General features: G+C 47.9%; 7 protein-coding genes across 10 annotated transcripts; 3 read left to right on the top strand and 4 right to left on the bottom strand.

Annotated features, from left to right (window-relative positions):
- Positions 1 to 27,801: 27,801 nt before the first annotated feature.
- ATP5MF (ATP synthase membrane subunit f) lies at positions 27,802 to 29,545 on the top strand. Its single transcript, XM_054391285.1, has 4 exons — positions 27,802 to 27,834; positions 27,925 to 28,032; positions 28,913 to 29,029; positions 29,365 to 29,545. Exons 1-4 carry the CDS (start codon positions 27,819 to 27,821, stop codon positions 29,391 to 29,393), a joined length of 270 nt encoding a protein of 89 aa, XP_054247260.1. The 5' UTR covers positions 27,802 to 27,818; the 3' UTR covers positions 29,394 to 29,545.
- Positions 29,546 to 31,875: 2,330 nt separating this feature from the next.
- Positions 31,876 to 38,141, bottom strand: CPSF4 (cleavage and polyadenylation specific factor 4). Of its 3 annotated transcripts, none has more exons than XM_054391282.1 (8): positions 38,039 to 38,141; positions 36,463 to 36,513; positions 35,792 to 35,944; positions 34,908 to 35,003; positions 34,579 to 34,672; positions 34,013 to 34,117; positions 33,083 to 33,227; positions 31,876 to 31,975 (listed from the first exon to the last, which is right to left on the bottom strand). In XM_054391282.1, the coding sequence occupies exons 1-8, from the start codon at positions 38,139 to 38,141 to the stop codon at positions 31,907 to 31,909; spliced, it is 816 nt and encodes a 271-aa protein (XP_054247257.1). In that variant the 3' UTR covers positions 31,876 to 31,906. The 3 variants fall into 3 exon arrangements, with proteins under 3 accessions (XP_054247257.1, XP_054247259.1, XP_054247258.1); XM_054391284.1 differs by having other exon boundaries at positions 33,083 to 33,193; positions 34,045 to 34,117; XM_054391283.1 differs by having other exon boundaries at positions 33,083 to 33,175; positions 34,045 to 34,117.
- A 186-nt stretch (positions 38,142 to 38,327) lies between these two features.
- PTCD1 (pentatricopeptide repeat domain 1) lies at positions 38,328 to 43,779 on the top strand. The gene is made up of 9 exons (XM_054390872.1): positions 38,328 to 38,408; positions 38,497 to 38,955; positions 39,345 to 39,485; positions 39,685 to 39,903; positions 40,493 to 40,594; positions 41,264 to 41,701; positions 42,907 to 43,089; positions 43,313 to 43,451; positions 43,766 to 43,779. The coding sequence occupies exons 1-9, from the start codon at positions 38,328 to 38,330 to the stop codon at positions 43,777 to 43,779; spliced, it is 1,776 nt and encodes a 591-aa protein (XP_054246847.1).
- A 284-nt stretch (positions 43,780 to 44,063) lies between these two features.
- Positions 44,064 to 46,332, bottom strand: BUD31 (BUD31 homolog). Of its 2 annotated transcripts, none has more exons than XM_054391175.1 (5): positions 46,250 to 46,332; positions 45,683 to 45,855; positions 45,013 to 45,135; positions 44,646 to 44,812; positions 44,064 to 44,335 (listed from the first exon to the last, which is right to left on the bottom strand). In XM_054391175.1, exons 2-5 carry the CDS (start codon positions 45,774 to 45,776, stop codon positions 44,285 to 44,287), a joined length of 435 nt encoding a protein of 144 aa, XP_054247150.1. In that variant the 5' UTR covers positions 45,777 to 45,855; positions 46,250 to 46,332; the 3' UTR covers positions 44,064 to 44,284. The 2 variants fall into 2 exon arrangements, with proteins under 2 accessions (XP_054247150.1, XP_054247151.1); XM_054391176.1 differs by having other exon boundaries at positions 46,246 to 46,260.
- Positions 46,333 to 46,585: 253 nt separating this feature from the next.
- Positions 46,586 to 57,229, top strand: PDAP1 (PDGFA associated protein 1). Its single transcript, XM_054391115.1, has 6 exons — positions 46,586 to 46,639; positions 51,081 to 51,172; positions 53,068 to 53,175; positions 53,600 to 53,721; positions 55,573 to 55,724; positions 56,860 to 57,229. Exons 1-6 carry the CDS (start codon positions 46,627 to 46,629, stop codon positions 56,916 to 56,918), a joined length of 546 nt encoding a protein of 181 aa, XP_054247090.1. The 5' UTR covers positions 46,586 to 46,626; the 3' UTR covers positions 56,919 to 57,229.
- A 2,359-nt stretch (positions 57,230 to 59,588) lies between these two features.
- On the bottom strand, positions 59,589 to 66,659 carry ARPC1B (actin related protein 2/3 complex subunit 1B). Its single transcript, XM_054390917.1, has 10 exons — positions 66,567 to 66,659; positions 63,991 to 64,064; positions 63,163 to 63,267; positions 62,565 to 62,787; positions 62,212 to 62,319; positions 61,927 to 62,133; positions 61,595 to 61,670; positions 61,187 to 61,383; positions 60,587 to 60,677; positions 59,589 to 59,916 (listed from the first exon to the last, which is right to left on the bottom strand). Exons 2-10 carry the CDS (start codon positions 64,052 to 64,054, stop codon positions 59,878 to 59,880), a joined length of 1,110 nt encoding a protein of 369 aa, XP_054246892.1. The 5' UTR covers positions 64,055 to 64,064; positions 66,567 to 66,659; the 3' UTR covers positions 59,589 to 59,877.
- Positions 66,660 to 71,333: 4,674 nt separating this feature from the next.
- On the bottom strand, positions 71,334 to 91,511 carry ARPC1A (actin related protein 2/3 complex subunit 1A). The gene is made up of 10 exons (XM_054390930.1): positions 91,437 to 91,511; positions 88,186 to 88,267; positions 87,358 to 87,462; positions 83,831 to 84,053; positions 80,915 to 81,022; positions 76,049 to 76,261; positions 74,875 to 74,950; positions 73,802 to 73,995; positions 72,605 to 72,695; positions 71,334 to 71,512 (listed from the first exon to the last, which is right to left on the bottom strand). The coding sequence occupies exons 2-10, from the start codon at positions 88,247 to 88,249 to the stop codon at positions 71,474 to 71,476; spliced, it is 1,113 nt and encodes a 370-aa protein (XP_054246905.1). The 5' UTR covers positions 88,250 to 88,267; positions 91,437 to 91,511; the 3' UTR covers positions 71,334 to 71,473.
- Between the last annotated feature and the right edge of the window lie 46,942 nt (positions 91,512 to 138,453).

The raw sequence follows: 138,453 nt of genomic DNA, 5'->3' as shown, positions 1-138,453 counted from the left end.
GTTAGGGCATAGGTTGTTTGCTCCCTGAAGGGTTAGGGTATAGGTTGTTTGCTCTCTGAAGGGTTAGGGCATAGGTTGTTTGCTCTCTGAAGGGTTAGGGCATAGGTTGTTTGCTCCCTGAAGGGTTAGGGTATAGGTTGTTTGCTCCCTGAAGGGTTAGGGCATAGGTTGTTTGCTCCCTGAAGGGTTAGGGTATAGGCTGTTTGCTCCCTGAAGGGTTGGGGCATAGGTTGTTTGCTCTCTGAAGGGTTAGGGCATAGGTTGTTTGCTCCCTGAAGGGTTAGGGTATAGGTTGTTTGCTCTCTGAAGGGTTAGGGCATAGGTTGTTTGAAGGGTTAGGGTATAGGTTGTTTGCTCCCTGAAGGGTTAGGGCATAGGTTGTTTGCTCTCTGAAGGGTTAGGGCACAGGTTGTTTGCTCCCTGAAGGGTTAGGGCATAGGTTGTTTGCTCTCTGAAGGGTTAGGGTATAGGTTGTTTGCTCCCTGAAGGGTTGGGGCATAGGTTGTTTGCTCCCTGAAGGGTTGGGGCATAGGTTGTTTGCTCCCTGAAGGGTTAGGGCACAGGTTGTTTGCTCTCTGAAGGGTTAGGGCATAGGTTGTTTGCTCCCTGAAGGGTTAGGGCACAGGTTGTTTGCTCTCTGAAGGGTTAGGGCATAGGCTGTTTGCTCCCTGAAGGGTTAGGGCACAGGCTGTTTGCTCTCTGAAGGGTTAGGGCACAGGCTGTTTGCTCCCTGAAGGGTTAGGGTATAGGCTGTTTGCTCTCTGAAGGGTTAGGGTATAGGTTGTTTGCTCTCTGAAGGGTTAGGGCACAGGCTGTTTGCTCTCTGAAGGGTTAGGGCATAGGTTGTTTGCTCTCTGAAGGGTTAGGGCATAGGCTGTTTGCTCCCTGAAGGGTTAGGGCACAGGCTGTTTGCTCCCTGAAGGGTTAGGGTATAGGCTGTTTGCTCTCTGAAGGGTTAGGGTATAGGTTGTTTGCTCTCTGAAGGGTTAGGGCATAGGCTGTTTGCTCCCTGAAGGGTTAGGGCACAGGCTGTTTGCTCTCTGAAGGGTTAGGGCACAGGCTGTTTGCTCCCTGAAGGGTTAGGGTATAGGCTGTTTGCTCTCTGAAGGGTTAGGGTATAGGTTGTTTGCTCTCTGAAGGGTTAGGGCACAGGCTGTTTGCTCCCTGAAGGGTTAGGGCATAGGTTGTTTGCTCTCTGAAGGGTTAGGGCATAGGTTGTTTGCTCCCTGAAGGGTTAGGGTATAGGTTGTTTGCTCTCTGAAGGGTTAGGGCATAGGTTGTTTGCCCTCTGAAGGGTTAGGGCATAGGTTGTTTGCCCTCTGAAGGGTTAGGGTATAGGTTGTTTGCTCTCTGAAGGGTTAGGGCATAGGTTGTTTGCTCCCTGAAGGGTTAGGGCATAGGTTGTTTGCTCCCTGAAGGGTTAGGGTATAGGTTGTTTGCTCTCTGAAGGGTTAGGGCATAGGTTGTTTGCCCTCTGAAGGGTTAGGGCATAGGTTGTTTGCTCCCTGAAGGGTTAGGGCATAGGTTGTTTGCTCTCTGAAGGGTTAGGGCACAGGTTGTTTGCTCCCTGAAGGGTTAGGGCACAGGCTGTTTGCTCTCTGAAGGGTTAGGGCACAGGCTGTTTGCTCTCTGAAGGGTTAGGGCACAGGCTGTTTGCTCCCTGAAGGGTTAGGGCACAGGTTGTTTGCTCCCTGAAGGGTTAGGGCATAGGTTGTTTGCTCCCTGAAGGGTTAGGGCACAGGCTGTTTGCTCTCTGAAGGGTTAGGGCACAGGCTGTTTGCTCCCTGAAGGGTTAGGGCATAGGTTGTTTGCTCCCTGAAGGGTTAGGGTATAGGCTGTTTGCACATGCTCCCTGAAGCTTTGCTATATGCTAGTGATCTCTTAGCATTCAGATGACTGAAAGGCTGTTTGTGGGTGGCTAAGCAGTGAGAAGAGAAGGAAAATTCGGAAGCTTTCCTATGAGGCAAGTGCCAGGAGATGAGAGCTCACATATTAGAAGGGCTGACCTGTATAAACACTGCAGGGAAGGAAGGGAGACAGCTCCTATCAGCTTGGCAATGACACCTCTTCTTATGGCACTCCCTGCAATGGAGATGAAATGGATGGGGCTATAGAAGACAGCTTTTGTTAAGGTTTTTCACATGATCTAATTCTGCAGGAACTATATAATTTCCCATTGACTCTTCTCAGATTTAAAGCAGAAGTCAGAAACTAGGTTCCTGCATTATGGTGGTGTATAAATAGCTCTGGTGGAAGAATAACAGAGCTTAGTTAGGTCTTACCCAGTACAGCAAATCATGCATCATGAACTCAGATAGATATATGATGATATATATGGCCCACAGGAAAGCTGGAGAGGGACTTTTCAGAGGGGCATGTGGTGACAGGACAAGGGGCAGTGCTTTGAAACTAGAGCAGGGTAGATTTAGATTGGACATTAGGAAGAAGCTCTTTACTGTGAGGGTGGTGAGACTCTGGAATGGGCTGCCCAGGGAAGTTGTGGACATCTCATCCCTGAAAGTGTTTAAGAGCAGGCTGGATGAGGCTTTCAGCAACCTGGTCTAGTGGGAGGTGTCTCTGCCCATGGAATGGGGGCTGGAATGGGGGCTGTAAAGTCCCTTCCAACTTAGGCTGTTCTATGATTCCATGATATGTGATACCATGAACTCAAATCAGACCACCCAGCTGGTCTGGTACCCTGCATATAAGAAGCCATAGGATTTTATCCAGCTGCTCTTGCAACAAGCTCACTAGCTTCTATCTAATGTGTGGGATGACAGCTACCCATGCCTCAGGTGGATCACAAAACTCACTCTAGAGCCAAAATGGTTCTTTCCACTCCCTACAGGGACAATCATTTCCTTTTAACTTGAAATTTGCTATCACAGATTTGATTGTCTGCTTTAAAAAGAAGATGCAAAGCGGCACATTAACTTGCAGGGAGAAGAGAGGAGCTAAATCTGAGACCTCTTATCTGAATCTTCTCCATGCCTAAGTGGTGGATAATTAGAACTGCTGTCTGAGCCAAGAACACTGTTTTGCTCAGATGTTGCTAACCTTTCTGCTCAAATGTCTCCTCCTTTCTGCTTTTCTAGTGCAGCAGAAGCCTGGTTCTAGGATCTCACATGAAACCTGACCTTCAGTGAGAGAGATCCTGCAGAAGCTTCCTATCAACCAACAGATGAGGGCTTTGCAAAATGAGAAACTCTCTGTGTGGAGTCAAAAGCTGCTCAGAACCAAAGTGTCACTCAGCCAAGCCATGTGGAGCAGCTCTGCCTTAGCTAAGACTTTTGACAACCATAGAACCACAGACTGGTTTGGGTTGTAAAGGGCCTTTAAAAGGCATCTAGTCCTGTCCCCCTGCAGTCAGCAGAGACAGCTACCCACTCCAGCTCTTCAACTAGAGCAGGTTGCTCAGAGCCCCAATCCAACCTGATCTGGAATGGTTCCAAGGATGGGGAATCTATCACCTGTCTGGGCAACCTGGGACAGTGTTTCACTGCCCTCATAGTTAAAATCTTCCCAGCCAAAGGACTTCCTATAATCAGTTGGAGGGGTGTGTGAAATAGTCATGTTGCTGTTAATAGAATCATAGAACTATTAATAGCAGCTCAGGAAACCTGGGCTACCTGCTGTGGTCCTCCTTGTCTTGTGCTGCTTCTGCATGGATCAAATTGATTAGGTGGGCAGAGCTGGGGTCCACCTGCAGAAACACAGATGAGTGTACAAAGAAGAATACCCATCAGTGGTTGCTGATATTCAAGGCAGGATAAGATATCCCCAGGGATACCTTGTTTAGGTACTGCCTGGAGGGGAACTAGTGACAACTCAGCAATTCTGAACACCAGCTTACAAATGTAGGAACTTTATGTCAAATAACTTTAAAAAAAAATAGCCAAAAAGGCCATTTGACAGGAAAAATTGTGGAGATGTGAGTAGCTGAATCTGTTCTCTACCACTGACTCACCAAGGGACATGGAGCAAGTCACTTTATTTCTCCCCAATTCAAATCCTCCCTTGTAAATTGAGGACAGCAGAAGAGCAGTTACAGCATTTTCTGTAGCTCCCTGGTTTGTACCTGCTGATGCCACTGAGTGAGCTGGGCTGGACAGGAGTGTTCAGTGCAGAAGAAAGGCCTGCAGAGAGCCATCAGTGTGTGTTAAGCCACACTTTAGAGTGCTCTGACATCTGGAAGGACGGAGCAGAATCATATCAGGGAGGATGATGACCACTGCTTCCCTTATTAAGAGGAAATTAAAAATAGGAAGTGGTTATAAATAGCATTTTGGACACCACTCCAGTGGCATCATTCTCAATGATGGGGATTATAATGGAATAGCAAAGAGAATGTCATCCTACAATTCTCCCCCCCTTTTTTTTTTCACTGCAGCACAAAAAAGAGTGAGCCAGCAAGATCCCTGCTATCTCCTTCCCCAACATCCAGCTCTGCTATTCCCAGAGGGCTGGCTCCCTCTTCCCGAGGTCCATTGTAATGTTGACAAAGGCAGCCAAGTGGGATTGTTAACACCCAAATAATGGAAGGGGATGTGGAAATCACCCCCAGGCCCCCACCCCAGCATCCCCAGCAAGGAAAACAATCACAGGATCATTACCTCTGGAGATCATTGAGTCCAACCCCTCCTGCCAGAGCAGGACCACAGAATCCAGCACAGGTGTGATGGTTTGAAACTGTCTTTTTTTTTTTTTCCTTGCAAAGTTCAGAACAGAGAAAGTGAAAGAGTGTAAATAAGTCACTATTGGGTGTAAGAAAGCAAAATACTGATTGTTCTAAACACTTCCATTGGATAGATAGAAATGTTTAAGAACTATTACCCAAAACAAAGTAGGCACTCTGCACATTCTGCGTTCGGCAGTGGGGGCAGTTGCTGGGCTGTCTGGCTGCTGTTTCTTCTTCTCTCCTGGCTGAAGATAACACACACTGACCTTGGCAGCTAAGTTAACAACTTTTTGCTTAACTAACTCTGCTTCTCTGTCCAGGGGGGTCTGGGGGGAAGCTCCTGGAGAGAGAGAGGCCCCTTTGGGAGGGTCCCCTTGGGGGAAGCAAAGGGAGATCGGTTGTGCTTTTCTGTTGATTGTATATATTTGTAAATGTTGTGAATTTTGTATATTTGTACATATTCATTGCATTTCATTGTAGATTTTAGACTCTGCTTGTAAATACAGCTTTTCATTTGCTTCCAGACTGAGCTAGCCTGGTTATTGTCGGTGGGGGGGGAATTTCAGCTCACACCGACACAACAGGTCACACAGGAATGCATCCAAATGAGGCTGGAAAGTCTCCAGAGAAGGAGACTCCACAACCTCTCTGGGTAGCCTGTTCCAGTGCTCTGTGATCCTCACAGTGAAGAAGTTCCTCCTCATGTTGAGGCGGAACCTCCTGTGCTGGAGTTTCTATCCATTACCCCTTGGCCTATCCCAGGGTGCAGCTGAGCAGAGCCTGTCCCCTCCTCCCTCCTGACCCCCAGCCCTCAGATATTGATAAACATTTATTAAATCCCCTCTCAGTCTTCTCTTCTCCAGACTGAAAAGCACCAGGGCTCTCAGCCTCTCCTCATAGGGCAGTGCTTCATCATCCTGGTAGCCCTGCATTGGACTCTCTCAAGCAGATCCCTCCTGAGCTTGCAGCATTCCCGAGGGGAAGAGAAGAATTTCCCAGTTAAAGATTTATCACCATTCCCACCTCCTGCTCCTCGGCGAAGTGCTGTTGCCTGGTTCCTGCTGACTGGTTTTGCTCCCTGCTCCACACAAGGAAGAGAGAATCCACCTTTGGAAACTGCTAACCTTTTCCTGTGTGGAAAACCAAAGGAATGCACTTTGGGATCCATAATAAGGCACCATCAACGTGACAGACCTCGTTGTTGACTTGGAGCCAAATCTTGAGGCCCTTGCCTGAAGGATCGGAAGGATTTGACCCCAGGACTGTTATTAGCCTTGACATCACCAGCTCCTGACATGGGATAGTTTTCCAATGAACTTGCTTGAGAATGTTTGGAAATGTCAAGTGGCTGAGCCACGAGGGCAGGAGGCCGAGAAGGTGTCAGATTCGCCCAATTGCACAGCAGAGTTTTGGTCCTCCCCCTGCCACCACAGCGCTGCTGACAACCTGTGTCAGGGTTATCAGACCCCCTCTCAGCCCAGGCAGCCTTTGTCAGCACAGCCCATGTGAGAACCCTGCTAAGCAAGAGCAAGGAGATCCCTACCCAGGCTCAGAGACCCACAGGAGCGTTTTCTCGGTGCTGATTTGGAACTTGTACCAAACCTGGTCAAACAGAGGATGGATGCTGTGTAAGCTGGACAGGAGCCTGCAAGTTCTTCTTGGTGGACACAAGATACCTGGTGTCATGTCACACTAACAGACAGCTTTGAGGAGGGGTAAGGAGAAGGGCAGAGGAGACCAAAAAAAGCTAGAGAGCTGTAGGCACCAATCTACCACTCCTGAGGAACAGTGCTCCCCATGCATCTACTCTTACTTCACAGAGGCAAGACTTCTGTGCTTGAACTCTAGCAGAGGAAAAGCTAAAACCTTCAGCCAAACTCTTTCTCCAGGCTGGGAGCAGCTACTGCACTCTCTCAAACACTTGCAGAACAACTCAGATCACCACAGTTGAAATCACACTTCTCAACCACCTTTTCCATTCCCCATTGTCTTCACCATGCTCAGTGCTGACAGCTTTCCTTGGCTACACCCCCAGCCTGTAAATCTCCTGTGCTCATAGACTCCAGCCACCACTCAGCAAAGTCTGACAGGATCTCCCATTCATGGCTCCAAGAGACTTATTTCATCAAGATGCCATTATTGAGCAATGCTCATCTTTCATGCAGCTAAAGCACTTCCACTTAACCAAAAAGATAAGAGCTCAGGATCCATAGCACTCACACATCCAGCTCAGGATCCATAGCACTCATACATCCAGTTCAGGATCCATAGCACTCACACATCCAGCTCAGGATCCATAGCACTCATACATCCAGCTCAGGATCCATAGCACTCACACATCCAGCTCAGGATCCATAGCACTCATACATCCAGCTCAGGATCCATAGCACTCACACATCCAGCTCAGGATCCATAGCACTCACACATCCAGCTCAGGATCCATAGCACTCACACATCCAGCTCAGGATCCATAGCACTCATACATCCAGCTCAGGATCCATAGCACTCACACATCCAGCTCAGGATCCATAGCACTCACACATCCAGCTCAGGATCCATAGCACTCACACATCCAGCTCAGGATCCATAGCACTCACACATCCAGCTCAGGATCCACAGCACTCACACATCCAGCTCAGGATCCATAGCACTCATACATCCAGCCATCTCTCTTGCCACCTCTCCACAATTTCCACAATCCTTGAGAGCACCACTTGTCAGTGTGATGCAGGAACTCATCCAAAATGCTTTAAGATCCCTAAATTCATCGTGAAGGATTCACTTTCCCTTCCATCAGGGCAAACAAAAGCTTGAAATTCAAGGGGAGGGCTGCAGTCTGCTTGGCTGATTGGCTGGGGGAGACCTTCTCGCCCACATGTCCTGCTCAGCAACATTCCCAAATGTTTTTGAGCGAGCTGAGAACAATTGTGTTGGAGGGGCAGGGAGCAGAGAGGGGCTGCTAATACCCTATCAATTTCACATTCTTAGGAGAGTTCCCAGCCCACCGATCTGCTGGCCTATATCAGGCAATGAGCCTTCAGCTGGAAACTTTACCCTGGCTCTACCTATTGTCCAATGTTTTCCTTCCTGCCAGATGATTGGAATCACACCAGTTGTTAATTTTACACCTGCTGTTTGTGAATATCCCTGGGTGACCTTTCCAACAGCAGCCAGCACAGGGGATTTCTTGGTGGAGAGATGCACATGCATGCATGTGGGAGCAGATAGATAGGGAACAGGAAGGGGCCTCCTGTTGAATGATGAGGGATTAAAATAGCTCTGGCTGGGGCCACAGTGGGGTACTGGACAGCAGGAATGATGAAGCGGATGTTTAAAACAGGGTGAAGCACAGGAGGCAAAATAGTGTTAGCAGATCCCTTCCTCTTTCCAGCTCTCTCCTTGTGCCCAGTTGGCTGAGCAATGGCAGCCCCAGAGCTTCATACACAGCAAGAATCTACCCCTGAGATGCTGAAGCCAAGGTCTGGAAAATCTGAAAACGTTTTCATTTGGGAATCTGAAAGGAGCACCTGTGCTACAGCCCCACTCATCTCTTCCTTACCTTGGTGTAACTGACCTTAATGCCATCTCTGGAGGGCATTAATCACCCCAGCAGGGCTGTGTCAGTACAGCATGCACAGGAAAAACCATTGGCTTCACAGTCCTGAATCCTAGCTGGTCTGAGGAAGTCACAGGTGCTCAGATATCACTGTGACCAGCTTTAATACTCAGATTAGGTTAAACAGATCTGGCCCACATTAAAACTGCTGCATTAAGACCACTCTGGTTATTAAAAATGATTTATGGGCCTGGAGATGGAGCAGGGGAGAGAGTGGCCAAGGGCTGTAGCCAGCTCACCTCGACATTTCCACAGCAAAGCTGATACTTGGCTGTAGGAAGTGGAGCTGGTGTAGATGTAGGAGTAGGAGATGGCACATTTCCCTCTGAAGGAATACTGAATATATTGGATAAACATCTCAACACAGTGGTGGATGTCTGCTGAGTGGTAGCAGATGTTCAGGGACAGGCAAGCCTGACCCTCATGGAGGAGAAATCACTAATGTGTGTATCAACATGATTCTGTGTGTACAGTGCTCAATCAAAGGCCTCCACCCTTCCTGGTACAGCAGTGATCAGTGTGCCAAGCAATCTCTCTCCCAGCAATCTCAACCCACTGGAGAATGGCTCTGGCTCAAGCACTGATTCTCTTCAGAAACGATGGGGCAAATCCCACTGTTTGCACAATTCCTCTGCCCTCTAATCTGGCCAAACACAACTCACAGAAAAAAAAGCTTTCTGAGATCTGAACCTCAGGTTCAAAACAAGCTGGAAGAGCCTGGGACAGTTATCCCCAACTCCTGTCACTAGAAGGTGAGGGCCCCCCTGTGCTATTCTAGATGACATCTTGCATCTCATCACATCTAAGCTAACGATCGACTCCACTGGGTTTGGTGTTAACTCTGAGAGTTGGCCACTTCACAAACTGAAGAACATTCTAACAACCTAAGCTAGTTTAAAACCCAGAAGGCACTGCTCACATTTCCTGCTGATCAAGTGTGGAAGACAGGACTATTTCTGCAGAAGGCTTGCCCACAAGTGCCAGGTGAATAATCTCCACAGGCAAGCAACATGCCTCGCAAAAGGCAGGATGCCCCTGACTAATTGTTTAGCTATGGTGTTCTTGTAATTCCTTCTTCTGAGACTTTCAGGCCAGCAAGCCACCATTCCCTAAATACTTTTGGCCAGAAACTCACTCTAGTGCACAGACAGCTGCACACCATGGTTAGCACTGGAAGGGGTCTCTGTGTCACATACTCCCCAAACCCCCTGGAAACCAGAGAAACAATAGTTGTTATCCCCCCCAAAACCCCAACCCCTCAGCAAAGTGAAGATCAAGGATGGCAGATGAACTTCTCCCTGCAGCCTCATCAACATGCTAACAGCCATCTGCATCTCTGGATTCAGTTCTGCCCTCAGCCAACTCAGTCTCGAGGTTTTGTTTTCCTTGGGCTGGTTTTGTTTACAGCTGCTTGGCCGAGGCAGAGAGTTCACCAGCAGCTGAGTGCAACCCAGGCTCTCCCAAGTGTAAGTTCTCCAGTGAAACATCTGGTTACAAGGCAAGGTCAAACTGGCCTGAAATGGGAGAGGGCCACAGACTCTTTCCAGAGAGATGCAGCAGCTGGGAAAAGATCAGGCTTTTCTGGGCATGTTTGAACATTTGGCTGGGAAAAAGAAAAAAGAGGAAAAGGGAAAGAAACAGATACTGCAGGAAAACACCAGGGATCAGGAGGCTGGTTAAAAGTCAAGACCACCCCAGTTGCCACATGAATTGCTGAGTCTTATTCAGGAATTCTAGTTGTTCCCAAATAGACAGAAGGTCTCTTCAGGTCCCTCATTTATCCACACTTCCCAACTGTATGCAAAGGAATTTCTCTATTCCCTACTATCCTCAAACTAGGTGTCAGACAGAAGACCTTCTTCCTACTCTGTTCTTTCTCTTACCTGTCACAACTGCACTGGAGCTGGAAGGATAAAGACAGACCTGACCTGCAGTACACTGGGAAGTTTGATCTTCTCAGTTCCTTATGACAAGGACCACCCAGTTTCTCTGTGTCTGTGCAGCACCCAGCACCACTGGTGCCCAAGTCCACGTCTGGTTGCAATAACAATGCAAATAACAACATTGTTCATGTGGCTTGAGAGCAGCTGAGAGCCAGAGAAACCATTCTGGCAGCCTAAAGAGTGAACCCTTCCATGCACCCCCAGGGAATGTTAGCAGCAAACTAACATTTAGGATTTCCTTGTCTAAAAGCAAGAATCGGGAAAGCTCCCACCTGATGCCAATGACCAACCAAGCAAAGAAAGCTTATCATGGAGACACAGCAGGAACTGTTTGGTGAACTGGGAATGATTCATGGACAACCAAAAAAAAAAATAGTGGAAAAGACTAAATTTACATTGTGGTGTTTCTATGGCATAAGTTGACTAGCTATAAAAATACCAATCCTGATTTTCAGAGAGAAACAAGTGCCTGAGCATGGTTCCAAGCACTGTTTCTGAGCTCTGGTGTTTTCCTTCCTTTAGGGACACTCACTAAATCTCTCAACCTTTTTGTGCTTGAGCATCCTTCTCTAAAAGGATAAGGACAATGGCAGTCACTCACCTACCTCCCCGGGTAATGAATGATTCAGAGAGCTCTCATCGACCTCTTCGAGTCCTGTACACAATATCCGTTGTGTCATGCAGCAGTTTGCATCAGCCAGAAGGCTGTTGTCTCTTAATGGCACTGAGTTTCAAGGATGATGGACAGGGCCTGGCTTCTGAAACTTTTTCCCCTGGCATCCATGTCCAAGCTGGGATTGGTTTGTGGAAGGATCTGCTTTCCTGTGGAGAGAAGTAGAGCCTGGGGAGAGCTCACACTGACAGCCCCACAGCTGTCATTGCACCAGGTCATGCTGCAAGCTGGATGCCAGGGCCAGAAGCATCTTTTGAGGCACAGCACTTCAGCTGCTGCCTTCATGCACCAGAAATAAAGGACTCCAAATCCCAACCTGGATGCCAACCAAAATACCAGAGGACCGTCACGGTTCGCATGTGCATCAGCTGATGTCTAATTTGCATCCACCGCTTGTGTATCTTAATCCCAGCTTTCCAGAGGATGCTCTCCCATCCCTGATCCCATCAACAGATGGACTACATCTGCCCAAATGAAACCCACACTTTCACCCTTACTCAGTTTTTACCTACCAAACCTCTGGATGCAGCTGTTGCCCAGCCCCTGCCTTTTGCAGCCTGTGGTCTGAAGGCAGAGATTCTCCTTTGCCAGCTCGTTAGAATTTCATTCACCCTTCAGGCTGCCTGGACATGAGCAAGCGCTGATCAGGAGTCACTCTGCTGCAATGAACACAATCAGCACTTCAAGCACACAGCACTGGCTAATGTTTGCCTTCCTTGGAGCTCAGATCCTGTGCAAAACCCCCCACAGACTGGCCAGTTACTCCTAACAGTCCATAAGGGGCACATCTGGATTGGGAATTCACTTTGACGTGTTTGGGAGTGCAAGTGCAGGCCATTGCTCACTTGATCACAGCCCTCACCTTCAAAACCTTCTTTGCAGTTCTACTTAAAGCCAACCACGTGGGTTTTGCAACTTTCTGCACCCCTCATCCTGTGGGTAGAATCCAATGAAAACAGATGTTTCCACTGACCCTCTGCAAATAGTGTTGGAGGGGCAAAATGGAACCATGCTCTTCCCACAAGGTCTGGGGGACATCCCAAGACATATTCTATCCCCTAAATAACAAACACAACCACAGAGAATCATATCCTTACTCCTGAATTAGTGTCTGCCAAACCTGAGCCAGTGCATTTGCAAGCCCACAGACTTAGATTTCCTAGGAGAAACTGAATAGGTTAAGGGTAGGAAAACCCAGTTTAGAGCACTAAGTATGCTCATGTTGGAACCCACTGTAGAAACTGGGCTCAAGAAGCAACATAGGAAATTGTTGATCCATCCTCACCTCTTTCTCTTTTGTCTTTTCATTCACAGTGGGGAGAGTCCTAAAAAATCCTGTCTTGTACCTTTCAGTTGTGATAAAATCCAGCTGCCCAAATCCAATCCCAAACCTACCTGGGAGTGCACTAAGAGCAGGGGTTTGCCATAACCTAAGGATCAAAGAGTTTCCCTCTATTTATTTCCCTCCTCCAGATGTATTCAGGTCATTCCCATTCTCTTCTGGGCTCAAGGGCTTCTTTTCTTGTTGAGCTTACACCAAAGCACACAGCAAAGTTTGGCAAGGTGTCCTGTCTCTCAGCTGCCAGGAGAGGGTTGAACCACACTGACACAGAGTGTCTGGGACTTGAGCATTTTTCTTCTTCTTCCTTTAAGCAGAAGTGTTTTGATTAAATTAGTAAACCTGTTCATTTTCTCTGGCACACCTTAACTTTGTTTTTGTTACTTCCAGACAGTTTGAAACATTCATAGTTACATTCACGGTGCCTTTCTTAGAAGCCAAACTTCTGCTTCCCTGCACCCAAGCATTAGAGATGTTCCTATACAGTCAGGTCTGGTATGGCTGGGGAGCATCAATGAACCCATCCCTCCTCACTTCTCTGCAAGGAGCTGTCCTCTGCTCCTGGAAGGTGATGTCACAGGAACACACAGGATCACACAGGATCACAGGATGTTAGGGGTTGGAAGGGAGCTCTGGAAATCATTGAGTCCAATCCCCTGCCAGAGCAGGACCATAGAATCCAGCACAGGTCACACAGGAACACATCCACATGGGGCTGGAAAGCCTCCAGAGAAGGAGACTCCACAACCTCTCTGGGGAGCCTGTTCCAGTGCTCTGTGACCCTCACAGGGAAGAAGTTCCTCCTCATGTTAAGGTGGAACCTCCTGTGCTGGAGTTTATATCCATTGCCACTTGTCCTCCAGGGTTGCATCTCATCTGGGAAAGGTCCCTGCCCCACTCTCATTTAGGAAGCACCATCCCTGAGCTGAGAAAAAGGAGTCATAGAATTGTTAGAGTTGGAAGGGACCTCAAGGATCATCCAGTTCCAACTCCCCTGCCATGGGCAGGGACACCTCACACTACATCTCGTTGCTCAGAGCCACATCCAGCCTTAAAAACCTCCAGAGATGAACCTTCTACCACCTCCCTGGGCAACCTGTTCCAGTGTCTCACCACCCTCATGATGTAAAACTTCTTCCTAACATCCAATCTGAATCTCTCCCCTTCTAGTTTTGCTCCATTCCCCCTAGTCCTATCACTACCTGACATCCTACAAAGTCTCTCCCTGGCTTTCTTGTAGGCCCCCTTAAGACACCGGAAGGCCAGTCCTGGAGTCCTGTGGGTACACCTCCATCCCCTCCCCACCCCACCAGTTTAAAGGTGCTGACTGGAAAACTCAGCCATGGCTGGGCAGCTGGCCAAGCAGGCTGACTGTCCAAGCTCAGCTGCAATTCCCCAGGCTGGGATCACACTCCTGGATCGTCAGCCCTTAGATTGCACCGAGCAACATCCTGCAGCAGGGAAACGCTCCTTAAAGCTTGTTCCTTCTCCAGTTATTCACAGCAGGGATAAGTGAGGCCTCATCTATAATCACCTAAACCCATCACATGATTCATGCTCTGGCAGTACAACAGCTGAGCACGCTGCAGGATACGCAGCAACCTCCATTGGTGATGCACCATTACACACTTCCCCGTTGCAAGCCCTGCTGAAATGCTGCCATCAAATTATTTCAGCTGATCAAAGCAGGGGAAAAAAACAAAACAACAACAACAACAAAAACCCCCACCAAACCAAACCAAACAAAAAAAATATTAAAGCCCCAGATAACAAATTAATAAGAATAAAAGCATGTAGGTGAGAATTAAGAAGGCATTAACATTCTGATGGCATCTGCTGCCTAAATTAAACTACAGGGAGGAAAAAAAAAAAAGAAAAAAAAAAGAGTTCAGCTGATGCTAAGGATCAGGACAAATAGTTCTCAAATGGAAATTACAGTTTTGAAAATTATGCACCAAAAAAGGATCCAATTTAGGACATTTCTGATCTGTAAAATTCTTTCTCCAGGTGGGGATCTCAGGCTTGACTGGAGGGCCTGCAAGATGCTGGAGTTGCTCGGTTCCTACACGCCATGGCAGCACCAAACTGGCCCCTAGGGCAGCTGGGTTGGTGTCTTGTTACCTCTCCAGTCCCTCTGATGCTCTGTTCCATTTGGGAACTGGACCATATGGATATGGTGTATCACAGTCTCACAGTACATTAGAGGTTGGAAGGTACCTCCAGAGATCATCCAGTCCAACCCCCCTGCCAGAGCAGGATCAGCCAGGGATCTGCACAGGAATGCATCCAGATGGGTTTTGAAAGTCTCCAGAGAGGGAGACTCCACCACCTCTCTGAGCAGCTTGTTCCAGTGCTCTGCCACCCTCACTGTAAAGTTTCTCCTTATGTGAAGGCGAAATCTTCTATGTTCAAGCTTGTACCTGTTGTTTCTTACCTTATTACTGTGCACCACCAAAAAGAGCTTGGCCCCCTCCACTTGATACCCACCCCTCAGGTATTTATACATGCTGTGTAAAAGTCTGGTTCATTCATGCTGCCACCAGCATGGAAAAGGAGGAGAAATTCGTCCTGGATGTTCAAAGGAGCTCAGTGTTAAATGATGTGGATAACTGCATCTGTAATTTCCATGAGCAGTTACTGTGACAACTACTAGGGAACGTCATAAGTAGCCAGCTGAGCATGTAATGACCTGAGCTATATGCACCATCATGTCTCTTTGGCACACCAAATTAGGTGTGCACACACATTTTGCATGCCCCAAAGGGCTCCTGCCTCAGCAGAGGGCCTCGATTTCCCCTCACAAAGCCTGATCTCAGCAGCTTTGCAGAGCACAGGCAGTTTATGCAGCGCCAAGAGCTGGCACAAACTCCTCGACCCAGGTCGGGATGGATCCTCAGACAGCTAATTAATTTTTACTGCTCCTTTGTGAACTGTAAATTACCCTTCATTTCCTAGATTTCTGTCCCCCCCCCCTTTTTTTTTTTTTTTGCCTTTCTCTAGTGAGGCAGTAAAAAGGAAGAAGTGCCAGTAATGGGTTCTTGTTGTGATAAAAGCAGCTAAGACTCCCTCACACTTTGAACAATGCTCTGCTTATGACCAGAATATAAAGGCAATTGGGTGTCAAGAAGCTGTCCAGAGATAATGACTTTTTCTGGAGGTGGGAGGATACAAAGAATAGAAAAAAAAGCAGGGGTGAGGAGGGGAGGGACTGTCAGGTTTTGCAGGATAACCACAAGCAAGGCTCTCTCTCTCTGAGGGTTACAAACAAGATAAATAATCTTCCCTTAAAGACCAAGTTCATCAGTATTGCCTGCACCAGGCCAGAGGGAAACTGCTTACGATGCTGAACTGCTAACAGCCTGCCCTCCTTGCTCAGAGAGGAAAGAGCCTCTTTTACAGAAAGAGTGACCTTCAGACCACACACACACCCCCCCAGAGCCTTCAGAGAGCAGCCCCTGAGCCAGTGGTGCTGGAGGAAGGATAGGTGGCTTTTTCCTAATCCTGCCCTGACCCTCTACAAACACTGAAGCTGCTGATGCTGTTGAATGCAGGCAGCAACACCGTGCCAAGGAGAGACCTCCTGCTATACACAGACCTGCCAAGGCATGGCTCCTGTGGGTGTTCTTTGCTAATGCCACTGTTATCCAGACCTGTAACCTTGAACCATGCACAGACCAGAGGCAGAAGCAGCTGCAGGGAAGAGACCATGACACACCTGAGATGAACTTTGCACAGGCTCTGCTGGAATTCAGGACAGCTTCAGCGTGGTGAGAATCACTTCACCCTTGTGTCAGGACACCAGGATTTGCATTGAATCTGTGAATCACTGCAAGGTATTACTGGAATTTGGTTGCACCTAACCAAATGCTCTCTTGAGAGGCCGTGGCCACAAGAACACACAGCAGATCTCCAGCTCCATGCTGTTGGGATGAGAACCACAGCACTGCTGGGCTGCACTTCTGGGGCCTTCAGCATCTCAGAGACCTACATTGCCAAACACCACATTCCTCAGCTCTGACAGAGCCTCTTTTATCTCAGCTGCAGATTCCTGAGTCAAAAACTGCTGCCAGATGACTGTGCACAGCAGAGTTAATGGCCACAAAACCTGAGCTTCTCTTGCCTCAAGTCACTTACCCTGAGTATCAATGACGTTACTGTGTTCAGCCCGTATTTACTACAGCTACAAACTGATTCAGAGGAACCTGGAGTAGAGGATTAATCATTACCCTTGGGAATGTTGAAAATGGATAGCAGAACGGACTTCCAAATTAGGTATCTAAAAGTCCTGCATCTCCCAGGAGAGCCTCATTACATCTCCCTACTCCTTCTAATGGAATCTATAGTATGTGAGCATGGCTTTGCCTCCCACAAGCCCTCCCTGCATAATTAGCCCCAGCTCAGATTGCTGCTTGCTGTAATGGCTGGAGAACCACTTTCTTCAGGCTACTGAGATGTAAAGAGGAAATGTGTATTGCAAAGTGCAAGTCAACCACAGCCAGTAGGTCTGGGCCATGGTGGAGGGATACAGAAATGGCTTCTTCTTCTTTTTTTTTTTTTTTTCCTTGGCCTCAGAAATAGAACTCACTAAAAATAGCAGTTCCTCAGGAACAAGACTGCCTGAAAATAGCTGTTTCTCAGGAGCAGGGCTGGCTGCTTCTGAAAGAAGTAGCTATTAATGTATAATTGTCCCTGAGGCTGGTTTCTGAGAAAATGCTGTACATAGAGAGGGCTGTAAAGAGATTTGCTCACAGGCAGCAGACACAGGCACCCCTCTCCTGTCAGAGGTCCTGTAAACTCCAACAGCTCACACAAGTAAGTGCATGTGGTTTGCTCAGCTGAGGCACAGTCAGATCCATCCCAGCACTGGGAGGTATTTTCCTCTGCACTGGTTGAAGCAGTGCTCTGGGATGTTCTTATGATCATAGAATCATAGAATAGTCCAGGCCAGAAGGGACCTCCAAAGCTCATCCAGTCCAACCTCCCTGCAGTCAGCAGGGACATCCCCAACTAGATCAGGTTGCCCAGGGCCTCATTGAGTCTTACCTTGAATATCTCCAGGGAAGAGGCTTCAACCACCTCCCTGGGCAACCTGTTCCAGTGTCCCACCACCCTCATAGTAAAGAACTTCTTCCTGATATCCACTCTAAATCTGCCCTTCTCTAGTTTGAAGCCATTGCCCCTTGTTCTGTCACTCTTGCACATAGTCTCTCTCCATCCTTCCTGTAGCCCAGGAAGGCTTCAGGTACTTCAGGTTGTTCAGGTACTGAAAGGTTGCTATTAGGTCCTTCTAGAGCCTTCTCTTCTGCAGGCTGAACACCCCCAGCTCCCTCAGCCTGTCCTCATAGCAGAGGTGCTCCAACCCCCTGAGCATTTTTGTGGTCCTCCTCTGGACACTCCCTGATCATTTTCATGGCCCTCCTCTAGACCAGTAAAAGACAAAGCCTCCCCTGGTTCTTCACCCAGGACTGGGAAAGTCTTGAAAGCCAGAGCCACCTAGAGTGGCTCTCTTTCCACAGAAGACCCAAGAACTTTGTTGAACTGCAGGTTGTTCAGTCTACTTCCAATTTCCTGCTCTGCTCAGCGCTTGGAGTTTTCTCACACAGATGCTGCAGGGCAATAAATCTTCTGAAGAATGGCCCTACATTTCTCCCACTATGGTGTTGTCTTATAATGAGGAGAGACAAATTGCTTGTGAGCCTGGTTGATTGGCTCGTTATTCCCTAAAATGTCTCACTCATCCCTCTCTTATCACCATGGGTTCAGCAGCTCATTTCTTGAGTCTCCTCTTTCCTTCGTGGCACAGCCAGCTGATGTCTGCACAGAGCCATTCTCCTCCTCTTCTTCTCCCCTTAAGGAAAACTCCAGCTGGGCAATAGAAGCAGAGATTATGAAAGGTCCAGAAAAGGCAAATCTTGCAAAGCAGCAGCTTTAAGGATACCTTGGTGCAGATGAAGTACAGGGGATGCTGACTAATCCTTGCCACCATTTCAGTCCCCCAATACCAGTGCTAGAAATCACAGCACCCTCTGCTGAGAGCATCCGTGGGACCCAAAGGCTGGGTAAGACCAGGCTGTGTCATCACTGGATGGAAATCTGTAGACTGCTGCTTCCAGGCTCTGCTTTAAGTGCTGCTTCAAGTTTTATCTCTCCTCTCTTCACTGGTGATCTGATGCTTCAGTGTTCTGATGCTTCAGTGTGCTGATAACAGCAGGAGTAGCTTGCTGGAGGAAGTGTAAAGCTGAGGTTCTAGCCACTGAGTAGCCCAAGGCAGATGTTTTAGCTCAGGAAATAACATTTTCTTCTTTTTGTTTTTCTTTCTTATTTTTCCTCCCCTTGATTGGATTCCAGCAAAATAAAAGGGCTGTCTGTTTGCCATTACAGCAGGCTGCAGTTTGCATTACAGAAGCTACCTTTAGTTCCATGGGGAGGCTTCCACTGTGGTGTGCAACACAGACAGGCACTTCCCAGACTTCATTTTAACCTCCTTTGCTTAGAAGAGAGCTCCAGAGAAAGTGCAGCCAGGCTGCTTCCACATCCCCACAGCTGTGGGAAACTTGTAAAACATAAAATAGATGGTGCCAGAAAATTGGGGCCTGACTTGGTGTGCATCCCCCTGCCACAGAGCTGTGACAGTCAGCCATGCTGTTAACTCATCTTCCCTTTCCCTATTGCCAAGTGGTGTTGTTATATAATCTAAACTGCAGACACGAAGGGAAAGATCTATAAAACACACAGGAAAGATCTATAAAATGCAGATACAAGGCCTCTACTCCTTGCCTTGTTATTTTGTTAAAGTTTCCAAAAATGCCTTGGGACTCCCAAATCAAATAGCCCATGAAAGACAAATTGCTGCTGGATAAGAGCAGGGAGAGGATTTTTCTTTTTTTAGGTTTGTTTTTTTTTTTTTGGTAGCTCAGATCAGTTTGATTAAAGAAGCATTTTGTAGCAGCCATCATACAGTGCTCATTAAAAAAAACAACAACAACAAAAAACCCCACAAAAACCCAACCTCTACATTTGTCTAGCATTTATTATCCAAGAACCTCCTCGTGTTTTACAAAATGTAATTAATTAAACTTTACAGCTCCCCTTGGAGAAGGATAAGGAAAATGGAGAGTTGCCTTAATCCATCAGTGAACTGCAGCAGGCTGGGTTAGAGGAAAGCAGCTGTTCAGCAGCACACAGCAGCAGCAGCAGCACTGGGACAAGAAGAGAGGATCTCCAGGCAAAGTCACCTAGGGAATGTGCCAAGCACCTCGTGTTTGCCTGAACTGTGCACTTCCAAATGCCAGCTCTTGCAGATCAGAGGGTGATTTTTCACCCCTTACCTATAAACTACAGGTTTATATCTGAGATACCTGGCAGTGCAACGTGCCAGCTCTATAATCCCCAGCACTGCTAAAGGCCATGGGGCAGCCACCACCCTGCCCAGAACAGAGGGAAGCAGAAGATACAAAGCCTGACAGCCACAAATTGCATCTCACAGCACTGGAATGCTGTGCAAGCTGGTGCTTAAAGTGCAGGGAGGGTAAAGTCCTCTTAATCCCTCGCTTACTTCCCTCTCCCCTCCCCATCAGTAAATCCACACCTGTTAAAGGTCACCCTGAAATGAAATACACTTGAATACATCCTGCTACAGCTTGGCTGCCCCCAGCCCAGCCCACAGCAGTCCCTCCCAGTTGATTCTGCAGAGCAGGAGAGAGACAGGGGCTGCCCGTGTGCCCTGCATGGCTGAAACCCCACCCGACTCTTAGCTGATCTTTAGGGAGGAATCTCTTTCTCACCCTGGCTGGGAGCTCCTTTCTTGCCAAGTGCATAGGATAACATGGCCACTGGGCAAGCCTGGTCAGACAGGTCTGTCACGGCACTTGCAAGAAGCTGGAATTTGATCTGGTGCAAGCTGGGGAGGGGGGGTGCCAAGCAATGCTATTCCTGAGTGAAGTATGACAACAAAAACACAGAGCTATATGGTGGGGGAGAATGATGCTAAGGAACACATGTGCATCCCCACTGCACCACAGAGAAGCACTGGGGAAAGGAGAGCAGATGGAGGAGGAGCAGGGACCTCACCAGCTCACACACAACCTAACCAAACACAGCCATGACCCCTGCCACGGCGACTGCAGTCAGACAGCAGTCAGCTGCTGACTGAAGAGAGGCAGGGGGTAGCTCTCTGGGTGTGCAGTTGCCCAGATGGAAGGCCTGGACTGTCTATGTAGGGAGAGACAATTTGCTGGTGAGAACTGAGCTGTGGCTGTCCCATCACAACCTCACAAACCTCCTGGTTCCTTTGTGTCTTCCAAGCTCTGCCACTGGTAAAAAAAAAAAAAAATAAGAATGAGGTCTAAATGAAACGGTTTTGCTTCTTGGCTCCTAAGCACTTAGTTCACTCTGATGTCTTTTCACTGCCACATGCTAAGTGATTGCAGCCATCAGGAAGAAAGAGATACCCATGGATATAAAAGCCCTTGCAGAAGCACCGAGTGGGGAGTTGCACTGGGTGGCACTGGTGACTGGCTGTGATCTGAGATCTGCAGGAAGGAACATCAGTGGCCAGTGGAAGTGGAACATCAGTGGAAGTGACAGTGTGTGTTCACAGCCCAGAAAGCCAACTGTATGCTGGGCTGAGTCACAAAAAGCAGGACCAGCAGGTCAAGGGAGGAGATTCTGCCCCTCTACTCCACTCTGGTGAGACCCCACCTGAAGTCAGTACTGTGTCCAGCTCTGGGGCTCAAAGCATAAGGACAGAGATCTGCTCGAGCAGGTCCAGAGGAAGACTCAAAGACGACTGGGGCTGGAGCACCTCCCCTGTGAGGACAGGCTGAGAGAGCTGGGCTTGCCTGGTGTGGAGAAGGCTCCAGGGAAACTTTATTGTGGCCTTTAAGTGCTTAAAGGGGTTATAAGAAAGATGGACTGTTTATCAGTAGTGATAGGATGAGGGATAAAGGTTTCAAACTGAAAGAGGGTAGATTTAGATCAGACATTAGGAAGAAATTCTTTACTGTGAGAATGGTGAGGCACTGGAACTGGTTGTGGATGTCCCATCCCTGGATGTGTTCAAGGTCAGGTTGTGTGGGGCTTTGAACAACCTGGTCTAGTGGAAGATGTTCCTGCCCATGGCTGAGGGCTGGAACTAGAGGATCTTTAAGGTCCCTTCCAATCCAAACCATTCTATGATAAGATCCCAACAGAGCTTTTGGTCTGAATTAGACCCATGTCAGCAACTGAGCTTGTTCCAAGACACAAGGATAGCAGAGGGAGATCAGCCATGGACTGCTTCAGCTGGGCAGGTCAGGTGGACAATTTCCACACAAGGCTGTGAAAGTGATGAATGCTTCCATCAGATGTAAATGTGGGAAGGGAGGAAAAGTACAAGGACTGTGCTGGAGGAACTGACAGTGGCTTCAAAGATGGTTACAAGGCGATCTTTTTTTTTTTTTTTTTTAAGCCTGTGTCACACTATTTAATTAGTCTCCAAATCCTCCCCTGATAATCTGAGGCCCATTTGTACAACCCTCCTGCTGGGACACTCACACCTCCCCAGGCAGACACATCGATGGGCTGGGAGTCATCACACTCATCTTCCCCACGCTCACCAAGGCAGAGCTGCTGGCACAGATGGAAGATGTGTTCAGCACTGCCCTCCTGGACTGATACCATTCTGACTTTCCCAGTGGGAACATTTTAGCATAAAGAAACTGGGGTTTTTTTTTGCTGGTCTCTGGGTTTATTTTCGTGGCTGTCTATGGCAAGCAGGCAGCCTCAGGTACAGCTGTCACTGCAGCAGGTTTACCTCAGTGGAAATTCCTGCCTTGGTTTTGCAAGTGTTTTAATTAACCTGCATTATTTTTTCCAACACTTTACCACTGATAGCATGTAATTATCTCCCCACTGGTATATATTTAGCTAACCAGAAGGCTGATCAAAGACCTACAAAAGGAGGTACTTTTGCAACTAACGTTAGAGAGAAGCAAAGGCCAAGACAGGACCAGAGGAGGAGGAGGAGGAGGAAGGAAGGAATTCCCCCTCCCCATTTCTAAACACATGGCTCAAATTTCTCCACTTGAAGAGATAATCATAACATTAACTTACACATTTTACCAGAGGAGCAGGGAGATGCATCAACACTCAAGTGCTGTGAAGGAGAAAAGGACTATGTAGATGCTAAACCATTAATCACTGGTAAGCGATCTCCTCTGTGAAGTGTTTTGAGGTTGACTAAGGAAAATGGCTCTGCAAGAACACAGAGCAAGCAACCTGCTTGCAGCCATAGGTTACCTCTCTCCACTGCTTTTTCTGGGTCAGTCACAGAATCACAGAATCACCCAGGTTGGAAAAGACCTCAGAGATCATCAAGTCCAACCTATTGCCTAATACCTAACACCTCCTGACAACTAAACCATGGCTCCAAATGCCACACCCAAACTTTTATTTTTAGCACCTCCAGGGATGGTGACTCCACCACCTCCCTGGGCAGCTCATTCCACCAATCCCTACATACTAGACCAGCAACCTGATCTCGTTGAGGATGTCCCTGCTTACTGCAGTGGCATTGAGCTAGATGACCTCAGGGGGTCCCGTCCAACCCGGAGCATTCTCTCTGTGTGTGATTATTATCTCTGCAAGGCAACTCACCATTTTCCTGAGGAAGTCTGCTCAGGGAAGAGCTTCCAAACTCCACACCCCTTTCTCATCCTATTTAGCTGAAGTCTGGTTTCCACTCCAGGCACAATTTTAGACAACCTACACTGAGCAGCTGCCCTGCTCTGCCCAACCCTGCCTTGCTCTCACCACAGCAAACTGTTCACACAATTAAAAGAGACTGGATGAAGCTCCATGGGACAATAACTTCTCTCCAAATTACTGTGATAAAGCATGCAGCTCTCTCCATCGAGCTTCTGAAAGTGCTGGTAGCCCATGATTTTTCTTTCTCCCTGATGGCTGCAGCTGCTTAACTTGGGATCACAGGATGTTAGGGGTTGGAAGGGACCTCCAGAGATAATCCAGACCAACCCCTCCTGCCAGAGCAGGACCATAGAATCCAGCACAGGTCACACAGGAACACATCCACATGGGGCTGGAAAGTCTCCAGAGAAGGAGACTCCACAACCTCTCTGGGCAGCCTCTTCCAGTGCTCTGTGACCCTCACAGGGAAGAAGTTCCTCCTCATGTTGAGGTGGAACCTCCTGTGCTGGAGTTTATATCCATTGCCCCTTGTCCTATCCCAGGGTGCAGCTGAGCAGAGCCTGTCCCCTCCCTCTTGACTCTCAGCCCTCAGATATTTATAACCAATTATTAAATCCCCTCTCAGTCTTCTCTTCTCCAGACTGAAAAGCCCCAGGGCTCTCAGCCTCTCCTCATAGGGCAGTGCTCCAGTCCCTTCAGCATCCTTGCAGTCCTCCATTGGACTCTCTCAAATAGATCCCTGTCCCTCTTGAACTGGGGAGCCCAAAACTGGACACAATATTCTAGGTTGATGAGAAGACATTAGTCTGAGGATGTAGTTGAGGAGCCAAGAAGCATCCTCTGCCAAAGCATATCTGGCCACTCACGTAGGTTTGATGCTTTATTAAAAGCACTGAGTGCTTTGTCATCACTGCCAGGGGGTGCAGGACCTGTTAGTTAAATCCCCAGCTCTCAACCTTCTTGAAGGCCACTCTGTGCTCTTTCACACACCTATGGAATCATAGAATTGTTAGGATTGGAAGTGACCTCAAGGATCATCTAGTTCCAACCCCCAAGGACACCTCTTATCAGACCTATTTGCCCAAAGTCACATGCAACCTGACCTTAAAAACCTCCAGGGATGAGGCTTCCACCACTTCCGTGGGCATCCTGTTCCACCCTCATGGGGAAAAACTTCCTCCTAACATCCAAGCTGAATCTACCCATTTCTACTTTTGCTCCATTCCCCCTAGTCCTATCACTACATGGGGGGATGGACAATGTGTCTGCCTCTTACTACAGTGTCAGGGACCACCAGGCCCTCAGCTTTCACAGAACAGAAAACCTGATCCCAGCTTCTGAGATCTTACAGTCTGAGGGAGGTTGTGTTATGCTTTTTCCTTCTTTTCAGCAACTTCAGTGAGGAGTGTTACTTAACTTTTCAGGCCACAGATGATTCTTTGGATTGAAAGCTGCAATATTACGTGTTACACTTGAAACCCCCTCAAAAAAAGGAAACCTCTTTGGTGCCTATTGATGTTGTCTGCAAAATACTCTGGGTTTCTGAATTATGTACTGCCTGTTATTTCCATGCCATTACTTATGAAATTCATTTTCTAGAGGGGTCTTTAGTTAGATGAAAACCTCAGGGCAATGTTCCATTAGGCTTTTATTTTTGTAGGCTGGGTTAAACCTTCTTCAAACTGGCAGGTTTAACTGTGTTCCTTTAGGGTAGCTAAAGGAGACATTAAGTCTCTTTCCACCCACAAAGCAAGATTGCTCGAGTACCTGAAGGCTCTGAGATGACAGTTTTTGCCTACGAGATTAAAAGGAAAGGTTATGTGTGGATGGACAGTTCAGCTCAGGTGGAGGAGGAGACAGAGAAACAGCATTTTGAAACAGGCAGGGAACGGAAACTTCAAAGAGCCTGAACAATCACTGATAGAAAACCTGGACAGAATACAAGAACCAGGGGGATTTGGGGTCACTTTGCTGCCTGGAGCAGGTCTGGAGCTATAAACATGGAAACTGACTCTCAGCTGTGTGATTTCTCTTGTGTGCAGGAAAGAAGGGCAGTGAGCATTCTTATGAGTGAACAGAAATACCTTTCTTCATCACTCCTCATCCCAAATGGATCAAACAACAAGACCCTGAATTTTGGCCAGCACTACAGGTCAAAGGGAGGAAATGTGTGCTGCAAAACCTCCTGCACATCTGCACCAGGGAACAGTTCCTGCTTGGTTCAGGATTAAGATGACATAGAGACAACAGCATGATTCCTCTTACTCTACCAGGGCAGACAGCTCAGGCACGGGTTTGAGTCACTGTTGTCCTGAATTACATTGGAGATGTCTCTTTCTTATGAATTACCATTCCTACACGAACAACCCAAATTTCCCCAGACCTTGTTCTATGCAGTTTGAGCAACTCTCCGTGCTCTTCTGCTCTGCAGGGAACTTCTTAAAATGAGGCACCCACCACTGTTGGGTTTTTGGCTTTGTTTTGTTTTGTGTTTTTTTTTCTTCCCTGTAGGTGAATTAATCTGCCTTGCATGAGTAATTCTGTTTAAAACAATAGGCTGCCTTGCAGGAATGAGAGAAACAAATTTGAAGCATGCTTTTATGCAAGTGCTGTAAAACAGGCCCCATTGCAGTTCATCAGGGGACACTTCAGCAATAAAATGACAGTTACTGGCAAAGGGCAATAATAAAATAGAGGATAATTTAATAAGGGGATTTTTAACCCATTTAATGGGGCCTAAATTTGGAACCCTTTCTTCAAGTGATGAGGCACACTATACTTTCCTAACCCTACCTGCTGTTAATAAGTAAAATAAGCAATAATCGATTCCTTAATCTATTCCTTCTGCTCTGATTTTTTAAGTTATGGGAGGGGAGAGCCTATTCAATTCAAATAAATTGATCTCAATTAAATGGTGAAGCTGAACACATAGACCATGACTCATTACAGGCTACCACATCTCTTGAGACGAGAGGTCCCGTGCCTCAACTCAATACCAGATAACACCAACCCTACAGATTATAAGGCAAGAATTCTGCAGTGGCAGGAGGAAGGCAGGTGGAATAAGACTCTGTGACTGAAGAGAAATAAAAGGTGTGGAGATTTTACGCAGGAGCTCCGTGGGCCCCCTTCAGCATCCTGAATTTTGCCTTCATCATCACCTCCGATCCGTTCTAACTGTCCCCCGCGGGATGGAGATTTCATAACCGGGAAATGAGGTCCTGGATGAACAGCAGCAGCGGCGGACGGCGGCTGCCTGTTTACTGATGTATCACTTTGCTTTTCAGCTTCAGCACAACAAACAGCAAAACCTGACACCGCTTTCCGAACCCGAGCGATACGAGCAGAACCTCTAGAGGTCGGGCTCACGGAGCACAGCTCCCCAGCAGCGTTCCGCTGAGCGCTGCTGACACCTGCTGGAGTCCTCTCCTGGAAGCCATCCTCCTCCCACTGCCCCCGAGCTCTGCAGGTGTCTTACCTGCCCAGGATGGGCCTTCTGGGGGCCTGTGCATGCTAAATCCTCAAACAAAATAAATAAAATACACCTGGAGACGTGACATACATCAGGGTGACTGGAGAAAGGGAAGCTCAGCGGAGACCTCATTGCTGTCTACAACTACCTGAAGGGAGGTTGCAGCCAGGTGGGGGCTGGCCTCTTCTCCCTGGCAACCAGCAACAGAACAAGAGGACACAGTCTCAAGCTGCTCAGGAGGAAATTTAGGCTTGATCTTAGAAAGAAGTTCTTCATAGAAAGAGTAATTGACCAGTGGAATGTGCTGCCCAGGGAGGTGGTGGGGTCAGCATCCCTGGAGGGGTTTAAGAAAAGCCTGGATGAGGCACGCACTGCCATGGTCTGGTTGATTAGATAGGGTTGGGTGATCAGTTGGACTTGGTGATCTTGGAGGTCTCTTCCAACCTGGCTGATTCTGTGATTCTCTGATTCTGTGACTTCCTTATCGCATGAAGGCAAAAGTTCATAGAATCATAGAACTGAACCATGAAAGTCATAAAAGACCTCTAAGATCATCAAGTCCAATTGTCAGCCCAGCATCACCATGGCCACACAGACATTGTCCTTATCTGCACATTACCTCTCCCACCACTCTTGTTATGCTTCCACCATGTCTGGCCTCTCCTTTTTGCCTTTGACATCCTTCCAGAGAAGCTGTAGTGAACCACATCATATTCCCATGGGGAAAGAGTCCTGAGTGGGAACTGAAATGGGACCACACAGTACATTAAACAATACACTTGGAGTTGGTTAAAAAAAAACAAAACTAAAACGTGTAGATGTGGCACTCTGGGACATGGTTTAGTGGGCATGGTGGTGGTGTTGCGTTGGCTGTTGGACTTGATGTTAGTAGAGGTCTTTTCCAACCTTAATGACTGTGATTATTCATCTGATAGGTAACCCCTGAGAAAAAATAGTCTAACATTCCTTCTCTCATCTCAAAGCCACCTACGAAGACAGCAGGAGAGGGCAGATGACCCCCGGAAGAGGTTTGAGAAGCCCTCCTTTCTTACATGACAGTAAATGAGGACAACGTAAGTTCAGTATCTACTGTCTGTGAATGCACATCTACAGTGCTAAAGAGTTGCAACTTCGGAGCACATCAATGAAGGTTGATTTGCATGACACCAGCAACCCCATGACGATGCTGATGAAATTTTTCTCTGCTGCTTGCGCAGCTGCAGCTGTTTTCACCTCCTCAGCCCTAGCACCCCACACCCTGCAAAGTACCGTCGGGGCTGGTGCTCGAGCCGCTCAAGATGGCGGCAATCCCGCGCTACATCCTGGGTCCAGCCTGACCTTCCTCCCGTGAGCCTCTTCGGCCCGCTCCTTCCCGCCTTCCCCCGCGGCGGCGCAGAGGAGCAGCGGCAAGATGGCGCAGTCGCCGGGTGAGTGCTGCGGGCTCCCAAGGTGACCGCGGCTCCCCCCTCTCCCCTCTCCTCCCCTCTAACCTGGCTGTGTCTCTCTCCGTGCCGCAGTTCTCCTCAAGGACACCAAGCTGCTGGACGTGAAGCTGGGCCAGCTGCCCACATGGCTGGCCATGAGGGACTTCACACCCGGCGGCATCGTTGGGGCCCTGCGAAGAGGTGAGGGGAATTGAGGGGACCGAGGGGAGCCCGCGGCCGGGCTGTCTGCCCTGTGGAAACAGCCCTGTGACCACCGCCTCGGCCAGCGGAGACCCGGAGGGTGCGAATTCTTACTCCTCACGGAGTTTTGCAGAGCAGTGCTCAAGCACTTGGCTGCCGGAGTGGGTGTTGGCTGTGGTGGGGGTGGGGGATCCTCTTCTGCAGGGGCTACTTCAAGACGATTTTTGCTTTCCCGGGGCCCTGTCTCCTGTAGCATTTTGTTCTCCGTTCTATAAATCTATGTCTGACATGGGCTTTATTCACCAGCAGTTTGCTTTCAGCCTCCATGTATAAAGAGGAAATATTTGACCCCTGTATAAAGAGGAAAAACGTGAGCCCTGAACCTGTTTGCTGAGAATCTTGAGGTTTCCCAACATGACAAATCACTAAACATGGCAGCTGATATCTAAAGATGGTAGGAAAGGACACCAGGGCTTTTATGGATCACTGGTGAAAGTTTTGACTGATGTCCTTTGCTATAGAAAGAAGAATGACATTTGGGTAGATTTAAACACAAAATATCAAATGCCACCGTCTACAGAATGTATATACACTAGTATGAAATAATTAGATCATTCCAGAGCAGCTTGAGCTCAATTAAAGTCACATTGTTTAGTGAAAAATTATAAATGGCTTCCCCCCCCCCCCTATTTTTTAAAGGTTTAGCACTATTAACTTCAATTCATCCTGCTTAACTCACACAGGCTGCCTTGTCTCAGACTTGCTTCTGAGACCCTCATTAGAAACAATTTCTTCACGTTCTGTGAAACCAGGCTGCTTCTTCCAGACAGAAAAAATACACAACTCACCTGGCTGCTCTGACAACTTTTCTCCTGCACAGGGTATGACAGATACTATAACAAATACATAAATGTCAAGAAAGGAGGACTTGCTGGTGTCTCCATGGTACTTGCTGGTTATGTGGTGGTCAGCTACATCTGGAGCTACAGTCACATCAGTGAGTAAAAGCAGTATGGCCAAGTGGGTATAGTGTAACTTGGAAGGGTGCCTGAGGCAAAACCAATCTGCTGATGGTTTTAGAAGTAAAATTAAAGACTCTGCTAACCGTTGCTGCTTGAATCCCAGACTATGGGCAAGCAAAGTTCTTTTAGCCATAAAACTTGAATGTTTTCACTAAGTTATCAGCTGCCCAGTCTTTTCTTGGTGATAAAGAAAGGTTAAATATTCTTATCTGACCACAGTTTTGAGTGTGTTGTTTTCCTGTGATTTCAGGTGTGGTGTGTTTTCTTGTGACTTCAGTGAAATTAACTTGCTTTTCTTTAAATGACACAGAGCATGACCGCCACAGGAAGTACCACTGAGGCAGGAATTTTGGAGAGAAGGTACAGCTCCTGAATACTTAGCTACTGGAAACAGTTGTCCTGACAGAAGATCTAATCCTTACTAAAATCTGTACTATTAAGACCAATAATAAAGTTGACACAATTTACATTTACTGGCCTGACACTCTTATAACTGACTCAGTTGTCTTGTGCAGTTAGTTTGTCTTCTTAACCCCATCTATGACAAGTTCAGAGATGCTTGGGAAAGCATCTGCTAGATAATGAACTGGGGCAACTATTACAACTGATGCCTGTTTAACTGCTTGATAAAAGTAAAAAGTTTTGGGTTGCTTCTTCATGGTCATTATGTACAGGTTGGGCAACTTGCTTGGATTTAAAAGAAAAATGCAACCAGATTGCCCAGAGAGGTGGTACAAGCTCCATCCCTGGAAACATTGCAGGTCTGGTTGGATGGGGCTCTGAGCAACCTGCTCTAGTGGAAGATGTGCTTGCTTACGTGACCTTTAATGGCCCTTTCCAATCCCAAACAGTTTGTGTTTCTACAAAATACCTGAGCTTTAGGTGGCTTGTTTGTGTGACCACGTTACTGATTCTCACTTGGGGACTGGGGGTATTTGGGCAGTTTTCCATCTGAGATGGGATCAGTTTAGCTTTAAGAAGATGCACAACTCTCATTCTGTCACTTAGGAAGCTAATGCTTCCTATCTTTGACAGCCCAAAATTTATTAAACAAAACTCTACCTGCTTCCATTGCTAAAAGAAGCTGGGAGGTTGTTCTGAATGGGTATAAAATATTAAGACCTTTAATATAACAAAGCTTCATGAAATTAAACTGAAGGAAAACTTCGTTCCTTGACTTAAATGCAGCAGTGAGAGGTTTAACGAGAGACACTGTGGAGAAAAGTAGCTTAAAAGGCATTCCTATGGGTTTGGCACGAGCAGATGCTGGAATCCTCACACCCCCCACACTGCCTGCTGACTCTGTACAATCACAGCTGGGTAGTGCAGATACAACCTACAGTGTCTCTCAGAAGCTTCAGTGGTAAAAGGACGGCTTTCAGTATTGGAAAACCTATTCAGGCAGCAAAGACCATGAAATCCTGAATGAGACAGGGAAGGCAGCCAGACTCTGGAGTGGTTTAGTTTCCTTTCCACGTGTCTAGCTACACACAGAGAACACACCTCATGGTTTGTTCTGTCTCTGGAGGCACAACACATTGTGAGACTTGTCTGATGGTCTATCACACTGCAGTCACTTAGACTTCAAACATCTGTTTTGAACTGACTCCAACTCTCCACAGTGAAATAACCACATCATTCAGACCAACATAGGCTCTGGTCACTGCTCTTAATCCACTCATTACCTTGTTAAAAAAAGAAACAAACAAAAAAATAAACTCAAATTCACAGCCAGCTTTTTCCATGGGTACATTTCAATAAAAACAAAGTCTAAAGGCAGTCAGCAAATGAGTAATGGGTTAGAATCAGTAAGGCTCATGTTGTAGGTGCCTTTTTTTTCTTCTTTCTTAATTCACATTTTGATCATTGGCCCTTTTGAAATAGTCTCACAAAAATGAATAGGGTTTGGCTTGCAAAAACTACTCTCAGTAGAGTGCTCTACCACTTTTAAAAGCAGTGCTCCGTAAGAATGCACATCTCCACTTCTTGGTCTCCTCCAGGCTATGAAAATACCTGCTCAGTGTAAGCTGGATGACAAGGGGCTGAGACAAAGCTCTCCTATTCCTGCTCTTCCAGCCATGTTCATTTCCCTTTTTGAAAATGGAAAAAGAGCACAGAGGCAGCTTTCCTACAGTCATCGTTCCTTGGCTAACCACAGAAACGCCAAATTGTTCTCCCCCGATCAGCTCTCACCCAGATTAATTTCTAACCTCCAGTATAGCAAGAAGCACAGAAACAAAGCAAGTGGGCACGAGTTTTACAGCCTGACACAGACGATGCATTAAGTCACCCACCAGCTTACCAGCTGCTACAGGCTGGAGCTGGGAACACGACTTTGCTTTTTTAAGAGCTAGAGGACAGCAGGATCCCTGCTTCCTCACTGAAGGGAATGCAATTCAAGTATCAGTTTTCCCAGTCAGTCTTCCTGCTTTCCTGCTTCCACAGGGAGGGCTGGAACACTGCAGGTTCTCCAAAGAGAAGTGGCAGAAGGGAAACACTTTAAAGAGACACTGGAGTTAAGAAGTGTTGCACCAGCGGGGGGCTGCGTACCTACTGCCTTTTGGATCTACCTTTCAGCAGGGCTCAATGAAAACAGGCAGAGGCCAAAATCCATTTTTAAAAGGTTAAAACATAAAAAAAAAAACAAACCCCAAAACAAAAAAACCAACAAACCAAAACCAACAACTCAGTTGTGGACAATTACAAAAATGTTGCGCAGCAGCAGCCAGCCTCACAACAGTTCTTTCAGTAATGGCATTAAAAAACAACCTGATTGATAGTTCAAGACATAGTGCTAGGCAGAAACCTTTTCTCAGTGTTAACAGCTCCCCTGCACTCTTCTTCCTGCTCTTTCACTGTCCACTGAGAAAGGCCAGATGTCCTTTGGTGCATCTGTTGGCATAATGACCTTTTTCACCACACTAAAAGAGAAAGAGAGAGGGGAATTATTACATAGTTATGGCTTTACCTCTAGCTGCCTTAATAAAAGGAGCTGGAAACCTTTCCAATTTTCCAAGCTTCTCTACCTATGGAAAATGCAGCATTTAGCAGGTGAAGTGAAACAGTGTCACAAGGGACATGATTTAAGGGTACTGCCATTCCTTGGAGCAAAAGCTGCTTCTCTGCTGAGAGCAACCTGATGCCACGTTACTGTTAACACTACAAAGGAGAAAGCATCCAGCGCATCACTGTGAGCCACAAAGGGCTGTAACATGCAGAGAGAACTTCAACATTTGAGGCCTCCAAGACTCCTCCATCTAGTGTCTCCATCAGTGCCCCATGGGGACCCTACTGATTGACTGAATTAAGAGAAATGTGCAGCATCTGGACAAGAGGTTCTTGACTTTGCACTTTGAAGCTATTCAAGCCCAGACAGAAATGCCAGGATCTGGTGCAAGAGGATCCTCCAGATACACTTACTTACAGGTAAAACAATAAGCAGCTATTAAAGGTTTTCAGTGAAATGGATCCAGCTACTCCAGATCCCTAAGCACAGTAATTTTTACCCAGACAAGCACCTCAGGCACAGCTGTTGACATGTGCAACAAGACAGCTGTCAAAGCTGAGTGGACAGGATGATCCTTTGCCATTTTCTAGCTGTTGGGGTTGGGGCTTTTGAAGAAAAATAAACAGAGGTGGAAGTCAATTGTGTCAAAGTTTCTTGATGAGCAATCAAGGGGAAGAGCTCACTCCTTGGTTTGACTGCAAGGGGATGCACTGGCAGCTGGAATACTGAACAGTCTTTGCCTGATTTCTGTCATTCACAAGGACTTTCCAGTTAACTAGGGAGAAGAAAGTCTTTCTTCAGTCAGCAAGTGTAAGCAAATTGACTCATGAGACAAGCCTGCTGTTAACCCTTACTTTGACATGTGCAGTTTGGCAGTCTCCTTTAACTGCCCATCACGGGAGGGTTTCCTGTTCATTAGCAGACAAGCAAAGTGTCCTGGAGTGTCACAGCCATTCCGCGAGTGGGCAAGCCAGTCACCCAGAGCTTTCCTTTGCCTCCTCATCCCTCCCCTCTCAATTACCTTGTAGCAGGTGACCTGCTCCAACGGCCGGGGTCCTCTGTTCCCAGTGTTGTTATTCTGAGACTGCATGACTCCGATGACTTGGGGTGTCCTCTGTTGAGTAAGAGAAGACTTCTGTCTCGTTAAGTGCATCAAGGATGAAGACCTTTATGGTTGTTTTTTATTTGTGTAAAGGAGGGAAAAGAGCACCCCATAGAGCAAATGATCCGTTTTTCCTCCAGATCTGCGTGTGGGTGCTCTGCCAGCTGGAGCACCAGAGGGAACTCAAGCACTGAGGCTTGCAAAGCCCAGCAATCCTGCTTTTCTCTGGAAAGCAGATTTAGGGAGTAGGTTTAGGCCACTAAAATATCACTGAGAGGTGTCACATGTATTACAAAGCCTGGCAGATTGCTGTACAACCACATATGATGTGCTTCTGCCTAACGTGGGAGTGTTCTGTGACTAGATGCCCATGTAAAGTTGAAGCAATTGTAAGGCTTTCATCGCTACAATGGCTCTGGGTTGGTCACTGCTTAATTCTTGCATAGCACCCTCCATTCCAGGCAGTGTCCCCAAGCAGCAGAACAACCACTGCTGGCCTCTGGGCCAGAGGACTGAGGAGATTAATCAAAGACAGAGTAGAAACAGATAAAGCACACCACCAGAGTCCCAGGAGGGAGGCAGCAGCAGTTTGTTGTGATCAGATGGTGGATGTTAGAGGGCTACGAGAAGACAGAAGGGACAGTTTGTGGTTTATTTTAATTTATCTCCAAGTTCTTAATTACAAGACTATCACAGCCTGTTGTAAAATCTGAAAGGTTTTTTCCTCTATTACTACTTTTCCAAGGCTTCCCAGTGAGCTAGATACAAGAGCCCAGGTCTCCAGTTCTGACCACTATACAAACCACAAACCCCTCTCTTTTAAAGCACTGTGGGAAATGCTTTGAGGGCAGGCGTGCAGGGGAGGCAGGGGAATGGAGTACCTTTTGCTGTGTTTGTGTCGGTTGAGGCAGTGGTGGTTGCTCTGTGGTTCCCATTGGCAGTTCAAACCGAGGGCTGATTTGGATGGAAACAAGAAAATTGATTCTCAAATGATATGCCACATTTTACCATCAGCTCAGTCAAGTAATTCCAAGCAACAAAAGAAACATTTGGCCAATTAAATTCGGCTCAAGGGAAATAAATGACCTCCTCCTCCTCCTCCTCCCCACTTCTCTTTGCATCCTGACCTCAGCAATTATGCATAGGAAAATGACAGTCCAGTATATACCAGTATGTAGGATAGCCCTCTAGCTGGGAGGTCTTCTGGAATATAATCCCATGTGATCCCACTGCACTGATGACACCTGATCACCACTTTGGAGCCTCACTGCTGACTCCCACGGAGGCTCTGCCCCATATCCTTAAATCAGTGCAACAAACTAAACCTTGGCCAAATCTCCAAAGCCATTGGGAAGCACTGGAGCAGCCCTGTTTATACGACAAAGGAGACAGGAGAAACCTGGAAGCATACTCACTGCATGAATTTACAGGTTGGCCCCTCTGGACAGAATCCAACCAGGTAATTCACACAAATGACTCTTCGAGTGTGTCGGTGTCTGCAGAGGGGACCTGCAACACAAAGCTCAGTAGTTCACCTTCCACACAGACATCTTCCAGCACTTAGTACACCCTGAATTCTGCTAAGTAAGTCTATGCTGAACAACGTTGAGAGTTCTCTTCAAGGGTGGGGATAATTTAATGCCCCTTCAACAGAACCATATACAAACAGATCAGGCAGAAACGAACACCACCACCCTACTCTTGACTCAGAGCCACAGAAGCAGCAGCTGTGTGCCATACATACCATGTTTACAGAAGCCTCTGTCATACCAGGGACAGTCTTTGATCTTAGACTCCGGATCAATGTGCAAGAATGGACATTCTTTGTTACTGCATTCCCCTGTACCAAAGGCAAACACACTGATTAGTTGATTGTGCAAATTCCAGATTCAGTGGCCCTCAAAACATTACCTGGGTGATGTAGCTCCCACAAAATTGTTACCAACATTTGTAAGCTCAGGCACAACAGTCTTGCTGCCTGCCTTAACCTAGATGAAGAACCGAGGACTCACCCCAGTAAGTAAAGTTCTACCAGACTGGATAATTTATGTGTGCTTTTAAAAACAATGAGGAAACTAAATTTGATAGAGCAGTCATGATAACAAAAAAACAAACATTTAGTGCACCACAAGTGTGGAGAAACTACAAATTGCGCACTAACCTCAATCCAAGGAAACCTACAAGACTGTAAGTTTCTGACAGCAAGTTGCCTCATTATGTCCAGATCTCCAGAGCTGGAAAGCAAGTGCATAAAAGTTTTGCACTCCCATGCCCTCGGCTGCTCATCAACTCCCCAAAAATAAGAGTCATGCAAAGACCAAACTGCTCAGCCTACTCATCTCATACCCAAAACAGAACATAAGGCATAAAACCCAGTAAAAAACTTGAACTTCCCCCCTCTTCCCCCAAGGGACAACCTCCTGAGAGAGAAGATAGCTACAGTAAATCACAAATTTGGGGGAATAAGGTGAAGGACTAAGCAGATCTCAAAAAACCTACAACCTAACAATATCATCAGACACAGAGGAACTGTAACACTCTGAAGACAGACGAGAGGGAGGCACCACGATCCTCTTCAGACTCCCACACCAGCACGGAATGCTAAGTAGGAGCTACAATGCCCCTTACCAAATTTAGAGTAGAAGTAACACTCAGGCATCTTGGTCATGTCATACTCATGCAGAAACTCGCACTGGTCACCCTTTTTGCACAGTCCTCGTAGCCAATGTTTGCAAACAACTGTCTTTTCCCCACTGATGTGTCGGAACGGGCACATGCCCCCTGCGGGAGGATGGAGCAAGGAGAAGGGAAAGAAAAGAACAATCAAAAAAACGTGGCACAGGGTAACATAGCTGCACTTCATTCCCCTCTGCAAGAGGGGTTTCAGAAGTCATCACTTTAACAAAACAGGGAGTTCCACACAAGTCTTGTGTTACCCTCTAATGAGCTAAGCAAGGGGGTCTCCAGATCTTAACCATGGCGACCACAAAGCACAGCAACCATAGCACACTGCATGTGGTTAAGTTCAAGCCTTTCTTTACCAGTAGCTTTGCTTATCCATCTCCTAACTTGTTAAAAACTCTACCATTATTTCACAGCTGCTGCAGGTATTCCAACATCCAACACCTAGGTGAACCTGCTCTGGCAGGGGAGTTGGACTAGAGGTCCCTATCATCCTGTGCTCTTTCAGTTTTAACCTCCATCTAGGGTATCCCCCCAACTTTACAAAAACTGCAGAAGGGACTAGAAAATCTCATTTGCCCCCTCCACCCCATAATTGTACTGGAATCATTACTTGCCTTTACCACAGGCCGCCTTTAAAAAGAATTCACAAACAGCTGCACCCGATTCTGTGGAGAGAAGAAACATAATCTTAACAAAGTTTCATGGCAACTTTTAAAAGCATTTCCTTCCCCAGAAAGACAACCTGGTCCTCAGCATCATAAGGAATTTACTTTCCCAACAAACTTGCTCACTCAAGCCTGGCCCTCACAAGCATCTCTATGCTTCTTGAGGAAATCCACAGGGATATGTGCAGAGGTTTAGAATCAGATTGGAAGGGATCTTTAGGATCATCCGGTAGAACCTTCCAGGGCAAAAGTACAGTCTAGACAAGCTGGCCCAATAACTGTCCAGCTGAATCTTAAAAGTGGTTTGGTGGGGCTTGTTTTGATTTTCAGGTATTTAAGTTTTGCTGAGTTTTGTTTTGTTGTTAAGTCAGTCATGTCGGTGAATCCTTAATTCAGAGCCCTGGCAACAACAGACTTGTATTTTTTGACCACAAGAGACTGAAACAACCATTAGAGTGCTATCCCTTGCTGAACCACGATATTTGAAGGAGTTAAAACATAAGTTTAGTAGGCCAGAAAATTTCAGCAAATTATGAGCCTCCTAAGACTACCTGTGTCAGATTATTAGACTGGAAGAAAAGGTTTAGAGACCAGGGCATGGATAAATCTGAAGTCTCCCCATGATCAAAATGCCAAATCTATCAAAAGGGAATGGAAAAAAAATACAATGTTTTATGTTGTAAAGAAACTTTAAAGGTCAACTAGTCCAACCTCCTTGTAGTGAGATCTTCAACCAGAGCAGGTTGCTCAGAAATCCATCTCTCCTGACCTGGAGTGTTTTCAGGGATAGGGCATCTAACACCTTTCTGGGCATCCTAGGCCAGTGTTTCACCACTCTCAATGGAAACATTCCCTCCTCCTCTCTAGTCTGAATCTCCTTTTTTCAGTTTAAATCAATCACCCATCGTCCTGTCACAACAGACCCCACTAAAAATCTGTCCCCAGCTTTCTTATCAGCTCCTTTAAGTACTGAAAGGCCACTAATAGGCCTCCCTGGAACCTTCTCTTCTCCAGGATGAACAACCCAAACTCTCTCAGCCTGTGCTCACAGCAGAGGGGTACCAGCCCTCAGATCATTTTTGTGGCCTCCTCTGGACCTGCTCCAAACAATCCATGTCTTTCCTGTGCTGAGGACTTCAGGACTGGACACGGCAGTGCAGGTGGGCTCTCACCAGAGCAGAGTACAACGTCAGAAAGTGATGTTTATTCACGACAATGTCTCAGCTTTCTTTTTCCACCTGGCTGGATACTAACTACAACTTTTACTAAGTAGGAAAGAAAAACATTCGGATTCAGAGGGAAACCTCACAGGGAAAGGAGAAGCTAGGTGGATCTAAGGATTAGACCTGAGCAAAGCACTCAGATCGCCACAAACCTCCCTCCATCCCAGCCATCCTCCCTCCCCAGCCACCTCAGTCAAGCCCGGGCCGGAGGTCAGGGGTGGCCCCTAGGCCAAAGGCCAAGAGCCGGCCCCAAACACGCCGGGGGAGGAGGGGGCCGCGCCGCGCTCGCTGCCTGCACGCACTGTCCATGCCAGGGAAGGGTAACGGCTGCGCCCCCAGCTGCTGCTCCACAGCTTGTTCCAGGTCGAACTTGATGTGGTCCACGCTGGCGATGAGCTCCTGCATGGTGGCGGCTGGGGGGCGGCGAAGGCGGGACGGAAGGGGGGGTATGGTGGAGGGAGGGGGGGGGGCAGCGGGCGGCCGGGCCCGGGCTGGCCCGGCCCGGCCCGCTCCGCTCCGTGCCGGCAGTGCCTGAGGTGAGGGGAGGCGGCGGCGGCAGCTCCTCGCCGCCCCGCGCCGCCCGCCCGCGGAATGCCGGGAGTCACCCCTCACCCCGCCGCCCAGCGGGCCGCGCGCGCAGCCCCACCAATCAGAGGACGCCGCACCGCGCTGGTGCCGCCCCTTCCGCCCGCGCCTGCGCCGCGCCTGCGGTGAAGGGAGCTGGGCCGGTGCAGGCCCGGGGGTGGTTTCCTCTTCGCAGTCGTCTCCCGGTGGCCACGAGCAGGTCATGAGATCCATGCGAGTCCTTGGGCCGCTCGCTCTGCGGTGTCGCTGGGCAGGTCCTAAGCAGCCCGGGAAGGCCTCTAGTCTGCTCTGGGCCTCGGGTCAGAGGCCGCCGCTGGGTTGGAGGCCGTTCCGCTCCTCGCAGGTGTCCTGCAAGCTGCCTGGTGGCGACCCGAGAGAGAGCGATGCTGGCAGCTGCGCTGGAGCTGTTGGGGCGGAGGAGGAGGAGGAGGATGACGACGAAGGCGTGGAGTTCGGGACGCTGTCTAATAAATTTTCCTCAAGAAAACATTATCACAAAGCCACCTCACACTTCCATAATTTAAAGCTTCAAGAAGATGGAGAAGAAGAACCGGAAAGAAAACCTCGACGCGGACCTAAGAACACACCGTACTGGTACTTCTTAAAATGCAAGGCTCTCATCAAAGAGGATAAGGTTTGTTTACAGCTCTTCTCTTTTTTTTTAATTTTTAATGCAGCTCGGAGTTGTTCAGAGAGGTTGTGGATGCCCCAACTCTAGAAGTTGTTTAAGCCAAGCTGAAGGGGGTTTCAGCAACCTGGTCTAGTTAAAGGTGTCCCTACCCATGGCAGAAGGGTGGAACTGGGTGATCTTTAAAGTCCCTCCCAATGCGTGCCAGTCTGTGATTCTGTGAACTCTGCAATCTGGTCCTTCTGTATCATCACTCAGTATCTTTACAGAAGTAAAATAAGCTGTGAGGTATCTGTGCTCTGCAGGACTTCTACCATAGCCTGCCCACAGCTTTGTATTAATGCGTATTGTGATTGATTCTCTTGCTGCCTTATGGATTTTCCTCTCCCCTGTAGCTGGCAGAGGCTCTGGAGCTGTTTGAGGTGCAGATGCTGAAGGAGGAGCGTGTGCAGCCAGAAGAAAGCAATTACACAGTTCTCATTGGTGGCTGTGGCAGAGTTGGCTATGTGAAAAAGGCTTTCAGGCTCTACAATGATGTAAGTTTATATTCATTCCTCTCAAACCTTTGTAAGATTTTCTGAGCTAAAACTGTTCCAAGCACTTGGTCACATTAATTTGTCTTTACTGTGCTTTTGAGTTAGTGTTTGTACCTCACTAGCCTGAAACTCTCAAAACCCAGTTAAGAAATTCTAGCAATCCTTTCCTGAAACCTGGTTCAGATTATTCTTCTCTTAGATGAAGAAACGTGGCTTGACTCCCACTGAGGCCACATACACAGCCCTGTTCAATGCCTGTGCTGAGTCCCCATGGAAGGACTCTGGGCTGCAGAGTGCCCTCAAACTGCACCAGCAGCTGAAGAGCAAGAACGAGGAGCTGAACCTGATCACCTACCATGCACTGCTGAAGGTCTGCGCCCTCTGCTCGGATCTCAGGATGTGCTTTGATGTACTGAAGGTAATTACACAACTTTTTTCAAATTAAGTGTCATCTGCTCAGGTTAAAGCTCCTGCAAGTTGCCATACTTCATAGACTTTGTTTCATTTCCAGCATCTGTTTGTATTTCATTGATCCTTGGTCATGCAACTATTGGCTTAGTACACACCAAATGTTAAACGAAAGGAGGCAGCTATAGAAGCTGGCTTTAAAATTCTGGCCAGATGAGTCAAAGGCTCATTGAACAAAATTTTGAGGGACCTCACAGCTGCTGTATCTATTTCAGTTCATTTTGAAGACCCACATGTTAATACTCAACTCCTTGCAGAGGTCTCAGAGCAGCTCTTTCCTGAAGAATGGGAATGGCTCTTTGGGAATGGCTAAAAGAACTGCTGTTCCTGACCCCAAGGTCATTCTAGCTCCCATGAGAGAGAAGCTGGGATCTGTGCAGGCCTTCCCTTCTTCTGGAGTGATTATTCTGCTTACAGCACTGGGAGCTCACTTTGTGCTTTGCTGTTGCTGTATCCCCAGAAACAACAGTGGTGTATGAGCTTCACAGCCAGGACTGTTTGGGTAACTGGGAAGTTCCATGCCCTCTCTGCTCTTTCAGGAAATTGTGCACAAGGGCCACGTTCTTACAGCTGAGACCTTCAGCTTCCTCCTCATGAGCTGCATAAAGGACAGTGAAAACGGCTTCCGATACGCCCTACAGGTTGGTCTCCATGTTCTAAGTGGGGAAGGAAAAAGCACTTCTGTGTTGTGATGTGTCCCTTGAACACAAAGAAAGCAGCAGGCTGCTGAGAGCTGGTGAAACAAGGAGTTCAGCTCTTCCTAGGAGTAATTCTGTAGCTAGACTGCCATTAGGGTGTCTCATACCCTGGTGAACCACCCTGGATGATCTCACAAAGCTGTACTAGCTCCAGGAGCTCACTGTCCAGAGGCATCTCAGCTCATCATGCTGTAAACTCACTGCTCTGCAAGCAGATACTGTTAACAGATAGAAGCTGCTAGGAATCTTCCTGTTACTTAATTATAATCTGTTCATCTTCCCCCTCCTCAGGTCTGGAAACAAATGATTGCACTTGGAATAAAGGCTGACAGTCACATTTACAATCTGCTGTTGCGTGCTGCCAGAGACTGTGGGATAGGGGATCCCATCCTGGCGTCCAGGCTCCTGCTCAGCCCCACCACTGAGAACTCAGCTCAGCTAAGGCTTCCACCTGGGAGGCAGAGGGAAAAGGGGAAAAGTCAGAGGAGGAAGGGAGCAGAGCAGGCAGCTGCTGTCCAGCTGGATGTAGAAGCCATGGAAAAGCAATTATTTCAGGAGAAGCTGGTGCAGCCTGAAGAACTGATCTGGCCACAAACCGAAGATGTGACTCAGGCTGAAACCAAACCAGCTGCCCTGGACTGCCCCAGCACAGCCGACAGCAGGAATGGCGCGTTGATGACGAGAGGCCAGAACGAGATGGAGCAGGCACAAGCAGACCTAAGCCAGAAGCTGCCCTTCTGCAACCTGCCCAACTTGCTGGATTCCAGGATACCCAATGCAGATGTGGTTTCCTTGGGCACAGTGACCACACCGTCCCATCGCCTGGCTTTGATGGGGGACGTGGAAGGCTTCTTGAATAAAATGAAAGAGGACAATGCAGAACCCAACATTAAAACATTTACACTCCTGGCTGAACTGGTGGAACCCCAAAGCCCTTCAGAGTCCTCTTTGCTGGCAAGCTTAGATAAGCATAAAGTGAAAGTAGATGTTACCTTCTTTAATACTTTAATAAGGAAGAAAAGTAAACAGGGAGACCTGGAAGGAGCAAAGGTGAGAAAAACTCAGACCCAGCCCTCTCACCACCTCCTTGTCTCAGGAGGCCTCCTCTGTCAGCTGTTTCACTGTGAGACCTGCTTCGATATCCATAGAAGAAACTGGGGCTCCTTGTTTTTTTCACAGAACACTGCTTAAGTTAATTTCTAAGCCTTTATAGATTCTGTTTTAGCATGTTCAGCTCTCTGGAAAGCTGTGGACTTTTTGCAACTGCTGTCAACACTTGTGTCTTGCAGAGCATGTTACCAGCTTTAGTGAAGAAGGGACTATCTCCCAACCTCCAGACCTTTTGTAACTTGGCCATTGCCTGCCACCAAGAGAAGGATGGGCTGCAATTACTCTCAGATTTGAAGGTAATAAAAAACAAAACAAAACAAAACTCTGCTGTGTGGGGTTTGAGCTGCAGGAGAAGGCCAAGTGAAGCATTAAAGTTTCTAAAAAGACCTGGTGAGCAGTTGGGTTCTCACTCCAAAAATAGACTACTCTATAGAGTAGCCGCTGTGGTCTGTCTTATACCTGTGCTGGGACAGCAAGCTGCTACACAGGTTTTGGAGTGAGAACTTGATCCTCGTCACAGAATCCCAGATGGGTTTGGGTTGGAAGGATCCTTAAAGATCATCTAGTTCCACCCACCATGCCATGAGCAGGGACACCTTCCACTGCACCTGGTTGCTCAAAGCCCCACCCAGCCTCATCTTGAATATTTCCAGAGATGGGGCATCTACAACATCTCTGGGCAGCCTGTTCCAGTGCCTCAGCATCTGCATAGTGAAAAACTTCTTGCTTACATCTCATCTAAATTTATCCCCTTCTGATACTGTTACCCCTTGTCCCGTTAGTGCACTCCCTGATAAAGAGTACTGCCCACTTTAAATACTGGAAGGCCGCATGAAGTCTCCCTGAAGCCTTCTCTTCTCCAGCCTGAACAACCCCAACTCTCAGGCTGTCCTCACAGCAGAGGTGCTTCAGCCCTCTGTTTTTACAGCCTCCTCTGAGTCTGCTGCAATAAACCCACATCTGCTGGACGTAGCACTGCAGGTGGGGTCTTACTAGGGCAGAACCCCCCTCCTTCAGTCACTCCTTTGATGCAGCCCAGGGTGCAACAGGCTGTCTTGTGGAAGAAGTGCCTGTGTGCCTCTTCCTGTAGGGCTCCTGTGCTAGTTGGCAGATAAACATTTAACTCAAGCCTCTGTTGTTTCCAGAGATCTGGTGTGACTCCCAACAAATACATCTACAGCACCCTCATTGCTGCTGCTGTGAAGAAGCTGAATTACAGTTACCTCACAGAGATCCTGCGAGACATGAGGAGAAACCAAGTGCCTCCCAATGAAGTTATCATACGTCAGCTGGAGTTTGCAGCACAGTACCCTCCAAAATTTGACAGGGTAAGTGACCACAACTGGTCAGAGCATGAAGGCATCACGAAGGACACCAGCAAGAGGGGGGAAACGTAGCTGTCTGCCCAAGGCTTCTTCCCATGGGTTTGTCCAATCTGGCTGACAGTTACTCATGGCTGTTTCTGTAATAGCAGCAGCTTCTAGCTCTGACATTATGGTCCTTGAAGCAAGCTCTCTATCTAATAGAAACTTGTTGGACTTCTTTTTGCAGTACAAGTCAAAGAACCCCTACCTGGAGAAAATCGACGGCTTCCGGGGCTACTACTATCGGTGGTTAAAATTCATGGCAGGAGAGGAGACTCCCCACCCGTGGGAAAAATACAGGACCACCACACAGGTGGCAGATGAGGGTAAGGAAGAGGCTGGGCATAAGTAACAGCAAGCAGGACACACAGTCCTGCATCCTCCTGGTGCTGGAAGAACTTGGAACTTGCTCCCTTAAACTGTCCTGTAGTAAAGCTGCTTGGTATTTCTGTGAACCCAAATTCTTGTGGTATGTAATAAAATAATTCTCCTTTAAGGAGAAGCAAATACAGTTCCAGGGAGTTTCCTTAAGCTGCAAAGAGGAGATGGGCTAAATGAGGAAGAAGCAAAACCAGCTTTACTGGTGGTTTAGCTCAGTGCTAATGTGTCGGTTTCCTGAGTTCTGTATCTGGGCACTCAGTATGTGACCAGTAAGTCTCTCCAGACTGCTGGCATTCCTGAATGGATCTACACACTAATTCCAGGTTACCTCCAGTGAAATTTAGCTTACTCCTGTACAAGATCAGAGGAAGAGTGTGACTCAGACTGGACGCTTGACAACCATGTTATTTCCTTTCCATGCAGCCTTAAGAGCTGGGTAAAAACCAGCCCACATTTACAACACCTCACAGTACAAAAAGCAAACAACAAACCAAAAACCAAACCACATCAAAGAAGAGGAAGAGAGGTATGGGAATGCTTTGTCAGAAGATCACAGCATTCTCTCAGAAGGGCAGACTTTATTTCAAAATAAATGGCTACACAAGAACCTGCTCCCAAATAACCACCATTATATACATGACCCAGAGGAGGACATTGCTGTTTTAATTGCTGTTAAGAAATACCTAATCACACAGAAGGTGGCTGTAACTGCACTGATAGTCCATCGTCTATGATGAGATCCCTCAGCGTTCATAAAGTAGTCTTAGAGCTGAAGGCTTCAGCCAGAGCAGCCTCTGCATCCACAGTGAGTGCACTCAATGATTCTCCCCTGGAAAAGAAATGAGGAGAGTATTTCAGCTGGAGCAGCAAGCTCAGGCCTTGAGGCAGAGTGGCTCTGTGGGAAGGGTTTCTACCCTCTGGTTGTTGTTTCCCATTTTCCGAATGGCTGCAGACCAAAGCTGACATTAACTTTGCCACCAAGTAGCTACCACCTTGAACAGTTACAATGGAAAATGTTAGAACTAGAGGAAATTACCCTGAAGAACAGCACCACCTCCTCTGCTGTCCCTGATCTGGAAGGAGTCAGACCATGTACTCCAGGGGTCCAGGCAAGTTGGAGGAGCACACTGAAAACTTACCACTTCCAGCTTGCTTTTGGGGACCCTGCAGATGCAGTTGGTTCCGAAGTTGGTGTCCCGGGTCTGGATACACCGCAGGCAGCAGAGGTTCTCATAACCCTGTTTCTTCCACTTTGCTATCAGGTTTTTGTCAGCATATCCTTCCTTGATGCAGTACTCGTAGAGCTCTGCAGAGTGGCAGACACCATCTCAGCAAGTGTTAGAAGACTCACTAGCAGGAATTGCTTCCTGTGGTAACAGGCAGTTAAAGCCAGGCATCTGCCAGCCTTCCCTCCCCACCAACACCTTAGCTCAGACACATCCACAGGCAGATACCTTGCTCCATTCTGTCTTCCCCTGCCCAGGGTAAAGCCTTTTTGTTCCTCACCTCTACTGATAGCCTTTCTTTTATAGAAGAGATCAAAGATGTAACGTGTTTTCTGGTGATGAATTCTGAAGATAGGCCAAAGGGATTCCACTTTCCTCTTCCCTTCATGAGGCTCAGTCTCCGCTGGGAGAGATCACAAACACCAGGTTCCAGGTGAATATTTCAGGCTGCCAACTTACTTCTTTTGTCAATTCACAATACACCATTCCCAGAAGGTTCATAACTTCCATACATTACAGAGATAAGACTGAGCTTAATGGGAGAAGATTCAACCCAAAGGGTCCTGACCTGGAACAGCTCCTTTAGGAAATAAAACCAGTGGGGATGGCATGACCCATACTAGAAGGGCAGGTGACTTCATGGCTGCTCTGGCTTGTCAGACCAGAGTAACAGCATGACCAGTCTCTCCACACACATACCAGCAAGTTTCAGCCAGGGCTCAGCCATGGTGTTCCCTGCCCTAACCCAACATTACATCAAATCTCTGTGCTGTGTAACCAGTATACACCCAGAAAAATGCAGCCTGTGCTGGCTCTCAATTTGCAGCATCACTTCAAGGCAGAGATGTAACAAATGTCAATCTGTACTGGCTGGGGAAGCCACACTTCCTAAAGAAGTTAAGGAATAACTTGTTTCAGGATCACAGCCCTGAGAACATCCATCCCTTTACCTTCTCTCATCTTCTGATCCAGCTCATCCAGTGTTGGCTCAATCAGCTCCCAGCCGTCCGGGGGAGGCTTCCTGCTCCTCTTCACTTTGGGCATTGCCTCCGAAACGTGGAAGGCAAAAGGCAAGGGAACAAGGGATGGGATTTGTCAGCACACAAAACGTGCTAGACAACCGCTGGAAAAAAAAAAAAAAAAACAGCTGTTCGAGATGTTCCTTCTAAAATTTCTGTGTAGTATACTTTGCCATCTTGCACTTCGATTGTACGAGTGAGCTTTATGGAGCTCATGAAAGAGATAAAACCTCGTCCACGGCGGCCCTGGGCATACCAGCAGGACCTGGGATGGGCGCTGTACTCACACCACCCCGATAGAAGTGCGACAAGAACCAGCCCTCACCTCCTCCGCGCGACCCCCAACAGCAACTTCCGTCGGCTCTGACCGAAAGCCGAGAGAGGCCGCCGAGCCCGGTCCTGGCCCTGCCAGCCCCAGTGCAGCCCCCCCGGGGCTCGGGCCGCGTTGTCTGCGAAGGAAGGAACCCCGGTCCGCGCTCCACGACCCCGCTTACCTACCGAGAACCGCGGCCGCCGCTTCCGCACCGCCGTCGCGCTGCAGCCGACGTCACCCGCGGGGCTTCTCGCAAACGAGCCACCCTGTGGCCACTGCAGTGCCTGAGGGAAAACTCCTCTCCGCCCGCCGCGCCCCCTCCTTGGCCAGGGCAGAGCGGAGAGCGCGGGCCAGCGGGCAGGGGAGCGGAGCTCTGCTGTGGGGGGGAAGCCGGAGAGGCGGCGCTAGGACAGCCTCGCGGCGGGAGCCTCGCGGGCGGCGGGGCCTGGGCGGGCGCCGGGGGCCGCGCGCGGGCGTGGGGTGATTTCCGCTTCCGGGTCGCCACTCGGGGCCGGCTGGGGGGGGCCTCGCTGCAGCTGCCGCAGCCGCCATCGCCGCCGCGATGCCGAAAGGAGGTGGGGGCCGGGCCGGGCCGGGAATCACCCCTGCGGGAAGCCGCGGGAAGCCACGGGAATGGAAGGGAGGGAACTGAGCGGAGGGAGAGGCCCCTCAGGCCCCGGGAGCAGAGGAGGGGCGTGTGGGGAGGCAACGGCTATGGAAGCTCGAGGCGGGGGCGGCAGGACTCGGCCTCTCCCCCCGCCACCTCGGCTGTGGAGGCTCCTGGAAGGAAGCAGGCCTCGTTTCCCGCCCTTGGGTCTGAAGGGAGATTTCTTTCCTCTTTACCCAGTCTTGAGGAGCTTGGTGAGGGGGATCTCGTCTTCCCCTCTTCGCCTGCAGAGATTCTTGGGGGGAGGTCCCCTGGCCGCACCTCGCCTCCCAGCTCTGGATGGCCTCCGTGGGGCTCTCGGTTTCTTTTCTCAGCCCCTTGCCCCCGCCACGCGGAGAAATGGCAGCTTCCCCAAGTTTCTTACAGAGCTGGGGCTCCCATTCCATGCCCCCAATAAGTGTAATGGGATCGCAGCAGCGCCTGGGGGTAGCTGGGCCGTGGGATGCCAGGTCCCTCCCGTGGGATCGGGAGCGGGCTGGGCCCCATGTGCTGCAGCCGCTTTCCCCCGGCAGGGATTAGGGCACAGGAACGCCCAGGGAGGAGAGTTTAACATCTAGACCGCGGATCCCGGGAGGCATGTTGGGGGCACAGGCCGCGTGTGGTGGCTGACATCTTTCCCATCTCGGTGGATCGATGTTGGAGGTCTTTGGGGCTGGATACTAAAAATCTGAGTGACCAGACCAAGGGTCTGGCCCAGAGGGGCGGTAGTGTTGGGAAGATGGAGAAGTGGTCTTGGGCTCAGGAGCTTCAAACGTGACTCCTTTCATGTGGCTCCATCAGCTCCGCATCTGGGTATTGCGGAGCGGGTACTGACTTGCATGTGTGATTAAGGAGAAGTAATGAAGGACTGACAAGCTGTCAGGGCTGAGCTGGATCCACCCAGAACCTTCTCCAGATGCACCATCTGCATAATTGGCTCTTGTGTGAGCGTCTGTGAAACCCCAGTCGTATACATTAATGTAAACCAGCCCATGTCATTCATCTTCTCTGCACTTTGCTCTGGTTTATTTCATCAGCATTTCCCAAGCTTTAGTACCAAATCTGCTTCCCTGGTTTGATTTTCTTTCAACACTTTGTGTCCACTTACACCATTTTAATAGATAAGGCTGAAGCTTTCAGTTATTTTTGGTGAGGGCAAAGAACTGTGGTGGGTTATAGCCCCAGCTGCTGTATTTAAATGCCCCATAACTCAGGATTTCCTGCTCTGTATTTCATTGTACAGCTTTAAATGCTTGTTTCAAACCTTTTGTTTCTTGGGAAAAGAGGGATCTTTGCTCACTTCCTCCCTTGAGTCAGTAGGAGTTAATGTTTTGTTGGCAGGAGAGTGGATTTCTGCACTCACTGTTTACTAGGAAAAGGGGGGGGTTGGTTGTGGTGTGTGTTTTCACCAGCCAATAATAAATTTTGTTACAGGATCATTTCTGGTTATTTTTTTTTTAATATCTTGATTTTATTTTATCTGCTTTTTTTTTTTTTTAAGTGATTCTTCTTCCATTCTCTTTGCTTTAAATTCCTTAATTAAGCTGTTTAGGGCTAAAGACAAATGTGTTTGAATGTGTGCCTGCCTGAGGCACTCATTGTCTTTTACCATGGGTGAAATCTGCAGGTGATGATCCTTTAAAAGTGGTTCACAGGGGAAGATAAGAATCATTATCCCTATTTGATAGACAGGGAGACTGAGGCACAGAGTCAATGAGTTGTTCAGCATGATGCTGCAGGTCAGTGGCAGGCGTAGGGCTGGCATTTCACTTACCCAACCTATGGGTTGAGCTCCCTGTGAAGAGCAGAGCCCTGCCCTGTGCTGAGCTCCCACAGCCCCTCCAGCTGCTGCTGTTCCTGCTCAGAGGAGAGGCTTGGATGTCAATGAGATTGATTCACTCTTCCATTTGCTTCTTTTTAGGCATTTAATGTAAGATAATTTCTCTTGAGTTCCCTTCTCCTCCTTATCACTGCTGTTGGTTTGCAGTAATAAGGCTTTTGTGTGCTTCAGTTCTGAGCCTAGCATGGAATTGTGAGCCCTGCTGGACAAAGCTGCCTGACCTTGGCTAAGCTTGTAGCAGGGCCTTGGTTTGGTTTGTTTGGGTTTTCTTGGTGTTCTGTAGTGTGTCAGGGACGTTACTGTTCTGTTTAGAGTGATGTCATTTGCTGGGCAGTGAGGCAATGTCTCCTGGGTTAGAGCACTCCGGTGACAGACCTCCTTCCCAGAGCTGGGCGGGATGGTCAGGAGCAGGCAAACAACAAACAGACATCTTTGGGTGCAGCAAAGCTTTTGGTTGTGCTTATGGTTTGTGTACCCACAAACTTTCACAGCTGAGTTCAGAGGGAAGAGTCTGGTTGCTGCTCACATGAGGAAAACACCTCGGGAGTCTCTGCAGTAACTGATTCCACAGCTCAGCTTTTACCGAGCTAAACTGTCTGAGAGTTTGTGGTGAGCCAGGAGGGCTGGTCCAAAACCAGTGACCCTCTGGAGCTTGCAGCCTCCCGAGGCTGCCAGCCCTGGTGCCTCCTGTCCCTCCGAGTGCCGTGGTGCAGCCAGACATGTCTGTGGCACAGCAGTGCAGTGGTGACAGATCTTCCCTACCTGTCTTGTGCAGTCCCAATGAGGAAGGGATGATCCCCTCAGCTCTCCCCACCACCGTAAGGTTTCTGGTGTCCCCAGCAGGTGAAGTGGGAAGGGTGAGAGAGAGTAAGAAGCTTTCCTGCACCTTCTGTTGGACATCCAAGACTCCATCAGTAGAAGAGAGCTCCCCAGCCTGAGCTGTTTGCTTGTTGCCAGTCTCGTGTTCTGGTTGTACCTGGAGCTCCCTGGCTCAAGGCTGGAGACTGAGTGACTGCATTCAGCTTCCAGCTTTCCAGCAGTTCTTTGAGCTGTGGGAACACAAACAGCAGTCACTTGCAGGAAGCATTAATGGCTTCAGCAACTCATTAATCAACAGAATTTTGAACTGGAGGGCAGATCTTAGCCAGGCAGGGCAGCCAGCTAACCTCTCCCTGGTTTCTAGAGCCTGTTTTTGTTTCCCTCTTATTAAGCAGTAAAACATGGAGGCTCCTTTGAGTAGTTCTTCAGCTCTTGTTATAATTCCCAAAGCTTTTGTCCAATTAGCTTCCTCTTTTCTCTTGGCACAGGCACAGTGCAGGGGAGGGGCTGAGGAGGCAAGCATGTGGGAGAGCTGGCTGGAGCCCTGGCTGCTGCAGGAACAGGCTGTGAGCTGTGAGCCCTGAGCCCTCCTGCACAGGAAGCACAGGGAGAGCTGCAGCCCCTGCCAGGCCAGGAAGTGAATCAGAGGGGCCACAGGCGTCAGCATGGGTGGGCAAGGAAGGGTGGTGCCACCACAGCTGAGGGGGCACTTGGAGGCTTCTTGCCTGGTAAGTGCTGTCAGGGCTCTGCAAGGGTTGAGGAGCAGCAGTACCCTCTTTGGGGAAGACCTTTCCTGGCTCCCTCCCCGTGCTTCAGTTGGAAAACACTGTACAGCTGATGGGCTGTGCTCTGTTCTGGTGTCTCCAAAGCCAGCCCAAGGGGAAGGAAAGAACTGGACATGAGCAGGCAGGGTGAGCTTGCAGCCCAGAAGGCAAATCACATCCTGGGCTGCATCAAAAGCAGCATTGCCAGCAGAGCCAGAGAGGTGATTCTGACACTTTGCTCTGCTCTGGTGAGACCTCACCTGGAGCCCTCAATATAGGAAGGACATGGACCTGATGGAGAGGGTCCAGAGGAGGACCACGAAAATGATCAGGGGGTTGGAGCACCTCTGCTACGAGGACAGGCTGAGGGAGACCTGATAGCAGCCTGCCAGTACCTGAAGGGGGGTACAGGAAGGATGGGGAGAGACTGTTTGCAAAGGCCTGCAGTGACAGGACCAGGGGCAATGGCCTCAAACTGGAGAAGAGCAGATTTAGATTGGACATCAGGTAGAAGTTCTTCACTATGAGGGTGGTGGAACAACCACGACCAGGGAGGTGGTTGAGGCCTCTTCCCTGGAGATATTCAAGGTAAGACTCAATGAGGCCCTGGGCAACCTGATCTAGTTGGGGATGTCCCTGCTGCCTGTGGGAAGATTGGACTGGATGAGCTTTGGAGGTCCCTTCTGGCCTGGACCATTCTATGATTCTCCAAGTACCTTTCTATGGATCAATAATCCTACTCCTCTGTGCAGCTTACCCAGAATCCTTGGAATGCTTCACAGAGACTGGCAGGTTCAACGTGTCCTTTCCTCATTAGATTCTATCAGAGGAGCTATTTTGGTTTGTCCTGCCTGCACCTAAAATCCAGAGAGAGTGCTGCAGGAGAAGTAGACCTTTCTGGAAACTGATTACTAAAGCATTTATCAATGTTGGGTTTTTTTGTGCAGGTAGAAAAGGAGGCCACAAAGGCCGAGCAAGACAATACACAAGTCCTGAAGAGATTGATGCCCAGCTCCAAGCAGAAAAGCAGAAGGCCAGGGTACGTGTTTGCCTACCTGGTGTGCTTGCTGTCATACATCCTGGCTTGTGCTCAGCCTGCAGTTCAGGAGAAATGGAGCTTGGTTGAGTGTTGCAGCTCCTTCTGGATGACTCCTGAATATCTCTGCCTGGGGAGGCTGCAAGGTGGGATCCAATCTGGTTCCTTGCAGAAGTGAGGTGATGTAGACCACCCGGTTCACGATAGGGAAGATGATTACACAGCAGCTCTAGACATCTTTTCCCCTATATTTAATCATTCTAGTCCCCAGTGTCAGGTAGTTTTTTGCATCTGTGCTCTGCAGCTTGGCTCTGCAGAAATAGGGCTCCCATCTTCATGCTGAAGTTACTGTGTTTGCCCTCTTTGTCCTCTACACTTAGAAGACCAAACTCCTTTGACTTCCTGCACACACACGATTTTCTTGTTTGCCTCTGACCTGTAGAGGGAGATAACAGTTTCCTGGCCTGAGTCCTGTTTTGGGCATGTTTCTGTGCCCCAGCATCAGATGGTGACAGCTCCCCAAGCTTCTACAACTCCCTAACAGGCATTATAAGAGGCATGGCTACTTTTTGTGGCACTTGCTCTCTTGTATTCCCAAATTGTCACTCTCACTGCCGTTTTCCTGTGACTTGCTGAAAGTGCTGCCTAAGCCCAGAGGCACAACTGGCAGCTGAAGCCTCACAGCACTGACTGCAGTAGGATAATTATACCCCATGTAGGAAATACTGATGAATACCTCCAGGAGGAAGGTTATTACTCTCTCAAGCAGCTATGAGCCCTATTGTTGACTCCTTTTTAATGCTGTGACCAGCTGTAACTCGAGATGCATCGTGTGGTTTGCTGCTTAGCCTCATATTCCCACTTTGTGTTGGGTTTCTTCTTCCCAAGTCTTAGCTCCTCTGGGTTTGTTTTGATTCCACCCTCTTGGTTTCCTGCCATCTTTCCAAATCCTGAAACCACTTGTGGGTCTGATCCTGTTTGCCCAAACGATTCCAGCTCCTCCCAGTGCGATGTCACTCACAAACTTTGTGAGCTTCCTCTGCTGCGGAGGTGTTAATAAAAGAAAAAAAAACCCCAAAACCATCTGGAAATGGAACAGAGCAAGCAGGACCCCGCTTGAAATGTTTGTCTTGTTTCCAAACTAACCAGATAGCTGCTCTCTGAGGAGGGTTTCCTTGTTTTGGTGCTAATCCATACCACATAGTGATGGTTACATCTAATGCTGCTTTGTTAGGGAAAGCTTAAAAAAAGAAAAATTCCTTTTCTTACTGCCTAAAGCTCATCCACTTTGCCAGCAGCTGCAGCAAGGGATGTTTGCCAGTGGTAAAGCAAACTACTCACACCCATGCTGGTTCCTCTGATCATACCTTGCACTGCTTTACAAAGGAATTCCTAGACCTCTGGCTGGTAACAGTGGTGTTAAAGGGGCTGTAATTTCTTAGATATTAATGTTCTGGTTGTTGCTTGTCAAATTGCTTCTTTGTTTTTATCTAGATCCAGCATGGGATACAGTACTACACTGCATTCCAGTCCCTGAGAAACCAGGGCCAAAATAATTCCTGGAGATCTTTTATTTGGGCAAAGTAAAGTGCCAGTTCTGCCTTTTACAATCCTTTTTCCTCGCCTGTGACACAGAACAGCAGAGTTGGTTTGAGGTGATCTGCTGGGGCAGGTGATCCACACTTAGGTGCTGAGAATGGGTTCTTGGTTTTTAACAGCCAGGCACCCTTAGTGTCAGCAGGGCCACATCAGGAACACCAGTGTCCTCTTGTCACTTCAGAGTCTCATTTATGGTCTCTTAAATGGTCAGAGACTCAAATGGTCTCACTTAAGAGTCACTGCTGGGGCTGGGATTTTCACTGACAGACCTTTGTCTCTAATTGCCTGCGATTTTGTAGGAAGAGGAGGAGCAAGAGGAAGGAGGCGAAGGAGCAACAGGGGACCCCAAAAAGGAGAAGAAGTCTTTAGATTCAGATGAGAGTGATGAAGATGATGAGAATTATCAGGTACTGGTATTCTCAGGGCACTTAATGCTTCTGCACCACCCAGATTCTTGGGCAGCGTGTTCTTGACTCTGGGGTCTCTTTGAGAGCTAGTCGGAGTAAATTTCACGTAGTCAGAGTAAACTTTGCATGGAGGAACTATACCCAAAAACCTTACTTGACAGCATTTTGTCCTCAGAACGAAAGCTTGTGGGGTTTTTTGGTTTGTTTGGGTTTTTTTTTTTTTAATGCAAAATGCAAAGGCAAGAAGATTTGAGATGCCTCATGGTATAAATCTTGCTTCCTGAAGGGGTTTGCTGTCCGGTAGTGAAAACATCTCGAATTCTGTGCTTTTGGGGCTCGTTGCAGTGTGTTTGCTGAGCTCTGCTACAACACAGTGTGGGGTGTGAGAGAGCTTCTTAACCTCCCTCTCGTTCTTGAACCTCAGCAAAAGCGCAAAGGAGTGGAAGGGTTGATAGACATAGAGAATCCCAACCGTGTCATTCAGACCACCAAAAAAGTCACTCAGCTGGACCTGGATGGACCTAAGGAGCTCTCGCGACGGGAGCGGTGAGTCTGGCCTGCAGCCTCTGCACCAGCTGCTGTCCTCCTGGCATTCCAGCCTCCCTGGTGGCAGCAGCTTGGAACAGGGAGGTGTTTCTTGTGGCCAAGAGGGCCAATAGTATCCTGGGTTGTATTAAAAGGGGTGTAGTAGGTCGACAAAGGTTCTTCTCCCTCTCTGCTTTGCCCCGGGGGTCACATCTGGGATGTTGTGTCCAGTCCTGGGCCCCTCAGTTCAAGAAGGACCTCAGGGAACTGCTTGAAAAAGAGTCCAGCATAGAGCCATGGAAATGATTAAGGGAGTAGAACATCTTCCTTATGAGGAGAGCCTGAGGGAGCTGAGGGCTCTTGAGCTTGGAGAGGAGGAGCCTGAGAGTTGACCTCCTTCATGTTGATAAAGATGTGCAGGGTGAGTGCCAAGAGGCTGGAGCCAGGCTCTGCTCAGCAATGCCCAATGCCAGCACAAGGGGCAATGGGTGGAAGTTGAGGCATAGGAAGTTCCATGGAAACAGGAGGAAGAATTATTTCACTGTGAGGGTGACAGAGCACTGGAACAAGCTGCCCTCTCTGGAGATATTCAGAACTTGCTGGGATGAGTTCCTGTGTGACCTGCTCCAGGTGATCCTGCTCTGGCAGGGGGGTTGGACTGAATGAGCTTTGAGGTCCCTTCCAGCCCCTAACATTCTGTGATTTCCTGTTGTGTATGTGCTGGTGTTTCAGGAAAGCCCTTTAAAGGTGTCTATGCTTTAAGCAGACATTGAACAGCAGCAAAACGTGGAGCAGGACTTGCTGTGCTTCAAAATGTCCTTCCTTACAAAGTGCACAGAAGCTGTCTGCCCTCTGGGAGTGGCTGTGGCCATCCAAGAGCCAGGCAGCTTGGCCGGGTGCACTAAGAGTGAAGTTTGTTGCTGTGCAGCAGGTGTAGGCCATCACTTGCCTGCAGTCTTATGCCAAAAATCAGATGTAACTGAAAGCCATTAACCCGAGGTCACCTTGGGGTCTGCTTTAATCTTGCTGCCAAAGGTGCCCTAGTGACAGGTGGCCATTTCCCACATTCTGGGGGTCATGGTGGAATTTTTATCAGAGCAGATGACTAAAACGAAAACCAAAGCTTAACAAAGCTTAATCTTCTAGTTCCATTTAGCAGTGGAGAGTTTCAGAGTGAAGGATTTAAGCTTGGGCTAGATTGCTGCAGCAGAGGTACACCTTGGAGGGTAAGGCTGGGGAAAACACGTCCTGGGGCTCTGCAGTCTGGGGCTGATTCCTCTGGCCTCATTGTGTGCCAGTATCCTTATTTAGCTGAATGAGGGTAGAAATAATCTCTGTCATGTTCAAACCTTGCAGTAGGTATAACCTGTGCTTGAAAACTGGTGCCAGGGCCTCACCGTTCTTGTGGGCAATCTCATCTCTGTCCTCCCAGTCAGCAAGCCTCCTCTTCTCTGCCCATACCTGGAGAAGAGAAGACTGAGAGGGGATTTAATAAATGTTTGTCAATATCTGAGGGCTGGGGGTCAAGAGGCAGGGGACAGGCTCTGCTCAGCTGCACCCTGGGATAGGACATGGGGTAATGGATATAAACTCCAGCACAGGAGGTTCCACCTCAACATGAGGAGGAACTTCTTCCCTGTGAGGGTCCCAGAGCAGTGGAACAGGCTGCCCAGAGAGGTTGTGGAGTCTCCTTCTCTGGAGACTTTCCAGACCCATCTGGATGAGTTCCTGTGTGACCTGTGCTGGATTCTATGGTGCTGCTCTGGCAGGGGAGGGTTGGACTGGATGATCTTCAAAGGTCCCTTCTAAGCCCTGATGTGCTGTGATGCTGTGTTTGGATGCCCTGGTGACTGGTGTGTTTCCCTCCAACAGAGAGGAAATAGAGAAACAGAAGGCAAAAGAGAGGTACATGAAAATGCACCTGGCTGGTAAAACAGAGCAAGCCAAGGCAGACCTCGCCCGGCTAGCCATCATTCGGAAGCAAAGGGAAGAAGCTGCCAGAAAGAAAGAGGAAGAAAGAAAAGGTTAGAGAGCAGCTCATCCTCCTCTCCTCCTCCTCTCCATGGCTGCCATGGGTGTGATTTGTGCTCTCATGCTCTGCAGTCCCTCCTCTCTCACTGCCTGGTGTTGCTGAGTGTCAGCACAGCTCCTCTCACCGAAACCAGGTTCAGCTGTTCCCTTCTCACAAAGCTTTGTCAAGCTCTGGGCCATCTGAACAGGGAGCAGGGCCCGAGGGAAGGGAATTGCCCTCCATAACTGCACTGTCCTCAGCCTCCCAGGCGATGCTTGCTCCGGTTTGGGGGTTTAGCAGGTTCCATGTGCTGGGTGTGATTTATCTGCCTTGTGTGCTGGGGATCCAGACTGCTCAGGGAGTGTGCAGCACTCCTCTCCTGCCTGGACTTTCTCTTCAGCTCTGATAGATGTGAAACAGAAGCCTGAAGACACTCATCTCAGTGAGAAATCTGTGCATCAGGGTAATTTTGTGGATGCCTGAAAGAGAGGGCAAGGCTGGAAGGGAACGTGCAAGGGAGGGGCAGCTCCTCTTGCCTCTGGAGGGCATCTAGCAGGGGTTGGCAGGGTGGATTTTTCTCCTGTTCCCTCACTGTCCGTGGCTAGCAGCAGTTCAGTCTGGGGCTGTCAAACCACCTCTAGTCCCTGCCCTATGCCATGAAGTGACAGCATTTGGCACAAGGGCCACGAGGATGAGCAGAGGGCTGGAGCTCCTCTGCTGTGAGGGCAGACTGAAGAGTTGGGGCTGTTCAGTTTGGAGAAGAGAAGGCTCTGAGGTGACCTTATTGTGGCCTTCCAGTATCTGAAGGGGGCCTACAAGAAAGCTGGGGAGGGACTTTTTAGGCTATCAGGTAGTGACAGGACTGGGGGGAATGGAACAAAGCTGGAAGTGGGGAGATTCAGACTGGACATGAGGAAGAAGTTCTTCCCCATGAGAGTGGTGAGAGCCTGGAATGGGTTGTCCAGGGAGGTGGTTGAGGCCTCATCCCTGGAGGTGTTTAAGGCCAGGCTGGATGAGGCTCTGGCCAGCCTGATCCAGTGTGAGGTGTCCCTGCCCATGGCAGGGGGGTTGGAACTGTCTGAGCCTTGTGGTGCCTTCCAACCCTGACTGATTCTATGATTCTAACCTCTGTTCTCTTCCTCCTGCAGCAAAAGACGAAGCAGCCATGGCAGGCAGAAGACTGCAGTCACTATCCCTTAACAAGTAAGCACAGGACATGGAAGAGGAGGAATTGCCAGGGAACTGTGCCTGGTGCCTGCCAGGAGCTCTGTCGTGTTGCATCCCATAGCTGCCACGTAGGAGGTACTGCGGCATCGACCTCCCCTTCACCTCCCAGAGACACTGACGATGTGTTTGTCCTCATCCTGGCACAGATTTCCATTTGGGGTTAGGGGCAGCTGCTCTCTTCGGTGCAGAACTGTGCTGAACAGCAATTCTCTGTAACAGTTTGGAAACCTGAATGTTTGGGGTTGGTTTGGGGGTTTTGGGTTTTGGTTTTGGGTTTTTTTTTTTTGCTGGTTTTAGGGTTAAAAAACTCATAGAGAAAGGGGGGCAGGGTGGGAGGGAGGAAGCTGTGCGGGAGGGGAGGTGCTTCAAATATTAGATTGCAAGACTATAGATTGTGGGGGCATTGTGGGGTGGGGCATGGGGTGGGGGCTTTGACTTGCAAGTGAAAGCCCAGTGGGTAATGCATCTGAGGAATCTTTTGGGGCCGACAGCCCAACAAATTGTGCTGCAGGGTGTTGCAGTGTAAGCTGGGAGCCTGACTTCATGGACAGCTGGAGTGCTGTTCCTTCCTGGTTTCATCCCTCCTTTCTTGCAGCCAGTCTCCCCTTTTCCCTCCTCTTCATTTTATTTTGTTTGTTTGTTTTCCTTCTCCTTATTAGAGATAGTGCCAGTTTTTAACCACATCATCCTTTGCTTGAAGGAAACAAAACAAAGCAACCAACAAACCACAACATGAATTGTATCAGACCCAAATGGAAAAAAAAAAAAAAAAAAAACCCCAAACTTGATAAAGATTCAAACCCACCACCACCAGAACTTGTATATTTGGCTGATTAAAATGTAAGTTATCAAAACTGCTCTGCCCTTCTTGTGTGTGTGTGTGAAGTGACCAGGCTGCTGCTGAGGTGTGAGGCACAGCCACAGTCTGCTGGTGTAGTGACCTCTGTGTCCCCTGCTTTGTCCCCTGCTTTGCTTTTTTTGCTGTTGTTGTTTGTGCTGTGGAATTTGGCTCAAGGTTCAGAAGCTCCAGCAGCAGATGCAGCCTGCAGGCAAAAAGCTCTCTGCTCCCTGCTGTCTCTGATGGAAGTCTTGCACAAGCTGGTTACCACAGTGGTGAAAACAATTCCCCTCAGGCTGCTGTCTAACCCAGTCACTGTGTCAGAAGGGCAGGCCCTGAACTGTCACCCTCATCAGATGTCCTACTTCACAGAGCAAGGAACAGGAGATGCTGTAAGCCACTGCACCCCGGGAGGTCCTGGCAGTCCTGCTGCCAGTCTGTGCCAGGGTCATCAGCATTTCTGGAGGAGATTCGGCCTCAGAGCTGAGCAGAGAGCACTTTGAGTCACCAGCAAGGAGTTTATAGCTGGAGAGATGTATAGTGACAAATGGAGTTTGTTCTGTCCATGCCTGGCTGCAGGGACTCGGGCAGCAGGGAGTGACACTGGGAGCTGCCCACTGGTGAGGAATTTGCTGTCCTGGATGTTCTGCAGACAAAGGCATAAGCTCTAGAGCTGTTCCCCCAGGCTGTGTTTCTGTGCCCCAAGGTGTGATTTGAGACAGGAAGTAGCTTCAGACAGCTACAACAGATGAGTGGTAGCAGGAGAGGTGCCCTCACTGGCAGCTCGAGAAGGAAGAACAGCTACAGGGGGGAACTGGATGGTCCTTGTGGGCTGATGCCTGGGGTGGAGGAGGTGGGGGGGAGATGGATGGGGCTTGGCCACATGGAGTGAACACACAGGAGTGGGTGGAAAATTGCCAGTAGAACACACCTCTGCTGACAACTGGGCCAGAGTCCCAATGGCACTGTGCCTCTGCCTGCCAGCACTGCCCTCCAGGGCTGTGGTCAGTACCAGGGCTGTGGTCAGTACCAGGGCTGCTCTGCTTTGAGGGGCACCACCAGAAACAGGGCTTAACCTGAGCTGCTCCAGCAAGGTCTGCTCACAGGAGGAGTAACCAGGTCACTGCACAGGTTCCTTTTGGTGACAGCTGGAGCATTGCCTTCACAGATGCTGCAGGAGTGAGCAAGCATCCTGCCTGCCCTGCCCCACCACACCTGCCTTTGCCAAAGCCCTTCCCAACCACTTCAGGCTGGTTCCCCCCACCTCTGTGCAGTGTGTGACCCTGTCCATGGTTTCCCACGTGGGATTAACCCCTGCTCTGGGACACACAAAGGCTTATCCACTTTCTCAAAGGTCCCTCAGCACTCCTGGGGGCAGCTTTGTCCTCCCACTGTGCCTGTGAGGTGGGACTGCTTGCTGGGAGTTAGGAGGAAGGTGGAAGTCAGAAGTGCTCTGATTAGAATCATAGACCCAGAGAACTGTTTCATGAGAAGACCTTCAGGATCATGGATTTGGCAGCTCAAGGTTTCCAAGCCAGCTTCCAGGGTGGGGAATTTCACACCTGGTGGAATTTGACCAGTGTCCAGGAGCTCAGTGCCAGGAGCAATGTGGGAAGCCTGCAATGCCTGCCCATCTCCATCCTCACCTGCACCACCAACCCTCTCTAGCAATGGTGTTGAAGCTGGGACTGGGGATGTGCTGTTCCCTTTTCTCCTCACGGTCCCAGTTCATCCTTAGAGCTGGCAGCAGAATGGATGTGGGCACCCTGGTGAGATGCAGCACAGCAGCCTGGTGTGCTCTGCTCCCAGACGTGTTCCCAAAGCCCCCAGCCCTGGGTTCAGACAGGGAAATCCTTTCTTTATTTGTGACTTCTCCAAGCGACGTCTGACCAGCACCAGGCAGGATGATAACAAAAGTACTAAAAACCAATTAATTGTTTCCTTTGCCTGAGAGCAGCCACCAGGGCTGGCTGGCAGCTGGGGAAGCGAGCTGCTGGCATCAGGGCCAGCTCACCTGGCACAGGGGCTGGCAAGGAAAGCAGGCAGGCACTGCAGAGCAGGGGCAGGCTGGCAGCAGGGATGCCCTTCCTGGGTAGTTCCTTCATTTGATCTTGAGATCTTTCAGTGCTGACTCCAGGCTCTAAAATGAAAGGGGAGGTGATGTGTAATCAGCTTTTTGCTTTTGAAGACAACTGGAGGTGGTTGAGGAGGTGAAAAGTGAGCACAGCCTGGGGCAGGGGGAAGCTGTCCCTGCCAACTTGTCCCCATGGAGTTTTTCCTTTAAACATAAGGAAAAACTTTGCTGTGAGGGTGGCAGAGTCCTGGAGCAGGCTGCCCAGAGAGGTTGTGGAGTCTCCTTATCTGGAGAGATTCCAAACCTGCCTGGACACATTCCTATGCCAGGTGATCCAAGTGACCCTGCTTTAACAGGGGGGTAGGACTGGATGATCTCCAGAGGTCCCTTTCAACTCTCACCATTGTGACATTCTATGAGATCCCAACTTCATCTGGTTTGGGCTCATTTTTCAAGCCATGTGTGCAAAGCCTAAGCCAGGAGAGGGTGCTGGATCCCTGCACAAGGCTGGCATCCATCCCTCCTCTGATGGTGAGCAGTGAATGCACCACTCCAGGGGTGTCCTGCTGCCCCTGGGTTACAGGAGATCTCACCCCCAACTGCAGAACCCCTGTGGGCCCCACCAGCAGGGCAAAGAGCTGCATGTCAGTGGGGGCAGAGATTGCAGCTGGGGTTGTGGCTGACCAGGGTTTGATGCTGGGTGCTCCAGCCTTGGGGGACCACAGGGACAGCTCACCTTGACGTCCCAGATGCTCATGCCACCATCCATCCCCGTGGTGCAGAACTGGGTGCAATTGGCCTTCCCACCTGCCAGCACCGAGATCTGGCTGTGGGATGCAAAGAGAGAGAGAGGAGTCAGCTGCTGAGCCCTGCTGAGCCCTCAGGGCTGCCCACTAGTTGGTGTGGGGCTGCACCCCTCCATCTCCCCCACCCATGTGCAGGAATGCCTGGGGGTGCTCCTGGATTGCCCAGGGATACCCAGGGATGCTCTGGAGTTGTTTGGGGGTGGTGGGGTAGTTGGCATGGGGCTGGACACCTCCATCTCTCCTACCCACGTGGAGGGATGCTCAGATGCTCCAAGGGCTCTCAGGGCTGTCCCAGTTGCCTCTCCATTTCCCTCACCCACGTGTAGGGATGCTCAGGGATACACAGGGATGCTCCTGGGAGGCTCCATGGTTGTCCCAGGTCTTGGAGCTGGACCTCTCCATCTCCCCCACCCACATGCAGTGATGCTCCAGGAATGGTCGAGGGCTGTCCCAGCCCCCAGGACAGGCAGCAAGAGCCAGGGGTGACCCAGCTGAGCCTGGCCCTCCACCCCCTCACCCCCAGTGCCCACCTGATGCTGTTCTTGTGCCGGGTGTCCAGCGTGGCGTTGGCCGTGTCCGAGCTTGCTTTCTTGTCCAGGTTCTGGAAGCGCTCACGGGCGGTGAGGCCACGCTGGGAGCTCTGCTTGGGGACATCCAGCTTGCCCCCAAAGGTCAGCGTGCCCTGGCTCTCCTCGTAGGTGAACAGCATGGGGTAGCAGTCGTGGCCCTGGGGGACCAGGACAGAATCACAGAACCAAACAGGTTGGAAGAGACCTCCAAGATCAGCAAGTCCAACCTATCAACCCAACACCATCTAATCAGCTAGACCATGGCACTAAGTGCCTCATCCAGCCTTTTCTTAAACACAGCATTCTCCTGGCAGTGCCCAGCACAGCACCCACCCCAGCACCCACCCCACGTCCCCAGCCTGGACTCACCGCAGCCACCAAGCTGTTTTCAGTGATGAAGGTGACAGCCAGGAGGGGCAAGGTCTCAGTGCACAGGGAGGCCACACTAGGAGGGAGGGCAGTGAGCTGAGCTTCAGCCTCTCTGTGCTGAGGCTGGTACAGCTTGTGATGCACACCACAAGCAGAGGTCTTGCCACCACCTCCCCCAGCCATGTCTGCTTGGGCCAACTCAACCCAGCTGCCTCCATCACTGGGTCAGTTTTGGGGTCGATCCTCCTGCCACCCACAGCACAGTCATTCCCAGCCCTCCTGAGACCCCTCCTCTTCCTGAGACCCCTCTTCCTCTCCCCAGCCCTGCTTACGCCATCTTCCTGTTGGCATCAGCGAGGCAGAGGGTGCTGTCGTGGCTCACCCAGGCCACCCGGGCGCCGCTGGCCGAGAAGCAGATGCTGTGCACCCACCCACAGCTGCTGCTCGACTCAAACATCAGCTCCCCAAAAGGCATCTTGGAGCCCCATGGGGTGGGGCTGGGTCGTTCCTCCACCTCCTTGATGTAGGCTGAGAAGATCCTGGGTGGAAGAAAAGATTCACCATGCATCCCTGGACACAGCACCAGAGCCAGGAATCCAACCCAGCCTGCCCCTCACCGGCACTTGAAGTCGCAAGAGCCAGCAGCCAGGAGGACGTTGTTGGGGTGCCAGTCCAGGCTGAGCACCGTGGAGCGGATGGGCTTCTTGATGTGCTTGCAAACCCACCTGTGTGGAGAGCAGGAGGCATCAGGGAGGGACAATCACCACCCTCAGGAACCCCTCTGGGCTTTCAGGGGGATTGGCTGAGGGTGGTCAGGGCTCCAAGCAACCCCAGGAGCTGCCTGGGCCACAACCCTTTCAGCTTCTCATCCATCCTATCCATTCCATCCACATCATCCATCCATCCATCCATCCATCCATCCATCCATCCATCCATCCATCCATCCATCTGCCCCAGGGCAGGCTCTCACCAGTCATTCTCCTGCTCGAAGTAGCAGATGGAGATGAGCCTGGAGCCGCTGCCCACAGCAAACTTGTTCTCCCTGGGGGACCACTTGACGCAGCGGGCAGCCCGGTTGATGCGCAGGATCACCAGGGTGGGCTTCCACACATTGCCCTTCAGGGTCCAGACGTAGGCATTGCGGTCGGTCCCACACGTCACCAGCCGGTTGCTCTCAGGTGCCCAGTCAATGCCTGGAAAGCAGAGAGGAGTGATGGTGGCCCAGGAAGCCATGGAGATGGGGATGGGGCTCTCAGGGCTGGAAGCAATTGGAAGACAGAGCTGTTCTGGGTGGTCTTTAGTCCAGAGTTCCTCTCGGCCCTACTCCTACATCCGTCTCACATAATCTCACCCCATAGCATTCCACATCATCCCATCTCTCCCATCCATCCATCTCATGCCTCTCCATCCCATCTATCCTATTCATCCCACTCCAGATGCCTTCTGACATGTTAGATCAAGGCCAGAAGAGACAGACACAACCTGCTTCCTTTCCTCTACCCCCATCTAAAAGCTGCCAGTGTCACCCCTTACCTGTGTCCCTGTCTCCTCCCTCAGCCAGGACTCACCTGTCACCTGCCCGTTGTGCTCCTTCAGCTCATGGACTTTGCTCCACTTGGCCCCATCCTTGCGGTAGATGTGAACCTCATGGTTGTTGGGGCAGAGGGCAATCTCTGTGGGGTGAGAGCAACCAGGGCAAAGTCCTCCCCTGGGTCATGGACTCTGCTAGGGCAGGGAGCAGGACCAGACAGCACCAATCTGCCCCTTCCTGTGCTTCAGGCTAGGCAGGGCATGCTGGGATCCTATTGAGCCACACCTGCATGGTGGGGTCCCACCGAGCCCCCCAGTCCCAAAGCTGGTCCTGCTCCTGCAAAGTGTCCCCGTGGGGAAGGGAGAACCTCCCCTAGACCTGACAGCCGAGGGTTGTCCCTTCCCCAGCCTGGTGGGATGGGAAAAGAGAGGCTGGGCCGGGACAGAGCAGCTGTGAGTGCTCAGCTCCCATCCAGCCCGGTCCTGTCCCGCCTGCCTGGCACCATGGCCAGAGCACAGAAAGACCTTTTTGTTCTCTCCCACGTCGGGAAATGCCATCGGCCATGAATCACTCAGCTCTGCTCAGCTCTGCTCTGCTCCCACTGCTTGCTCCGTCCCTCCCCACACCAGCTGCCGCAGGGGCAGACGCTGTGCCGGCAGCCCCTGTGCCGGCAGCCCCTGTGCCAACCTCTGCCCCAGCAGGGGGGTGCAGGGGGACATCTGCAGCCCCAAAACCTGTCCATGGCAGGACTAGCTTCCCCCAAACCCAGCCCTGCCCGGGACACACTGTGGGCTGTGCAGCTGGAGAGTCACTGCCCGGAGCTGGCCCTGGGGACCTGGGGACAGGGTGTCCTGGCCATACTTACGGCTCCGGTCCTTGTTCCAGGCATGGCAGCTGATGGGCTCCAGCAGGAAGCTGTGGTAGGCCATGGCTTGCAAGCTGGGGACAGGGCACAACCCCCGTGGCTGTCAGGAGATGCTGCTCCAGCCACGGGGGCAAATACCCAGCTCCCAGCCCCACCAAACTTTCCCTCCCACCGGGAGCAGCAGCACAGTGTCACATCTCTACCAGGGAAAGGGTTTCCCTGAGGATTTCCAGGCTCAGAGACTGCCCAAACTTGGGAAGGGGGTGAGGGAGGGTCTGGGTGGGGCTGAGGGAGACGTTCCCCATGGTGCTCCCCTGTGGCTGGGTGCCCCATGCTGAGTGTCCCATGGGGACCACATGGGTGCCTATGGCCAGGTGCTCACAGCTGGGTACCCCATGACCACACTCCTTAGTCAGGTGCCCCACAGTCAGATGAAAAGCAGAGACTGCTTCCAGGGACCTCCAAACTGCTGTCATCCTGCCCCCGCTTCCTACAGGCCCCCTCTGAGTGCCATGGAACCAGGAAGGGCTCAAAGTAGCCCCTTGGCCACCTGGCTGAGGTAAGGCATGGATGCAGGGAAACACCTCGGCAGGGTGTGACAGACGGACAGGGATTACTCACAGTTTGCTCTCAGCTATTTTTGGGATCTCCCTGAATGCTGCCCATTTTCTTTGGCAGCTGAAAACCGTACAGGGGGAAGGAACAAAGCCTCTCCCAGCCAACCTCTGTCCCCGTGCTGGCAAAAAGAAAATCCATGGAATTCCAGCATCCGCCTTTTGCACGTGGAGACCTCCCAGTATCAATGCAGGACACAAAGCTCTGCTGTCACACACCCCAGAGCCAAGGCCCAGCTGTGACACCATCCCTGAGGATGTGGACATTCCTTGAGCTGCCCAACCCTCAGCCCCACCAATCCTGCTGGGGTTCAGCACAGGGAGACCCACAGAAGGGTACAAAAACTTTTGCCACCGCCTGCCCCTGCCCTGAGCTCTGCAGCTGGAGCTGCACCATGAGTGACAAATAAAACCTTCAGCAAGAGGGGCTGCTGCTGCTGCTGGAGCTGCAAAAGACTGGGAGCAGGGAAAATGTGTGAAATGGGGACCTGGATGAAGTGGCTCCTGGGGAGGACGGATGGGAGTCAGGGCATGCTGCAGCCCTTTCCAGCTCTATATTTGCTGACACAAACATGATGCTTTTTGGGGGGTTGTTTGTTTGTTTGTTTGTTTTCATTTGTTTGTTTTGGGGATTTGGGTTTGTTTGGTTTTTGGTTTTTTTTTTTGGTTGGTTTGTTTTTGTCCAGGTGGTTTAGATGCTCAGAGGCCTGGACCCTCCTGCCCAGGGCACCTTCCTGCTTACCCAGTTAATGCCAGCCCTGCAGGGATGGGCTCGGTCAAAGTGGCAGAAGCAGAAGCCACCCTCCAAGCACCAGGGTGAAAAGCAAGGGCTGCTCGGCCACTCGAGCTCCAATCACTCCCTGCAGCCAGTTCCGTTCTGACACCCCACGGGCCGAGCCATGCTCCCACGCCGGGTGGGGAGCCGTGGGGTGACCCACAGGGAGCTCAGCAGCGCCTTCCCCAGCAGGAAGGAGCATTGGAGGGGCTGTGGCTCTCTGCTCGCTTGACACATAGGCTCTCGAGGGGGAAATGGGCATTCGGGGGTGGCCAGACGGGGCGGGATGGGGACCCGGTGCAGCTCCCTTATCTCCCTGGCCAGCCTCGAGGCGCCGAGCAGTTCGGAAACATCCTTGGAGGAGATAACCAAACCTTGGCAGCAGCCGAGCACTGGGGGCTCCTCCCGGTCCGGGGAGGAAGCTGTGCTGCAGGAGCTGTAGTTTCAGTTTTGCTGAGCCTGGCAGGGTGGCAGGAGGTGGGTTTTGCCCCCACTGGCACAGGGACTTGGCTATAGTCCCACCAGGAGCAGTGGGACCCTATGAAGCTGTTCCCAGCCACCACGGTGGCCTGGTCCTCCTGCACTGCTGAGCCCCCAGCACTGACCCCTGGGAGCCCCTCTGCTCCCCATGGCAGCTGCTGGGTGTCACCCCACACCCCTGCCAGTCAGGATGGGGACACCCATCCTTGGCTCCCAGCGCTGGTGGGGGGTACCTCAGGAGCCAGCCTGGCCTTCGGGGGGACAGAGCTGTCCCAGAGCAGACGGCAGGCTAGTCACACCCTCCTCTTCCTTGCACTGGGAGAAGCCCGAGGCAGTTAATGCCCAAGGGGGAGAGGCAGGCAGCCTGCAGGCTTCTCTGGCTCTGCCAACACCAACCCTGTGGGACCCCTGCCAGGGGACCCTCTCCAACCCCCTGCAGCTGCTGGGCGTCGGGCAATGGAATAAAACTTAAACTTACTGCCAAAGCTGGCAAGAAGAGGAAAACAAACAAACAAACAAAAGCTCCAAACACAGCGACAACAAAACCCACGAGCTGCACCCACCCCCAGATCCCCGAACAGCCCTGACTGGGAGATCCCCACCTCCCCTCAAGCAGGGTGTGAGCATCGGGAGAGGTGATGGCCACAGCCCCCATGGGACAGTCCCAACTCCTCGCTGGGGTGGCAGAGCTGCCTCCTCGTCCTTACCTTGCTGGGCAGGGCGGGCAGGGCTAGTTCATGGACTCTGGGCAGTCGACACGAACGGCAGCCCGGAGCGAGCGGCGGGAGCTGCTGGCTGCCCCGCCGAGGCAGCCCTGACTTCCCTTTTCCTCTCCGAGAAATGCAACCACTTCCTTACGTGGGCGTTGGGGGAGTGCAAAGCAGCTCAGCAGCCGCCCTGCCCCTGCCTGCGAGCCAGGCCTCTCCGCCATCACCGCACGTGGAAGGGCCACCGGCCCCGGGATGCTCCCGGCAGCGCCCGGTGGGATGCGGGCAACTCTCCCACCGGGAAAGGAAGAGGCTGGGAAAGTGGAGGAAAGGATCTCCATCCTCTCCCGCGAGCAGCAGAGGCGTTGCTCACCCCTGGTCCTCAAAGCATTTTGGCGGGGGGGGGAGTGGGGGGGGGGAGGTGTGGATGTGGCAGGGAGGCTCAGTCTGCGGGTGCTGGCCTGCAGCAGGTGACAGCCATGGTTGGAGCCCCCCCGGGGCAGGATGTGCACCGGCATCACCTCCCAGGGCCGGGGGGGACAGTCGCAGCCTGGCAGGACCCTGCGGTGCCTGGATCTGGTCACCCTCAGCAGCTGCTGCTGGTTCCTGCATCCCACTGAGCCCAGTGGGTCCCAAGCTCAGGCTGGCTGCTGTCACAGCTCTGCTTGTGCCAGCACACCATGTGTGTACCCCCACCTCCCAGCCACGCACCCCTCTACTTTTTTCCTTCCTTCTTCAGAGTAACTCATTTTTAACCTATTCCCAACCAGACAGGGTAACTCCCAGAAGCTCAGCTCCTGCTGGAAGTGCTGGAAAGGAGAGATGGGCTTCAGCTTCTCTGCTGCAAACCTGCTGCAGAGGCATGCCTGGAGGGATGTACTCACCTTTTTTCTCCCTAAGTCACTCACAGAAGCAGGACAGCAGCACATCAAGGGCTTGCACAGGGAAGGCAGGACCCTGATGAGGTTTCTCAGCTGCAGGACATGGGCACAATTACCTCCTAATTGTTGAGCTGCAGAATATATCCCCATGTGAGGGGTCAGCTGTCAACAAAGGCTCTGCAGGAGGGCACTGAGCAGCCAGCTCAACACTCCCTTGGTTCTCAGGTCTGTTAGCCACTCTTCCCTTCATGCATGTTGCCATAATCCCAGCAGACATGCGTGGAGATCTTGAGATGTCCTCAGAGAGTGGTGGGTCTCTGCAGCTCTGGCTTGGAGCCAGTCCCTGTAGTGGTTTAAGTCCCTCATGGAAGCAGCAAGCTGCCTCATCCTCCAGCAGCACTTTGCTCATTGCAGTGTCCAGCCTCATCCCAAGCCTTTCCATTGCCCCAAGTGCAGCAAGAGGGACACAGCTCCCACACGAGTACAGGTTGTGGCTCTCTGGTTTTCCTGCTGCCTGCGTGTTTGCTCTAGTTCTCATTTGGCTGTAAGCTGCTCTGCCTCTTCTCCTCACCAGGTTCAGGCTTTCTGACCACTGCCTCCTGCACCAGGGCCAGCAGCTCTCACCTGCATGGATCGAAGACACAGGAGAGGAGACCGTCCCTCTGCACATCAGATCCCTTCAGGTGGAGATGCACTGAAGGACAGCTCAGATTCACTTCTGCAGGAGGAACTGGGATGAGCTATTGCAAGAAGGGAGAGGAAGGCATCACCCCCAGCACTGCCTGCAGAGCAGTTTCTTGTCTGCCATCACATCCTCATCCCTTCTGGTCCCGAGGCTGCTCCTGCTGTGGCTCCTCTCGGAGCCTGCGCTAACACTTGCAGGGAGCTGCCTCTGCTGGGGACGTACTGGTTTGGAACACAACTTTGGTTTTCCCCAGGGGACTGAGCCAGTGCTGTGGAGGTCAGGGATGAAGACTCAGCCCTGCTGGGTCTCTTGCCAGATCAGACCCAAGGTTTGGCTAAATCCCTTGCCTACTTTTGCCTCCGTTTTCACAGGATCCCAGCATGGTGAGGGTCAGAAGGGGCCTCTGGAGATTATCCCAACCCAGGGTCACCCACAGCAGGTTGCTCAGGATCACAATGTTCAGGCAGGTTTGGAATCTCTCCAGCGAAGGAGACTCCACAACCTCTCTGAGCAGCCTGATCCAGGGCTCTGTCACCTTTTCTTAAGGAGAAAGAGCCTCTTGCACCCAGAGCAGGTTGTCTTGAAACTTAAAAGGGGAATTTTAAGGATGCTTGAAAGGCTGCAGAGGAACAACCTCAGTGCACAGATGCTGAGGAGACAACAGGGGGCTTTTTTCTGGGTTGTTTTTTTTTTTTTTTGGTGGTGGGGCAGAGGGCATGAAAAGCAGCAGCAATTCTGCAGCTTCATTTAGAGGCTGGAGAGGCTTTTGGGCAGGCTCTGGTGAACCACCTTTGGCATCCCTGCTTGTGCAGAACCACATTTCTTGCCCCCAAGAGAGCGTAAGGTTGAGCACACACAGGCACCAGCTACCCTGTAATTCAGTCTGCAAGGAACTTGACTGTGAACATCTCTTTTCAAAGGCACTGTGAGCCCAGAAGCTGAGGCTGTGGTTAGCTAAACACAGCCCTGAATTCTCACCCACATGGGACACATAGGACAGCACTGGAGGCGGGGGAGGCCACCAAGGAAACGGTAAGAGGCAAAGCAACCACCCCCACCTTCCCCCTGGCTCACAGGCACTGCAGGAGGGCTGGTAGCAGAATGTCCTCCCAGAGCAGAGCCTGGGAACCCAGGGAGCCACCATCCCCACCCTCACATGTGCATGAGGTGCAGTCTGAAGCATTGAGTGGTGGTTGGTTGTACTTCCCTTGCTCGGTCCTCCTCTATTACAAATCCCTGCTACCTGTTCTCAGGCTTCTACCATGCACACTTCTCTCAGGCAGTAACCACGAGCAGCTCCACCAGACCTCAAGCTTGTTGGTTTTTCAGAGCAAAGGGACTCATTTTACCTTCTCCAGCTCTTTCACACAGAAAAACAAGAAGGCATAAACATGCAGGGATCCGTTTTCTCCACTCCATTTTTTTTCCATCATTTTACTTGGACCACACTTTTTTTTTTTTTTTGAAAGTTTTTGGAAATAAACCACCACACTTTCAAAAGTGAGTTCAGAAACAAAATCCTTACTGGCTGTGAGATAAGCATCTAGCAGTACATATGGAGATGGGTAAAGCCAAACCCTTTCTCCCCTGTTCATCTGCCAAGGCAATCCAGAAGACACTCAACTCCTTTAGCATCATATTGTAGCTCATAAACTCAACTCCACCACAAGCCATGGTATTCATCAGGTCACTATGATGCAAGAGTAGAGGTTAAATATTCATTATTTTACGTTTAGAAGGGAGAGGAAATTGCAAACTGCCAGAGGAGGAAGGTGGGAGACACAAGAAAACCTGAAGGAACTGTTGCAACAGTCCATTCTCTGCAGGCAGCCAGTGCTGCACCTGAAAATGATCCAGCACCATGATGACCATGGCTCACTTAGAGCAGAACAACAGAGGCTGCCAGCTCTGAGAGCTTACCTTCCACCCTCCCTTTCCAACTGCTCAGAGCTGAGAAACAAGCAGTGTATGAAGCAACTCCGGTTCCAGAGGAAGTGGTAAATTTAGTCATTGGGTTGTTGGGGTTTTTTTAGATACTTCTGCATTTTCAGCAGAAATGACAAAGTCTTAAACCTTGCAAAGCAAAGCTGTCAGCCAGATAATCCCTCCAGAGCACAGCCTGCCTCAAGGCAGCAACACACCTAAGAGCAACTGGACCCCGGGAGTAAAGCAACTTACCTGCAATTGCTTCTGTGAGCTACCATGGCTCAGAACTGAACTTCAGAGAGCAGAGTCACCTGGAGACAAAGGATCCGCACAGAAGCCAGACCATGTTGACACCTCTGTGTGCTTCATTTCTCCACCACTCATTAAAACACAGAATTTTATAGGCTGAGCACTCGGCTCTAACACGACATGGAGTCTGTGTAGCTTCAGGGACTTCACAAAGGGATTTGCTTTTCATTTGTCCTCCTAAGATTTGGCTCAGCAGATTCCTGCCTAGCTTCCCACACGCAGCTTCCACCCTCCATCCTGGCCACTGCACTGTGAGAAGCCTTTGTACAAATCCTAAAAAGGAACTACAAATAATTCTGGACATTCCCTTTCAGAAAACTCTGCCCCACCAAACGGACAATAAAAGAGCCATTTGGGTTAATTTGCTAATTTTAGTGGATGAAACACCAGGCAGACAGAACTAAGAGCAGCAGGACAAAACTGTTCATCCTCCAAAATCATCACCTCGAGGGAACAATCCCCCTGAAAGAAGCCCAGCTGAATCTTCACAGCCAGATCATCAGAACTCCAGGTCTTCAGCTGTCAGCTTCAAAAAAAAAATCAGTTAAAACAAAACTTTCCCTGTCTAAAGGCTAGAAAAATATCAGTTCAGGATTTCCCCACCCTCTCAGAGTTAATTCCCTTAACATCCCATTTTTACTTGCTGCTAATAAGCACCAAACAAACAAATAAATCAGTTTTTCTCCTTTTTTATTATTATTATTATTATTTCTAGCAGACAATTTACATAAAATTCCCCTTTTAAGTTAGTGATTCAGAACTTCCTGCAATAAACTACTTAAGGAGCAGCTTTGGTAAAGAATGGAATGAAAACAACCAACCAACCAAAAAAAACCAAACCAACAAAAAAAAACCCCAAATCAAAATAAAAAATAAAAAGAACAATCACAGCTGATTTGAAACCAACACATTTCACCAAATTTAGATTCCAAAGAAAATCTGCCAAGCTGTAGGGTTTTTTTTTTTTTTCCTTTTTCTTTTTTGTCCCCCCTCCCCTCAGTGTTTCCAAACATTCCACCTCTTCCTCCTCCCTTTTGGGGTCTGTGCAGATGTGGGAGCTGCGTTCCAGCAAGCACTCTGTCCTGCTAGGTCATGGAAATCCATCTTCACATGATTCGTAGGCCTTGAATAGAGGATTCTAAGGTCTTGAGAGAGAGAGAAATCTTAATCACAATCTGCTGCAGTATCCACTTGCTCAGTGTAAATGCTGATGATTAGGTAAAAGAGGCAAACCCCTGAATACCCAAGATCGGGCTCATGTTGGAGAGACAGAGACCACTCTAGGGGTCTCACTTCAAACACAGACTAATGATTCCCATCCCCTGCCCCTGAAACTGCAGTAGAGCAGTTTACAAAGGCTTGCAGTGACAGAATAAGGGGCAATGACTTTAAGCTGGAGAAGAGCAGATTTAAATTGGATGTTAGGAACAAGCTCTTTATTATGAGGGTGGTGGAACACTAGAACAGGCTGCCCAGTGAAGTGGTTGAGGCCCCTTCCCCAAAGATATTCAAGGTGAGGCTTGATGAGGCCCTGGGCAGCCTGATCTAGTTGGGGATATCCCTGCTAACTGTGGGGAGGTTGGACTAGATGACCTTGGGAGGTCCCTTCCAGCCTGGACCATTCTGTGATTCCATGTGTCACATTGGTTCCTTGTCTGGCTCCTGTTCCCTCAGAGCTTTCTGGCATTACAGAGCAACTACTCTTTTCCCACAGGCAGTGGTCAGCTTTCAGCTGCTTGGGGTGGCCAGCAGAGACCTCTGTTGGCCAATCCTCCACAAAGCAAACCCTGGCGTTAATTATCAAATCCTTTCAGGGTTTCCAGTACTGCATTTTCTGATTGAGATAATTCCTTATTACTTTGATGAGTTAATTATGAAAGGGCAGGACCAGTGAACAGAATCCACAGGGATGGATGCCAGAAAGGGCAGCAGGTCTTGTCCTACCAATGATTATTCCAGCCTGATTGTGGCTGAGGTAGAGGGTTGGAGAAGGAAAGAATTAGTGTGATTCCTTCCTACAGGGACATGAAGGGATTCTATTAAAAATTAAGTCTGGGTTAGCACCATCTGCTGAACAAAGTGTATCTGCGTTTATGCTGAATCTTGGATCCCTCTTCCTTATGGAGTTCTTGAATATTCCAGTCTGGATCTCCTACAGCTAGTAAAACCTGCTGAGCCCAAGATCCAAAACCCCAGCACCACCCCCAGTGGACATAAAGAGGGCAGGAAAGGTGTACCTTGAAATCCCAGATGGTCATCGCTCCATCAATGCCGGTGGTGCAGAATTTCCGACAGTCTCGTTTGTCTATCTCATAAATAGACACTTGGCTGAAAGCAGAGAGTGAGAGCTGTGACACAGACACCCATCCCAGACAGCTGGGAAAGCTGGGTTGAATTCAACTCCTACTCTCTCAAAAGGGAGCCATGAGCATAGCAAAGCTTGTGCTAGGTTTTTGGTACAGTGCTTCAGAAAAACAAGCCAAGAAAAAAGGATGGTGAAAGCTTTTATCACTTGGAGGCCAAGCCTAGACATTTCCCTTCAGTAAAGACAAATTGCTTCAGCAGTGACAGCATCCTCTAGGCTCAGGCACTTTTTTAAATGCAGGGATATTTTACTTGATTAATCTGAATCAATAGTTTTGGTGAATAAATACAAAAGGAAACAACAGGATGTGGCCAGACTCTTTTCAGTCAGTCTGGAGCACCTCTTTATGGGGACTGGAGCATCTCTGTAATGGGAAAAGGCTGAGACCTGGGGCTGTTGAGCCTGGAGAAGATTGAGAGGGGAATCTTCTCAGTGCTTATCAGTATCTAAAGGGTGGGGAGCAAAAGGATGGAGCCAGACTCTTCAGTGGTGCCCAGCAAAAGGACAAGGGGCAATAGGCACAAACTAGAATATGGGAGGTTCCAACTTAACAGGAGGAAAAGCCTCTTTGCTGTGAGGGTGCTGGAGCCGTGAAGCAAGCTGCCCAGAGAAGCTGTGGAGAGACTCTAAAGCTGCCTGGACATTGTGATTGAACTGCTGTGGTTGACCCTGGTTTAGCAGGGGGTTGGACTGGATGATCACCAGAGGTCCCTTCTGACCCCTCCACCATGCCGAGATTCTGTGCAAATGGTGAATTTTGCCTACCAGATTCTGCACAGTGCTACCTGGCTCTTGTGAAGTATCCACATATGTGATAAAGCAACCTGTGGTAAAGCTACAGAACACATCAAAGACAAGCAAGCAGCAGCAGCATGCCTGCCATGTTAATGATTAGCTTTACCAGCTTCCATACAAGCCCCAGAAACAGATGGCTGTTAGTGAAAGACTAAAAGGAAGTGGGATGCCAGGAAACCCATCTGATCTGGCACACTTGAGCTCCCATGGGCGTGCAGCATATCCTGGGAAACCCAAGGGAGTGCTTCCTCCTCGTGCAGGAGAGGACACTCACGTTATACTGTTTTGGTGCAGCGTCTCCAGGGTGGTGTTGCGGTCTTCCGTAGTGGCTCTTTTATCCATGTTCCGGAAGCGTTCCATAGCGGAAATGTTGCGCTGGATGCTCTGTTTGGGAATGTCTAGTTTGGAAACGAAGGTCAGCAAGCCACGCTCATCACAGTTAAAGAGCATAGGGCAGCAGTCATGGCCCTGCAAGCAAACACCACGAAAGCATGTCAGGAAAAGAAATTCTTCTCCATGAGGGTGGTGAGACTCTAGGACAGGTTGCCCAGAGACGATGCGGAGGCTCCAGCCATGGAAGTGTTTAAAACCAGACTGGATGGGGCCTTGAGAAACCTGGACTAGTGGAAGGTGTCCCTGCCCACGGCAGGGGGGTTGGAACTAGATGGTCTTTAAGGTCCCTTCCAATTCAAATCATTTTATGATTCTAAGAAACACAAGCATGGACCTGATAAAGAGGGTCCAGAGGAGAGCCACGAAAATGCTCAGGGGGTTGGAGCACCTCTGCTACGAGGACAGGCTGAGGGAGCTGGGGGTGTTCAGCCTGCAGAAGAGAAGGCTCCAGGGAGACCTAATAGCAGCCTGCCAGTACCTGATGGGGGCTACAGGAAGGATGGAGAGAGACTGTTTACAAAGGCCTCTGGTGACAAGACAAGGGGCAGTAACTTCAAACTAGAGAAGAGCAGATTTAGATTGGATATCAGGGAGAAAGTTCTTCACCATGAGGGTGGTGGAACACTGGAACAGGTTGCCCAGGGAGGTGGTTGAGGCCTCTTCCCTGGAGATATTCAAGGTAAGGCTTGATGAGGCCCTGGGCAACCTGATCTAGTTGGGGATATCCCTGCTGTGGGGAGGTTGGACTGGATGACCTTGGGAGGTCCCTTCTGGCCTGGCCCATTCTATGATTCTATGAAGCAACAATAACCAGTTCATTCTTCTGCTGCTGTTAACTGCAGAAATGCAAAGACTGACACTCTAGAGAAGTTTGCTTACTACAAACTATAACTAATTGTGTTTCTCCCTCTCCAAACCACTACAACTCTACAAAGAAAATAACAAGACACTTACAGCTGCCACCACACTGTTTTCAGAGACAAACGACACGCTCAGGAGTGGAAGGAACTCTGTTTTCAGCTGTGAAACCCTGAACACAAGGACATTTGTTACAGGACTTAATGAAAACCTCTCATCTTATGCTCAAAAAAACAAAACTCAAGACTGTTCCCACACAAGGATCACTGAAAAGAGAAGTCAGTGTAGCTCTGCTGTACTGAGGAGACACCAGAAGGTTGTAATTTGTAATACAAAGCTTTAAGCTAGTGGAACTGCCCTGGAAGATCTGTATCAAACCTGGAACACTCCAGATGAAAGGCTGTGTGGAAAGAGTGGCAGGAGTTTAAAAAGAATACCCCCAAAAAAGGTTCAAATGGATGAAGCCATTAATTTCATTTCCATATTGAAAAACACTTGAAGCTGTAGTGCTTGGTATCATCTTTTCAGGAGGAAGAAGCCTACATGTTAAATTAAGTTAACTTTTGTGATTTTATAAGAAATGAGAAAAGAGTTCTAGAACATTTGATCCTTAATGATGTTTTCAGCCAAGCACCAATACATCTGTAATCATCAGAACCAGAATTCAAAATGAAGCCTGGGTGATCCCCCAGAGATCTTTGCTATCAACACACATGGGGAATGAAAGCCACAAACACTAAAAAGTTATTCAGCTCCAGATGAGGAGCAGAAGGAGAAACTGTTAATAAAATATCTTATTGAACTGGAAGGTGGAAGTTGAAACCTTGTAGAAGCAGGGTCTTAAGGGCAGCAGTTGAAATTAACATTTCATGAAACTGACAACTTATTTTCCAAATCCTAGTTGTAGACTGGGACTTAGTTACAGACTGAGCATGTTTCTGGAGTCTCTTAAATCCATTTACAAGGAAATACTGTCTCCCCAGTCACTAGAGTGGAATGTTTGGGGTTTTTTTCAAATGCCCTTTTTTCCCCCCCACCAAAGTCAGTTGACTATAACCTCCCTGAAAAATTGTTATAAAAAAGTTCAAATGATTATCATCTCCCATTCCAAGAATCCACCTTATATATGTAGATCTTAAGGAGACTCCTGGAACCTACAGTGAAACTGTTGAAACTGGAAACAGCAGTCACAGGTCTCCCTGCTGCAAGCACAATATTCCACATGCTGCTCCCTTCTATGCCACACAACTAAGAGCAAAAAGATACTCACATCATATTTTTGGAGGCATCAGCAACTGACACAGTGCTATCGTGACTGACCCAGGCCAGGCGGTTACCGCTGGCAGAAAAACTGACGCTGTGCACCCAGCCGCCGCTGCCAGCACCCCCAAACTCTGACATCAGCTGCCCAAAAGGCATTTTGGAGCCCCAGGGTGTACTGGCTGGTTTTTCATCCACTTCCTTAATGTAAGCAGAAAACACCCTGCAATAAAAAAAAAAAAAAAAAAAAAAAAAAAGAGAGATTTCAACATTGTTGTCACAGAATCACCCAGGTTGGAAAAGACCTCAGAGATCATCAGGTCCAACCTATTACCTAACAGCTCCTGACAACTAACCCATGGCTCCTAGTGCCACAGCCAAGCTTTTTCTGAACATCTCCAGGGAGGGTGACTCCACCACCTCCCTGGGCAGCACATTCCAATGGCCAATTACTCTTTCTGTGAAGAACTTTCTCCTCACCTTGAACCTAAACTTTCCTTGGCACAGCCTGAGACTGTGTCCTCTTGTTCTGCCACTGGTTGCCTGGGAGAAGAGCCCAACCCCCACCTGCCTACAACCTCCCTTCAGGTAGTTGTAGAGAGCAATGAGGTCTCCCCTGAGCCTCCTCTTCTCCAGGCTGAACACCCCCAGCTCCCTCAACCTCTCCTCACAGGGCTGTGCTCCAGACCCCTCCCCAGCTTTGTTGCCCTTCTCTGGACATGTTCAAGTATCTCAATGTCCTTCTTAAACTGAGGAGCCCAGAACTGGACACAGGACTCAAGGTGTGGTCTAACCAGTGTTGATTATAGGGGAAGAATGACTTCCCTGCTCCTGCTGGCCACACAATTTCTGATGCAGGCCAGGATGCCATTGGCCTTCTTGGCCACCTGGGCACACTGCTGGCTCATGTTCAGCTGCTGTCAACCAGTACCCCCAGGTCCCTTTCTGCCTGGCTGCTTTCCAGCACCTCTGACTTCAGCCTGTAGTGCTGCCTGGGGTTGTGGCCAGAAACCATAACCTGGTTATGGTTTGAACATGGAACTTTTGCCTAGTTTCTAAGTGCAAAAACAAGAATAGGAACTTTCTGGACATCTTTGAATAAAAAGGTAAATAAATTACCATTGGATGCAAAATAATTGATTTGTCTACATCAATTCATTGGCCTGTCAATAGGGTAAAATTGAGCTGCATTAACATCTCTGTCTCTTTTTGCCTCTTCACTCTAGCTGCTACTAGCTGGTGCTTTTGCTTTGGCTGTGCTCCTTGTTGTGGGCTAAGTATTAGCAGGCTATACTAACTGCTGTCTCCTCTTTCTCTTGGACAGGGGGTGGGGAGGAGAAGGAGGTTTGTCCAGAGGGGTCTTGGTGAATACATTGTAAGTATATTTCAATGAATTGCAAATACATTTAAATACATTTTGTACATAATGCATTTCATATTTGTAGATTTTAGTTTGCTTGTAAATAGAGCTTTCATTTGCTTCCAAACCTTCTGAGCTAATCTGGTCATTTATTTTGGGGGCAATTCTCCAAATTTATGTTGTGGGGGTAATTCCTAAATTCACCACAAGCATGAACAAAGACAGAAAAAAAAAATAACCTCCTGGGAGCTGCAGATACAGAGGCATCCTCATTCTACCCAAATCAAGTACTACAGTATCTTCAAACATCAAAGCACTGGTGTGGGAAGCTTCAGTGTACAGAGAGAAAGCACAAGTACAAAGGGTGTTACATGTACAGGTTTCTCATAAATGCTTTTCTTGTATCTCTCTCCTTTCTTTTTTTTTTCCAGGAGGTGGCCCAACACATCCATTGTCACTGCAGGTTCCACTCTGCTAAGATCTCCCTTTCATCCTTTTGCAGTGCTGGTAACTCTTTGAGAGTCAATTCTCCAGTCAGAGAAAAGCCAGCTTCACACTGTGTAATTAGAAGCTAATACAAACACCTACAAAATTACCCACTTTTTAAGAGCTTTCACTTTCTAGCAGGATTTCAAAGGCAGAAAACTGATGTTCAAATGCTAGCAAAAGAACTCTGAGCCACTTTGTTCTGGCTCATTACTGGACGGATGCCTTGAAAACCTGAAATACCACAATATTTTTATAGGCTGGGTTATGGGGTTTTTTGGTGTTGTGTTTTTTTTTTTTTTTTCTTTTTTTACCCCCAGCACTACAATTTTCAAGATATGTTTAAATAGAAATCCTCCCCCTTCATCAGATTCCTTTGGCATGATTCAGACATGCCACAATATGGTGTTCTTGACTGTTACCATGGAAGTTAGTGGGAATCCTATGTCATGAACATAGGATTAGAGTCCTTTGAACAGGAGGAGCAAGTGAGCTACACCACACTACTACCAGAGAAACATTCCAGTGTAAACCAACACCTCCTGATAAAATATCCATGCTTACACTCAAACCCAAAAAGGAATTCCTTTAGAGATTTGAAGGAAACGTTGCTCCCCCCCAAATCCTTTCCACATGTGGGGTATGCACTTCAAAAGGTATCTATATGCAGCTTACTCCAATAAAGCTGATCACTTGGAACAAGAAGGGGTTTAACTGCAGCTATATTAGGGACAGATTTTTAGAGAATTAAGTATGAATTTATATTTGGCTCTCTCAGTTTAAATATAATCTAACGATAATCCTTCAACAAACTTCATTTTATAGAGACAGTTCCCTTAATGTATGGAAATAGGCCAAGATGTTTAAAGCAACACAAGGCAGAAAAGCCTTTCTAAGCAGGGAAGACCTGTTAGTTAAAAATAAGGTTTTTCCTTTACTGAAGTCTCTCTTCTAAAACCAAAATCACCTCACCTTGAGGGCCCCAGTCTTGAAAGAATGTTGGGAAATGACTTTCATTCCCACAGCAACACTGTTCCAGCAAGAACATAAACCTTGCACCTATGTGGTGCTGTCAGATTTATAGACATATTTCTAAAGACAAAGTTAAGAGCACTTCATCCAGGCCAGCCACCACAAAAACTCCACTGAATACCCATCAGCTTGGAACCTCTTCTGCCCTCCAACCTCTTCCACAATGTCTCCCACTTGCTGTTTATCAGCTGCCAGTTCTGGCAGGTTCTGGCAGATCCATTCCTATTTTTTTCTGAAGAACCAGCTATCAGACAGATGCATAATTCAGGCTCAGGTATCTCTGTCTTTAACATGTAACTGAACATTCCCCAGAACTGGAATTCTAGAGCTCTGTCTTCAACGTTTAGCAAAGAAAAATATTCTTCCATGATTTGCTTTCTCTTTCTTCCCCAAACCAATTGGTACCAATCTTCACTACTTTTCCTTTCTTTCATGTTTTTATACAGAGATTCCTAGGATAAAAGCAGCAAAATTATTAAATAACTCATCCTAAAAAACAATGTTAAGGAAGAGCAGAAAATTTCACAAATGTTTTAAACTAAGAGCTGGGATTTTTTTTTTTTCCAAAGTATTGCCCCATTTCCAGAGAAATAAGATTCAGGACAGAATGAGTTTTCTGATAGGAAGCAAGAGATTAAACAAGTCTTCTAGAGGATGCTCCTGGGAAATGATTGCATCACACCTTGACTTCCTTCCAACAAAGAAAGAAGCCTAATCAAATTACACTGCTCAGCAAATGATGTGAATCTATCTTCTAAATCAAAACAGGAAAGAGGAGTTCATCAGGGATGCAATATACATTAACAAGCCTGGAAGACAAAGGAACCAAGTCTAAAGTAACAGATATATCCATCCATCCATCCATTCCTCTCAGCTGACCTAATGTCAAAACCCTGACGGGCTTTATGAACACACACAAAAAGATTTCCATGGGAGTATGTTTTACATCACAGTTTTCGTGCAAGGCAATGAACCAATAGTTCATCTAAAGAAAAACAGAAATCAGGCAGGAAAGGGAGACTCTCCTCTTCTTTCCAGCTTCCATTTAATGTGTGTCCTTACAGAAAAAGCTATCAGAGGATAGAATTTAGATGCAGGGGTTTCATTCTGAAATAAGGAATGTAACAGTTAGTCCCACCTCCCCTTCCCACTCTTTCTTAGTCATTTTTAGTACACACTTGGAAGCTTAAAAATTGCCCTATTATATAAAGAATGTAAGAAAAGGAGCTTTCATTAGCCTTCAAGGTACAAGTGATTAAGTAAAATATGAATTCAAGTCAACCACTCTGCAGGCAGTTTCCCAAGCAGACTTCATTGCAGTGACCCTGTCACTCAGCACAGAGCAACTTGCAGGACTTATGGTGTAATTTCACAAGCAGTTGGGAAGTTTACTCCATTCACATCACAGGGAAATCTGGTTTTACCAGCAATTCTTTTCTAATGCTCTCCAAAACCATGTTTTGTTGTATTGAGCTTTGTGTGGATCAATTCCTTAACCCTGCTCACCATGGGGCTGCAAGAACATTAAGGCTGGTTTGGGCATGGGAGACAAAAGAAGTGACTCAGGGAAGGAAAAGGTGAGACAGCACCTTTGGAAGTGCCAAGTTGGTCTGAATTTTGGAACTGCACCATTAGGATACTGCTTTTCAGTGTTGGTGTTCTACAAGATAGCATCTACTAGTCTAATTTCAGCCTAACAACTAGATCTCAGCACTCAGTGTGTGCATAGTAACACTATGCCTGTGTACTGCTAGTAAAGAAACCACCAGTTCATCAATCTGAGATGTGCCCCTCAGCAGATACATGTTGGCAGCCCAAAGTCTTCCTGCAGTGGCATCAAAGCCAAAATTTCTCAAGCTGGGTGTTTTATTTTGGTAACAACAACAGTATGCAATGAGGCATCTTCTATTTTGATAGCAAATTCATGATCAACATGCTCATGCTACTATCCTGAACCACTAATCCAAGCTGATATACAGGTACTTTATTTTCTCTCACCTGCATTTGAAGTCACAGGATCCTGCAGCCAGCAAAACATTGTTGGGGTGCCAATCCAGGCTAAGGACAGTGGAACGAATAGGCTTTTTAATGTGTTTGCTCACCCACCTAAATTAAAAGAGAGAAAATGGAAAACACTTTACCAGACTCCCCCAAATCCACAAAGTGCTTCTCAAGAAGATCAGCCCTTGTCAATGACTAAACACAGCACTTCATAAAACACACATTGTCACAAAATGGTTAGTGTTGGCAGGGACCTTTCAAGCTCATCTAGTCCAACCCCCCTCCAGTCAGCAGGGACATCTTCAGCTAGAGCAGGCTGCTTAGAGCCCCAATCTTTCACCTTGTAGAGTCTGTGAACTTTGGTATAGAGTTTATTTAATTAATCTTCTAAATACTATAAACAAACTCATGTTAAATATACATCTATCCCTTCACCTCAGCCCTATTCCTCTTACAACTAATTTTCATAAGGCATCAGACAGAACTCCATCATGTGATTTTTGCACAGTAATTGCCTGGTCCCTCACACCCTACAAGACATGACCAGCAAGATTAGAGAGGTGATTGTTCCCCTCTACTTGGCACTAGTGAGGCCACACCTCAAGTACTGGGTTCAGTTTTGGGTTCCTCATTCCAAGAAGGACATTGAGTTGCTGGAACTTGTCCAACAAGTGCAACAAACCTAGTGAAGGGTCTAGGACACAAGTCTTCTGATGAGCAGCTGAAGGAACGGGGGTTGTTCAGTGTAGAGAAAAGGAGGCTGAGGGGAGGCCTTCTTACTCCCTACAACTCCCTGAAAAGAGATTTGAGCCAGGCAGGGGTCAGTCTCTTCTCTCAAGGAACAAGGGTAATGGTTGGACTCAATGATCTTAAAAGTCCGTCTTGAGCCTAAATGATTCTCTGACCTGTAAGAGCTCTCACCTTTGTGAAACAGAGCTAAGCAGGATGATTTTTCTTACATCACTACGTACAAGTCCTCTCTACCTCCTTGCAAAGAGTTTTAAAGTCACCTCTCTTGCCTACTGACTTTTCTACTGCTTAATAATACAATAACTACAAAACACAAGTAAATGGACGACCTGCCAACGATATGACCAGGGTATACTCCTCAGTTATCTCAAGCACAGTGAAATGTGCATCACTATCAGCCTGAGTATGTCTCAGCAGGCTTAGTTTGTCTGAACTATTTACACAACAGTAATGAAATCTGTTATCCACTCGATGGCCTCTGGGATGATGATGATGGTGCTTTTTCTCTGAATTTACTTCTATCAGGCACAAGCAGTTTTAAGGATCACATTGAATTATTTATCTTCAACATACCAGTTTCTTTTTCTCTGCAGACAAGTGAGGCAGAGAAAAAGTTAACGACTGGGTATGCTGGAAAGTATAAAAGTCCCAAACAATCTTTTAAATGTGTTTTGCAAATGGTCGCATTGTCTACCAGCTCCATGGGGAAGACTGCACACAGAAAGGTAGGCACAGACACCTGTGGGTTTATGTGTTTATGCAACCCAAAGTACTAGATCCTCAAATTACTGATGCCACCTACAGATCATAGAATGGTCTGGGTTGAAAAGGATCATAAAGATCATCTAGTTTCAACCCCTCTGCCATGGGCAGGGACACCTCCTGCTAGACCACATTGCTCACAGCCACATCCAGCCTGGCTTTGAATGCTTCCAGGCTTGGAGCCTCCACAGTTTCTCTGGGCAACCTGTTCCAGTGCCTCTCCATCTATGGTAAATGTAGCTCCAGCACATACAGCTGCCAGTGCAGATCTGTTAAAGATCAGGAGCAGTAAGTTTGGATACCAAAGAGGAAAAAATATTAATGGTGGAATTATCTGTGATAGTCCTGACTGCAATCTAGAACTGTGACAAGATATATCACAGAATACACAACAGAAGAAGACAAGCTCTGACATATTCTAAGAGACCACTCTGAAGAGAAGTGACAGATTTGAGTTCTCTAATGACAAGAAGTGGCCCAAAATAATCAAAGTCAAGGTTTCTTCATTCATTCTGGAAGGAGGTGGGGGAGGAAGCATTTCTTTTTTCAAACATACAGTTGTGGTAAAAGAATTTTTGACTCTGCAGAAATCCTGGCACTTTTTGAAAGGCAGCATATGTTTACAGCAGTCAGCCAGAACACATCCACGCCAACACATCCAGCCTGAAAACAGGCTAAGCGCCCAAGGCTTTCAGGTGCTACACCAAAGCCAAACAGGGAACCCTCTTGCTACAGTTTGAAAGGGGAACTTTAGCCTAGTCCCTGACTGCAAAGACTGAAAGTAAAATAAATTACCATTGGATACAAAAGAAAACTAATGATAAGGTCTATATCATTCACTGGTTTGCTGATGGAGATAAAGAGCAGTGGCAGAAACAGCTCTTTCTCTCTTTTTTCTTTCTGCTTGCAACTTCTCTCTCTCTCTTCCATGGTCTTGCCAGGGTATCTGTTTTGACTATTGTGTGAGGGAACAGGAAAGAGAGCGGGGGAAGAAGTGAATGGGTCCCCTGGATCCATCCAGGGGGGTCTGAGGAGTTTGTGTTGTTTATAAATTGTAAATATATATGGATATATTACACATATTGTATATTTTGTACACATTCATTGCATTTCATATTTCTAGATTGCAGTTTGCTTGTAAATAGAGCTTCATTTGCTTCCATCCCAAACTCACCTAGTCCGGTGATTTTATTTTGGGGGTAGTTTCTCCAAATTAGTAATTTGAGTAATTCCAACCCCACCTCTCCTTCAATCCATGAAGGAACTCATGAGGCAAATCTCTCGCTGCTTCCTGAGGACTTCAGGAATTAGGAAAACAGTAACCTAATCGCTGTCTTTCCACCCAGCCTTTAGCTTTCCCATGCAGACACTCAAGGTACAAAGGGAAATGAAACGGCTCACCAGTCATTTTCAGATTCAAAGTAGCACACGGATATAAGTCGAGCTCCACTTCCCACAGCAAATTTGTTCTCCAGGGGAGACCATTTCACGAAGGTGGCTGCACGGTTGATCCTCAGGATCACAAGGGTTGGCTTCCAGACGCCGTCCTTCTGGCTCCAGACGTAGGCGTTGCGGTCTGCGCCGCAGGTGACGATGCGATCGCTTTTGGGAGCCCAGTCGATACCTGCAGTGCAGGGCTCACATCAGACACTCATTGCTTTACAGCGAGGCAAAGCAGAGACACCCACAGCCTTCCAACAGAGACAGTGAGCACTGTTGTGTCAGCATTCCCCTTCCTCCCCTATCCTCCAGGCACCCTTTTAAACTGTTCAGGGGTACCGGTTTGTCCCTCTAGCTTTCATCAGAATTGCAGATCCCAAGTTTCCCGATTCCCCAAGGGGTGTGCCCGCTCTGGAAGCCTGCTCCGATAGTGGCCAACAGGTGGAGCTCTGCAGACGGGCAGAGGCCTGTCCCCTGCACACACCAAACCATCGACTTGTGCTAGATACCCGATCCAGCAGCTGAAACCCAGCAATTCTGAAACGATGCAGGCCCAAGGGAGGCCACGACAGCGAGGCAAGAACTGGAACCCCTCTGCTGTGAGGCCAGGCTGAGAGAGTTGGGGTTGTTTGGCTCCAGGAAGACCTTCCTGTGGCTTTTCAGGACTTAGGCTGATAAAAAAGATGGGGACAGACTTTTTAGCAGGGCTGTTGTGACAAGACAAGGGGTGATGGCTTTAAGCTAAAAGACAAGAGATTTAAACTAGAGAGAAGGAAGAATTTTTTTACATTGGGGGTGGTGAAACACTGGTCCAGGTTGCCCCAGGAGATGCCCTATCAGTGGAACTATTCCAGATGAAGTTGTTTGGGGCTCTGAGCAACCTGTTCTAGTTGCAGATGGCCCTGCAGACTGCAGGGGGGTTGGACTGGATGACCTTTAAAGGTCCCTTCCAACACAAACCAGTGTGTGATTCTATGCACAACCCTCTACCAACAGCTGACTGCTTGCTACCAGAACACAGTCACAATCTGGAAGTTTAAACAGCAGGGGTTTTTTTGGTTAGAAGTTATCAATCTTTATAGACTGTACAACCGTTACATTCTTTCCACACCTATTTAAGCTGTGCCACGAAAAAACAAACAAACAAAACAACCACCAAAACCACAAACATTTACAAAGCAAAAATAATAAATTCAAAGGATAAAAGGAAGCCTTTGATAAGCCTGCTATTGCTTCCTCCCCCTCCTATGCAATGAAGGATGTTCTCAACTGGAAAGCCTTAACAGCCACACTATTTTTCATCTTTCCTTTAGCATCCTTCTTCAAGATGCAGAATGCACTCCTGAACTCTCCTGACACAAAGTTAAATTTCAGTGATTTTCCAGAACTGTGCTCAGTGTGAAGAATATTCCTTAAACACAGAAACTGTGTGGCAAGAATTTGTACTAATTTCACCATATTATTCATATATGCTCTGCTTCAAAATACAAAATAGGCTTATGTTTAATATTTTGAAGAGGCTGGTAGTCTGAAATCATAGTTACACAAGTCAATCTAGCACTGCTTTTGAAAAGGGGCACCATCCTGCCTCTCCCTGCTTCTCTTGCCCACCACTGGTGTTCTTCTGATCCATGGCAAGTTCAGCTTTCCAGCTTAGTAGAAAACTAAGCCAGCAAAGAATGAGTAATGCTCTTCCTGTCAGTGAACAGAAGCAGCTCCCCACAAATCTCTGAAGCAAGACACAAAAGACAAGATATGGGACCAGGCCCATTGCAATCAGAAGCTGGAGTGGCAGCAGTTGAGTCATCCCTGTCAGGCAACAAGCTGTTTGATGAGTCCATCTCCTCTGTTTAATCACAGCTTAAGTCTACTCTGTACAACCACCACAACACTTGGTATTCCAAAGGTATCTTCTCACAGGTAATTAGTGATAGAACAAGAGGGAATGGCCTCAAGCTGTGGCTGGGGAGGTTTAGACTGGACATTAGGAAAAATTTTTTCACTGAAAGAGTGGTCAGGCATTGGAACGAGCTGCCCACAGAGGTGGTTGAGTCACCAGCCCTGAATATGTTTAAAGGTGGTTTGGATGTGGTGCTTGGGGAATTGGTTTAGGGGTGAACCTTGTAAAGTAGGGTTCTCAGTTGGACTTGGTGATCCTGAGGGTCTTCTCCAACCTGAAGGTTTCTGTGTGATCCTGGGTGGTATAAGCTGCGCAGGAAAGCAGGGACATCTCTTTTCCCAAGTCATTAATATTTGGCTTTAACACTAACAGATGCAAGTGAAATGCAGAAAAATGTCTTTAGGGAACAGGATAGGGAACTGTAAATGCAGTCCAAGTGACTCTTCACCAAAGAGCACGTAGAGTTGTGCTCTCTGACAGCAACAATCAGATAAACCAAAGGGAATTCCTGCAAAATGCTGTTGGGCAGATATCTCTCTACAACTACCTGAAAGGAGATAGGAGCAAGGTGGGTGTTGGTCTCTTCTCTAATGACAAGTGATAGGATGGAGAGGAAATGACCTTAAATTGCACCAAGGGAGGTTTAGATGGGGTATTAGAAGAAGCTTCTTCACCGAAAAGGTTCTCAAACGCTGGAATAAGTTGCCCAGGGAGGTGGCTGAATCACTACCACCAAAAGATGCAGAGATGTGGTGCTGTGGAACATGGTTTAGCACCAGAGTAGATAATGGTTGGACTTGATAATCTTAAAGGATTTTTCCAACCGAAGCAATTCTATGATTCTGCCCATTAGTGAGTTGAGAACGGAACAAAGGATACTGCTGGTTTGGGCAAGTGCTTGTATTAATCACTTTCATTTCCTCCCTACAGCCCTTATAAAAGTATCACCATGAAAAATAAAAAAAACCAAAACAAAGTAATATAAAAGAGTACCAGAGGGCAATTACATTTTAAAAATAACACCTTGTGATTCATTGTGGCAGCTCTTTGCACATTTTCACTGCAGATCTACAGACACTCTGGGCCTGCAGTAGAATGTGGTCACTGATGGTCTGTCATAAATCCAGGACTGACCCCTTCCAAGTGTTTATATAGTCCCTAAAAAAGGATATTTATTGCTGTCAGAAACCGCAAACCAAGACAACAGTTGTGTACTTGACGAAGTTTTCCTGCTAGCCTTTGAGAGGGAGCAGCATGTATCACCAGGACAGCTGGTGACACAACCAAGTTACTTCAGCAGATTGAACATTTATTCTCATTATGGCATCACAGATGAAAAATAAGCAATAGATAAGAGAGATAGGCTCAGTTACTCTATTGAAATGTTTGGAAATGAAATGGGGCTTTTCTTCCCAACACTCATTTCATGCAGTGCAGAAAAATGCTGCAAAGCCCTCCCTAAGTGGGAATGCCAGCCTATAAAAAGATCTATTTACTCAACACTTGCAGATTTCCTATTCAGATTCTCAGCTGAGGAAAACAGGGGGTAGACAAACTCTGTGTCTGGCAGAGCACAGTCTCCTCTTACCTGTGATGTGTCCATTGTGCTCCTTTAGCTCATGAGCCTTTACCCACTGGCTCCCACTCTTCTTGTAGATATGGACTTCATGGTTATTAGGGCTAATGGCGATCTCTGAAAGAAGAAATAAAACCAATCCAATAGTACAGCAGGCTTTTTAATACCAAATGCTCTACTTGGAAGAACTTCCCAGTCTAAAACATACACTCTCAAATTTCAGAGCATTACATGGGTTTTGTAAACGAAGGGCCAACACCCCTGGAAGTGTTCAAGGCCAGGCTGGACAGGGCCTCAAGCAACCTGGTGTAGTGGAAGGTGTTTCTGCCCATGGTGATGGTGGTGGGGTTGGAACTAGATAATTTTAAGGTCCCTTCCAGCCCAAACCATTCTACCAATCTATGATCCCTGGATAATCTCAAATAACTGTGGTCATAATGTGGACATAGTGCACATTATGGTCATAATGGAACATGCACATTTGGAGCAGAACAGGTCACATTGTGCTAGAAAACTTGGGGTATGGAAATAGAGGGTCAAAGAGGGGAAGGGCCAGGTCATTCCCATGAAGCCCAAGAGGCAAAGCTTTCTGGAACACCGGCAAGACTAGATTTGCTTATATGCCAGAGTTCCAGTAATGGGTTTAGAAAAGCTCACATTTAGAAGATGTGCTTTTGGGATCCTAAGTGGAACACTTGACATGTAGCATTATGTATTTGACTACACATTTCCTAAACATGATCCAGAACACTGCAAGATGACAAACTAACATCAGAGAGAGAAAATATCAGTTACAAAAAAAAAAAATCCCATGAAAATGACATCTAAGCTGTTACTCACGGGTCCGGTCTCTGTTCCACGCATGGCAGGTGATTGGCTCTAGTAAAAATTGATGCAGAGACATTCCGAGTTAAAGAGGTTCCTGTGTTGTAAAAATTGAAAAAGCTAAAAGGAGTAAAAAATCGAAAACAAAACACTTCAAAATGAGATCATTACTAAACCAAAAATCAGCCTTGTTTCAGTCCAGCATTACAATTTACTCACAGAAGATCACAACTTACTCGCTAAGGCCACTAAAGAGCTGTCTTAGTCATACCTCCTGATATCTTCAGTAGGAGGATGAATTTTCAGTGTCCAGCTGACCACAGCTTATTGCAGCTGCCCTAAAAGCACTACACATTTGCTTCTTCATGTGTCCTCACAGGTGAGAGAGAAGGTCCTCAGGAAATCTAACAAACTTAATAGTTTAACTATGGAAATAGAATACCTGAAACAAAATAATCTTGGGACACAGCTCAGAAAATTGGTTGCTGACAGGTATCAAGGCTCATGGGTAGAACTGCAATAAAAACCTGTTCCTCCTTCTCTCTGAAGTTGGTGTGTCCAGAACATTGATATGTAACATGAAGCATTTGATAAAGTCAGTTATATGGATCCGAGGGAAAAAAATATTTAGATTAATAGTTACTTACTAATTTATTCAAATTAATTCTAGCACTAAGCTGTTTTCCAGTTAGGCTTTTGTCCCTGTGAGATTCAAACATGAAAAGAATGAGCTGAATCATTCTAGTTTACAAGTGTTTTGTTGAAAATAAAGCTAGACACTCAGGTTTTTTGTTTAACTGGTGACTGCTACAAGAGACAGTACCTGTAGCTGGAGGTACACTGACCTACAACTACAGAGCTGTTTAAAATATTATCTTATATTTTATGTCCTGTATTAACCAAGGACAGCATAAATGGCTGGAACATACCATCATAAAATCCTCAAGGTCACCTGTAACAATTAAAATGCACCTAATTCAATCTATACAGCTCGAATCTGTCAATTCCTTCCCTATACTCCACTCATTTTCATAACAATTTTTGACTTGGCTCATAGGTCAAAGCCTTTTTAGCCCTACAGATACACCTAAACAGAAATCTCTCTGTGATGTCATTCCAAGACATCCACACCCATTATAGCCTGAAATTACAACACACCCAAGTATGGCCATGTTAGCAGAGGGTGGAGGCTTCGGGACAAGGTAGGAATTTGGAAGCAAACAGGAAATGAGTGGCAGTCCAACAGAAACTCAAGAGTGAATGAGAGAGGAGCACATTCTGAGGGAGCTGAGCAATTACTATCATGCCATGAGTTTAACAAATACACTGCGAGGGCTGAATCATGGTGCAGAGATGATGCAGGGCTTGGCCTGTGTAATAACTGGAGATTTTTTTTCTTTTCTCCTTTTTGTTTTTCTTTTTGCTTAAGAAATCAAGCACTGCCACTTTAAAGAAATACAACTTAGAATTTAAATGTCCTTCAAATATAACTTTTAACTACAACAGCTTTAAGTTCAGTTCGTAATGTTAATCAGCAAGATTATCGTGGTTCTTCTAATAATCATATTCCACCACAGAGAGCTATGAAATATAAGCAATCCTTAAAAAAATAATTAATTATCTTTTATTCATGTGAAAATGTTAACACACACAGAGCTACCTTTGACCCAGGACAGCCATGATTTGAGATTCCATGTGTTAATATAAGCAAAACAGGACTGCAAATTGCTTTTTCCACGACCTTGCTTTAGTACATGCCAACATTCAGTAGCAGTACATTTCCATATACAGGAAAAGCTGAGGAGCTGTTCTGCCAACCAGAAATGCTCAGCCTTTTCTGCTCTTTCTGAAATAAAATGTAAAAATATCCAATCTCCCCTCCCCAGGGAATGCAGCTATTTCAAAACACTTTCTGATACAGTCCTGGTGTTTTTTCCAGAGACTACTACACTTGAGCATTATAGTCCCATCCTAACTTCTGGTTCAGAGATTTTTTTAACTAACCCACACATGTTCCCAAAGACAACCTCAACCAAGCACTATGGTCCATTCCTTCCCACTGATTTTCTGTGGGCACCACAACTTGTAGCAAGTGACTGTTTTCTGCTTTAGTTTGTCAAAAAAAACTTATGAAACCCAGCAGTGATAATAATCTCAAAAACCACTGCTCTGTTAACCTGATAGCTGCAGTACTGTTTTCTGCAGGAAGAGAAATCTTAATGAAGTCTTCCAGTTACGTTTATCCCTTGCCAATACAGACAAAAGCAAATTCACAGTTCTCTAGAGAAAATGCAACTGGCTCTATGATTCTTGATACAGTTATGTAGGAAAGCCCTCATTGCCCTCCTGTAAGCCAGCCTCTGAATCTCACACGTGAGGTGCTATTATAACTCTGTTAGCCAAGTACTTAATATGACCTTCTCTGATCATATTTTCAAATGCAAAGTAACTGTTCTTGAGTAACATATTTTTAAAAGGAGGGGGAAAAAAGAAGGAAATCTTGCATCTTCTTTCTGTATGCAGAACAAAAATATCAAGGCTGGGAAGTAGAGGACTCAGCTGCTGTCATCTCTGAATAGGGTGAGAAATATACGGTGTAAGGCCATCCCTGGACAAGCAACTAGCAAGGATGCAGACTGAGAAGTGGAGACAGCATGTGTGTGGGTGTGAGAGAAAAGGAACTTTTTAATCTTTGCCTATTTTCAGGGCACCTACATCACTTTCAAGCATCTGGAAGCAAAGTGCCACTAATTAAGGACTGCCTCCTACTCCTGTCATTCCCTTTCAAGTCACTCAGCGCAGCTCTCCCAAGAGGGTGACTCCTCACTGGCAAGCCTACAGGACGCTATTAGCATGATAAAGCCGATCGGTTTGGGATAGTTGGCAGGCTGCGGCCCTGCCCCGCGCTGGTAACACAGGTGCACGGCTCTGCTGCGGAGGCCGCGGTGCAGGAGGCAAAGTAGTGGTTGCCCCGCCGAGGCACTCCCCTGCCCAGCCCCGTTCATCCCCCCGTGCGGCTCCGTCCCTTCAGGGCGAAGGGGCTGAAGGCTCCCTCAGAAGGGCGCCCCAAGGACCCCGCAGAGCGAAAGGGCTGCCCACAGCTATCCACTCTCGGGACTGAGGTGACTCCCTGCCGCCATCCTCTCAACACCGGCGGGCCTGCAGGCTGCCTCCGTCCCTCCCCCCCCCCCCCAATCCCTTCTCGGGGCGGCGGCAGGCCGGCCAGGCGGCGCGGCGGGCATGCAGCCCTCGGTATAGGCACTCACCTGAGGCGGCGGGAGCGGAGCGGGACTCGCGGACTCTGGTCAGTCAACGCGACTCCGCTCCGGGCGGCGGGAGAGGAGGCGGCCGACAGCGGAGGCCGAGCGGGGGGGGCCCCGGCACTGACAAGGGAGCCAGGAAACTCGCTCTGCGCCTGCGCGCCGCCCGCCGGCCGCCCCAACCACCGCGCATGCGCCGAGGCGGCCGCGCTTCAGGGGCGGGGGCGCGCCACGAGCTGAGCGGAGCTGCGCTGCGCTGCGCTGCGCTTGAGAGGAGGGAGGGCGGGGCGCAGCGCGTGCCCGCGCCTCACACAAAGGCGGCGGGAGCGTGCGTGGTGTGGGGCTGCGCATGGGCAGTGCGCAGGTTGTATCAGGCGTGGGAGGGTGTTGGATTCTGCCAGGGAATGAGTCGAGGGGACCTTTAGAGGTCGCTTAGTCCAACCCCTCTCCAGGCAGCAGGGACATCTAAAGCCAGAGCAGGTTATTCAGAGCCCCCAGCAAACTGACCTGCAATGGTTTCAGGGATGGGGCATCTAATAGTGCTGTGGGCAACCTCGGACAGTTTCACCATCTCCATTGTAAAAAATCTGCTTTGTGTCCAGTTTGAATCTCCCCTCATTTAGTTTAGAGCTGACACCCCTTGTCCTGTCACAACAGGTGCTGCTAAAAAAGTCTGCACCCAGCTTTCTTACCAACCTCTGTAAGTCCTGAAAGACCATAAGATGATCCCCCTGGAGCCTTCTCCAGGCCAAAAAACCCCTAACTCTCTCAGGCCGTCCTCACAGCAGAGGCATTCCAGCCCTCCCATCATTGTGGCTTCCTCTGCCCCTGCTCTTATCAGCTCCATGTCTCTTCTGGGCTGAGGGCTTCAGAGCTGGCCCCAGCACTGCAAGTGGGGGGTCTCATCAGAGCAGACAGGTTTTAAACTAAAAGGGGGGATTCAAACTAGATATAAAGAAGGTTGACCAGAGAGGTGGCAGATAGCCCCATCCCTGGAACCGTGCAAGGTCAGGTTGTTTGGGGCTCTGAGCAGCCTGCTCTAGTTGATGATATTCCTGCACACTGCAGGGGATTGGACTAGACGACTTTTACAGGTCCCTTCCAAGCCAAAAAATGCTTTAATTCTGTGATTCCACTGCAGGGGATAACAATCCTCTTCTAACTCGTTCATTTGCTGTAGGACCTTCCCTCCTACCTGTCTGGAATACAGAAAGAAGTGCATTGGTGATACTTTGCCCTCATAATCACCTGGGGCACAAGCCCTATGAGGAGCGCCTAAGGGAGCTGGGGTTGTTTAGCCTGGAGAAGAGGAGGCTCAGGGGAGACCTTATTGCTGTCTACAACTACCTGAAGGGAGGCTGTAGCCACGTGGGGTTTGGTCTCTTCTCCTAAGCAACCAGTGACAGAACAAGAAGACACAGTCTCAAGCTGTGCCAGGGGAGGTTTAGGCTGGATATTAGGAAGAAATTCTTCAAAGAAAGAGAGATTGGCCATTGGAATAGGCTGCCAGGGAGATGGTGGAGTCACCATCCCTAGAAGTGTTTAAGAAAAGCCTGGATGAGGCTCTTAGTGCCATGGTCTAGTTGGGTGTTAGATGGTGTTGGGTGATAGGTTGGACTGGACGATCTTGAAGGTCTTTTCCAACCTGGTTAATTCTGTGATTCTGTGATTGAGGACTTGCTTGATGTTTGGGGTCTCATAGTTTAGCTCCTGTAAACCTTCAGACTCCGTTGCCTGTCAGGTTTTGTGAGCCCAAGTACAACAACTGAAAAAATCCCCAAGTGGCAGGTCTAGAGGAATGAAGAGAGATTAGTGACTCCCAGATATACTGAGGAGCAACAGAGTAGTGAGTTTAATTTTCAGTCCAAGAGAAAATAAACAATTTATAAGCATCTAGAAGGAAACAAGGAGATGAATGCTAGCCAGTATGGTTTTGTCATGAATGAATTGAGCCAATCTAATTTCCTTTCCTGGCAGCATAAGAAGACTTGCAGATAAGGGAGAAGCAGTATATGTCATATATCTTGATTTTTAGTAGAGCTTCTGACACTGACTTGCAAGATATTCTAACGACAAACTGGGGAACCAGTCTAGATAATACCACTCAGAGGGAGTTGCAAGACTGGCTGAGGAGAAATGCACTCTGTATCAATGCTTGTACAGGGAATTACCCCAGGTCCATTGCTCATCCCTGATGAAACAAAGAATGTAATCACTGCATTTGAAGATCAAATCGAGTTTGAAGGCAGAATAAACACAGTCATAGAACTGGGATTTTAAAAGGCAGCTCTATGGGAAAAAAATAGGATGTGGTTCAGTAGCAGGTGCACTGCTTCATGCTTCAGTGTGACCAACTTCAGGATTGCAAGGATGGATAGAACTGGATGGTTGGCTGTGCTGTAGGGAAGGATGGAGAGGTTGCCATGGGTTCTAAGCTGAGTAGAAGTCCATAATGTCTGGCTGTGTCAGAAGAGGCAAACACCATTGCAGGTCTATATAAGTAAGAAAACCCCAGTAATGCATAGACAGGAATCCTGCTCTGCTGAGCTGTGCTAGAGGAGTGTGTCCAGTCCTGGGCTCCACACAAGAGAAACATGGATGATTTGGAGAAAACAGGCAGCAATAACGATCAAAGACTTTGAACACATGACTTTTGCTGAGCCTGTTTGAGAGGACAGAAAAACTGAAGGCAAATGTGGTAAGTCTTCAAATAGATAAAAGGCTGCAGCGATGAGGAAGGGAACAATTTGTTCTCTTGTGGCCACTGGGGGTAGGGCCAGAAGTCATAAGCGAATATAATAGCAAGGCAGATCTGGGTTAGAGTGAAAAATATCCTCAGTGATTCCTTTGAAGTAGTCAAGCCCTGTGTTGGGCTGACTTGACAGGATGTCAGGCTCTTCTCAGCCATTTTTAAGAATGGATCAGAAAAATCTTTGTCAGAATGGCAGCGGTGCAATAGAAGCTCTTGTGGCTGAGCAGGCGGATGAGTCTATGGTCTCCAAAATCAGTGCTCCTGGGGCTCTGTAACAGTGAGACATGTCATCATGGCAGCCCTTATTGGCTTAATGATAAAACTAGATCAGCTGCACAGATTAAAGACACGCAACTAGGCCAAGTGAAATTACGTAAGAGGAATGAAATTCCCTTTTAAGTATGGCTTTATGTTTACCAAATGATTTGCACCAGATGGAGCGAAAGTATCTAAATGAGGAACTCCACAGAGCTTTTAAGCATTAAAAGCTAAGGCCCTGTCCCCAGTGAAGCTTACAGAGAATTTTCCACCATTATTCCTGCTGTATTGCATATACAATTACGCTCTGCTAATCCAGAAAGGATGCCAATGCGTTCGAGATTAAGGCCTCAGAAGCAAGACTGAACTGGTCTTAGTGAAAGTAGTTTAGATGCAGCTTGACCTTAAGATCACACAATCATAGAATTGGTTCAGTTGGTAAAGACCTCTAAGATCATTGAGTCCAACTGCCAAAGGTATGCATGAAATAGAATTGAGCTGGGACATCCTCATGCAGAGAATGTGTGCAGGTGGGTGCCAGCTAGCCAAAAAGTGCTCTTTGGGAAAAAGAATGTAGAAATGGGATGAAAATACCTGCTTTGAGAGGTGCATTGTTCACCCCAGTATTTGAAAAGAGAGCAGCTCCCAGCACAGTGTTATGTTGGGGCTGATGTTGTCTCCAGGGAGACCTTATTATGTCCTTTCTGTACTTAAAGCAGGGTCTATAAGAAAAACGGAGACAATCTTTTTAGCAGGGCCTCTTGTGACAGGACAAGGGGTGGTGGTTTTAAACGGAAAGAGAGAGATTTAGACTAGAGAGCAGGAAGAGTGTTTTTATACTGAGGGTGGTGAAATACAGGCCCAGGTTGCCTAGAGAGGTGGTAGATGCCCCACGCCTGGAATTGTTCAAGTTCAGGTTGGATGGGGCTCTAAGCAACCCTCTCTAGTTGAAGAAGTCCCTGCTTAATGCAGTGAGATTGGACTAGGTGACCTCTAAAGGTCCCTTCCAATCCAAAGCATACTATGATTCTATGTTTAAAAGGAAGATGTAACAAATGTCTTTCCCCAAACCCCTTCCCCCCCCCCCCCCAAGTTGTATCCCTTGCTTCTCCAGAGCTGCCAGTGAGATGATGGTAATTTGCCAAAATCATTTGTCATCAGTAGTGTTTTTGAATTACCAAGAACGTTGCTTTAAGATTACATAAAGTTACAGATGAGCCAGACAACTGCAAATTTGGGATTCTTAAGCAAAGAAAGAAAATGTATCACAATTACAACTTAATACTGTGCCTCCCTTGCCAACCTATTTTAACTTGGTGGGGAATGGATGCAATGGTCACAATGCAGAATGAGAGGGAAAGAAAACTGCTCCCACTGCCTGCAGCTTGGCCAGACTTGGACTGTGCAGCCTTTTTGCACTTCAGTGATGATTGCTTTCCTCTGTTGCCAGAGGAGATCTGTGGTGAAGCAGGTAGGATCCTGCATGCTCAAGCCAGCAGCCCCTCAGGCTCAAGCTCTACATGACCACCTTCAGCTTTAGCGTGTGACATCTGGCAGCATCTGCACCTTTTGTAGCCTGCTTTGGAAAGGTTGTGTGCCTAAATATGTTTGTTCCAGTTGTCTGAGCAGGGCTTGCTGAACAGCAGCAGGATGTTTGGATGACAGCAGTGTTTTCCTCTAGCTCCCAGAAAATGATCACTGGAAAAGAAACAGCAGCAGTGTTTGTCGTCTTTTCTTTTTAGCTTATGGTAGCAAAAGTGTACATTTGGCGTTGCTAACAGTGCCTGGTTCAAGGCAGACTCATGAGGAGCAGCTGAGGGAACGGAGAAAAGGAGGCAGAGGGGAGACTTTCCTGCTCTCTAAACAGCCTGAAAAGAGGTTGGTCTCTTCTCCGAAGTAACAAGTGACAGGACAAGAGGAAGCAGCCTCAAGTTGTGCCAGGGGAGGTTTAGGTTGGACACGAGGAACAATTTCTTCCCCAAAAGTGTTGTCAAAGCCCTGGAACAGGCTGCCCAGGGAAATGGTGGAGTCCCCATCCCTGAAGGGACTGAAAAGATGTGTAGATGTGGTGCTGAGGGACATGGTTTAGGGGTGGCCTGGCAGTGCCAGCCACCTCAGAACTCATCTCTGTGCATAGAGAGTTGTGGAATATCTCTGTTCCCGTTTGTAGGGAACTGCATGAGTCAGCTGCTGGTGAGAACACACCTGTGTTTTCCTCATCTCCACCCCACAACCTTTGCTGCTCCATGGCAAGTGGGTTCAAAAGTGAACTCCAGCTTCAGTGTCTATTCCAGAGCCACTGACACAGAGGAAGAGGATTGAGGCACTTGAATATTCTCCCCAGAGTGTGAGCCCTCTGCTTGCTGAGACATAGTGCCTGCCTCATCTAAAGTTGCAGTTTCTTCTGCGTATTTTCCAGTTGCTCCTGCATGTGCTAGTTGGTTTTGTAGCCATCTTTAGTGTAAGACTGACTCCTTCAGAGGCTTTGTGGTGAGTTGAAATTAACCCCCAACTAATCTGGTAGAATTACCCCCCCAAAATAAAATTGCCAGATTAGCTCAGAAGGTTTTTGGAAGCAAATGAAGTTCTCTTTACAAGCAAAGTACAATCTAGAGATATGAAATGCAATGAATATCTACAAAATATACAATATGTGTAATATATATACATATACATATTTACAATTTATAAACAACACAGAAACTCCTCAGACTCCCCTGGATGGATCCAGGGGCACCATTCACCTCCTCCCTCTCTGCCTCCTTCCTTCCTGCTGCCTCACACAATAGTCAAAACAGAGATACCCTGGCAAAGCCATGAAAGAGAGTGAGAGGAAAGTTGCAAGCAGAAGTGACAGAAGAAGAAAAGAGAGAAGAACTGTTTATGCCTCTTCTCTGGGTTCCCATTAGCAATCCAACGAATTGTATAGACCTTATCATTATTTTTCTTTCACATCCAATGGTCTTTTATTTTACTTTCAGTCTTTGCAGTCAGGATCTAGGCTAAAGTTCCCCCTTCAAACTGTAACAGGCTTCTTGTGCAGAATTTTCAGTCTCCACACAGTGTCTGCTTGGAGTCTATCTCTGTGGAGTTCCTTTGGAGCAGAGGAAGAAGAGTAATTGATGTGCGATCATGAAGATCAGAAAAAGAAACAGGAAGATGGTGTCTGCCCCAGGAATTTGAGGCTACTTGTGCTCCAGATTTTGGTTACAGTTGAACACAAGGCAGCAAGTAACACCTTGCAGATTCTCCTTGGTGGGTGTAGATCAGCTGCTGACCCCGGTGCCTTGTTACTGCTTCACTCAAGCGCCGTAAAGATTCTGATCGATGCCTTCTCCACGGGGTGCAAAGTGCTGAAACTCTCTCACGCCCCAGTGGGCTGAGAGTGTCCTACATGCATCTTTTCTGCCTCATCTGGATTTCCTTAAATTAGCACATTCCCTTTGGGACATGTTGGTTGTTAAATGAAAACGTTCCTTTTCAGGTATTTGTGCTGAATATGGAGGCTCAGGTGCAGGAGAGTTTCAGCCGAGCTGCTGACTTGGAATGATCTTCTTAATGTATTGGTGCATATTTTTCTTACCCTGGAGTTGCATGATGGTGCTTTTTTCCCCCCTCCTTTCAGGGCTAACTGCTCAGCCTGTTCCATCTTGACTTACAGGCCTTTTGTTGCAATTTAATGGTTCTCCTTAATCTTTTCCAGGTGCACGAAACGATCCTGCTCCCCACACAGATCTTTTGCCACACAGGAAGCCTGTGAGGAAGGCATGAAATGGACTGACAGCACAGCTATTTATACAGACCATTGGAAGCCAGGTTAGATTAATCCTGTATCTGGATGGTACTTCTGAGTAATTTTTTGCCGTATCTCAAATTTTTCGCAAAATCACAGAATCAGCCAGGTTGGAAGAGACCTCCAACATCATCAAGTCCACCCTATCACCCAACCCTATCTAATCAACTAGACCATGGCACTAAGTGCCTCATCCAGGCTTTTCTTAACACCTGCAGGCACGTTGATTCCACCACTTCCCTAGGCAGCCCATCCCAATGGGCAATCTCTCTTTCTGTGAAGAACCTTCTTTGTAAGATCAAGCCTAAACTTGCCCCTGAGCAGCCTGAGACTGTGTCCTCTTGTTCTGTTGCTGGTTGCCTGGCTGCAGCCTCCCTTCAGGTAGTTGTAGACAACAATAAGGTCTCCCCTGAGCCTCCTCTTCTCCAGGCTAAACAACCCCAGTTCCCTCAGCTGCTCCCCGTAGGGCTTGTGCTCCAGACCCCTCCCCAGCTTTGTTGCTCTTCTCTGGACATGTTCCAGAAGCTCAACATCTTTCTTGACTTGAGGAGCCCAGAACTGGACACAGTACTCAAGGTGAGGCCTAACCAGTGCTGAGTACAGGGGCAGAATGTCTTCCCTGCTCCTGCTGGCCACACTATTGCTGATACAGGCCAGGATGCCATTTGCCTTCTTGGCCACCTGGGCATGACAGTGTAAGACAGGCTGCCTTTCCAAAGCCTGCATCTACACTTCACTGGACTCCATGGAAGTAACTCCAGTAAATCCACATCTGTAGGCTGGACCATAAACCGGGCAGTGGAGTGCTCACCTAGTCCCACTGGGCTGATCAAATGCATTATCCCCACCTATCATTAAGTCAGTAGCTTTAGTTCTAATGATGCTTCAGGCTTTTGTTTCTACACTTGAGTGGAAAGAAGGTGGCTGAGAGCCTGCTGTAGATGGAAGGTGAAGACACCCTCAGCACATGCAGACTCTGAAAGCACCGAGGTGGCAGAAGGCTCAGCCTCGCGCAGGGAGGAAATGCAGTGCATGAAATCCACAGCTCACAATGATATTTCTGAAGTGCCAGTTGTCAGCACAGTGCCAAAGGAGCAATCTGCTCGGGGCTGGCAACTTTCCTCCCCTCTGTGCCAATTACGAATGCCATTGACTAGCTGGAGAGGGAAGCCAGCCTGCTCTTTGCTGGAGGCCTGATAGGTGTGATGAGTGGAGTTGTGTAATAAGTGAAAGAAAGGACAAATTGGGAGGAAATGGAGGAATTCCTCAGGGTGCCATCTGTGATGGAGATTACCCAGGAGGCAGGGAGGAGGTGGATTTCTTCTTTTGTGGATTAATTTTGCTGGGCTGCAATCAGGGAGCTGAGGTGCATTCTGGATGCATTTTCAGGATGATACGAGTGCTAACGTGTGTGTTAGTAACACTGTGCTTTCAAATCAGCACTGGAGAGAAAGAATAGGATACATACCCTAAGGTTTTCACCTACCAGCATAAAGGACAGAAAGGTTGGGAGGTGACTCACATCAGCCACAGCTCTCTTTGCTCCCTCATCAGCTGCTCAGCACTCGCTGATTATTTCCTCCTGCTCATTAATAGTGTGCTGAAGGTCAGGTTCCAGCTTTCATTTCATAGTAAGCAGAGTGATTCTACAGGGCAGAAAGAATGTCTTAATCTGCTCAGCTCTTCCATTTGGCTCTCAAAGAGATGATTTGTACATCAGGGTTTTCTGTAGAGTTTGGCTTTCATCCATAAAATTGGGTACTGTTGAGTCAAGTTGGATTCATCCCCCCTGGATCTGCATTCCAGACCATTGTGACCTAAGTGTTTACTTGCAGGCTAAATGAGAGCTAAAATGATGGTGCACCTCTGGGGCAGAAATAGACCCTGTTGTTTACAAAGGTCTTGAGTCCTAGTCTGTTTCCCTGAGTTTCTGTATGGATTTGAGTTTATATACTCAGATTATTTATTGCCAGGTTGCTCTGCAGTAGCAGCAGCTGGCTTTAGACCCCACTGAAACTCTGATTGCTTCTCAACAAATACAGTCTCTGCTCCACAGTTTGCAATATGTATGTGTCTTTTTATCTCCTGGAAAAAGAGGAGCCCCACAGCTCATTTAGTGCTTACTGTTTACTGATATGAATCATTAGAGGACTGTTGTTGTTGCTGCTGTAAAAAATAAATAAATAAATAAACAAACAAACAAAAAACACTCTAAGGAAGGAGAACTACAAGGGCTTTCATAGAAAAAACCTGCAGTCTAGCTGCACAGGCTGCTCTTCAGCAAAACAGTAGCATGTAAATGTACCATTGTGTTCCAGAATGCTGCATGAGTTCTGTGCTATGCAGGTTTTTTATGACAACTAAGTTTAAAACACCAAATGAGCAGTTTGTCTGAAAAAGAACCCCAAAAAAACCAAAAAAAACCCAAACAAAAAGAATGTATCCTTTTATTATCAGCCAGCTGGAAGTGAATGTATTGGTTGCATTCTTTAACCTATTTGAATAAAAGCTACATTTACAGCTGGGGTTTTTTGGGTGTTTTGTTTGTTTGTTTGTTTGTTTGTTTTGTTGTTGGGGTTTTTGTGTGGTTTTTTTTTTTTTTTGTTAATAACAGATCTCCCATAATTGCAGCTGAGAAATGCTTCTTGTGTTATCAGCCCTTTCCAGGAGTTAGGCTCTTCTTGGAAATGTTTGTGTGCGTGGTCTCTATGGAAAAGAGCTGCAGGCCATCGTGGTGAATGTTCGAGTAGCTTCTTAAATCTCTGCCCCAAATGAAAGGGCAGGTATGGTATTTCATATTGCAATCTGCAACACCAGGATGCTTCAGGTTTCACTCAAATTGATCTCACTGTGGGCTCCAGGCTGTGGCAGGAATCTGAGCACCATGGAAACAGCTGGTAAAAAAACCTATGGATGTGATGGAGGCAGGCTTTTACACTGGCCTCCTTAGGGTGGGGTTTGTAAAAGGGCTCTCAGCATTGCCTTCATTCATCCACCCAGTTTGCTGGAAGTCTTCTCATAGGCATTGCTGGGAGCAAACTGGGCCAAGATGGATGGAGAGCAGAGTAGAAGAACATGAGGGTACTGGTTGATGAGAAGCTCAATATGAGCTGGTTGTGTGCTAAGAGCTCAAAAGCCAACCATGTCCTGGGCTGCATCCCCAGCAGTATGGCCAGCAAGTTGAGGGAAGAGATTCTGCCCCTCTGCTCTGGTGCCACCCCACCTGGAGTACTGTGTTCAGTTCTGGAGCCCCCAGCATAAGGACACGGAACTATTAGAGTGGATCCACAGGAGACCACAAAGATGATCAGAGGGCTAGAGAACCTCTCCTGTGAAGGCATGTTGAGAGAGTTGGGGTTGTTCAGCCTGGAAAAGAGAAGGCTCCAGTATTTGAAGGGGCTTCCAGGAGAGCTGGAGAAGGACTTTTCACAAGGATGTGGAGTGATGGGGCAAGGAGTAATGGCTTCAAACTGGAAGAAGCTTGGTTTAGATCAGACATTAAGAAGAAATTCATCCCCATCAGGGTGGTGAGACACTGGAACAGGTTGCCCAGAGAAGCTGTGGAAGCTCCAATCCTGGAAGTGTTCAAAGCCAGGTTGGATGGGGCCTTGGGCAACCTGGGCTAGTGGAAGGTCTCTCTGCCCATAGCAGGGGTTGGAAGTGGATGATCTTTAAAGACCCTTCCAGTGCAGACTGTTTTATGATTCTATTAATCTGTGAAGATGGTGCTTTTCCCTAAGTCCTGCTCTCAGTGGAAGCTCTCTACAGACAGAGCTGTTCATGTTCCCTAGAGTTATCTGATCTGTCTTACAGACTTCTGTTCTCTTTATCCATCACTGGCTTGCTCCAGCATTTCTTACCCACAGTGGAGATTTAACATTAAACCACTTGCACATGAACCCTCTGACAAGACAGCTGTCACATGAATAGTTCTACTTGCTCTGTACATGGACACTGGCTTCATTATGCCTTCTCCATGACCTCTGCCTGCTCCTGGAGTTTGTGAGAGCACTTGCTGCCCTCCAGGCCAGTCTGCTCTGCTTCCAGCTCTGCCTGCAGTGGCACAAAGTGCTCATGCAGCTCCTCATCATGCTGGTGAGCATCCTCATCCTTTTAGATCTGAAGATGAACGATTAATATTAGTAATGAAGGGAGAGGAAGCTTGAAAGATGCAGGAGGTCTCTCTGCAAAGCTGTTCTTTGAGGTGATGCCAGATTTAAAAATAGTTTTAAAAACCACCACCAGCATCACCAAAAATCCCCAGCACTGGATCCCAGTGTTATGGATGTCTGCCTCACCTCATTGTAGCCACACTGACTGCAAAAGACTTACTTCTGACTGAGACTGATAGAGCTGAGGACACATTAGGTTTGTGTGTGTGTATAGAGAGAAAGACCCTTTGTTGTTACTCTTGAAGTTACTGAGATGGGGGTTTGGGCAGCAGTTGTATCACTTAATCCCAACAAAGAGAACTAGCCTCACTGATTCACTCACTTTCATTTCAGAAATGAAGAACCAAAGGAAGTTCCTTAGTTTTACATCTCTGTCAGTGTCTAGTCCATTTCTCAACTGCCCTGTTCAGACAGCAGTTGCAGCCTCTCTTAAAAGCTGGACTCTTTTGTTTTAATTACATTTGAATAGCTCTTTGGGTTTCTGGTTTGACAAAAGCTGATAGCAATGCTTGTCTTGTGTCAGGTTTGTTGAAACTACTGCAGATTGAATTTGGGGTGAGTGGGAGAAGCAGGGCTGTTGAATATAAATCCTCCCTGTCTGAACAGGAGTCCATAACCTACTGCTTTGTTGCTTAAGCTGTAATTCAGAACTTGGATGCTTTTCCATCCAGGGACCTGCTCCTACCCTCTCCACTTTACCTTGACATGCTGTTACAGTTTATTCAGTGTCCTGCCAAGCTCACTGCTTTCCTGTTGGCATGATCCAGTTGCATTTCCATGCTGGTCAGGTCAGCATTCATCTTCTTGAGCCTGAGAGCTTCAGCACTTCTCTTTGCTTCAGTCTCCAGACTCGCCTGCAGAGACTCAGTTGCATGCTGGTGATTATTTCTGTGGAGTCCAGCATATGGTGCAGCATTCTGCCACGTTGAGCCTGATCCAGCCTTTGTACCAAACCATTGCCCACCAAGCAACAAAGCTACAGGAACTTTCCAAGCCTCTTTACAATGGAGATTCCTAGGATTTTGCACCAAACCCTTCTGGAATCCCTTCTTTCAAAAGCTGGGACCAGGAGAGCTTTCAGGAAGTCATCCAGATTTTAAAATCTGCTAGCTAAAATTTGGATCACCTCCTCCTAAACCAGTCCCACTAGACAAGGTGTAACCAGACTGCACTCAGCTTCCAGTAATGGAGACTCTACAGCCTCCAGGCAATCTGGTTGAAGGACTAATTCCCCTTAATGATTATAAAACTTCCCTAGTGTCTGACTTGAAACCTCCATGCTGCAGCCTTTGCCTGTGGCTCAATGTCATAACATCTCTCTACCTGGGTGTTTCAAATTCTTCCTTCTCCTGTTGTCCTGTCAACATGAGCTTTAACCTGAGCCACTTTCTTCATCCAGCAAGGAAGGGGGCAACAGATGGATGAATAAATGCCCTTTGTGAGGTTTTACATACAAAATCCATCTGTTGGAATGTGGGCAGAAGGCATTAGGCTGGCAAGCAGCTCTCATATCTGTAACAGTGGTACCTCCAGGGAAGACTGCTTCCTCCAGTGCCACCTGCAGTTCATCCTTCTCAATCTCCAGTCTCTGTCTTTTGCAGCTCATGAATGCTCTTCCCTCCCTCCCCCAGCTGATTGATTAGATCCTTAATTTCCTCTAGGGAAGAAAATGGATATTTCATGTGATAGGTTTATTTCAGGACTATGAACTTTACCAAGTGCACCAGGCAGATTCTGTGAATGGAAATGGCATGAAATGATTCCAGTCACTTTATATCAGCTGCCCTTTTCTTGCCTTGCTAAATGTTATCCTGGATTTCTGAATGAGCCCTGCTCACTGCGTGTGTTCGTGGAGGTGGAATAATGAAGCCTATTAAATCAAGAGCAGTGTTTTCCAGTTTTTATCCAGCCTTCTCCTCTCCCCTTTTCAGATGGTTGCTCTTAAAAAAGTGAGAACAGGACACCACATCATCTGTCTACAGCAGAGTGGGGCTGTCTGCCAGAGCAAAGGGTTGGGGGAGATAGCCCAGAAACCACTGGGGCTGTGCCAGCAAGTCCATCACTGTTCTCTGTTGGCTGCAAGGGCAGCAGATTGTAGCATCTTCTAAATATTTACAGCATCATCTTCCAGCCTCCTGTAAGAGATCAATTTTTGCAATTTACAGAAGTGGGTTTAGGTTTTGTTTTGTTTTTTAAAAAAGAGAAAATAAAAGGAGCCAAGGCAGCTGGTCTCCCTGTACAGCCAGCGGGGGGGGGGGGGGGGGGGGGGGAGGGGGGAAGTGATGCCAAGAGAGAGCCTCTGAGCAGGAATTGAACTGAGTTGCTCTGAAATGATGCCTGGAGATGTCTAATCCTCCCCACTGAGGTTCAAGGGAAGGGCATCTTCCCAGGGTAAAGCTGGCCATTGTTAACAGTCCCCAAAGTGACTTGCTCAGAACTATAGAAAATGCTGGCAGTCAGAACTGAGAGTGCAGCCTGTGCCTTAGTGCTGTAACCATTACTCCTGTATGTGGAGCTCCAGTGGTAATACCTGGCCCAGCCTGCAGTGATGACCTCCTTGTGTATCAGTGAGCACAACCAAGTTGCTATTGTGATAGCATCTTGAGGGTTCAGAAAGGACCTTGATCCTGAATGGCATCCCCAGAGCTGGTTCCCTGGAAGTGGTGCACTGGTCCTAGATAGAACCTTGGGTGATCTGATAGTGGTGGTGTGTGTGTGAGTGCAGACTCTGTCCCAAAAGCAGTCTAACTTGCAGCTTCAAGTGCATCCAATGTATGTCCCCAGAGAAAGCACTGCCAGGAATGAGAAAAGTGGAACTGCTGCTGGAGGACACAGCAAGAGACCATTCACAGTTATGATTTCCAGGGGATTTTAACATCAAATCAGTACTCACCCTGAAGGGCCTTTGTTCTTCTTCATAGATCCCAGGTGCTCCAAGGACTCTTCATAGGCAATCATAAGCTCCACATTTTCAGAGGTGTACATTCCTTCTGGGAACTGTTCACTTCCACCTGCAGCAATCTGCACTTCTTTTTGTTGCCATTCTGCTATCATCTCACCAAAGGCTCTCTGCTCCTTGTCCAGGGCAGCACAAGCAGCATTGGCCTGGACAGATAAAGCCAAGCATTCACCAAAGTTTTCTTTACACTCCACTTCTCTGCATGTCCTGCCAGCTAGTCACAGTTCAGTTGGCAGCCGCTCTAATGACTGGCAAAGTCTCTCTTGGTCACTCTGAATGGATGATTAAAATGTTTAGGAGGCTTTTCTTTGCTCACCATTAGGAATGTACCAAGATCACCCAGTTCCCATCAGTGCCATCCTCTTCCTTGCTGCCGTGGTTACAGTGACGCTGCTGTGGAGTAAACCTTTTCCACTTCAGCTATTCCTTGTGCAGATGTGCTGTTAGCACTTGTCTGGGTTGATTAGTGTGACTCTCTCTGTTGCAAAGACGAGGCAGTCACAAGCAAGATGTTGTTCAAGACTGTTTTAGGCTGTGCCTAACTGCTTGTCGTGAAGGGGAAGGATAAAGGTAGGGTTTTCTTCCCTAGAAGCTTTTAATCCCAAATATTCTACATATCCTTATGATCTGAACATGTGTTCAGATACCATGGTGACAAGCACACCACAGGAGCCATGGAATAGAGAACAGCTTCATTACAGAAAGTGATGGTGAAACAGATTTGATTTTTTTTCCCCCCAGCCCAGTAATGCAATGCTGTGTGGGGGATTTTCAGCTCTTGAGACCTGTTCTAAAGCTGACTGCAGTTGTTGGCAGATACCCAAGGACTTCAGTGGATTTGGAGCAGCCTTTGTGCCTATTTTAAGCAACATTTTGATTCAAATGTCCCACAGTTTCACCACTGTTCACTGCTCTTACACCACCACTAGCAAGAGGAGAAATCCTGATGTAATTAAGGGGCATTGGTTGCTGGTGTTTAAACTGCACCTTGTTTAGATCTGCTTTGAGTGTGGCAGTTAACAGCCAGTGACCAGCCCACTGGTAGTGCAGCTCTGAGAAGTTCAAAGCAGGATATCATTATCCTTCAAAAGAAGCTGAATACCTCTCCTTGCAGTGAAGCAGGACTTTGGCTTGAGCTGTACTCCTGTTTCTGGAAGTCAGCTAATGAGCTTAGGAGAAGCATGCTGTGTGCTGCTAGGAATTAGCTGTGGCTCTCATCTGGGTTTTCTCTTGATGTGACAAAACTTAGCCTTGCTTCTCTTGGCCAGACTGATTACTTGGCATTTAATAGATGGATCTTAAAATATTAAGAAGTAAGGGACCAATCCAAAACTGACCTGAGTTAACAGAAAGACTTCCAGTACCAGGTCTTCTATCTTGCTGGTCAGGCTTGTGCTGGATGCAGTCTTTAATGGATGGATTTCTTGCCTTTTCAAGGTCAACAGTGAGGTCCTCCACTGCCTTCTGAAGCTTCTGCTTAGTTTTCCCCATGTTAGCAACCTAGCCTTGGACTAATTCAGCTGTTTCCTGTGCTTCTTGTAGCCTCACAACTTTGTTCTGAGGAAAGAAAGGCAGATATATCCTGGGGTTCATGGAATGAGGAGTGGTGGGAGTCAGCAGCCCCTGCCTCCTAAAGCATCATCACAGTTTTCACCAGTGAAGAGATGAAATCCTGGCAGCAGTCTCAGAAAAGGGACTGTAAAACCATTACCAGGACCTGGCTGGTTCTTTCCTTCCAGGGTTGGATATTGGTATATTGGTCTGCAGCTCAGGTCTTTGCTGCTGGATTGTTACCTAGCAGACACTTCAGCCTTCCATTCAGGGATACTGCCTGAGAGCAAAGCACCCTCCCTCCCTTGTGAAAGTCCCTGGGTCCCAGTACAAAGCCATGCAGAGGTGTAGTAGCTTATTCCATTTATTTCAGCTTGTTCAGGCACACAGTGAATCCCTCCAGATTCCTTCACTTTTGTTGCTGTTATATGAGAGCACCTTTACGTTACCTCTGTTAGAGACTGCTACAGAGACTGGCTCAATGTCTAGCCTGTAATACCATAGCCCAAGGACCAGCTTCTGGAGGGTTTAATCTGGTTTAGAGCTTGCTTCTTTCTTAGGAAATGCTAATGGCTTTGGAGAGCTACTGGAAGAGTAAAGTCTTTGTTGGAGTAAAGAAAGACTATCCAAATCCAAGCCTTTATCTGAAAGGGTCACTGTTGGTTTTTTATTGTCAGTGTACAAGTGTGAGGTCTCAATAGTCTCTGTTTATTATTGCAAGTATTATGTTCTTTCTCTTGGCTGGAGCCCTTTGCTTTGTCTGTGTCTTACTAAATTGAGTCCTAACAGATCACATCTCTAAGCTGTGACTCAGCAGCCAAACTAAATAATGAGACCTCCCTAAGTCCCATCCCAGACTCCCCGAAGTGCTCACTTGATTTCTCCCAGCTCTGGGCTTCTTTTGGTGGCACCAGTCCTGTATTTATCCCTCCAGATTGTGAATTCAAGTACTGAATTTAGAAACCAGGCACTGCAGTTGAGCTTTGCTCTCTTCTTCCTCCAGGACCAAATCATGTGTGGTGCTGGGCTGGCTCAGTACAGCAGCAGTGCAGGACTGGATGTAGCACAGCCATGGCTGTGTGTCTGTTCCATTAGAGGTTTGAATGCACTGACCTTCCTCCCCAGAGCTGGAGTGCTCCACTTGAACTACTCAGCTCTGGACCAGCTAGAAACAGCTCAGGCTTCAAAAATATCTTATGGTCAGGAGCCAAGTTTCCATTCTCTGTACCTGGTGTTTGTTTTTTTTTCTTTGTTTGTTTGTTCTTTGTTTTTTTTCTGTACTGCAGTGAGTCGAATTGAGCACACACAACCGAAAACAGAACTTGGCTTCTCATGCTCACTGTTTTCTCTCAAACAGGGTTTCAAAAGAATGGTGATAGTAAACCCATTTGGTGATTGTTCTGCACACAGAGACAATTCTTGCCAGAGTTGTGATAGACAGGTGCAGCACTAGAATTACTCTTGGGAGATAAGTAGATATTTCCAAGACAGGTGTAGCAGAGCCCTGAAATATTGGTGCATTGTGAGCCAGACTTGTGTGATCTGTGCAAATGACCTGCTGTAGCATCCTCTGAACGGGCAGTGGCTGAGGATCAAGAGGTTCTGCTTGCTCCTCACTGCTGACTCATGGGAGATTCTGTATCTTATTTTTATATCCATGCAAAGCTCATGCCTCTGAGATCAGCTGGTAACAAACCCAGAGCTTAATTTGGATGAGAAAGTTTCCCTTTGTGAGAGCTAACACAAAAGATTTGTTATTCTGAAGTGGACAGGGTGCAAATGAGCAGGCACTGCATGTCCCATGGCAGCAGCAACCTCTGCAGGCTGTTGGTGTTCCCCAGTGCCTTTGACATCCTGTGATCCTATGATCTTCTACTGGATTTTCTTTCCTGGGAGAGATCTACAGCTGGGAATACTGAGTGAGCCAAGCAGGAAGGACCTGGCCAGGTTTCTCTGTAGGCAGCTGATGTTATCTGCAGCACGGTTAGCTTCCTGTACCTTGTTGGGATTTGACCTTCAGGAATATTTGCTTGAGGGAAATAAAGGCTTGTTCATTGAAATAGCTGCAGTCTAGGTCTGTGGGGCATGTTTTTGTTGACATGCTGAGTTTTCAGCTAGATATTTGGACCCTGAAATACCTTGGATGAAGGAAATATTTGAATTCAGAATTCACTGTGCATTCTGCAAGCTGTGGCCTCTTTTCTGGTTTTATTTACAACCTTCCCTTCCACAGAGAGAGGGATAGTGCCCTCCAGGAGCCTTTGGCATTAAGGTGGATGAAAAGATCTATCAGCTGTCTTTGCTGGCTGCCTGCAAGCAGAAGAGAAGGTCCCTGCCTCAGATCCCTTTTCTTCTAGCTGTGGCAGAATGGCAGGAGATATGCAGTCAGCATGCAGTTCCCCAGACTTCAAAGAAAAGTGGAATTTAGAGTGAGTGGGTAATAGACAAGACAAGATGGATCTCAGAGCTGCCTGAGCTATTGATTCACTGGAAGCTAGAAACACAAATGTTTTCAAGCCAAGGAGTTTCAAAAGCTCAGAGAGAAGCAGTCAGAATCTGCTGTAGAAAAGAAGTGGAAAAAAATCTACCTGGGTAAAAGAAATACTGGATCTCAGCTGGTTCTGTTATTTAAGGATTGGAAAAGTGATAGGCTCCAGATTCCATTTTAACAGGGTGGGTTTAAGAGGTCTTTATTAATCCCTTATGCTAACCTAGTTTTATCAGAAAGATAAAGCTGCACAGGCAGGCTGCTTTGGGGTAAGAAAAGGTGGGAAATTAAGGCAAACAGAACCACAGAATCACAGAAACATGCAGGTTGGAAAAGCCCCTCAGGATCACCAAGTCCAACCCAGAACCCTGCTCTACAAGGGTCACCCCTAAACCATAGCCCCAAGCACCACATCCAAACCACCCTGAGACACATCCAGGGTTGTTGACTCAACCACCTCCCTGGGCAGCACATTCCAATGCCTGACCACTCTTTCCCTGAAAAAAATTGTTCCCAATGTCCAGTCTAAACCTGCCCAGTGTCAGCTTGAGGTCATTCCCTCTTGTTCTATCACTAATGACCTGTGAGAAGAGACCAGCACCAACCTCTCCACAACCTCCTTTGAGGTAGCTGTAGAGAGCAATGAGGTCTCCCTTCAGCCTCCTCTTTTTCAAACTAACCATCCCCAGCTCCTTCAGTTGCTCTTCATCAGATTTATTCTTCAGACCCTTCACAGCTTCCTTGCCCTGCTCTGCACTTGCTCCAGCACAAGCTAAGCCAGATCAGTGTTCCCCCTCTGTACAGGTTAATCTGTGTGAAAAGAGGGTTGGGATCTAGTGTCCTGTCTCCTTATTGGGCTGGCAGATGTCTGAAATCCCTTTTTTTTCTTACCCCATCATTATCTAGTCTGAAAGCAAAGGCACAAGAAGCCTAGGAAGTTGAGTTGTCTGCAGTTCTGAAGGACTAACACCAGCACTTAATTTTTCTTCTGTCACCTAAGCATCCCAGTGGCCTTGCTCTGAAGCTCAAGCATCTTGTATTCCCCATGGAGCACTGTGTTAGCACTGGAATGAGCAGAGCTTGCCAGTATTTATTAATGCTTGCACACATTGCCTTAGCTACTGAGCTCTTTAACTAGGTAAATTAGTGGTTTGGGTAATAGAGAGTTGGATATTTGTGTTCTGGGGAAGTTAATTTCTAAGGGGAGGTTTGTTGGAGAAGTGCTGGCAGAGCCATCAGTAAAGCAGGCAGTAGTGGCACTAAAATAAAGTTCTAATTCGTGACAATATTGTGCTTTTCTAAACCAGTTCTTCATTTGAGGATCAGAGGACCTTACATAAACATGAATCACTTCAGCCCCACAACTTCCTGCTGACTCTACACATTTTTAATGTGGGTGAGCGTGGAAGATGAATTACAAATATCAGACCATGAGTCAGAGAAAGACTTAGGAAACAAAATCCTGTGTTTGTGATTCTGCTTGCCTGAACTACTGAACTGTCCTTCTGCTTGTCCTTAGGTTAATCCTGAAGAGGTTGGGCTATGACTGCAGATTTTCCCAGTGGCTTTATCATTCAGTGCCTTTCCAGGTGCAGGCAGTGCTGTCAGAGCTATGATGTAGCACAACTTCTCCCAGTAGGATTCTGTGCCCTGGGAACTTCTGTTACCATTGACACTTCCTTAAAGTATCTCCCAGGTTTGGCTCATTTCATCTCACTGAGGTCAGCAATTGTCACTTGGAGGTCACTCTCTGTTTTATGATGAGCCTCTCTCACCTTGCCATGGATCTTCTGTTCTTGTTCCATCTTGCCCTCCTGATAGCTGAAAAAGGTGGAATTGGTGTTTAAAGAGCTTTGTAACAAACAGAGAGGTGCTGTCTATCAGGAGGGCCCAAGATGTTAAGAACAGACCAAAGAGGGCCACCTAAAATACAGACCACAGCAACTACATCTTATATCATACATCAGTGGTAGGTTTGCTGCTGTTCTTGCTCAGGTTCCTCACCTTCCACTTTTCCAGGAAGGGAAAGACCAAGACTGTTCCACAGGGTTGGGTGAGAAACTAACTACCCTGCCCTGGGAAGAGAGTGAAATCCCAAAGAAGAGGTTGATCTGAGATGCTTTTTGAAAGCAGCATGTGCTCCATATGTGCATTTTGAAGAGGTCCCCAGGAGCCCAGTCCAGCATTGGTGTTTGGGGAAGAATCCTGCTCACCCTCAGCAACTCTCATCTAGCTCTGTTGGGCAGTGGCACAAAGTGGCAACACTTCACTGTGCTGCCATGAGTTAATGCCTAGAAAAGCACAGCTCCCTTCCTGTTTGTGCAGCACTGGCCTCTCACAGGAGTTAAGCAAGCAGACAATGTTGGGTTTTTGTTTGTCCTTTCCCCCAGACTGGGAGAATGAGAATAGGAGAGAGTAAAGAAAAATGGAGTAGTTAATTCTGCCTGATGAACCTCCTCCAAAGCCCTCTTCTCCTTTTGGAATTTAAAGACTGATTCATTCTGAGCAGAGACCTGAAGTCAGAGTTGAAGCTCCGTGGTCTGATGCCTGCAGACAGGAAAGGAAAGATCACACAGGTTTTGTGGATCACACAAGCTGTTAGCAGCATCAGGACAAAATGTCACTGGAAACTTGTATTTCTTTAGAAGGAATTTGAGATTCAGTTAATAAATTCTGAGACATATGAGGCATCTGTGAGTTTAACATCCTGTGGCTGTTAACACTGACTTCAGAAGAAGCAGCAGACAGCCACATGGCTGCTACAGTGCAGATTTAAAACTTCTCCAATTACATTAAAGAAAGAAATGGTTCAGGTGGCAGAGAGGAAGAAATATTCCCCATGGCTTAGGTGGAAAGGAGCTACGTGGCTGTGGAGGTGGGCAATGGAGACCTAGCAGCACTCCCATGTGAAAGTGAGTATCATTAATAAAGAATGTAGAGGGATCCCCCCAGAAACTGCTGTGAAATTACTATTTTCTAAGGGTTAGAAGAGTGAAATGTAGGATTAAATCCATCCCAGGTTGGAAGACAACATGAGAAACAGGGGGAGGGAGATCATCTGAGTGAATCTGAGCATCCCAAAGGGTGCCCTGACTGAAGAAGCTGTAATGGATGTTGGGATTCATTTCCCTGAAGGCAGAAAAAAACCCCTCTGTGTCATGCTTCACACCTCAGTTTTGGCCAAGGTAGTCTCCAACCCTTCAAGTCATGTTTCAAATCACTGAGCAGCCACTTGCTGGCACTCATGTCAGGATTCACATCCAGGATCTGGCTCAGGAGATCCATCTTTGATTCCCCCATTTGGGCCATGCACTCTTCAGCATACAAAGAAGTTGCTCTTCATCCATTCCATGTTCTGGAAAGGAGCCTCTTATGAGTCACTTGAGAAAGCCAACGCCCTGCCTGCATGAATATGAAGCCTTTAACCATCCCCTCTTGATAACACTCAGCCTGCAGTTGGATGGGGAGGTCACTCTCCTCCTGCCTGAGGGTAGCTGTCTGCCCCTCTGTTCTTTTTCATCTTCTGTGAGCTCCTGAGTCTCTGACGTGATGCTTCTCAGCTCCAGTTCCTTTCAAACACATTTTCTTCTCCTGTTGGGCCACATTCAGCAAAGGCTTCACCCAGAAGTAAGGAGTTCAAGCAATGAGGTTCCCAAAACAAACCTTTTCTATTATAATGATCCCTGAAAGCCCTGAGGTGGTCCTTTTATTATCAGATCCTAGTATTTTTTTGCATACCAGTGGGAGGCCTGGTGTTTCCTGAAATGCCTGTTTAGTGCAAAGGGTTTCATCTCTCTAGTGTGAGTAATGTGACTCCTAGAAAAGGTTGTTATGGTGTGCAGGAGCAGAGCTGTGTGCCAGCAGAGAAATCAGGACTGTATGCCAGACTCTGCACTGAGATAAATGCAGAATGATTCTTAACATGATCTACATTCCTACCAGTCCAAATGGGACCAGAATCCTTTGGAAGCTCTTTGTTTCTAAGACTGTGGAAGTGCATTTGGAGCTGGGAAGGAATGTCCCCAGGTAAAGAGGCAGATTTGGTTTCACCTGTATGTGGAAAATTGGCTTAACGTAGTTTTATTTCACTTAAAATCATAGAATCATGGAATCAGTCAGGGTTGGAAGGGACCACAAGGATCATCCAGTTCCAAGCCCCCTGCCGTGGGCAGGGACACCTCACACTGGATCAGGCTGGCCAGAGCCTCATCCAGCCTGGCCTTAAACACCTCCAGGGATGGGACCTCAACCACCTCCCTGGACAACCCATTCCAGGCTCTCACCACTCTCATGGGGAAGAACTTCTTCCTCATGTCCAGTCTGAATCTCCCCACTTCCAGCTTTATTCCATTCCCCCTTGGTACCTTGCTCAATGCTTTCTTTCCTCTCTTACCAGAAAATCAACTGAATTATCCATCCTGGAGCTAAGGGAAGAGAGCCTGAGCTGGAACTGCACCTTCATGCTTAAAACCAGTGAACCAAGCAGCTTTGTTCCAGCTTTTAAATGTTAATGAGTATTCCCATGCTCATAACCTCACCACTTCTCTCTCTGCTCCTTTGAGAAGTGGCAAGTCCAGGTTTTGGATTTCTGAGACTCTCTCTACACTCTCTGGAGGCAGCAGGCTTAGGCTCTGATTTCAGAGCTTTCTCCCTTTACTAAACTTGGCTGGCATTGATTTGGAAAGAAATCATCCAGGCCCCTTGCCCTATTAATAATTAACAGGAAAGTCCCTAACTTCCTCAGTGTCTTTACTTAAGTGAACATGGCTGTTATTTTTTCTCCCAGCCCTTATCTTCCCTGCCCAGACATCCCAAGGTTCTCAGTGCCTGTAAATTGCCACTGGCTAATTCTACAGAACAGGATAACCTCCAAGTATTTTCCTCACCCTGATGTACAATTTCCACCCTCCCCAGAAAAGCAGCTGCAGAAACTTTTGGGGCATTCCTCTGAACTGTCCCCAGGCCTTTGCTGGTAGCAAAGAGAACAATGGGGCTTAGAAACAATTCTGTTTCCAGATGTGTGTAGGGGGGTCTCAGAGTGTTGTAACACACAGCAGAATGCTGGAGTCACTGGGTAGTGGCAGTCAAATGGGGTAAGCCTCCATGCCTCACAGGTTTTTTGGCATGCAAGAAGAGTTTACAGCAGTTTGCTGACATAGGAAAATGGCAACAGAATCAAACTGGTTTAAAACATGCAGCTGTGGGTGTAGAAATTGAAGGTTTTCATGCACTAGACAAACAAAACTAAACAAACAAGTGCTGATGGAAATATACACATGAAAACACACACCTAAACTGGAAGCTAATTGAAAGGCTTGGGTTTTGGGGTTTTTTTTTGCCTCCTGTCTTCCTTCTCTTCTCCCCTGCAGCCACAAATACCATAGACAGTGACAGAAAAAGTCCACAGATGGAAACCAAAATCCTGTGACTCATAAATGTGTGTAGAGTGGTTGAGTTCCAGGAGGCTCCCAGCCCCACCAGGTGAGTTGGGGTTTCCCAACAAGGACAACACTGCCTGACACATTACAGAGATCCTCCAGCTGTTGGACTTTGGAGTGGGGGCACAGCACATCATGGAGGGACCCAAGCTGTCCAGCTGCAGTATTGTTCTACTGCATGGAGCCATGTGGGGAAAGCAGCAGAGCTTTATTGCTTTGCTGGGTGCTGGGATGCAGACCTTGGAAGCCCCAGTTTCATTTCCTGGTTCTTGCTAGTAAATTAATCACGTTGGAGAGTGGGTTCCAGAGAAGGGCAACAAAGCTGGGGAGGGGTCTGGAGCACAAGCCCTGTGAGGAGCAGCTGAGGGAGCTGGGGTGTTTATCCTGGAGAAGAGGAGGCTCAGGGGAGACCTCATTGCTGTCTACAACTACCTGAAGGGAGGTTGTAGCCACGTGGGGGTTGGTCTCTTCTCCCAGGCAACCAGCAATAGGAGAGGACACAGTCTCAGGCTGCTCAGGGGCAAATTTAGGCTTGATCTTAGAAAGAAATTCTTCACAGAGAGAGAAATTGTCCTTTGGAATGTGCTGCCCAGGGAGGTGGTGGGGTCAGCGTCCCTGGAGGTGTTTAAGAAAAGCCTGGATGAGGCACTCAGTGCCATGGTCTGGTTGATTAGATAGGGTTGGGTGATCAGTTGGACTTGGTGATCTTGGAGGTCTCTTCCAACCTGGTTGATTGTGTGATTCTGAAATGCCCCTCAGATTCACATAGGTTTTTTTTGTTTGTTTGTTTGTTTGTGCCCAAGGATACCTTTTTCCTAGCACCTCTTTGTACTTAATCCTCATGAGGATGTGGTGGCATGGTCATGATCTTTGCCAGAGGTTCATCTCTCCTGAAAGCAGTGTGGGCAGGATCCCAGCACAGGACAATATTTTGAAAGTCAGGAGACTGTCAGAACCTGGAGCTCTTCAAGGGTCACCTTCAAGACTATGAAAGTCTGGTTGTGCCATGCATTAGCACTCAGAAATCAGGGTATTTTACTTCTTTGGTCTTTAGATGGTGATTGAGAATCATAGAATTGTCAGGGTTGAAAGGGACCTCGAGGATCATCCAGTTCCAACCCCCCTGCCATGGGCAGGGACACCTCACACTACAGCAGGTCGCTCACAGCCACATTCAGCCTGGCCTTAAAAATCCTCCCTTTATCCCATTGTGATCTTGTCTGGTTCTCTGCTTGCATTTACCAAAAGGATAAAGCCTGGGAAGGTTATGGGAATGGAAGAGTAATATTTGGGAACTGGATTCTGCTCACCTTTCACAGGGATTTGCCCAGAGTTCTTCAGCCTTTTTCTGTACCTGAGGTGTCCAGATATGAAAAATTACATTGGGATCATTGTAAGATCTAGCTCAGATCTGGCATCTAATAAAGCAGGGGTGGAAGCCTCTTCCTTAGTGCTCCCCAAATACACATTGTGCTCTCCTGTGGCAGGAAACACCAAGTAGTTTCAGTGACAGTGAAAAAGCAATCTTAGGGCTGCTGGCTTTAAAAGATGGGGGCAGTGTCAGTCCCACTTTCACCTCCATTCATAAGTTGCAATGGAAGGACAGAACAGTCTGGAGGAGTGATGACTGCTATGTAATTCTTCTCCGAGCTGGGAAATGCAGCTTGGAGGTTGATGCAAAGAACAGAAGGCTGCTGTTCACGTGGCTGCTATGAGAGCTGCTGTCATTGTGTTATGACAAACCCACATGTGCCAAATTAATGATACAGGCTGCTGATACTAGACAGCTACAGCAGTCTCTCCCCACTTTCCTTTGGAGTCTTAAATTGGATAAATGGTTGGGTAGTAGCAGTTTTGCCTGACTAAGGAATAGTAAAGAGCAAGTGAGATTTCTGATGTGGCTGGAGGTGCACGTTGTTTGCCTGGCATTTAGCTGTGCTGTGTGATTAACAGGCAGGACTGGGAGCATGTGTAAGGCAGAACATTATATGCCTGAGGATGTGGGTTGCTGTAGAAACCCTAACTCTGCAGCTACATCGACACCAAAGGCATGCTGAGTCATAACTGCCATCCATTTCTTTAGCTCAGTTTGGTAGGAGTAAACAGTGCCTCCTTGTAGCCAATGCTCTACTCCTTCTCCCCCAGGTCAGCTGAGCCAAGCAGCAACTCTGATGCCTTCTTATTGTCCAAAATGTCTAGAGGGACTGACTGGGATTCAGGCTTTGGTATTGAAGATGACGAAGACAGGAAAAATGATAGAAGAGCTGCAGTTAGTGGCAGTGCAGAAAGGACAATCGCTGCGTGTGGTCTCCAGTTTAGCTTCCTAGCACCACAGACATTGCTCTGAAGTGCTGGTGATGAGGGAGTTTGTGGCCATTTCTACCCATTTGTGCCATGTGGAAGTTCATGGAGGGGGGTGCAGAAGCATAAGAAGTTCATGGAAGGGGGTGCAAAAGCATTAAAAGTTCATGGAGAGGGCAGAAGCATTAGAAGTTCATGGAAGGGGGTGCAGAAGCATTAGAAGTTCATGAAGGGGGTGCAGAAGCATTAGAAGTTCATGAAGGGGGTGCAGAAGCATTAGAAGTTCATGGAGAGGGTGCAGAAGCATTAGAAGTTCATGGAGAGGGTGCAGAAGCATTAGAAGTTCATGGAAGGGGGTGCAGAAGCATTAGAAGTTCATGGAAGGGGGTGCAGAAGCATTAGAAGTTCATGAAGGGGGTGCAGAAGCATTAGAAGTTCATGAAGGGGGTGCAGAAGCATTAGAAGTTCATGGAAGGGGGTGCAGAAGCATTAGAAGTTCATGAAGGGGGTGCAGAAGCATTAGAAGTTCATGAAGGGGGTGCAGAAGCATTAGAAGTTCATGAAGGGGGTGCAGAAGCATTAGAAGTTCATGGAAGGGGGTGCAGAAGCATTAGAAGTTCATGAAGGGGGTGCAGAAGCATTAGAAGTTCATGGAGAGGGTGCAGAAGCCTTAGAAGTTCATGGAAGGGGGTGCAGAAGCATTAGAAGTTCATGAAGGGGCTGCAGAACCATTAGAAGTTCATGGAGAGGGCTGCAGAAGCATTAGAAGTTCATGAAGGGGGTGCAGAAGCATTAGAAGTTCATGGAGAGGGTGCAGAAGCATTAGAAGTTCATGGAAGGGGGTGCAGAAGCATTAGAAGTTCATGAAGGGGGTGCAGAAGCATTAGAAGTTCATGGAGAGGGTGCAGAAGCATTAGAAGTTCATGAAGGGGGTGCAGAAGCATTAGAAGTTCATGAAGGGGCTGCAGAAGCATTAGAAGTTCATGAAGGGGGTGCAGAAGCATTAGAAGTTCATGAAGGGGCTGCAGAAGCATTAGAAGTTCATGAAGGGGCTGCAGAAGCATTAGAAGTTCATGAAGGGGGTGCAGAAGCATTAGAAGTTCATGAAGGGGGTGCAGAAGCATTAGAAGTTCATGAAGGGGGTGCAGAAGCATTAGAAGTTCATGAAGGGGGTGCAGAAGCATTAGAAGTTCATGGAGAGGGTGCAGAAGCATTAGAAGTTCATGGAAGGGGGTGCAGAAGCATTAGAAGTTCATGAAGGGGGTGCAGAAGCATTAGAAGTTCATGAAGGGGGTGCAGAAGCATTAGAAGTTCATGAAGGGGGTGCAGAAGCATTAGAAGTTCATGAAGGGGGTGCAGAAGCATTAGAAGTTCATGGAAGGGGGTGCAGAAGCATTAGAAGTTCATGAAGGGGGTGCAGAAGCATTAGAAGTTCATGGAGAGGGTGCAGAAGCCTTAGAAGTTCATGGAAGGGGGTGCAGAAGCATTAGAAGTTCATGAAGGGGGTGCAGAAGCATTAGAAGTTCATGGAGAGGGCTGCAGAAGCATTAGAAGTTCATGAAGGGGGTGCAGAAGCATTAGAAGTTCATGGAGAGGGTGCAGAAGCATTAGAAGTTCATGAAGGGGGTGCAGAAGCATTAGAAGTTCATGGAGAGGGCTGCAGAAGCATTAGAAGTTCATGGAGAGGGTGCAGAAGCATTAGAAGTTCATGGAGAGGACTGCAGAAGAATTAGAAGTTCATGGAGAGGGCAGAAGCATTAGAAGTTCATGGAGAGGGTGCAGAAGCATTAGAAGTTCATGGAAGGGGGTGCAGAAGCATTAGAAGTTCATGGAAGGGGGTGCAGAAGCATTAGAAGTTCATGAAGGGGGTGCAGAAGCATTAGAAGTTCATGAAGGGGGTGCAGAAGCATTAGAAGTTCATGGAAGGGGGTGCAGAAGCATTAGAAGTTCATGAAGGGGGTGCAGAAGCATTAGAAGTTCATGAAGGGGGTGCAGAAGCATTAGAAGTTCATGAAGGGGGTGCAGAAGCATTAGAAGTTCATGGAAGGGGGTGCAGAAGCATTAGAAGTTCATGAAGGGGGTGCAGAAGCATTAGAAGTTCATGGAGAGGGTGCAGAAGCCTTAGAAGTTCATGGAAGGGGGTGCAGAAGCATTAGAAGTTCATGAAGGGGCTGCAGAACCATTAGAAGTTCATGGAGAGGGCTGCAGAAGCATTAGAAGTTCATGAAGGGGGTGCAGAAGCATTAGAAGTTCATGGAGAGGGTGCAGAAGCATTAGAAGTTCATGGAAGGGGGTGCAGAAGCATTAGAAGTTCATGAAGGGGGTGCAGAAGCATTAGAAGTTCATGGAGAGGGTGCAGAAGCATTAGAAGTTCATGAAGGGGGTGCAGAAGCATTAGAAGTTCATGAAGGGGCTGCAGAAGCATTAGAAGTTCATGAAGGGGGTGCAGAAGCATTAGAAGTTCATGAAGGGGCTGCAGAAGCATTAGAAGTTCATGAAGGGGCTGCAGAAGCATTAGAAGTTCATGAAGGGGGTGCAGAAGCATTAGAAGTTCATGAAGGGGGTGCAGAAGCATTAGAAGTTCATGAAGGGGGTGCAGAAGCATTAGAAGTTCATGAAGGGGGTGCAGAAGCATTAGAAGTTCATGGAGAGGGTGCAGAAGCATTAGAAGTTCATGGAAGGGGGTGCAGAAGCATTAGAAGTTCATGAAGGGGGTGCAGAAGCATTAGAAGTTCATGAAGGGGGTGCAGAAGCATTAGAAGTTCATGAAGGGGGTGCAGAAGCATTAGAAGTTCATGGAAGGGGGTGCAGAAGCATTAGAAGTTCATGAAGGGGGTGCAGAAGCATTAGAAGTTCATGGAGAGGGTGCAGAAGCCTTAGAAGTTCATGGAAGGGGGTGCAGAAGCATTAGAAGTTCATGAAGGGGGTGCAGAAGCATTAGAAGTTCATGGAGAGGGCTGCAGAAGCATTAGAAGTTCATGAAGGGGGTGCAGAAGCATTAGAAGTTCATGGAGAGGGTGCAGAAGCATTAGAAGTTCATGAAGGGGGTGCAGAAGCATTAGAAGTTCATGGAGAGGGCTGCAGAAGCATTAGAAGTTCATGGAGAGGACTGCAGAAGAATTAGAAGTTCATGGAGAGGGCAGAAGCATTAGAAGTTCATGGAGAGGACTGCAGAAGCATTAGAAGTTCATGGAGAGGGCAGAAGCATTAGAAGTTCATGGAGAGGGTGCAGAAGCATTAGAAGTTCATGAAGGGGGTGCAGAAGCATTAGAAGTTCATGGAGAGGACTGCAGAAGCATTAGAAGTTCATGGAGAGGGTGCAGAAGCATTAGAAGTTCATGGAGAGGGTGCAGAAGCATTAGAAGTTCATGGAGAGGGTGCAGAAGCATTAGAAGTTCATGGAGAGGGCTGCAGAAGCATTAGAAGTTCATGGAGGTGGTGCAGAAGCATTAGAAGTTCATGGAGAGGGCAGCAGAAGCATTAGAAGTTCATGAAGGGGGTGCAGAAGCATTAGAAGTTCATGGAGAGGACTGCAGAAGCATTAGAAGTTCATGAAGGGGCTGCAGAAGCATTAGAAGTTCATGGAGAGGGCTGCAGAAGCATTAGAAGTTCATGGAGAGGGCTGCAGAAGCATTAGAAGTTCATGGAGAGGGTGCAGAAGCATTAGAAGTTCATGAAGGGGCTGCAGAAGCATTAGAAGTTCATGAAGGGGGTGCAGAAGCATTAGAAGTTCATGGAGAGGGCTGCAGAAGCATTAGAAGTTCATGGAGAGGGTGCAGAAGCATTAGAAGTTCATGGAGAGGACTGCAGAAGAATTAGAAGTTCATGAAGGGGGTGCAGAAGCATTAGAAGTTCATGAAGGGGCTGCAGAAGCATTAGAAGTTCATGGAGAGGGCTGCAGAAGCATTAGAAGTTCATGGAGAGGGTGCAGAAGCATTAGAAGTTCATGGAGAGGACTGCAGAAGAATTAGAAGTTCATGAAGGGGGTGCAGAAGCATTAGAAGTTCATGAAGGGGGTGCAGAAGCATTAGAAGTTCATGAAGGGGGTGCAGAAGCATTAGAAGTTCATGGAGAGGGTGCAGAAGCATTAGAAGTTCATGGAGAGGGCTGCAGAAGCATTAGAAGTTCATGGAGAGGGTGCAGAAGCATTAGAAGTTCATGAAGGGGGTGCAGAAGCATTAGAAGTTCATGGAGAGGGTGCAGAAGCATTAGAAGTTCATGGAGAGGGCTGCAGAAGCATTAGAAGTTCATGAAGGGGGTGCAGAAGCATTAGAAGTTCATGAAGGGGGTGCAGAAGCATTAGAAGTTCATGGAGAGGGTGCAGAAGCATTAGAAGTTCATGGAGAGGGTGCAGAAGCATTAGAAGTTCATGGAGAGGGCTGCAGAAGCATTAGAAGTTCATGAAGGGGGTGCAGAAGCATTAGAAGTTCATGGAGAGGGCTGCAGAAGCATTAGAAGTTCATGAAGGGGGTGCAGAAGCATTAGAAGTTCATGAAGGGGGTGCAGAAGCATTAGAAGTTCATGAAGGGGGTGCAGAAGCATTAGAAGTTCATGGAGAGGGCTGCAGAAGCATTAGAAGTTCATGGAGAGGGTGCAGAAGCATTAGAAGTTCATGAAGGGGGTGCAGAAGCATTAGAAGTTCATGAAGGGGGTGCAGAAGCATTAGAAGTTCATGAAGGGGGTGCAGAAGCATTAGAAGTTCATGGAGAGGGTGCAGAAGCATTAGAAGTTCATGGAGAGGGCTGCAGAAGCATTAGAAGTTCATGGAGAGGGTGCAGAAGCATTAGAAGTTCATGGAGAGGGCTGCAGAAGCATTAGAAGTTCATGAAGGGGGTGCAGAAGCATTAGAAGTTCATGGAGAGGGCTGCAGAAGCATTAGAAGTTCATGGAGAGGGTGCAGAAGCATTAGAAGTTCATGGAGAGGGCTGCAGAAGCATTAGAAGTTCATGGAGAGGGTGCAGAAGCATTAGAAGTTCATGGAGAGGGTGCAGAAGCATTAGAAGTTCATGAAGGGGGTGCAGAAGCATTAGAAGTTCATGGAGGTGGTGCAGAAGCATTAGAAGTTCATGGAGAGGGTGCAGAAGCATTAGAAGTTCATGAAAGGGGTGCAGAAGCATTAGAAGTTCATGAAGGGGGTGCAGAAGCATTAGAAGTTCATGGAGAGGGTGCAGAAGCATTAGAAGTTCATGAAGGGGGTGCAGAAGCATTAGAAGTTCATGGAGGTGGTGCAGAAGCATTAGAAGTTCATGGAGAGGGTGCAGAAGCATTAGAAGTTCATGAAGGGGTGCAGAAGCATTAGAAGTTCATGAAGGGGGTGCAGAAGCATTAGAAGTTCATGGAGAGGGTGCAGAAGCATTAGAAGTTCATGGAGAGGGTGCAGAAGCATTAGAAGTTCATGAAGGGGGTGCAGAAGCATTAGAAGTTCATGAAGGGGGTGCAGAAGCATTAGAAGTTCATGGAGAGGGTGCAGAAGCATTAGAAGTTCATGGAAGGGGGTGCAGAAGCATTAGAAGTTCATGGAGAGGGTGCAGAAGCATTAGAAGTTCATGGAGAGGGTGCAGAAGCATTAGAAGTTCATGAAGGGGGTGCAGAAGCATTAGAAGTTCATGAAGGGGGTGCAGAAGCATTAGAAGTTCATGGAGAGGGTGCAGAAGCATTAGAAGTTCATGGAGAGGGTGCAGAAGCATTAGAAGTTCATGGAGAGGGTGCAGAAGCATTAGAAGTTCATGAAGGGGTGCAGAAGCATTAGAAGTTCATGAAGGGGTGCAGAAGCATTAGAAGTTCATGAAGGGGGTGCAGAAGCATTAGAAGTTCATGGAGAGGGTGCAGAAGCATTAGAAGTTCATGAAGGGGTGCAGAAGCATTAGAAGTTCATGAAGTGGGTGCAGAAGCATTAGAAGTTCATGAAGGGGGTGCAGAAGCATTAGAAGTTCATGGAGAGGGTGCAGAAGCATTAGAAGTTCATGGAGAGGGTGCAGAAGCATTAGAAGTTCATGGAGAGGGCTGCAGAAGCATTAGAAGTTCATGGAGAGGGTGCAGAAGCATTAGAAGTTCATGAAGGGGGTGCAGAAGCATTAGAAGTTCATGGAGAGGGCTGCAGAAGCATTAGAAGTTCATGGAGAGGGTGCAGAAGCATTAGAAGTTCATGGAGAGGGTGCAGAAGCATTAGAAGTTCATGGAGAGGGCTGCAGAAGCATTAGAAGTTCATGGAGAGGGCTGCAGAAGCATTAGAAGTTTATGAAGGGGGTGCAGAAGCATTAGAAGTTCATGAAGGGGGTGCAGAAGCATTAGAAGTTCATGGAGGGGGTGCAGAAGCATTAGAAGTTCATGGAGAGGGTGCAGAAGCATTAGAAGTTCATGAAAGGGGTGCAGAAGCATTAGAAGTTCATGGAAGGGGGTGCAGAAGCATTAGAAGTTCATGGAGAGGGCTGCATAAGCATTAGAAGTTCATGAAGGGGGTGCAGAAGCATTAGAAGTTCATGGAGAGGACTGCAGAAGCATTAGAAGTTCATGGAGAGGGTGCAGAAGCATTAGAAGTTCATGGAAGGGGGTGCAGAAGCATTAGAAGTTCATGAAGGGGGTGCAGAAGCATTAGAAGTTCATGAAGGGGGTGCAGAAGCATTAGAAGTTCATGGAGAGGGCTGCAGAAGCATTAGAAGTTCATGAAGGGGGTGCAGAAGCATTAGAAGTTCATGGAGAGGGCTGCAGAAGCATTAGAAGTTCATGAAGGGGGTGCAGAAGCATTAGAAGTTCATGGAGAGGGTGCAGAAGCATTAGAAGTTCATGAAGGGGGTGCAGAAGCATTAGAAGTTCATGAAGGGGGTGCAGAAGCATTAGAAGTTCATGAAGGGGTGCAGAAGCATTAGAAGTTCATGGAGAGGGCTGCAGAAGCATTAGAAGTTCATGAAGGGGTGCAGAAGCATTAGAAGTTCATGGAGAGGGTGCAGAAGCATTAGAAGTTCATGAAGGGGGTGCAGAAGCATTAGAAGTTCATGGAGAGGGTGCAGAAGCATTAGAAGTTCATGAAGGGGTGCAGAAGCATTAGAAGTTCATGGAGAGGGTGCAGAAGCATTAGAAGTTCATGGAGAGGTTGCAGAAGCATTAGAAGTTCATGAAGGGGTGCAGAAGCATTAGAAGTTCATGGAGAGGGTGCAGAAGCATTAGAAGTTCATGGAGGGGTGCAGAAGCATTAGAAGTTCATGGAGAGGGCTGCAGAAGCATTAGAAGTTCATGGAGAGGGTGCAGAAGCATTAGAAGTTCATGAAGGGGGTGCAGAAGCATTAGAAGTTCATGGAGAGGGCTGCAGAAGCATTAGAAGTTCATGGAGAGGGTGCAGAAGCATTAGAAGTTCATGAAGGGGGTGCAGAAGCATTAGAAGTTCATGAAGGGGGTGCAGAAGCATTAGAAGTTCATGGAGAGGGCAGCAGAAGCATTAGAAGTTCATGGAGAGGGTGCAGAAGCATTAGAAGTTCATGAAGGGGGTGCAGAAGCATTAGAAGTTCATGGAGAGGGTGCAGAAGCATTAGAAGTTCATGAAGGGGCTGCAGAAGCATTAGAAGTTCATGGAGAGGGCTGCAGAAGCATTAGAAGTTCATGGAGAGGGCTGCAGAAGCATTAGAAGTTCATGAAGGGGGTGCAGAAGCATTAGAAGTTCATGAAGGGGGTGCAGAAGCATTAGAAGTTCATGGAGAGGGCTGCAGAAGCATTAGAAGTTCATGAAGGGGGTGCAGAAGCATTAGAAGTTCATGGAGAGGGTGCAGAAGCATTAGAAGTTCATGGAGAGGACTGCAGAAGCATTAGAAGTTCATGGAAGGGGGTGCAGAAGCATTAGAAGTTCATGAAGGGGGTGCAGAAGCATTAGAAGTTCATGGAGAGGGTGCAGAAGCATTAGAAGTTCATGGAGAGGACTGCAGAAGCATTAGAAGTTCATGGAGAGGGCTGCAGAAGCATTAGAAGTTCATGGAGAGGGTGCAGAAGCATTAGAAGTTCATGGAGAGGGCTGCAGAAGCATTAGAAGTTCATGGAGAGGGTGCAGAAGCATTAGAAGTTCATGAAGGGGGTGCAGAAGCATTAGAAGTTCATGAAGGGGCTGCAGAAGCATTAGAAGTTCATGGAGAGGGTGCAGAAGCATTAGAAGTTCATGGAAGGGGGTGCAGAAGCATTAGAAGTTCATGAAGGGGGTGCAGAAGCATTAGAAGTTCATGAAGGGGCTGCAGAAGCATTAGAAGTTCATGGAGAGGGTGCAGAAGCATTAGAAGTTCATGGAGAGGGCTGCAGAAGCATTAGAAGTTCATGGAGAGGGTGCAGAAGCATTAGAAGTTCATCAAGGGGGTGCAGAAGCATTAGAAGTTCATGGAGAGGGTGCAGAAGCATTAGAAGTTCATGGAGAGGGTGCAGAAGCATTAGAAGTTCATGAAGGGGGTGCAGAAGCATTAGAAGTTCATGGAGAGGGCTGCAGAAGCATTAGAAGTTCATGGAGAGGGTGCAGAAGCATTAGAAGTTCATGGAGAGGGCTGCAGAAGCATTAGAAGTTCATGAAGGGGGTGCAGAAGCATTAGAAGTTCATGAAGGGGCTGCAGAAGCATTAGAAGTTCATGAAGGGGGTGCAGAAGCATTAGAAGTTCATGAAGGGGGTGCAGAAGCATTAGAAGTTCATGAAGGGGGTGCAGAAGCATTAGAAGTTCATGAAGGGGGTGCAGAAGCATTAGAAGTTCATGGAGAGGGCTGCAGAAGCATTAGAAGTTCATGGAGAGGGTGCAGAAGCATTAGAAGTTCATGGAGAGGGTGCAGAAGCATTAGAAGTTCATGGAGAGGGTGCAGAAGCATTAGAAGTTCATGAAGGGGGTGCAGAAGCATTAGAAGTTCATGGAGAGGGTGCAGAAGCATTAGAAGTTCATGGAGAGGGCTGCAGAAGCATTAGAAGTTCATGGAGAGGGTGCAGAAGCATTAGAAGTTCATGGAGAGGGCTGCAGAAGCATTAGAAGTTCATGAAGGGGCTGCAGAAGCATTAGAAGTTCATGGAGAGGGTGCAGAAGCATTAGAAGTTCATGAAGGGGGTGCAGAAGCATTAGAAGTTCATGAAAGGGGTGCAGAAGCATTAGAAGTTCATGGAGAGGACTGCAGAAGCATTAGAAGTTCATGAAGGGGGTGCAGAAGCATTAGAAGTTCATGAAGGGGGTGCAGAAGCATTAGAAGTTCATGGAAGGGGGTGCAGAAGCATTAGAAGTTCATGGAGAGGGCTGCAGAAGCATTAGAAGTTCATGAAGGGGGTGCAGAAGCATTAGAAGTTCATGGAAGGGGGTGCAGAAGCATTAGAAGTTCATGGAGAGGGTGCAGAAGCATTAGAAGTTCATGAAGGGGGCTGCAGAAGCATTAGAAGTTCATGGAGGTGGTGCAGAAGCATTAGAAGTTCATGGAGAGGGCTGCAGAAGCATTAGAAGTTCATGGAGAGGCTGCAGAAGCATTAGAAGTTCATGAAGGGGTGCAGAAGCATTAGAAGTTCATGGAGAGGGTGCAGAAGCATTAGAAGTTCATGAAGGGGTGCAGAAGCATTAGAAGTTCATGAAGGGGGTGCAGAAGCATTAGAAGTTCATGGAGAGGGCTGCAGAAGCATTAGAAGTTCATGGAGAGGGCTGCAGAAGCATTAGAAGTTCATGGAGAGGGCTGCAGAAGCATTAGAAGTTCATGAAGGGGTGCAGAAGCATTAGAAGTTCATGGAGAGGGCTGCAGAAGCATTAGAAGTTCATGGAGAGGCTGCAGAAGCATTAGAAGTTCATGGAAGGGGGTGCAGAAGCATTAGGAGTTCATGGACAGGGTGCAGAAGCATTAGAAGTTCATGGAAGGGGGTGCAGAAGCATTAGGAGTTCATGGAGAGGGTGCAGAAGCATTAGAAGTTCATGGAGAGGGCTGCAGAAGCATTAGAAGTTCATGGAGAGGACTGCAGAAGCATTAGAAGTTCATGAAGGGGCTGCAGAAGCATTAGAAGTTCATGGAGGGCTGCAGAAGCATTAGAAGTTCATGGAGAGGGTGCAGAAGCAGTAGAAGTTCATGGAGAGGGCTGCAGAAGCATTAGAAGTTCATGAAGGGGGTGCAGAAGCATTAGAAGTTCATGGAGAGGGCTGCAGAAGCATTAGAAGTTCATGAAGGGCTGCAGAAGCATTAGAAGTTCATGAAGGGGTGCAGAAGCATTAGAAGTTCATGGAAGGGGGTGCAGAAGCATTAGAAGTTCATGGAGAGGGTGCAGAAGCATTAGAAGTTCATGGAGGTGGTGCAGAAGCATTAGAAGTTCATGGAGAGGGCTGCAGAAGCATTAGAAGTTCATGGAGAGGGCAGAAGCATTAGAAGTTCATGGAAGGGGCTGCAGAAGCATTAGAAGTTTATGAAGGGGGTGCAGAAGCATTAGAAGTTCATGGAGAGGGTGCAGAAGCATTAGAAGTTCATGGAGAGGGCTGCAGAAGCATTAGAAGTTCATGGAAGGGGGTGCAGAAGCATTAGAAGTTCATGGAGAGGGTGCAGAAGCATTAGAAGTTCATGAAGGGGGTGCAGAAGCATTAGAAGTTCATGAAGGGGTGCAGAAGCATTAGAAGTTCATGGAAGGGGCTGCAGAAGCATTAGAAGTTCATGAAGGGGTGCAGAAGCATTAGAAGTTCATGGAGAGGGTGCAGAAGCATTAGAAGTTCATGAAGGGGCTGCAGAAGCATTAGAAGTTCATGAAGGGGGTGCAGAAGCATTAGAAGTTCATGAAGGGGGTGCAGAAGCATTAGAAGTTCATGGAGAGGGCTGCAGAAGCATTAGAAGTTCATGGAGAGGGTGCAGAAGCATTAGAAGTTCATGGAAGGGGGTGCAGAAGCATTAGAAGTTCATGAAGGGGGTGCAGAAGCATTAGAAGTTCATGGAGAGGGCTGCAGAAGCATTAGAAGTTCATGGAGAGGGCTGCAGAAGCATTAGAAGTTCATGGAGAGGGCTGCAGAAGCATTAGAAGTTCATGGAGAGGGTGCAGAAGCATTAGAAGTTCATGAAGGGCTGCAGAAGCATTAGAAGTTCATGAAGGGGTGCAGAAGCATTAGAAGTTCATGGAGAGGGTGCAGAAGCATTAGAAGTTCATGAAGGGGCTGCAGAAGCATTAGAAGTTCATGAAGGGGGTGCAGAAGCATTAGAAGTTCATGAAGGGGGTGCAGAAGCATTAGAAGTTCATGGAAGGGGGTGCAGAAGCATTAGAAGTTCATGGAGAGGGTGCAGAAGCATTAGAAGTTCATGGAGGGGTGCAGAAGCATTAGAAGTTCATGGAGAGGGCTGCAGAAGCATTAGAAGTTCATGGAGAGGGCTGCAGAAGCATTAGAAGTTCATGGAGAGGGCTGCAGAAGCATTAGAAGTTCATGAAGGGGTGCAGAAGCATTAGAAGTTCATGAAGGGGCTGCAGAAGCATTAGAAGTTCATGGAGAGGGCTGCAGAAGCATTAGAAGTTCATGGAGAGGGCTGCAGAAGCATTAGAAGTTCATGAAGGGGTGCAGAAGCATTAGAAGTTCATGGAGAGGACTGCAGAAGCATTAGAAGTTCATGGAAGGGGGTGCAGAAGCATTAGAAGTTCATGGAGAGGGTGCAGAAGCATTAGAAGTTCATGGAGGTGGTGCAGAAGCATTAGAAGTTCATGGAGAGGGTGCAGAAGCATTAGAAGTTCATGAAGGGGGTGCAGAAGCATTAGAAGTTCATGGAGGTGGTGCAGAAGCATTAGAAGTTCATGGAGAGGGTGCAGAAGCATTAGAAGTTCATGGAGGTGGTGCAGAAGCATTAGAAGTTCATGAAGGGGGTGCAGAAGCATTAGAAGTTCATGAAGGGGGTGCAGAAGCATTAGAAGTTCATGGAGAGGGTGCAGAAGCATTAGAAGTTCATGGAGGGGTGCAGAAGCATTAGAAGTTCATGGAGAGGGCTGCAGAAGCATTAGAAGTTCATGGAGAGGGCTGCAGAAGCATTAGAAGTTCATGAAGGGGGTGCAGAAGCATTAGAAGTTCATGAAGGGGGTGCAGAAGCATTAGAAGTTCATGAAGGGGGTGCAGAAGCATTAGAAGTTCATGGAGAGGGCTGCAGAAGCATTAGAAGTTCATGGAGAGGGCTGCAGAAGCATTAGAAGTTCATGAAGGGGGTGCAGAAGCATTAGAAGTTCATGAAGGGGTGCAGAAGCATTAGAAGTTCATGGAGAGGGTGCAGAAGCATTAGAAGTTCATGAAGGGGCTGCAGAAGCATTAGAAGTTCATGAAGTGGGTGCAGAAGCATTAGAAGTTCATGGAGAGGGCTGCAGAAGCATTAGAAGTTCATGAAGGGGCTGCAGAAGCATTAGAAGTTCATGAAGGGGTGCAGAAGCATTAGAAGTTCATGGAGAGGGTGCAGAAGCATTAGAAGTTCATGAAGGGGGTGCAGAAGCATTAGAAGTTCATGGAGAGGGTGCAGAAGCATTAGAAGTTCATGAAGGGGGTGCAGAAGCATTAGAAGTTCATGGAGAGGGTGCAGAAGCATTAGAAGTTCATGAAGGGGGTGCAGAAGCATTAGAAGTTCATGGAGAGGGTGCAGAAGCATTAGAAGTTCATGGAGAGGGTGCAGAAGCATTAGAAGTTCATGGAGAGGGTGCAGAAGCATTAGAAGTTCATGGAGAGGGTGCAGAAGCATTAGAAGTTCATCAAGGGGTGCAGAAGCATTAGAAGTTCATGAAGGGGGTGCAGAAGCATTAGAAGTTCATGGAGAGGGTGCAGAAGCATTAGAAGTTCATGAAGGGGGTGCAGAAGCATTAGAAGTTCATGGAGAGGGTGCAGAAGCATTAGAAGTTCATGGAGAGGGTGCAGAAGCATTAGAAGTTCATGGAGAGGGTGCAGAAGCATTAGAAGTTCATGGAGAGGGCTGCAGAAGCATTAGAAGTTCATGAAGGGGGTGCAGAAGCATTAGAAGTTCATGGAGAGGGCTGCAGAAGCATTAGAAGTTCATGGAGAGGGCTGCAGAAGCATTAGAAGTTCATGAAGGGGCTGCAGAAGCATTAGAAGTTCATGGAGAGGGCTGCAGAAGCATTAGAAGTTCATGAAGGGGGTGCAGAAGCATTAGAAGTTCATGGAGAGGGTGCAGAAGCATTAGAAGTTCATGGAGAGGGCTGCAGAAGCATTAGAAGTTCATGGAGAGGGTGCAGAAGCATTAGAAGTTCATGGAGAGGGTGCAGAAGCATTAGAAGTTCATGGAGAGGGCTGCAGAAGCATTAGAAGTTCATGGAGAGGGTGCAGAAGCATTAGAAGTTCATGAAGGGGTGCAGAAGCATTAGAAGTTCATGGAGAGGGCTGCAGAAGCATTAGAAGTTCATGGAGAGGGCTGCAGAAGCATTAGAAGTTCATGAAGGGGCTGCAGAAGCATTAGAAGTTCATGGAGAGGGCTGCAGAAGCATTAGAAGTTCATGAAGGGGGTGCAGAAGCATTAGAAGTTCATGGAGAGGGTGCAGAAGCATTAGAAGTTCATGGAGAGGGCTGCAGAAGCATTAGAAGTTCATGAAGGGGTTGCAGAAGCATTAGAAGTTCATGGAGAGGGTGCAGAAGCATTAGAAGTTCATGAAGGGGTGCAGAAGCATTAGAAGTTCATGAAGGGGTGCAGAAGCATTAGAAGTTCATGGAGAGGGTGCAGAAGCATTAGAAGTTCATGAAGGGGTGCAGAAGCATTAGAAGTTCATGGAGAGGGTGCAGAAGCATTAGAAGTTCATGGAGAGGGTGCAGAAGCATTAGAAGTTCATGAAGGGGGTGCAGAAGCATTAGAAGTTCATGAAGGGGGTGCAGAAGCATTAGAAGTTCATGGAGAGGGTGCAGAAGCATTAGAAGTTCATGAAGGGGGTGCAGAAGCATTAGAAGTTCATGGAGAGGGTGCAGAAGCATTAGAAGTTCATGGAGAGGGTGCAGAAGCATTAGAAGTTCATGGAGAGGGCTGCAGAAGCATTAGAAGTTCATGAAGGGGTGCAGAAGCATTAGAAGTTCATGGAGAGGGCAGAAGCATTAGAAGTTCATGGAGAGGGCTGCAGAAGCATTAGAAGTTCATGAAGGGGGTGCAGAAGCATTAGAAGTTCATGGAGAGGGCTGCAGAAGCATTAGAAGTTAATGAAGGGGCTGCAGAAGCATTAGAAGTTCATGGAGAGGGTGCAGAAGCATTAGAAGTTCATGTAGGGGGTGCAGAAGCATTAGAAGTTCATGGAGAGGGCTGCAGAAGCATTGGAAGTTCATGGAGAGGGTGCAGAAGCATTAGAAGTTCATGGAGAGGGCTGCAGAAGCATTAGAAGTTCATGGAGAGGGTGCAGAAGCATTAGAAGTTCATGAAGGGGGTGCAGAAGCATTAGAAGTTCATGGAGAGGACTGCAGAAGCATTAGAAGTTCATGGAGAGGGTGCAGAAGCATTAGAAGTTCATGAAAGGGGTGCAGAAGCATTAGAAGTTCATGAAGGGGGTGCAGAAGCATTAGAAGTTCATGGAGAGGGCTGCAGAAGCATTAGAAGTTCATGGAGAGGGCTGCAGAAGCATTAGAAGTTCATGAAGGGGGTGCAGAAGCATTAGAAGTTCATGAAGGGGGTGCAGAAGCATTAGAAGTTCATGAAGGGGCTGCAGAAGCATTAGAAGTTCATGGAGAGGGCTGCAGAAGCATTAGAAGTTCATGAAGGGGGTGCAGAAGCATTAGAAGTTCATGGAGAGGGCTGCAGAAGCATTAGAAGTTCATGAAGGGGCTGCAGAAGCATTAGAAGTTCATGGAGAGGGCTGCAGAAGCATTAGAAGTTCATGGAGGTGGTGCAGAAGCATTAGAAGTTCATGGAGAGGGCTGCAGAAGCATTAGAAGTTCATGGAGAGGACTGCAGAAGCATTAGAAGTTCATGAAGGGGGTGCAGAAGCATTAGAAGTTCATGGAGAGGGTGCAGAAGCATTAGAAGTTCATGGAGGGGTGCAGAAGCATTAGAAGTTCATGGAGAGGGCTGCAGAAGCATTAGAAGTTCATGGAGAGGGCTGCAGAAGCATTAGAAGTTCATGAAGGGGTGCAGAAGCATTAGAAGTTCATGAAGGGGGTGCAGAAGCATTAGAAGTTCATGAAGGGGGTGCAGAAGCATTAGAAGTTCATGAAGGGGGTGCAGAAGCATTAGAAGTTCATGGAGAGGGCTGCAGAAGCATTAGAAGTTCATGGAGAGGGCAGAAGCATTAGAAGTTCATGGAAGGGGCTGCAGAAGCATTAGAAGTTTATGAAGGGGGTGCAGAAGCATTAGAAGTTCATGGAGAGGGTGCAGAAGCATTAGAAGTTCATGAAGGGGCTGCAGAAGCATTAGAAGTTCATGAAGGGGGTGCAGAAGCATTAGAAGTTCATGGAGAGGGCTGCAGAAGCATTAGAAGTTCATGAAGGGGCTGCAGAAGCATTAGAAGTTCATGGAGAGGGTGCAGAAGCATTAGAAGTTCATGGAGAGGGCTGCAGAAGCATTAGAAGTTCATGGAGAGGGCTGCAGAAGCATTAGAAGTTCATGGAGAGGGTGCAGAAGCATTAGAAGTTCATGGAGAGGGCTGCAGAAGCATTAGAAGTTCATGGAGAGGGCTGCAGAAGCATTAGAAGTTCATGAAGGGGGTGCAGAAGCATTAGAAGTTCATGGAGAGGGTGCAGAAGCATTAGAAGTTCATGGAGAGGGTGCAGAAGCATTAGAAGTTCATGGAGAGGGTGCAGAAGCATTAGAAGTTCATGGAGAGGGCTGCAGAAGCATTAGAAGTTCATGAAGGGGGTGCAGAAGCATTAGAAGTTCATGGAGAGGGTGCAGAAGCATTAGAAGTTCATGGAGAGGGCTGCAGAAGCATTAGAAGTTAATGGAGAGGGCTGCAGAAGCATTAGAAGTTCATGGAGAGGGCTGCAGAAGCATTAGAAGTTCATGAAGGGGGTGCAGAAGCATTAGAAGTTCATGGAGAGGGTGCAGAAGCATTAGAAGTTCATGGAGAGGGCTGCAGAAGCATTAGAAGTTCATGAAGGGGGTGCAGAAGCATTAGAAGTTCATGAAGGGGTGCAGAAGCATTAGAAGTTCATGAAGGGGGTGCAGAAGCATTAGAAGTTCATGGAGAGGGTGCAGAAGCATTAGAAGTTCATGAAGGGGTGCAGAAGCATTAGAAGTTCATGGAGAGGGCTGCAGAAGCATTAGAAGTTCATGGAGAGGGCTGCAGAAGCATTAGAAGTTCATGGAGAGGGTGCAGAAGCATTAGAAGTTCATGGAGAGGGTGCAGAAGCATTAGAAGTTCATGGAGAGGGTGCAGAAGCATTAGAAGTTCATGAAGGGGCTGCAGAAGCATTAGAAGTTCATGAAGGGGGTGCAGAAGCATTAGAAGTTCATGAAGGGGGTGCAGAAGCATTAGAAGTTCATGGAGAGGGTGCAGAAGCATTAGAAGTTCATGGAGAGGGCTGCAGAAGCATTAGAAGTTCATGTAGAGGGTGCAGAAGCATTAGAAGTTCATGGAGAGGGTGCAGAAGCATTAGAAGTTCATGGAGAGGGCTGCAGAAGCATTAGAAGTTCATGGAGAGGGTGCAGAAGCATTAGAAGTTCATGGAGAGGACTGCAGAAGCATTAGAAGTTCATGAAGGGGGTGCAGAAGCATTAGAAGTTCATGGAGAGGACTGCAGAAGCATTAGAAGTTCATGAAGGGGCTGCAGAAGCATTAGAAGTTCATGAAGGGGCTGCAGAAGCATTAGAAGTTCATGGAGAGGGCTGCAGAAGCATTAGAAGTTCATGAAGGGGGTGCAGAAGCATTAGAAGTTCATGGAGAGGGTGCAGAAGCATTAGAAGTTCATGGAGAGGGTGCAGAAGCATTAGAAGTTCATGGAGAGGGCTGCAGAAGCATTAGAAGTTCATGGAGAGGGTGCAGAAGCATTAGAAGTTCATGAAGGGGGTGCAGAAGCATTAGAAGTTCATGGAGAGGGCTGCAGAAGCATTAGAAGTTCATGGAGAGGGCTGCAGAAGCATTAGAAGTTCATGGAGAGGGTGCAGAAGCATTAGAAGTTCATGGAGAGGACTGCAGAAGCATTAGAAGTTCATGAAGGGGCTGCAGAAGCATTAGAAGTTCATGGAGAGGGTGCAGAAGCATTAGAAGTTCATCAAGGGGGTGCAGAAGCATTAGAAGTTCATGAAGGGGGTGCAGAAGCATTAGAAGTTCATGGAGAGGGTGCAGAAGCATTAGAAGTTCATGAAGGGGGTGCAGAAGCATTAGAAGTTCATGGAGAGGGTGCAGAAGCATTAGAAGTTCATGAAGGGGTGCAGAAGCATTAGAAGTTCATGGAGAGGGTGCAGAAGCATTAGAAGTTCATGGAGAGGGTGCAGAAGCATTAGAAGTTCATGGAGAGGGCTGCAGAAGCATTAGAAGTTCATGAAGGGGGTGCAGAAGCATTAGAAGTTCATGGAGAGGGTGCAGAAGCATTAGAAGTTCATGGAGAGGGCTGCAGAAGCATTAGAAGTTCATGAAGGGGGTGCAGAAGCATTAGAAGTTCATGGAGAGGGCTGCAGAAGCATTAGAAGTTCATGTAGGGGGTGCAGAAGCATTAGAAGTTCATGGAGAGGGCTGCAGAAGCATTAGAAGTTCATGAAGGTGGTGCAGAAGCATTAGAAGTTCATGGAGAGGGTGCAGGAGCATTAGAAGTTCATGGAGAGGGCTGCAGAAGCATTAGAAGTTAATGAAGGGGCTGCAGAAGCATTAGAAGTTCATGGAGAGGGCTGCAGAAGCATTAGAAGTTCATGTAGGGGTGCAGAAGCATTAGAAGTTCATGGAGAGGGCTGCAGAAGCATTAGAAGTTCATGGAGAGGGTGCAGAAGCATTAGAAGTTCATGGAGAGGGCTGCAGAAGCATTAGAAGTTCATGGAGAGGGTGCAGAAGCATTAGAAGTTCATGAAGGGGTGCAGAAGCATTAGAAGTTCATGGAGAGGGCTGCAGAAGCATTAGAAGTTCATGGAGAGGGCTGCAGAAGCATTAGAAGTTCATGGAGAGGGCTGCAGAAGCATTAGAAGTTCATGAAGGGGGTGCAGAAGCATTAGAAGTTCATGAAGGGGGTGCAGAAGCATTAGAAGTTCATGGAGAGGGCTGCAGAAGCATTAGAAGTTCATGAAGGGGGTGCAGAAGCATTAGAAGTTCATGGAGAGGGCTGCAGAAGCATTAGAAGTTCATGGAGAGGGCTGCAGAAGCATTAGAAGTTCATGAAGGGGGTGCAGAAGCATTAGAAGTTCATGGAGAGGGCTGCAGAAGCATTAGAAGTTCATGAAGGGGCTGCAGAAGCATTAGAAGTTCCTGGAGAGGGCTGCAGAAGCATTAGAAGTTCATGAAGGGGGTGCAGAAGCATTAGAAGTTCATGGAGAGGGTGCAGAAGCATTAGAAGTTCATGGAGAGGGTGCAGAAGCATTAGAAGTTCATGGAGAGGGTGCAGAAGCATTAGAAGTTCATGTAGGGGGTGCAGAAGCATTAGAAGTTCATGAAGGGGGTGCAGAAGCATTAGAAGTTCATGGAGAGGGTGCAGAAGCATTAGAAGTTCATGGAGAGGGTGCAGAAGCATTAGAAGTTCATGGAGAGGGCTGCAGAAGCATTAGAAGTTCATGAAGGGGGTGCAGAAGCATTAGAAGTTCATGGAGAGGGTGCAGAAGCATTAGAAGTTCATGAAGGGGGTGCAGAAGCATTAGAAGTTCATGAAAGGGGTGCAGAAGCATTAGAAGTTCATGAAGGGGGTGCAGAAGCATTAGAAGTTCATGAAGGGGGTGCAGAAGCATTAGAAGTTCATGAAAGGGGTGCAGAAGCATTAGAAGTTCATGAAGGGGGTGCAGAAGCATTAGAAGTTCATGAAGGGGGTGCAGAAGCATTAGAAGTTCATGGAGAGGGCTGCAGAAGCATTAGAAGTTCATGAAGGGGGTGCAGAAGCATTAGAAGTTCATGAAGGGGTGCAGAAGCATTAGAAGTTCATGGAGAGGGCTGCAGAAGCATTAGAAGTTCATGGAGAGGACTGCAGAAGCATTAGAAGTTCATGAAGGGGGTGCAGAAGCATTAGAAGTTCATGGAGAGGGTGCAGAAGCATTAGAAGTTCATGAAGGGGGTGCAGAAGCATTAGAAGTTCATGGAGAGGGTGCAGAAGCATTAGAAGTTCATGAAGGGGCTGCAGAAGCATTAGAAGTTCATGGAGAGGGTGCAGAAGCATTAGAAGTTCATGGAGAGGGCTGCAGAAGCATTAGAAGTTCATGAAGGGGGTGCAGAAGCATTAGAAGTTCATGAAGGGGGTGCAGAAGCATTAGAAGTTCATGGAGAGGGTGCAGAAGCATTAGAAGTTCATGGAGAGGACTGCAGAAGCATTAGAAGTTCATGAAGGGGGTGCAGAAGCATTAGAAGTTCATGGAGAGGGTGCAGAAGCATTAGAAGTTCATGGAGAGGGCTGCAGAAGCATTAGAAGTTCATGAAGGGGGTGCAGAAGCATTAGAAGTTCATGAAGGGGGTGCAGAAGCATTAGAAGTAGACATTCAAACCCACTCCCCTTCTGATTTCTCCTGGACAGGGTCATTGCTCAGGATGCATGACCTCTGTCATCTGAAAGTGGAGGATGTGCAGCCAGGAGCAGTGGTGGACTTCGAACATGAGTAACTGCCTGTTCAGAGCAGGTTTGTTTGCTGTTCACTGCTTTCTATTACTTTCCCTGCCACTGCATTTTATATCCTAGGTGGAAACTTCTGTGACTCCTCCCCTCTGCACCCATTTCTGTGGTTGATTCTGCAAAGAACAAACCAGCACTGGAGGAAGCAATGCAGCCTTAATAAAGAGTGGTGCCAATTTGTCTAGTTCCAGGTAGTGCATTTCCTAATTCTTTGTCGTTCTCTCACAAAATGAGAGGTCTGTTAGACATCCTGTCTCTAGCCCTGCTGCTTGGGAATGTCTCTCAGACTAACATTCCCTTGGAGGGGTACAAGGTAGCCTGTGAAGTGGTGACCCAACTTCTTTCATTCCTGAATAAGGATCAGCAGCATTCAGCCAGCCACAGCTCTTGGTGAAGGCACTGTGTGGCTTTGCCTGAGGATTGCTTTAGCAGGCTGTTTGAGTTGATTGGGAACAAGGAGGTGGATGAAGTGCAGGGATGTGCCTGGCAAAGCAGTCATCAGCTGCTCAGCTGCTGCTGGAACGAGACAAAAGATTAGGGGGGAGGAACATCTCCCTTATGAGGAGAGACTGAGGGAGCTGGGGCTCTTCAGCTTGGAGAAAAGGAGACTGAGGGACCACCTCATTCATCTTTGTAAATATGTGAAGGGTGAGGGCCAAGAGGATGGAGCCAGGCTCTGCCCAATGGTGCCCAATGACAGCACAATGGTGGAAGCTGAGGTATTGGAAGTTCCATGGAAACATCAGGAAAATGTTTTCACTGTGAGGGTTACAGAACACTGGAACAGGATGCCAGGGTGGGTGTGGAGTCTCTCTCTCTGGATATATTCAGAACCCTTCTGGATGTGTTCCTGTGTGATGTGCCCTGGGTGATCCTACTCTGGCAGGGGGTTGGGGTGGCTGATCTTTTGAGGTCCCTTCCAGCCCCTAACATTCTGTGATTCTTTGATTCTGTGAAAGAGGAATGGACTGAAAAGCTAACAGGAGTTACCAAGGCTGGAGAGAGAAAACCTTCTGGTTTAGAAAGTCATTTACATTTCACAGCTGGAAAGAAGCAAACAACAAATATACACCACACTCATCAAGGCAGGCAGGGAGCCTGGTCCTGCATGGCCCAGCAGGGCAAGCTTGTGTGTGTGGGAGCAACCTTGAGTGCAGTGTGAACCTGAAACAATTTCAGATGGATGTTGTTTTGTAATTCTGGCTTACAGTGCTCTGTAAGTATTCCTTCAGGGAAAGAGTTAACAATGAAAGTCTCACTCTCTGCCCCTCTAGAGGAATAGCTGCAGGAACTGATTACAGCAACTGGCTTTTAGTAGCTGGGTGGACCAGTCCCTAAAGACAGAAGCTTGCTACAAGAGGACAGGCAGCACACAGAAACCTCCTTGAGGCTTGTGTGAAAGCCCCTTGGTGGGTCTCAGCCATGAGAGTGAGTGAAAGGGCAGCAGGCTGTGTAATAAAGCAAACCAGGAAGTCTGACCTGGATTGGGCTCGTTCCTAACCATAGCAGCTGGCACTCAGCTTTGGATACATAGAATCATAGAATCAACCAGGTTGGAAGAGACCTCCAAGATCATCCAGTCCAACCTATCACCCAGCCCTGAGCAATCATGGCACTACGTGCCTCATCCAGCCTTCTCCTGAATGTCTCCAGTGATGGTGACTCCACCACCTC

Source organism: Indicator indicator, chromosome 22, assembly GCF_027791375.1.
Source record: "Indicator indicator isolate 239-I01 chromosome 22, UM_Iind_1.1, whole genome shotgun sequence".
Classification (NCBI taxonomy): domain Eukaryota; kingdom Metazoa; phylum Chordata; class Aves; order Piciformes; family Indicatoridae; genus Indicator; species Indicator indicator.
The sequence above is the reverse complement of the archived record's forward strand: the minus strand, read 5'-3'. Positions and strand labels throughout refer to the sequence as shown.

Coding starts and splice junctions, on each gene's coding strand:
- ATP5MF (XM_054391285.1), top strand. Junction 28,033..28,912: donor CGTTGGGGCCCTGCGAAGAG/GTGAGGGGAATT, acceptor TCTCCTGCACAG/GGTATGACAGATACTATAAC. Junction 29,030..29,364: donor CTGGAGCTACAGTCACATCA/GTGAGTAAAAGC, acceptor TAAATGACACAG/AGCATGACCGCCACAGGAAG.
- CPSF4 (XM_054391282.1), bottom strand. CDS start 38,141: ATGCAGGAGCTCATCGCCAGCGTGGACCACATCAAGTTCGACCTGGAA. Junction 34,673..34,907: donor CAGAGGCTTCTGTAAACATG/GTATGTATGGCA, acceptor TTTGTGTTGCAG/GTCCCCTCTGCAGACACCGA. Junction 34,118..34,578: donor CCAACCTGTAAATTCATGCA/GTGAGTATGCTT, acceptor CATCCAAATCAG/CCCTCGGTTTGAACTGCCAA.
- PTCD1 (XM_054390872.1), top strand. CDS start 38,328: ATGCCGGGAGTCACCCCTCACCCCGCCGCCCAGCGGGCCGCGCGCGCA. Junction 38,956..39,344: donor CTCTCATCAAAGAGGATAAG/GTTTGTTTACAG, acceptor TCTCCCCTGTAG/CTGGCAGAGGCTCTGGAGCT. Junction 40,595..41,263: donor GCTTCCGATACGCCCTACAG/GTTGGTCTCCAT, acceptor GATGTGACTCAG/GCTGAAACCAAACCAGCTGC.
- BUD31 (XM_054391175.1), bottom strand. CDS start 45,776: ATGCCCAAAGTGAAGAGGAGCAGGAAGCCTCCCCCGGACGGCTGGGAG. Junction 45,136..45,682: donor GGATCAGAAGATGAGAGAAG/GTAAAGGGATGG, acceptor GATCTCTCCCAG/CGGAGACTGAGCCTCATGAA. Junction 44,336..44,645: donor CCAAAAGCAAGCTGGAAGTG/GTAAGTTTTCAG, acceptor TTTCTTTTCCAG/GGGAGAATCATTGAGTGCAC.
- PDAP1 (XM_054391115.1), top strand. Junction 51,173..53,067: donor CAGAAAAGCAGAAGGCCAGG/GTACGTGTTTGC, acceptor GCGATTTTGTAG/GAAGAGGAGGAGCAAGAGGA. Junction 55,725..56,859: donor GAAAGAGGAAGAAAGAAAAG/GTTAGAGAGCAG, acceptor TTCCTCCTGCAG/CAAAAGACGAAGCAGCCATG.
- ARPC1B (XM_054390917.1), bottom strand. CDS start 64,054: ATGGCCTACCACAGCTTCCTGCTGGAGCCCATCAGCTGCCATGCCTGG. Junction 63,268..63,990: donor CTGGAACAAGGACCGGAGCC/GTAAGTATGGCC, acceptor CTCACCCCACAG/AGATTGCCCTCTGCCCCAAC. Junction 62,134..62,211: donor TCTTGCGACTTCAAGTGCCG/GTGAGGGGCAGG, acceptor TCTTCCACCCAG/GATCTTCTCAGCCTACATCA.
- ARPC1A (XM_054390930.1), bottom strand. CDS start 88,249: ATGTCTCTGCATCAATTTTTACTAGAGCCAATCACCTGCCATGCGTGG. Junction 81,023..83,830: donor TTTGAATCTGAAAATGACTG/GTGAGCCGTTTC, acceptor CTTTTAATTTAG/GTGGGTGAGCAAACACATTA. Junction 74,951..76,048: donor GATGCCTCCAAAAATATGAT/GTGAGTATCTTT, acceptor CCTTGTGTTCAG/GGTTTCACAGCTGAAAACAG.